The sequence below is a fragment of the Carassius auratus genome, chromosome 6 (assembly GCF_003368295.1).
Source record: "Carassius auratus strain Wakin chromosome 6, ASM336829v1, whole genome shotgun sequence".
NCBI classification, from domain to species: Eukaryota; Metazoa; Chordata; class Actinopteri; order Cypriniformes; family Cyprinidae; genus Carassius; species Carassius auratus.
The window spans coordinates 11,723,087-11,865,204 of record NC_039248.1 but is presented as its reverse complement, the minus strand read 5'-3'; the positions used below and the strand labels follow the sequence as shown (position 1 = coordinate 11,865,204).

Sequence of the window (142,118 nt, the reverse complement as noted above, 5' to 3'; positions counted from 1 at the left end):
CTCTACTGCATTACTGCATTTAGCCAAACCTTGGTTATATACCGTACCATGGAGATTTCTACAAAAGCTGAACCACCTATTATGATATAGACTATGTGTAAACAAGTATATTACATCAATTAAAGACATGAGTATCAAGTAGCAGTGCAAGTGGAAAGAGCCAAGATGTGCTGTATCATAAAGATTGCAGGTGAATTAAGAATGGTATGTGGTAAGTGGGCATATTACAAGGCAAGATGCAAATGGAAAAAGCTTGAAAGACATTAAAAGATACATTTAGTTTGGCCACTTTTTACTCTGAGATCATCAGATGTTAAAAGATTTTTGTAAAACCCTGCATACTGCAAACAATATCATTAAAAAGCATAAAAAGACCTAACCTACCTACATACATGTAAACATACCTGTAGGACAAACACATGTTAACAAATCATGCAGGTTAACCACTGATGAATAATATTGCACCTATCATCATTTATAGTGGACAATAAGCTAATTTTCAAAGAATCACACAGAAAACTTGCACCACAACCAAACAGAGTAGGCTATGTTAAATAATTAATTTACAGTGATAATGGACGCTGGACAAATTACATTTCAACTTCAATTTTGTAGCCGCAACATTTCAACAAGGTGAACAAATGATTTTGATACCTGCTTGCTGAGCTTCCGATATGTTCACCATAAGTACCAGGTAAAACGATAATCCCAATATAAACCAAAGAGATTGCATCTTTATCAAGTGCTTCTATTTTTTCAATAACTCTGAAATTAAAAGTATATAAAAGAATTAAAAAACAGCATCAATGGAGAAGTAATGCATGCCCAATAAACACTGAAAACATTGTAAGAGAGAGGGGCGTGAATGCAAATCTTGAGCCCATCGCTTAACTGTCCTCGGGGAGTTCCACTATCAGAATTGCACTTGATGTTAATTCAGCCTAGACAAACTGCACAGTAGAGCTGTTGTATTGAATGATTCAAAGACATGAATTTATATAACAGGGTCCTAAAGCCAACAGTGTTGGCTATTTTTTTTTTCCTTTATCATCTTTATCATCTTTATCATTTTCTTTCTTTCTTTCTTTCTTTCTTTCTTTCTTTCTTTCTTTCTTTCTTTCTTTCTTTCTTTCTTTCTTTCTTTCTTTCTTTTCTTTCTCTCTTTCTTTCTTTCTACTCACTCTACTTTTTCTTCCTGTATTAAAAAAATGATACATTGAACTAACACAAATATGACTAGCAACTAGTCATTACCCCAAAACACTTCGGTTTAAAGATAAAATCATGAAACCACAAATTATATTAATTCAAATCAAAACAGTGAATTCATACTTTGTTTACAGTGATCCAGTATTTATAAGTTAGTTTGTTTGTTTATTTATTACCTGGCCTTCACTAATATTTCTTTACTATAATAGTTTTTTGGCTTTATGGCCAAGTGTCTTTCCCCTCCAGTTCCCATAAAAACAGGACAGCTGTACTGTAAAGTGCTAATAGAACATGATTGTAATATTTAGGGCATCTGTTCTGACATGTTAAGAGCATCTGTACTATTTCTGATTCCTTCTGCACATACATTCCATTAGGGTCTGAAGTAATATGGTCAGATATTCATAATGTATGTATGTGTAATAGTGGTAGAAAAATTATACTAATATAATATGTATTATATATAGTGTTCCTGTAGCTCAATTGGTAGAGCATTGCTTATCAAGCGCAAGGTTGGGGTTTGATTCCCTGGGAACACATGATAGTTAAAAATTGATAGCCTGAATGCACTGTAAGACGCTTTGGATAAATGCGTCTGCTAAATGCATTAATTAAATTTACTAATATAATATAATATAATATAATATAATATAATATAATATAATATAATATAATATAATATAATATAATATAATATAATATAATATAATATAATTTCCACAAAAAGTGATTTCCTCATAGATTAAAGATGCAGTTCGATGGAATAAATGATGCATTGAAAGACAAAGTAATTAACATATAAAATGATTTAATCATTGTCCCTTTTCTATCTTTTTTTATATTAAGTCTTATATTTATATTAAGTAATATTATATTATGTCTTAAATTTAGATGATGCTATGATGAGGTAGGTGATTGTAGCACATTCCATTTAGAAGCACATATTTAATAAATAGTTATTAAAGAACTTAAAAATTGTTAGAAGAACATTAACATAGTTAACATTAAATACTAATTAATTATTGTTTTCAGTGGATGCAAGGCTAATTGCAAGGTTCCGTAGATACTTGCTAAGCAGATACATTGCCTCAAGTCAAAAGAAGTCAAACCTATGTTAACACAATGTTCTAGTGCTGAGATATTATTCATGACCCTATATGGTTGTTAGGCTGATCTGGGTGTTTGCTAGTGTCAGCTAAGCACTGATGAGAGCATGGGCGTAGGTTTGGTCTCAGCTTTGGTGGGGACACCCTCATAACCCCCCCCCGCCTCCCCAGCACCCCCCCCCCCCCGGAATTATTTTGTTGTAAGATACCAGTGAATGGTGATTTACTATATCTCAAAAATGCACTCTCAAAAAATAAAAATCTGAGACTGTGTAACGCTGAACAACCAAACGTTTTATTAAGATAAATTATTATGTACATTAGTATTTACACTAACAAAAAATATTCTGCCACAAGGAAACTAATCTAAATAAACAAATATAATAACCTTTTTCTATTATAAACACTATTTACCCTCCAGTACACTCATGTTTATGTTGACTGCAAGATTCTAAATTAAGATACAGGCTAATTGGAATTCAGTTACGTGCTAACGTAGTATTATCATCCTGGGTAATACCACCAGTTAATACTATTTTCCACAGAATCTGCATTTGAAAGCCTGGTCAGTCACTACTGCTAGTTTTTTTTTTTTTTGTGGCTAGCTAGTTATTTTGCCTACTTACACTCTGACTCTGCTTTATGAAAAAGCTTCTTATGTCCCCTTTCTTCTTCTTGGGTGGCATCTACAAAGTACAAAAAGATTGGCTCAGCAAAATTTAGTTAAACTGGGGTGATATTAGGCTCATAAAAGGGCTTGGTGCAAAGGATGCGATTGCAAGGTACCAAGATGTGTTTAAGGACGAGCTGGGCACCCTGAGGGGCACCACAGTGAAACTTTGCGTGGAGCCCAATTCTATTCTTCTTTTTTGTAAACCCTGGTCTGTCCCATATGCAATGAAGCATAAAGTTGAACAAGAACTTGAGAGGCTTCAGCAGCTTGGGATTATTGAACCGCGGGAGGCAAAACCTTCACTAAGCTTGACATGAGTCATGCCTATCAACAGTTGTTGCTAGATGAGGAGTCAAAGGAATACGTCACGGTCAACACTCACAAAGGGCTGTTTAAATATAACAGGCTGGTGTTTGGGGTGCCGTCTAGCCCGGCCATTTTTCAAAGGACAATGGAAAGCCTGTTGCAGGGAATTCCACAAGTGGCAGTGTACCTCGACGACATTTTGGTCACGGGAAAAACAGAAGAGGAGCACCTCAGTAACCTGGATCAGGTTCTTCAGAGGATGTCAGAGGCAGGCCTGCGGTTAAAACAAGCCAAGTGTACATTCCAGGCTGAGAGTGTGACATACCTGGGACATCAAATATCAGCCCAGGGCCTCCTTCCCGTGCCAGAAAAAGTCAGGGCCATTAAAGAGGCCCCCAAACCGGGAAGTGTGTCAGAGCTTAAATCATTCCTGGGCATGGTAACGCATTATGGGAAGTTCTTGCCGGATCTATCAACCGTGCTAGCCCCTTTTCACCAGTTGTTGCATCATGGTTGCCAATGGAAGTGGGGGGCGGCACAGGTGGGTGCCTTCACAAAAGTAAAAAATCTGCTGCAGTCAGCCAGTGTGTTAGTCCATTTTGACCCAGAGAAAGAGCTGACAGTGTCTTGTGATGCCTCGCCATATGGCATTGGTGCCTTACTGTCGCACAGGATGGCGGACGGCTCGGAGAAACCCATTGCATTTGCGTCAAGGATGCTTACTAAAGCAGAAAGGGGGTATGCTCAACTAGATAAAGAAGGCCTGGCTATTGTGTTCGCTGTGAAGCGTTTTCACCAATATCTCTACGGCCGTCCTTTCACAGTTTTCACAGATCATAAGCCGTTGATGAGCCTGTTCAGTGAACATAAGGGCATTCCTTCCATGGCGTCAGCTCGTATCCAGAGGTGGGCGCTGACATTGTCTACCTACCAATACCGCATAGTATACCGAGCGGAGGAAAGAAAATGCCAATGCGGATGCATTAAGCAGGTTACCACTTCCAGACATCCCTGCATCCACTCCACTGCCACCTGAAACTGTTTTCTTGTCAAAAGTCAAAAGATTTATCCTCCAGGACTGGCCAGGCAGGTTGGTGGACATAGAAATGAAACCTTTTGAGAAAAGGAAAAATGAGCTCTCAGTTCAGGATGGTTGCATCTTGTGGGGTTCAAGAGTGGTGGTACCGCCACCAGGACGAGCCAGAGTGCTGCAGGAGGTCCACATAGCCCATCCTGGGGTGTCACGCATGAAAAGCCTAGCAAAGGCATATGTCTGGTGGCCAAATATGGATCGGGATATTGAAGACAAGGTTCAGCACTGCAAGGAGTGCCAGGAAGACAAAAAAATGCCCCCACCAGTTCCTCTTCAGCCCTGGGAATGGCCTAGTAGGCCTTGGTCTAGGTTGCATGTGGATTTTGCGGGCCCATTCATGGGGCGAATGTTCTTAGTCATGGTGGATGCCTGCACCAAGTGGCTGGAAGCACACATCTTGAAAAACATCACAGCTCCCGTGACAATTGACACACTGCGACAAGTGTTTTCTATTCATGGCTTGCCGGATGTTGTCGTCTCTGATAATGGGCCAACTTTTACGGGAGAGTGTTTCGAAGAATTTCTAAAGAAGAATGGAATTAGACATATTCGTACAGCCCCTTTTCACCCTGCTTCAAATGGGCTGGCAAGAGAACGGAGTTTCAGAGAGGGTGAGGCTGTCTTTGTCAGAAATTTCGCCAGAGATCAGCGCTGGTTACCGGGATCAATAGTCATAGAAAGTGGTCCTCGCTCGTGTGTGGTGAGACTGTCAGATGGGCGGGAGGTTCGACGTCATCATGATCATCTGAGAAACCTGCACACATCAGAGCAGTGGAGTTGTTTCGAGCAAGCTGCTGGATGGGAAAACAAGGAGAGTTCTGAGTTGAAAGGAATACTGGGCCCTCCGCAACTGCCATCCACACAGAGTTAGAGGGGGCGGTTGTGCAGGTGCCAGTGGAGACACCTTTGTCCCAGGACAGTGTACCCACCTCACTTGGGGAAAGTGCAGAGACTGTTCGGAGATCAAAACGACAGAAGAAAGCACCTCAAAGGCTTCATTTGTAGCTCATAGTGGAAATGAGAGTTAAATAGTCGGTACAGGGGTTTTAAAGTTGAAGTTTTGATTTAATTATGTTGAGTGGTTAATGTTCATGCTTTGGAGGGAGATATGTTATGAAAACAGGTTATGGTACCTTTAAGAAAGGTTCTGGTTAATGTTTTGTTTTCCTTTTAGCGTGTGTTGGCTGTAAGGAAAACGGGGACCAGTTGCTTTTTGCTGTTCTGAGTGTAATGTTAAGAGATTGCGATAGTAAAGTCTATAGTGTGCTAAACTCAGCTTGGACTCCATTTATTACAAAGGCATTGAAAGGAAGTTGGTATAGCACTTTATATTGGCTGTTTTTTTTGGCCAAGTCAAATTTGCTGACCCACAACTCTCTAGTCTTTTAAAAATGTAAACTTTCCTCAATAAGCTGCCATGAACTGATACCTCATTCATGGGTCAATGTTGCAATACAAGTTATGTGCTAAAGTTTTGTCTGAATATAAAATATTTATTGGAGGACAAAAGAAAAAAAATGTTGGAGGAACTTCAGTATGACAACGTGTGTTTTGTAGGAACTTCTGTATGACAATGTGTGTTTCATCTAAATCAGCATGTGCTAGTTCCCTTTCAGATTAAGCTTCGAGAGACCAATCTACTTAGAGTGTTACTAATGGATATTGACATGCAATGATTGCATCCAGCGTCTGCTGATCATAGGATGAGCATACTTGTTCATCGAGTGGTGTTCTTCCTTGCCAAAAAACCCCCCGGAAATGCTTGATCCAGGTCATGCTTTCCTTTTTGCAGCAAGGGTTGAAGCAAAGGCTGTCACCCTCCACCTTTTCATTCTATGTTGTTGTGATTGTTGCTATGGAAGGGAAGTCAGTACGGAAGCATGACCTGGCCATCAGGTTGCTTAGAGGGGCGAGAAGGTTAATTGCCCCCAGTACCCCTCTATACACTCTTGGGACCTGTCTCTAGCACTCAAAGCACTATAGCAGGGCCCATTTGAGCCTTTGAAGTCACTTGAGCTGAAGTTTCTATCAGTGCTTGATCTGCTTGTATTGGCCTCCATCAAGAGAGTATGGGACCAGTGCGCATTTTCGGTCAACAATTCATTCCTAGAGTTTGGGCTGTTTGACTCCCAGGTAATCCTAAGGCCCTGGCCTGTCTATGTGCCCAAGGTTCCCACTACTCCCTTCAGGGATCAGGTGGTGAGCCTGCAAGCACTGCCCCCAGAGGAGACAGACCCAATTCTATTTTTGCTTTGTCCCTTCCGAGCCTTGAGACTGTATGCAGACCGGACACAAATCTTTAGGACCACAGACCAGCTCTTTATCTGTTACGGAGGCCAGCAAATGGGCAATGCTGTCTCTGAGCAGAGGATGGCCCATAGAATGGTGGATGCCATCACCCTGGCTTAACAGGTTGCGAGCTCACTCTACTAGAAGTGTTGCATTTTCCTGGGTGCTGGTTCGTGGCACCTCGCTGAAAAATATTTGTAGAGCTGTAGAGCAACACATTTGCTAGATTCTATAGTCTTTGTGTGGATCCAGTATCCTTCTGTGCTCTCACCTCAAATGGGCAGAAACATTGGGAGGCCCCGGTTTAGTGTTGGGTTGCTAAAAACCAATCTGGAGCGGAGTCTGTACTGTAGACCCTGTCGAGCACCTCCATCCCCTCATTAGCCAGACTTGGCAGAATGTCTAAAGCCAGGCCCTCACTCAGTGAATCCATTAAGTATGTGTAGTTGGCTGGGTTCCATATGTAGAGACCTAAGTGAACCACATGTGTGTAAAGTCCATGGTATAGCCTCAGAGCCTGTATTTCCCTGGCAGACTTCTGCCATTTCCAAGAGGGTTACAATCACCTCTTATCCTCCATATGCACCTAAATGGCTGTTCATATGTGTAAGTGCTTCCAAAACCTCCTTCAGGGATGTGATGCAGAGGATGCAGAATGGGGCTTCCGCAACGTTCCAGTTCCAAGTGGACTGGATACATTTTTCCAGTGTTATTCAAACTCACTCAGAGGGTAGTGCTATGACAACGGTGAGTGGTCTTCTTGTTGTGAGCCCCAGCCTAAACCAAAAACGGGGAGCAGGAGGCTCGTACAGGAGACTGGAAGGGGCAGCATCCATGGTGCTTTGGTAGGGATTCCAATTCATCAGTCACAATGTGAATCATAGTGACTGACTGAAAGGGAACGTCTCGGTTACGTATGTAAACTTAGTTCCCTGAAGGAGGGAATGGAGATGTCAGATCACGTCTCTTTGGCGGCTGTACCACCACTGAGCTGCCGGGTTATTGGCTCATGCATTGCACCTGTTACCTTTTTATGCTCACTCTGTTATCAGTGGCAGCTGGATGCAATCATTGCATGCCAATATCTCGTTTAGTTTACACTCAAAGTAGGTTGGTCTCTCGAAGCAAGATCCCAATTCGTTGGTTACAACTTGACATCTCTGTTACCTCCTTTAGGGAATGAGGGTTACATGACATTTTATTTGATAAGATGAACAAAAAGCTTTTTATGTTAAAAATTACTGAAATGTCATAGTTGACTAGACATAGTGTCACATACAAAATCTGTGTTTTATAGCTTTTACAATACAACTTTTGTTTTTATATTTGAAAAGTGTCTTGTCTATGACTAATAATAAATGACCAAGATAATGAATAATGAATGTATTAAAATGTTTCTACAAAAATCAGTCATTAAGATCTTTCCTTGTACCCTTTTTAAACATTATTTAAGGTAAAGAGAGAGGAGGAGAGAGAGCAAGGGAAAGAAAGTTTTTCACACTATTTTCTTTCTTTTTTCCCCCTCATGAGTATTCTAACTGATAAACATCAAAATTGTGAAAACTGATAGGACCTGTCAATTTATAAATGACTTCTGTAAAAAAAGGCAAAAATGTTTCTATAACTTTATATTTACTTAAAATGTAATGAAATAAAAATTGTAAATAAAATAAAATAAAAATAAAATATGAATGACGCTGAAATTCTAAGATAGTAAAGCAATATGCACAGTACATTAAGAACGCAAACAATTCCCAACACACACTTTGAGACAATGAATACCAAACCACATAGGACTATCATCAAAAAACATCTCTAGGTTACGTATGTAACCCTAGTTCCTCGAGGGAATGAGACGCTGCGTCGAAAACACTTTTGGGGAACACGTTTAGTGTGAGTGACTCTGAATATCATATCTAATCTGTCTTATAGAAGAGCGTGAAGTCACGGGCAGGGTGACGTAAGCGACCAGGAAGCTATAAAGGCACGAGCCGTGCAGCTGGCTTCAGCTTCGAGTACCAGCAAGCGCCGGCAGGGGTGCCGGGGGTATGGCCTCGAGAAGCAGCATCTCATTCCCTCGAGGAACTAGGGTTACATACTTAACCTAGGGACGTTCCTCTTCTGGAACTCGAGCTGTGTCGAAAACGATTTGGGGAACGAGTACCAACGCTGCCAGACTACCAAACCCCTGCCTAGTGTGTATCCGAAGAGCACAGCTTAGGACGAGAGGACTGAAGTGCCTGGAGTGACTGGCATGTCTAAGCCATAGAATCTTGCAAAACTAGAAGGCGTGGACCACCCTGCAGCATTGCAGATGTCCAGCATGTACACACCTGCTAGAAAGGCCTTGGAGGCCGCCATACCCTGTGTAGACTGAGCCTTGGCTCCCGACAGCGGGGGACGACCAGAGGACTCAAAGTGGCGTTGATAGTTTCAACTATCCAACGACATAGGGCCCTATTTTAACGATCTGAAACGCAAGTGTCAAAGCGCGAAACGCAAGTAAGTTTGTGGGCGGGTCTCGGCGCTGTTGCTATTTTCCCGGCGGGATAAATGGCTCTTGCGCCCGGCGCAAATCTAAAGTGGGTTGGTCTGAAGCAGCTTCATTATTCATAGGTTTGGTTTGGGCGTAACGTGAAATAAACCAATCAGAGCGTCATCCAACATTCCCTTTAAAAGCAGGTGCGCAAGCTCCATTATGGATTGCTATTATTATGGCGTATTTACCAGGCGCACGCCAGGAGCGGTTCACAGCCGAGGAGACTGATGTTCTTGTAAGAGCAGTGAAAGACAGAGAAGTTGTGTTGTATGGGGATGGGAGAATAATTAGCCTGAATAATTTGTAAGCTAGATTTATGCCTATTTTGTTCACATCTTCGTGGCACACCACAATGATTTCCGTCATCTCATGTGTTAATATTTTTTTAGTGTAACAATTTATGATTTGCAAAAATAACTGTTGCATCTGTGTAGATTACATGAGCAAAGTGTATGCGCGTTGTGCACGCTATAAATTATGGTCAACCATGCGCCCTTAAAATAGCATAATGAACAACGCGCAACGCGCCACTGACTTTAGACTAGGTTTTTTCTGGTCAGTGGCGCAATTGTTTAATGGAACAGCAAAATAGCACCAGGGATTGTTTGCGCTGGAACACGCCTCCTTTTTTGCGCTGAACCGCCCAGGGAGCGCAAGTTCATTCACTAGTTTAGCGACGTGCCTCTGTGGAGGGAAAAGCGCGCTTTGCGCGGGTGCAAAATAGGAATGACACATGCGTCGGTGTACAAAGTCAATTGCGCTGGGTGCAAGATAGGGCCCTAATAGTCTGCTTAGAAGCAGGAAAACCCCTCTTGGGGGGACTGCAGCATACAAGCAATTGGTCCGTATTTCTCCACATGGCAGCTCTGTGGACGTATGCATCCAGCGCTCGAGTTGGACACACACAATTTAGCTTCTCTTGGTCGGGAACACGGTACCATACTTGAGGTCTCAGCCTCAGCGCACCGTGGAGGAAACGTGTAACTAAGGGGTGTCTTCCCAAAGACTGGCCATTGAGAAGGGCGTGGTAGGCCACAATGGCCGCCACGTAAACCTTCAGCTTGGAGTGGGTCAACCCTGCAGAGAGACTGGCCTTGTAGAAACTCCATAACTGTACCAACTGGGCAGTTTACTGGGTCTAGCTGGCGGTCTCTGCACCATGAGGTGAAGAGTTTCCACCTCAGGGCGTACAGTTTCCTCATTGAGGGAGCTCTGGATTGGAGGAGGGTCTCAACAAGAGAGACCAGCTGCTAATAGTTGTGCCCCCTCAGGGGCCGCACCCACAGCTTCCACAGCTCCAGGCGAGGGTGAATTATTGTGCCCTGTGCCTGTGAGAGTAGGTCTGTCCTGATTGGTATCTCCCATGGAGAGCCATTGAGGAGCGAGACCAGGTCTGTGAACCATATTCGGCCCGGCCAGAACGGGGCTACTACTAACAGACGGACCCCGTCCCGGTGTGCCCTCGCCAGAACTCGAGAGCAAGGCAATAGGGGGAAAGGTGTACAGACAAAGCCTCAGCCAGGTCTGTACCATAGTGTCCAGTCCCAGAGGATTTGGATGATCTAGAGAGAACTAAAGGGGACATTGAGATGTCTCTTGAGTCGCAAAAAGGCCTACTTGAGCCCTGCCAAAAACTCTCCATATCTGCTTCACCACCTCGGGGTGAAGCCTCCATTCCCCGGTCCTCGGCCCCTGCCTCAATAGTATGTCTGATCCCTTATTTAGTTTCCCAGGAATATATACTGCTCTTAATGAGAGGAGTTTGCTCTGGGACCACACAAGCATCTGGAACGCAGACCTCCCTGGTGGTTGATGTAAGAGACCACCGATGTGTTGTCGGTGCACACCAACACATGGTGACCCCTTAGGTCTGGGAGGAAGTGCTTCAGTGCACGATAAACTGCTAGCATTTCTAGATAATTGATATGCCTTGTCAGATGGCGACCGCTCCACAGACCACGGGCAGGATGGCCACTCATGACTGCACTCCAGCCAGTGAGGGATGCATCCGTTGCTAGTATTACACAACGACAAGGAGCTCTCAGCACCGGCCCCGACTCAAGAACCAAGGTCTTCAACATGTCTAAGGCATGGAGGCAGCGCTACATGACCTTGATAGTGCGAAGTGGATTGCCCCTCGGGGAAAATCCCTTGGTCTTGAGCCACCACTGTAGGGGTCTCATGTACAGCAGGCCAAGAGGTATCACATTGGATGCAGCTGCCATCAGACCCAACAATCTTTGAAATTGTTTGACAGTGAGTGTCTGGCCTTCTCTGACTCTCTCGACTGAGATGAGGATCGACTCGATACGAGCAGGGGACAATCGTGCCTGCATCGCGGTCGAATCTCATACCACGCCTAGATAAGTGGTTCTCTGAACCGGAGAAAGTACACTCTTCTTGGTATTCAGTCTCAAACCCAGCTCCCCCATATGTGCGAGAACAACATCTCGATGCAGAGCCCCAACCTGCTCTGACTGAGCTAAAATCAACTAATCATCGATATAGTTGAGAATGCGGATGCCCTGCATGCGCAAAGGAACCAGAGCCGCATCTACACATTTTGTGAACGTGTGGGGTGAGAGTGCAAGGCCGAAGGGAAGTACTCGATATTTGTAGGCTTCGACTCCGAAAGCGAACCTCAGAAACTTCCTGTGTTGTGCAAGGATGGATATGTGGAAGTATGCATCTTTGAGATCTATTGTGACAACCCAGTCCTCGAACCTGATCTGAGCTATAACATGCTTGATCGTGAGCATTTTGAACTTCAATCTCATAACTGAACGATTTAAGACCCTCAAGTCTATAATCGGACGCAACTCACCATCCTTCTTTGGAACTATGAAATACCGGCTGTAGAACCTGGACTCTCTTGAGGGACCACCTCAATGGCCTCCTTCTCTAATAGGGTTTTTACTTCCTGTTCCATAACCAGACCTGCTTGGGGTGGACTATCACGAGGGCCTCCCAGCCTGAAGTACGACCAGTACATCAGAATCAGAATCAGAATCAGAATGAGCTTTATTGCCAGGTATGTTTACACATACGAGGAATTTGTTTTCGTGACAGAAGCTCCGCAGTACAACAGAATGACAGCGACAGAACATAAAACACATGATAAAAGAATAAAAAATACAAATAAGTAGATAGTAAATAACAATATACAAATGACAATTGTAGGCAAGTATATTACAAAATGAAGTTATGTATGTACATATATATTGTGTGCAAAATTTAAGTGTATACTAAGTATGTGTGTTAGATAAATAAAGTGTATGTGTGTATAAATATAAAGTGTAGTGTGTCCGCCGTTATTATCAGCTGTTCATGAGATGGATTGCCTGAGGGAAGAAACTGGTCCTGTGTCTGGTCGTTCTAGTGCTCAGTGCTCTGTAGCGTCGACCAGATGGCAACAGTTCAAAGAGGGAGTGTGCTGGATGTGAGGGGTCCAGAGTGATTTTGACAGCCCTTTTTCTCACTCTGGATAAGTACAGTTCTTGAATAGATGGGAGAGTTGAACCGATGATTCGCTCAGCAGTCCGGACTACTCTCTGTAGTCTTCTGAGGTCAGATTTAGAAGCTGAGCTGAACCAGACAGTTACTGAAGTGCAGAGGATGGATTCAATGATGGTGGAGTAGAACTGTTTCAGCAGCTCCTGTGGCAGGTTAAACTTCCTCAGCTGGCGGAGAAAGTACAACCTCTGCTGGGCCTTTTTCACAATGGAGTCAATGTGAATGTCCCACTTCAGGTCCTGAGAGATGGTGGTTCCCAGGAACCTGAATGACTCCACTGCAGTCACAGGGCTGTTCATGATGGTGAGTGGGGAGAGTGCAGGGGGGTTTCTCCTGAAGTCCACGATCATCTCCACTGTTTTGAGGGTGTTAAGCTCCAGGTTGTTGAGACTGCACCAGACAGCCAGCTCTTTTACCTCCTGTCTGTAAGCAGACTCGTCACCGTCCTGAATGAGGCCGATGAGTGTGGTGTCATCTGCAAACTTCAGGAGCTTGACAGAGAGGTCCTTAGATGTGCAATCATTAGTGTACAGGGAGAAGAGCAGTGGGGAGAGGACACAGCCCTGGGGAGCTCCGGTGCTGATTGTACGGGTGCTGGATGTGTATTTTCCCAGCCTCACTAGCTGCTGCCTGTCTGTCAGGAAGCTGTTGATCCACTGACAGACGGAGGTGGGCACGGAGAGCTGATTTAGTTTGGGCAGGAGGAGGTTTGGGATGATCGTGTTGAAGGCCGAGCTGAAGTCCACAAACAGGATCCTCACATAAGTCCCCGGTCTGTCTAGGTGTTGCAGAACATAATGCAGTCCAATGTTTACTGCATCGTCCACAGACCTGTTTGCTCTGTAGGCAAACTGAAGAGGATCCAGCAAGGGCCCAGTGATGTCCTTCAGGTGGCCCAGCACCAGTTTTTCAAATGACTTCATGACTACAGACGTTAGAGCCACAGGCCTGTAGTCATTTAGTCCTGTAATTGTGGGTTTCTTAGGGATGGGGATGATGGTGGAGCGTTTGAGGCATGAAGGGACTTCGCACAGCTCCAGCGATCTGTTGAAGATCTGTGTGAAGATGGGGGCCAGCTGGTCAGCACAGGATTTTAGACAGGCTGGTGTAACACAATCTGGGCCTGGTGCTTTTTTCCTTTTCTGCTTCCGGAAGACCTGGCGCACCGCATCCTCGCTGATCTGAATTGCAGGTGTGGGGGAGAGGGGGGATGCAGGAGGTGTGGATGGTGAGAGTGCTTGATTGGAGAAGTGTTCAGGATGGGTTGCAGGAGCTGTTAATGGTGTGAACGGTAGTTTGGAGAGGCATTCAGGGCTGGTTGCAGGAGTTGTGAAGGGTGTGAATGGTTTTGTGGGGAGGCGTTCAGGGCAGGTGATGGGTGTTCTTTCAAACCTGCAGTAAAACTCGTTCAGATCGTCTGCCAGTCGTTGATTCTCTACGGTGCTGGGGGGTGGTGTCTTGTAATTGGTGATCTTCTTTAGACTTTTCCACACTGATGCGGAGTCGTTGGAAGTGAACTGAGTCCTTATTTTTTCAGAATAATTCCTCTTTGCCACTTTGATCTCCTTTTCCAATGTGTATTTAGCCTGTTTATACAAGACATTGTCCCCCTTCACGTAAGCATCTTCTTTGGCCTGACGGAGCTGTCTGAGTTTTGCAGTGAACCACGGTTTGTCATTATTGTAAATTAGTTGAGTCTTTGTAGGAATACACATATCCTCACAGAAACTGATATATGATGTTACGGTCTCTGTGAGTTCATCCAGATCGGTGGTAGCAGCTTCAAAAACACTCCAATCAGTGAGGTCAAAACAAGATTGTAAATCCTGCTCTGCTTCATTAGTCCATCTTTTTACAGTCCTTGATACAGGTTTAGCTGATTTTAGTTTCTGCCTGTAGGACGGTATTAGATGAACCAGAAGGTGATCAGAACGTCCCAAAGCTGCTCGTGGAACAGAGTGAAATGCATCCTTTATTGTGGTGTAGCAGTGATCCAATATATTACTGTCTCTTGTGGGACAAGTAACATGCTGTCTGTATTTTGGCAGTTCACGGGACAGATTGGCTTTATTAAAGTCCCCGAGAATGATTAAAACAGAGTCCGGGTGTTGTTGTTCTGTGTCTGTGATCTGATCAGCGAGTTTCTGTAAAGCTGAGCTCACATGCGCTTGGGGATGGATGTAAACACTGACCAGAATGAACGAGTGAAACTCCCGCGGCGAATAGAACGGCTTGCAGTTAATGAAGAGTGTTTCGAGATTTGAGCAGCACGTCTTCTTTAACACAGTTACATCTGTACACCACCGTTCATTGATGTAAAAGCATGTCCCGCCACCACGCGATTTCCCCGTTGATTCTGTGTCACGATCCGCTCTAAACAGCTGAAAGCCCGGCAGATGGAGCGCGCTGTCCGGTATGGTGTCATTCAGCCAGGTTTCCGTGAAACACAGAGCAGCAGAGTGTGTGAAATCCTTATTTGTCCGAGAAAGCAGAAGGAGTTCGTCCGTTTTGTTGGGTAGAGAGCGGAGATTTGCCAGATGGATGCTAGGCAACGGCGTTCGAAATCCGCGCTTCCTGAGTCTGACGAGCGCTCCCGCTCGCTTCCCCCGTCTGCGCGTCCTGAAGCGCTTGATCAGCGCCGCCGCTCCTCCGATAACAACGTTCAGTAAAACGTCTGAATAATTGAAATCCGGTAAAATATCCTGTGGTGTGTTCTGCCGAATGTTCAGCAGTTCTTCCCTGGTGAAACTGATGGCAGGAATATAACTAAAGACAGGACAAACTAACAAAAACACAAAAACATATGCGGAGCTCGTCACGGAGGCAGCCATCCTGTACCGGCGCCAGACGCACATCAGATCCCCCTTAGACTGGGAAAACCCTGAGTCAGAGCATTGCTTCAGCCTCCGGTCCCGACGCAGGGGCAAGCTCTGACGATAGACTGAGAGGGCTGCTCCCACCCAGCAGCCCCTCCAGTATATATCATTTCTCAGAGTGAGTCATTATATTCCTCAGAATTTAATGCAAACAAACAATCAGACGAGTAAAGACGGTCTGGTTTTGGTAAGATTCACATCAAAACTGAAAATGATGTAATACATGCGTTGCATGCAACACGCAAGACGCTTAGTCACGCAAACAATATTAATCTCCTCTGAGATAAGTAGCGGCAGCTGCGAGTTCATAGAGGGGGAAGGAACCACTGTGCGTGCTTCTGAAATCTTCTAAATCTAGGGAACATGGGTGGAGATAGGCAGAGCCGTCTTCCATTGATATGCTCTCAATGACAAATGCAGAAATGTTAATCCATGCATTTATGACCTCAAAGTTAGATTATTGTAATGCTTTATTGGGTGGTTGTTCTGCATGCTTAGTAAAAAAACTACAGCTAGTCGAAAATGCAGCAGCAAGAGTCCTTACTAGAACCAGGAAGTATGACCACATTAGCCCGGTCCTGTCAACACTGCACTGGCTCCCTATCAAACATCATAAAGATTTTAAAATATTGCTTATTACTTATAAAGCCTTGAATTGTTTAGCACCTCAGTATTTGAATGAGCTCCTTTTACATTATAATCCTCTACGTCTGCTACGTTCTCAAAACTCAGGCAATTTGGTAATACCTAGAATATCAAAATCAACTGCGGGCGGCAGATCATTTTCTTATTTGGCTCCGAAACTCTGGAATAACCTACCTAACATTGTTCGAGAGGCAGACACACTCTTGCAGTTTAAATCTAGATTAAAGACCCATCTCTTTAACCTGGCTTACATATAACATACTACTATGTTTTTAATATCCAAATCCGTCAAAGGATTTTTAGGCTGGATTAATTAGGTAAACCGGAACCAGGAACACTTCCCATAACACCCGATGTGCTTGCTACATCATTAGACGAATGGCATCTACGCTAATATTAGTCTGTTTCTCTCTTATTCCGAGGTCACTGTAGCCACCAGATCCAGTCTCTATCCAGATCAGAGGGTCACTGCAGTCACCCAGATCCAGTACGTATCCAGACCAGATGGTGAATCAGCACCTAGAAAAGGACCTCTACAGCCCTGAAAGACAGCGGAGACCAGGGGCTTCATTTATAAAACTGTGCGCCCTTTATCCGCCCACATTCAACCATGTATAGACAATCCAAATTACCTCATTGGCCATGCATATTAAAAGGAGCAAGGAAATTAGTGTTTTTTTAAAAACAAAATCATGGCAGCAATGGAGAGCAAGGTCAAGAAGTGAAATTTCTCTGAGGCCGAAATAGAGGTTCTTGTGAGTGAGGTGGATGAAAGGAAGGCTATTTTGTTTGGTGGTCACAGCAGTGGAATTACCAATAAAAAAATATTTAGAGTAGCAACACATCACTGCAGTTGTTTCGGCAAACAGGACGGTTCCAAATGAAAAAAAAAGAAGTGGTCCGATCTTAAGGTGGGAGCAAAGAAACTGCTTGCCTCTCACCGACAGAGTGTGTGTGTGAGACCGGGGGTGGGCAAAGTCGCCCCCGATTTGTCCCCGATGGAGACCCGAATGGCCTCGATTCTCGGCCAAACCAGTGTGTGTGGCATTGTGTCTGAGAGGGAGGGAGACACAGATGTGCTGGATACAGGGGAACCAGGTTAATAACTTTATTGCTTGTGTGCTCAATTAAACAAAATAAATTACATAATTGGTTTAGTCCTTATTCTTGCAGAGTCTGCGGGAGCCCAGTGTGACGAAACTCCCAGCGCAGAGTCTGCAGGGGCTATGGAGTTTCCCGAGGTCCCCAGCACAAGTGCGTCCCGACCGTATGGCACGGCTGGAAGTGGCTGAGTGCTGACAGAGGCTGTTCTGCAGACACAGAGAGACACCATTAATGCAATTACTGTAATCGCAGATGAGCTTAAGCAAATAAGGGTTGTGCTGGGTGACATTGCATCTACATTAAAAGATCTTGTTAAAAAATTTTGTTCTTCACAAATGGCGCATTACTTCCTGACGGAGCATTGCTTCCTGATGATGTCCTTCTTGTTGGGGAGGGGAGTGTGGGTCAGGCTCTTCATGCTGGTGTTGTGGTAGGTCGGGAGGAACAGGGATACCATTCATCAGTGCAATGTTGTGTAAAATAGCGCACACTATGATGATCTGGCATACTTTTTTGGTTGACATCAAAGTCTACCGCCCGAACCATCAAGGCAACGCCATCTACACTTGAGGAGTCTAATGGCTCTCTCAACTACTGAGCGTGCACGAGGGTGGGTATCATTAAAGCGCACTTCTTCTGCGCTCTGAGGGTTTGAGAATGGCGTGAGTAGCCAGCGCCTGAGCGGGTAACCGCTGTCACCTGTAAAGTATCAGATTATTTGTACAATAGGCTTTAACTGTTATGTAAAAACAATTATATGCAGTTACTTACCCAGAAGCCAGCCATTGCGAACGGCACCTGCCCTAAGTCGATTCCCTACAACTGCTGTGCGCTAGAATAAAAGAGCCATGTGTAGAACCAGGCCATCGTGCCACAACATTCCTTAGAGTCAAGTTGGCGTCACATATAATTTGCACATTTATTGAATGCACATGTTTGCGATTCACATAAATGAATTAATCTACATATGGAGCCCTTATAGCAATATGAGTGCAGTCGATTGCGCCGATTACATTTGGGAAACCGGAAATTGCTGCAAATTGCCTTTTGATATTGACCTGTTCTCCAACAGTGTAAGGAAACTTTATGTATCGATTGGTCATTTGAATAATCCCTTTCAAAACTGCAGGCATTAATGAGCTTAGGGATGGCTGTGAAATCCCAGACCTATGACAAATTAATAGGAATGTTAAAATCAATAAGGTTTTGCTTTAAAAAAAGTACATTTAGTTACCTGTCGCCAATTTCCCACTGATATGTCCCGGTTGCCAAAAATCCTAAAACTGAAAGTACTTGGGTTGGTACCAGGATGGCGCGGTTCCGTGTTGTTGTTCTTTGTAATGCTGGGCCAAGTTCAGCACACAGACCCAAGAGCATGGCTCTAGGAAATCTAAAGTGGCTTATTAGCCACTCATCATCATGGGCTAGGAAATCATCACGGTCCCTGAATACTCTTTCCCTCGGAAGTCTGCTATTGGCATAGTCTTCCAGCAGTAGCAGCGCATCCATCATACAATATGCACTTAAGTGTTGCTGCAGTAGGCTATTTATGTTTTCAGCGATCATATTTAATCATTTACACCTTATCACATTAATCACATAATGAGTGATAGGCCTACATCCATTTAAGAATTAGAGGTGGGCATAGATTAATTTTTTTTATCTAGATTAATCTCACTGTGATCTTGAAATTAATCTAGATTAATCTAGATTAAAATGGCTCAAGTTTGTAGGTGTCAAGGTACAGAAACTAAATAATTAAATGTAAAGAAGCACTGGATAGTCTTCAATGTAAAAATGAAATATACAATGAAACCTACATTTATTCAGACACCTTCAACATTTCTCACATTATTACAGTTTTGCTATATATAGCAAAAAATATATCTGGTGTCTGAATAATTTTTGGTTTGACTGTTAAAACTACAAAGTAGTCAAGAGCAGTAAGTGATTTTCATTTTCATTTTCTTGGATTAACATTACAGCAGCCAGTAGCTAAATTAGTAGCTAAATCCCTTTAAGAGACGATGAACGCATCCAATATAATACAACCCCTTTTTTTCCTCAACTGTTTACTTTAACTTAAGAAATAACTGACTGTTTTTTCGAGCATAATTTCCAATGTGGATATTTTGACATATTTCGTATGTATTTGTCGGCACTAGAGCAAAAATAAGCAAATTCGCTTGTTTTTAGCGTCTCGAGACGCCTTTCTCTGCGTGAGCCCTGAACACCAGAACACTGCGAGTACAGAATCGGGCTCTTTCACATTTTGTTGTTTGTTTCAAACTGTGATTTGTATTTGTTCGTTCCGGTGCAGGAGGGACTTTGAGGAGAACTTCGCAGAAGAGAACTCGGTTCAGTGTCACTGTCCGTTAGGCTGGCCTCAGCCAGTCGGTTATATAAAATATCAAGGTGAAAGTCATCATAGCTTGCTTAGTATAGACCCAGCTCCCAACCCAACTTTGAGAATAGATTAACGGCGATATTTTTTTTATCGCCCGATTAGAGTCTCGCGTTAACGCAGCACGTTAACGGCGATAACGGCCTACCACTATTAAGAATGGAAGTGAAAGAAATTAAATTTACTAAACATGCATATATGTATCTTTAGGACTCATAATGGTGATTTAATGTTGTTAGTATTTTTTGTTTTAACCGGGACCTATGAGCAACTTGTAAGTATTGTAAATATTGAAATATGTCAAAGTAAATTTTGGCATTTTGCAAAGGGTTAATTCCCTTTATCCGCAGTCAGTTCCTCAACTCACCATCAGTGTCGCCAAACTGCTTTGTCTTCAAAATGTGCATATGCATGGGTCAGAGTTTGCGTGTAGGTGCGCATATTTTCACGTCAAGTTTTTCTTTATAAATCCCACCTTTTGCGCAGGAACTGGCGTACGCATGTTTCCACTTCATCTACATCGATATCATTGACTTGATTTGCAAATAAATGCACAGACACTATTTAAACTGAACAGAGATGACATCACTGAATTCAATGATAAACTGCCTTTAACTGTCATTTTGCATTATTGACACTGTTTTCCTAATGAATGTTGTTCAGTTGCTTTGAGTCAGTGTATTTAGTTTAAAGCGCTATAAAAATAAAGGTGACTTGACTTGACTTATTCGGATGAGCATCACTGAGGTCCTGTTGATCCTGAAGGTGAATGGGTTCAGGTGGGCCAGTGAAGAGCTTCAACACATAACTCAGAAAACCTTTTCTGTATGGTAATTTCTTTGTGCACAGGATTGAAAAAGAACATAGAGAATGGAGAAGCATGGAGAACTTTGTTTACTGTCATCAGTAATCCTTGCCTCAACTTATTTTATTAAACATGGGATACTGAATTAGGAACTTTATTGGCCTATACTAGGTCATGTTGCATTAATTGTATCTGGCAAAGAGCTATCTTTTTATGCCTGTAAATAGCAAATAATAAAGAGTATCATGATTGAGGGAAGTCATTGTTTAAGCTCTAAGTCACCTGTTATTGAATCAGTTTGTGGTGTAACAATTTAATTTTAATAAGAGGGTTGCTGCAGCAATTGTGTTGTTTAAGGCTTCATTGATCACTGTGGAACAAAAAATATTTTCTCCTTTGCTGAATCTAATGCTGTGTATTGATATTTGCTGCTTAATGTGAAACACTGAAATCTGCTGAGAAACTCATACAGCACTGATTATTATCACTATTATAATAACACAGAATGACATCAGTTTAAACACAAGATAATGGACATAGCTTTCAATGTATTTCAGGATGATCACCATTTACCAAATGGTTCATTTTATGATTTTTTTTTTTACTTTTTTATTTTCAACTGCACATGGTCTGTCAAATTGCTCCTTTTTGACCATTTGAAAATAGACAAAATTGACTGTAAACCCCACAGTTTCTCTCATTTCATCCATGATCGCTCTCCTTACTAACTTACATTTGAAAAACAGTAAAACCTGACAGTAAATATTGCACTGCTAACACATTTTAGGTGAATTGCTTTGACTTTCTACTAATGGCTTACTTAACTCAGAGTTTATGTGTACCACCATTGCCTCTTGTTATAGAGAAATCTATAATAAAACACTTTTCATCCTGTCAGTTACTTTAGATTATTATTACTTTTAAATATTCCATCTCTTTTGCCCATCTATGATTATAAAGCACTTCATAATGGTGAACAGAGAATGTACCTACTATAACAACCTACAGTAGTCAATGACAGAATGGAACGCGCATTACACAAAATTCTATATACATTTGGCAAACATATTGTTACATTGCCTCTTTTACATTTCCACATAAAACAGCAAATAAATGACCTCTCTTTGACCAATAACATAATCCACATCAATCCAGGAGCTATTTTAATCACACACATAATGGCAGCACTCATGGCAAATTTCTATACACATATTAATTGGTGCTTTTTTTTAAATCTAAAATTTTTTTTTTTTTCAGTTTCTTTCACAAACATGCCTTTTCATTCTAAATCACCTAACACAGTGACAAAGTGAACACACATTCAAATAAAGACAAAAACTGTAACATACATTTTACATCAAGAGCTTCTCAAAACCTGATTTTGATATTTTAGCTAAAATAATTTCTTTTAACTTTTAAGTCAAGTTTTTTCTTCTTCTGTAGACTATAGACACTATATTTTAATATTAGTTAACCATGAGTAATACTGCAACAAAAATAAATATTCATTAAATGTCATAGTTTGTCATAATATATCTTAAAGACAAGTACAAAATGGATCTACCCATGCACTCAAACAGTATGCAACAAAATGTTGTCTTATAATTGTCACTGACTGGGGCAAAGCTGTGAATGGGATGTTGAGCACAGTTCAGAAAAAGCTAAACATCTAGTACCACAGCCAGGACATTTGTGGGTAGAGCCAGTGTTCTTTTCTTTCCATATGGATATAGAATCTCAGCATAAAGTTTCCAGTGACTGCAGTGTAGTTGCTATTTCCATGTCCGCAGGCAAGTGTAGCAAGTCTCTATGTGGTTATCAGTTTGGCAAGGTGATTTTCTGCCATTTTTGGACCACTTTTTTTTATGAGATTTGGTCTGTTATTTAAAGCGAAAAGCTAAGTTCTGCAAAATGCTTTTCTGAGTAACAGCAGAGCAAACTAATGTCCTCTGAATTCAGAGAAAATGACTTACTCTTGTGATTCTTGCAAGCAAACATGCAAAATGGCTTCTTCATACTTTTCACAGGAGGACAGAGAAAGAAAATTTTTGAGTTTTTGACTTGTTCAATCTTATCTTTTAATCTTTTTTACAAAATAAAAATAAAATGATCGTCAGACCTTATTTTTTCTGAACTCTACCTTTGGTTGTTCAATCACAATACTGGCATTTTTCTCTAAATATTATTTATATTTTTTATTTGTATTTTCTTTTTTGTAAAGTCCAGCCTCCTGATAAAGAAGGCCAAAGAGACAAACTTTATCCCTGTCATTTACACTTACTACAGTACTTTAACCCTGACATATTCTTAATCTGCATTTTTTTTACAGCACGATCTTCACAAAGAAGAAAGAGTAAGAGCCCAACCACCAGAGTTATTCAACAAAAATAAAATAATAATGTATGTAAAAAGAATAATCCACTCTGGGAAAATGAGTTAAGTATAACCAAATCCTCTTTGGTGAAAAAAATTCAGATTCATGGAGAAACCAAGATGGTTGCTAGATGATCACTCAAGGTTTCTGGGTGTTCAGCATGACTTTGGAGACAAAATGGACAATGGTTGAAGAAGACTGATCTGGTTCCAGCTCAGCAAACAGATGAGTCACATTGTCAGTCGTGCTTCCTTGTTTTCGAGCCACAAACCCAAATAGTCTGTATTATAAACCAGAGTAAAGTCATGTTAGTCATTTTTTGTTGAATATTTAACAAAATTATTGACATTGATTTAATGTGGTATACTCACATTGCTACACCACCTTCTGCTTTATTCCACCTGTGAAAACAATGGGATACAAACTCTTACTGAATTTACAGTGCCCCATTATGGATTTTTGGGAAATTACCTTTCATGCAGTGTGTAACAGCTCTAAGTGAATGAAACAATCCTGCAAAGTTTTAAATCTTAAAGTGCACCGTGTATAGTAAGTTACGGTCTCTCAAAAGAAAAGGTCGACTCTGAATCATTGAAACCCAAGCTGTTTCATGTAGACATCAACTTATAGTCATCATATTGCCCACCCACTTCTTGGTGTTTTTGCAATGAAAATGCGAATTCATTCTTTTGGAGAGGTAAAATAGCGGTTTCCCTGGTAACACTGTTGCTTTATCAGGTATTACAGGCAAGATGAAAAGGAAATGAGACCAATTGGACCAATAGCCTTTTACTTAAAAGTGATCATTGAGCTAATCGTTTGGGATTCGTTGATCAAATAAGGTAAAAATAATTGCATATTATAAGACAATGAAAGTGTTATTTGACTCTCTTGCATGCATGTCAGTCTGTAAAACCAAAATATGAACATTTAATTAATACCCATAATAGGGGAACTTTAATGTAAAACTATATTTCTGAAATGATTAAATGTAGTGTATGGACCATGCAGATGAGCAAACTAAAATACCTAAACAAAATACTTACTTTCTGTCTTGTGGGTCCAAATTGCAGTAAGTGATCATGTTGATTGGGTAATGACGACGGAAAAAAATCCTACAAGGAAAATTAAGTTTGGTTATTCCAAAATCACACAAGCTTGACTAAAGACAGCACCTATAGGGGTAGTTCACCCAAAAATTATTATAAATTTTTTTTTTCACCCAAACCATGATTTACACACCCTGAAGCCAAAGGTGTATATGACTTTCTTCTTTTAGACATATACAATTGGAGATGTCCTGGTTCTTTCTCTCTTGACAGAACGCCACTCTCATTGTGAACGTGCATAGGACAGTTAGAGGAAGCTACTGTAGAGATTACACTTTTTATGATGTATGGATACAGTTTTTCGGGCTTCAAAATCTTATAGCCAGTTCAATGCCATTATAAAGCTGGGAAGAGCCAGGATTTTTTTTTAAATATATAAACCCGATTTAATTTAGCTAAAAGAAATAGAAATATATATATATATAAAGAAATATATATATATATATTTACCTAGGATGGTTTGAGGATGAGTAAATCATTGGGTAAGTTGTCTATGTAACTATTTCATTAAAAATGAATAATAATAAATCCACTCACTTCCTCTGATTGTCAGTGAGTGTGATGCCCTGTGTGGACACTTTGAAGTGGACACTGGTTGCTGTAGGAGGAGATCTGGCAGCAAGTGTTTCAGTAATGGCTTTGGCCACAGCCTGAGGACCAGTAAGTGATTCCATTTCCACAGAGTTTATGTACAAAACATTACATGCTGGGAGAAAGAGATAAAATAAGCGTGAAATATAGTTTGCATCTCAAACAACACCAAAACAGTCCCACATACAAAGAATGACATGAAAAAAAGGACGTCATAGCTATTATTTGAGGCAAGTCAGCTGCTATCACCTTATTTTAAGGACTGGTTTCAGATGCACATGGTGAGTAGTTGATTTTCATAGCCAGTAGTAACTATTAAATTAGCATGCAAATAGTGACACAAATGCTGGAGATATTACAGAATATTGTGCCATATTTACCATAAAAATCTTCAGTAGGTTTAGGAGGTCCTGAAGTAGAAGAAAGTTGACAAGAAATTATGAGACAAATGAGATTTACAAAGAGCAATGAGGGGAAGTGAAAGAAGCACTCACCTGCTCCCTGTTTTAACAAATCCATGGTTGAACTTGTTGGCGTGGCTAGCTCCATGGCCTCTTCATTTGGATCTGTTCATAAAAAGGTCACACATTAAGACTAGTACAGGTCAGTCAGTGATTAGGGGAATACAAAAAAAAAAAAAAGGCACCTATTGATTAGAGGTCATTTACACGGGCTACAGGGATTGTGTGATAATAGCATTCTCACCTCTTGTAGGGATCATAAGCTTGCATGGAAGAGCCAGAGGTGTGATTGCGTGTTGATATACGAGAGCCGACAGACACCCTTAAACACATACATGCACAAAGGACAAATTATAGCACACACACACACACACACACACACACACAAGCTAATATATTGGAAGACTGCAGACTACTTTTCAAAGGGTACCAATTTAATTTATTACAATACACAGTAGACAGAAAATCATAAAAGCATCACCACTGGAAATTATTATCATTATTATTATTATTATTATTATATATATATTTTTTACCAAAGTAGGGCTCGTTTGGGCAACCCTTAAGTCTCACGCCTTTGGCACTGGTTTCAATCAAGAAGTGTCGTACCAACTCATTTGTGATGTCACCAACTTCAAAGTAAGAATAAAAGATAAATGAGGATGAAGTTCTGTTCATTGATGATAAGCACAATGCATGTAGTTATATTACCTTTCTTGTTCTGCTGCATTGTAGGAGGGGGAGAGGCTACTTTCATGGCTAAGCCATATGCTCCTCTGAAAGAGTTACTGTCTCGAATGACAAATGCTCCTGGTTCACGATCTTTAAGAATACAAATGGCTGAAACATATAAAAGAGTAAATTAATTACTAGTCATCGATACATCCCTACCAAGGCAAAACACTGCAACAACATTAATGTTCAAAATAGTGTTTTGCCTGCCCTATGATAGACGGGTTTGGCTCCACTTTACACAGATTCAGAGAAAACTTGCATCAAATATAATACCTTGTTCCCTGGAGATTTCTGGTTTGTACCAAAATTTGGATGTATCTTGAACAAATTTGATATTGATTCTTATATCTGGAGGTCCATCTGCTGAAAAAGAACAAATGGTTTGCTTAAGTTATTGATCAAATACACACATATTTTCATTTAGTCTTTTTTTTTCAAGATTTCTATCTGCAGTTCTTATATTACCATATATTGAGGCAATTGCAGGTCCTTGTGTAGGAGTGGATGTTTTCCTACTTTCTATGCTGTCTGTTGGAACACTTTTAGAATTCTCTGCAATGGATCCTGCTGTTACATCCAGGGGTAGGAACAATGAGAGGCTACAGGATTGCTCTAGGGGAAATGAATGGGTAGCAGGTCCAGGCTGAACCAAAGTAGTGGTGCTTTGCCTGGACTCTGCTCCATGTCTCTCATATGGGGTGGTCTGAACCCTAGGTGGGGCTTTGTGATCTGGGCTAGAAGCAACTGGAGCAGGCGAGTAATGGCGGTCTAGCACAGGGCTTGGCGGGATGAACTTGCCGCTGCGACCCAAAAGAGGGCTGTTGGGAGTGGTTGGTTCACTGCCGACATTGGCTGTTGGTAGACGTCGTCCCAAAGCAGGGCTACTTGGACCACCAAGCCTGCGTTGAAGGGCAGGACTTGGAGGTGTATTGGTGGCAACTGTACGGTGGAGTGTGTTTGGGCTTCCTGGAACATGATGAACACCCACAATGTTAACAGTAGCTTCATCAGGGTTAAGGTAAGTAAAGGTGTCTGGGAAAAGAGGAGCCCGGACGGGCTCAAATGGAAATGATGCAAAGGCAGGCTGCCTTCCAAAACTGTTAGAAAGAACAACATAAAAATTTAGAAAGCATGAGTATATTAAATTAACCAGATACGTTTCACCCAAACAGATGAGGACACATACATATATTTTGAATTTGAAAAAGAGGGCCAGTGGTCAGACAAGTGTTACCTATCAGAAATAGCATTGTTGACAGGTTGAGGTGGGTTGAAAGAGTGGGCAGGAGGAACTGTTCTATCAAAAGCAGGTGAAGATTGATGTTGCAAAGGAGAAATCAATCCCCCTCCTCTGACTCCTGTTGCCACAAAACCATGTTGCTCTACAATAAATAATAAATAAATAAATAAACAAAAATACACACAACACACACACACACACACACACAAAATAAAAAAAATAAAATAAAAAAAATATAACCTGTGAAAGCCTTTTGACCACCACTGCTATTACATGATATGACACAAATTTGGGGATGATGTGATGAAAGATCTAGGATGAGTTCAAAACTGTATGTTTTCAGCAAAATTTTAAACAGAGGTCAGGCAATATGGTTAACATCAGAAAGATGGATATTTTATTCCACAAAAATACTAAATATATAAATCAGCAGGATCATGACTTAAGGCCAAGAACACCAGTGTCAAAAGGAGGTGAATATTAGGATTAGGTTTTTTATTTATTTTTTTTCAAAACTTGCTAGTGCTGTCCTGAAACTGTTCTACATAAGGGCTATCTCTAACCCTGCTCCTGGAGAACTAACGTCCTGCAGAGTTTAACCCCAATTTTTCATTGATTTCAACAAATTTACTGTCATTACAGATGCTTATGAAACCCCCCAACTCAGAAACTCTTGGCTTAAATAAACTTCTGAATTTTCCACTTTTTGGTGGCATTCATGCACATATGTTCAAGTTGTAAATACGATCTATCCGACATGACTTTAATGCACCATAAGCTCTGCAGTACTGTAGATCTTCAAAAGCAGGCTTAGCCACCATGATTTATAATTGAATTTAAAATAGGAATAAACTTCTAGAGTCACAGAGCAGAGACGTTTGGCAAATATTGTTGACTCTATAATACTTAAACACGTCAACTCTGGGGACCCACCGGTGGGTCCAATGTTGCATATGCCTAATTAAAAAAAAATAACAGCTGAAGTGGTTAAATTCAAATTCAATAAAACCCACATAAACAAGAGGGTTTGCAGGAGTTAACAGCAGTGAATGTGTGCAAGAAGGAAAGTGTAGCATTCTTCGAGATAATAAGCATGTCAGTGTAAGGGTTTCCACTGTCATTTGAAAAATACTCTTACCTTCCATATCATCACTAGAATCAGAATCTGACAGCAGAAGGCATAAAAAGAGAAAGAGGAGCAATGACAGTTTTTTTAAAATTGGGAAGAGGATAATAACAGTGTGAATTTGTTGGGAATGCACAGCAGGAGTACATCGACAGAAATTAGCACTGTAGATGGATGAAAGGGGTGGGGTAGGGGGGAATTTCTGAACACTATTGGCCATGTAAAAAAAAAACATGCAGTCTATTTATTAAATTATGACAAAACTGGAAAATATACACAAGTGGACAGTGCACCACACTGGTTTTACAGGTACTCACCTGAACTGCTTTGTTGTACTAGAGCTTCTGTAGGATTCTGTGCCTTCCTTTCTGTGACTGGAAGAGCGAACTGACCAGAACGGCCTAATTAAACAAAAATACTTTCATCGTTAGTTTTATGTGCTCAGAAGCCACAAGAAAAACACCAGTCATGCATAGAAGTGAACTACAAATATGTTAAAAATTGAAATTATAAGTCAATATAAGTCATAAGGGATACAGTATATGCCTTTTTGGAGATTTATCTTAAATCACTAGCTTAGTCTGTACTAAGGTTGTGGACAATATAGGAAAGGTAGAGGTCAGGAAATGTGTTTCACCACCACTACTGTGGGTAGGACTAAAAGGAGCTGATTCCATCTCCTCAAAGGCCTCTCTGTAGCTATGCACTGTTTTCTGTAAGGGAAACATATAGGATGACAAAATATTAAAGTATAATGTACAACTAAGAGAAGTAAAAACACTTAATAACAATATACAATGACCTTTTTTTTTAATATTACAATGTCAAATGAAATGATAAAGGGAAGCATACAGTATATATCCAGAATTCATCCATTATTTTATACCTCCTTAGGTTGTCCACCTGGGTTCATTGCAATTGTGTTGGCAAAGTCTGGAGATACAGGTTTCAATGGAGAGCACACTCTGTGGGCTGCACTGTCATTTTGGCTGCTGAGGTACTGGCTTTCACTTGTGGTTCGTCGGCGCATAGTTGGCATGGCTTCATCTGGGGTTACTGTACGTGAATGTGATCCTAAAGAACATGGAAAAGTGTTCTTCAAGCAAATGCAGATCATGTGTCAGAAGGGTTAAGTACTTTAACTTTTTGGCAGTTTTAACTCTTCAAATATCAGTTCCATTAGCACTATTAGATTAAGGACTATTCCAAGAATTGTAGCGGTTTTATTAAAATAGATCATGCCCTTCATCATTCATTGGCCTCTAGTGGCTATTTTTTTTTTACTGAAACCTCCCCAGATTCAATCCTGACATAGAGTATGTGTACATTTATGATAATAGCTGATTGCATTTAAAAGTTATAGTCATGTATTTAAAAGCAATATATATTTGATTACTATTGATATTGAGACTGCAGAGAATCTTCTTACACCATTTTAATTCAGTTCAGTGCAAAAGGCTCAGAAAAATAAGTATCAAAAGTTTTGCCAAAATACAATATGGTGGAAGACTTCTAGACGGTCATGAAATTATATGAAATTTGTGTTCAGTTTGACTTAAGGATTACAGTGCTATAAAAAATAAATAATTTGTGACATGGTTAGAAGCTATAATCTGTGATGGTTAGAAGTTATACCCCAAAATGTGATAATCTTGACTCTGACTCCTAATAATAATTATGACAAAATGTTTTAAAGCTTTATTATATTTTCCTGCATACATTTAGCTATTGACCTTTTAATAATTCTAGAAAATAAACAAACAAACAAACAAAAAAGAAACAGGCAGAATGTAAGACGACAGATGTAGAAAGAGAACAGAAGGGAGTGGAGGACAGAGGGAGAAATGGAGGATCATGAGAGGGGACAAACCAGAGAAGGAATAGGAACGATGATGTTCAGACCGGAAGGGCATGCTATTGGAGATGCCCCGGATGCGGGCGTTGTACTCTGGGTGGAGGAATAATGGAGTGGGTTGAAGCAGAAGAAGAGGAGGAGTATGAAGGTGCATGTTGGAAATCAGTGGTGTGAGGGATGATCCACATATCACAGCAGAGACAGACAGAAGGGGGAAAAACAAGAAGAATGAAGAAAGGGTGAATCTGAATCTTAATTTCTGGGTTTCAATTTAATTCTTTAAAATACAGTGCTACATTACAAACTGTACTGTTTTCTACTTGTACTGTACTTTGTACTGTTTTGTGTAATTGCATGTCACTTTCTATATTGTATGTGGGTAAAAAAATCAAGTAACAAAAATTATACAGTGGTCTACTTGGGGTACTAAGAAGCACTAGAAACACAACATTCTCAGTAGAATATGTTTAACAGAAATCCTGTTAAAGCAATTCCATTCACTGCCATAGGGTGGTGCTCCTATGTATTTTCCTGTAATATCAATAGTCTGCTGTTAAAGCCAGATAATGCATGGTAGCTGAAGCACAGAGCTGTAAGGTCTATTCTGGCCACTGGTGATTTTCATCTATGCAGCTATTCACTCCTACACAGAGGACAGTGTTGACATAAAAAGTGTGAGTATCTGCCAAGAATACTCTATATCTACATGAGAAATTAGGACACATCTATAATCTTCTTTCATCAGTCTTTAGTGTGTAGGTCAGCTTTATAGTTCATTATTAGAACATGCCTTCATTGTTTATCCATGCAGTGGGACATACTTGCAGGGAATTTTTTCCAATGTTTATGTTTGGTCTATCTCCTACAGGACTAAATCAAGAGATGAGCGAACTTGTTGACATTACTATGGCTCCATTTACTTACAAGGGCTGGGTGTATTGTCTTTCTTTGTCAAATATGGCTTAACATTAGATGCCACCACACTCTGTATGAGACTGTTAAATTAAACCAGGAGCAGGCTAAAGTAAACTACATGCTCTAATGATGTCAAAATGAGGCTGTGTAGAGTCATATCCTGATTATCCATCAATTTGTCACTTCATACTTAAATAATAAACCATAATAAATGCATGCCAGCTTCAGCAAACTTTGTAAATTTTTATAGTTTACTATAAAATACAGAAGCAAAAACAAAAACGCAACACATAAACTATAGATTATTTATAGACTATAGTGGACACTTTTTTCAAGTTTCAGTCATCTTACACAAGCAGCAAAAACCATGTACTTGTTCCTTCATTCTCACCTGCCACACGGTGGGCCACAAGTCCCTCAAGGTTCAGCGTCTCATCCTCAGACTTTGGCTCAGGTTCTTTTGCAATGGTAACAGGGGGCAGTGGGGATGATGATGTGCTGTAGCTTTTCTGAGGGCCTGGGAAAGCGCCCTGAAGGTCTGGAGAGTAAGACACCTCGTTGCTTCCTGGGTAGACATACTGGGGCTTGATTGGAGATGGGAGGGGTAAAGTTGGTGATGGTGTTGTAACTGAACCTCCACGGATGCTATAGGGATCTTGCTGATACATAGGTGAAAGGGGCTGAGGGGACTGGTAGCCCCTCTGATGGTGCTCAGAAAGTGGAGTCATGGGGTAAGCAGGTGATGATCTTTGTGAGGACTGGCCAAAACTGGCAGAGGATGAGAGAGGTGGCCCACCAGTGACACTATAGATGGCCTGGTCAGCCTGGTAAGACGGTCTAGCTAGTGTCTGAGCAAATGGTGGATGGAAAGCTGAGATGTTCTCTCCTGGGGGAGCACTCTGAGATTTGGGAAATGGTGTATGTGAAGGCTCCAAGTCAAGCATGAGCATGTTTAGGGCATCTATAGACTGTTCTACATCTTGCTGTGGACCATCTACATGAGTTGGGAAGCGTGGCAGGGCACCATTCGAGCCAAAGAAGGGATCATCAACAAGACCATATTGATGCCAAGCACTGAGCCCTCGCTGCACTGCCTCTCGGCTGCTGATGTTACGTTCAGGAGCTTGTGGCAAGTACTGAGGTCCTCCATCCAGCATTAGACCACCATATGACTGCGAGCGATACATTCCTTCATTCTGCCCACTGTACTCTATCAGTCCATGTGCTGATGATGACCCTCGGAGTTGGTGCACAGGCATATCCTTTTTAAGGAATTTCCCACGCTGTCTCTCAACTATTTCAACTACAGTGGACTCAGTGACTGGTTTGCTGTCAGCTGGTGTATCTTGACCCTCAAAGGAGGAGAGTGTGCCAAGACTGCCTGCACTGTTATCTCCTATCTGACTTTCTGGGAGCTCGTCGTCAATGATGTCAGTTTCACGCTCAGCACCAGCTTGTCCGTTAACGTGGACCTGGGCAGGCACAAGGTGCCGTACACCAACCCCTGTGCTTGTGTTGGCAAAAGAGAGGAAATTCTGATGAGGGAGAAGTGGTGGTCCCTCTGACCCACTCAGAAGCTGTTCCAACTCTCGATTCTCACAAGGGCTAACTGCAGTCTCAGGGGGAGCTTGGCTCACAGGCCCTGAGGATGACAAAGAATGTTGAGCATCATCTGTGCGGTCTGTCTTAACAGAAGCAGTAGAGTTTCCTGAGTCACTGCTGACAGAAAGAGCATGGTCTGCAGCTGGTAGAGGATGATTGGCAACTGGAAGAGGAAGTGCGTGTTCAACTACAGGAGGAGCACGGTCAGATGAATAAGCACCATTGGCTGAAACAATTCCCTCAAGAGCTTCTTTCTTCTGAACCTGGACGTAAAGGCTGCCGTCCACTGGACCTTGAGAATGAGCAACATCTGTAAAATAGGTTATAAAAATGGTCTCATTAACATTATAGAATCCCTTTGTCAGATTTCTTCATTAGACACTCAAAAAATTACTGTAAATGTATACTATCATTTGCTCACCTTTATGAAATGTCATTGAACCAATACATGTTTTTTTCTGCAGTATTCTTAAAATGGTACATATAAAAAATCCTCTGTTCAGTACCTTATCTGAAGTTGTACCATAGCTTATACATATTGTGTAAAAACTGTTAGCCTGAATGTACTGTAAGTCAATTTGGATAAAAGTCTGCTAAATGCATAATATATATACAATTTATCAAGTCATGTCAATTTTCCATTGACTGAACCCACCAACTGAACCTAAAACTATGTTCTGCTGAAAACCACAAATAACATTTAGCTCCCCTTTTTCTTTTTGCATGTGGGTCATGTTCTATTTTAGCCATGTTACATTTCTTTCTTTTTCTGAGCCATTTTAATTTGTATAGAACTTTTCACAAACCATAGTGTTTAAATGCAACAGAAATGTGTTTCTTACGAAATATCTTCAAAAGATGTTTATTTTGAGAGAAAAATCTTTGAGAGAGACGAGTCATGGGGAGCTCATCCTCATGGCATAACAATGAATGTGTATTTCTGTCATGAAACTAGATTGTGCAGGCTAATAAGCACTCTACACAATCTGCTGCTATCACATTATTCACAAGCAAATTGATCTCTGTTCCGTCTGCAGCAATGCAGCTCAACATTTTAAAAGTTTAACTAAGTCTTGCAGCACAAAATCCTCAACCTCCCGCAGCTCCACCACTGTAGATCTGTTATGGATAATTTCATGTACGGTATTTGTGCAGCAGCAGAATGTCTTACATGTACCCAGCGGTGTGTCTATGTATGTACAGTACTGGCAGTAGCAAGATTTCATATTTTGCTGAAACTGCAGTAAACTTAAAATTAGCACTTAACTAGGTACCAACCCTTATACCTTATCCTCTTAACTGTCACTAACGTTTTTGAAGATAGACTTGAATGTGCATGATACAAACCTAAATTTGTATAATTCATGACTGAAAACATTTTGTAACATGATATTGATGTACCATTTACATGGTAATGCAATGTCTTGAATTTTGAGATTTTAAGTTTTCAGTCGATATATAATTTCTCATGATTTCTAAAATGTGATAGAGAAAAAGGCAATGAGGAAGTGTTTTTTTTAAGCAAAGGTCAAAACTCCTTATAATGTAGATTTTTGAGGGAGCACTCTTGTCATTAATTTATCTATTACTTTTCCTACATCATTTTTAACAAAAAACATGGGTAAAATATATATTTGGGAGTCTTAGACCTTTCCAACGATATATAGTTTGTCAAGATTAGATTAGATTTGATTGTAATATAGTAAGGTAAACCTAGGTGTCCCGTATTTGGGACGGGGTGACAGTTAAGGGGATTTATACTACCAGTACTTAGGAAAGTACACTGTAAGTATGTAAGTTCATGTATTGTAAAATAAAGTGTAACCATTATGGGTTTATTGAAAAATGGATGCAATACATGTTTTAGTATGCTTCTTTTCTTTAATAAAACTGGCTGCAATTGGACCGACTACTTCTTCTTTCTTCAACTACATTACAATAATTAATTGTATATTTAATTCCAATGTAATTTATTTATTATTTTACTTTAATAATTTGATTATATTAATTAGAAATCATTGATTGTGAAGGTCTAATGCGCTAATAGGCTTGAACCAAAAGTGCAGTTTTGACCAAAGCAAATGAGCCAGCAACTATAACATTTATAAGATTCCACAATTTCCCAAACATCAATGTGTTGTGTATTCTCATCTCCCATCCCTGGTAATTGGCACATTGCCTTGGTAAAGAAGCATGTGCAATAAACTGGAAATAGACACGCTGAAATATGTAACCTAAACCTAAGTAGTATTGTGTAACTAATGAATGATTGTTGTTTGGTGTTCAGAAAATATGCACAAACCTGCCTGCCATGATGATTGCCAAGTTCTACTATGTCTGTCTAGCAACAACCATGGCATAAGGTTAGGACCAAGAGCATGATATCATGGGTAAATAATGCCAAAGTGTTGGTCAAGAGAGAAGAGGCAGAGGGCCTTTGCAGTTGAACATACCATAATCATGTTGTGCTTGCCAACTTTATAAATAGAGAGTGAAAGATAAGGACATACTAATAAATAACCGAAGGACAAAGAGGAAAAAAAAAATCATGGAATGAGAGGAGACAGACATTATGGCAGCAGGGAGAGGATGAAAAAAGATTACGAGGTGGGAAGCAGACATGTAGACAGCTAGGCAGAAATATAGAATGGCTAACTGACAGACAGACAGACAGACAGACATGGGGGGTGAGTATATTATGACAAATTACAGAAATGAAATAGGCCAATGGTAAGCTGAAAGAAATGGCAACTACTGTACATCAGAAAGTCTAAAAGGCAAGTAACTGTAAGAGTTAAAACAGTTGAGGTGGGGATGGACTGTTTATATTCAACATGAAGTCACATAGCGATCTAGCTGCTGCTCAGTAAGACTGCACAGCTCATTTATATTCAGCATAACATCCTATCATCACACACACACAAACACACACACAAACACACACGGATAAAGGGCACTACTCAAATTCTTTGCAATTACTTGTTGCAAAGATGTTTAAATGAAATCTGGTTATGATAGGATTTAAGATTAAATAAATTCAGATCAAATTGCCGTTGGCAGTGAAACTATGTTTATTGTGTTCCAATTTTGTAGTGTTTAACCAGAGAATATCAGATTTTGCTTACTATTAGCAATAATTTTATTGATTGGGACTGTAAAGGGGCCAGTCATATTTTCTGCTGGGTCCAACACCCCTTTGCACTCCATGATTAAAGAACCCCTTCAGTGGAAGCAAAAAGCATTTTACAAAGGACATTTACTTACATTGGTTAAGTGGCAGAGAAATAATGATTTATAATAAATTCTTAAAGGGGTCATATGATGCTGCTAAAAATAACATTATGTTGTGTATTTGGTGTAATGAAATGTGTTTATGTGGTTTAAGGTTAACAAAATATTATAATAATTTTATCTCCTCTATGCCCTGCCTTCTGAAACGCATAGATTTTTACAAGGCTCATCGGTCTGAAAAGCGAGGTGTGCTCTGATTGGTCAGCTATCCAGTGCATTGTGATTAGCTGAATACCTCAAGCGTGTGACAGAAATGTTACGATCCTTAACATGTTGTGATGCCCTGTCTGGCCAGAGCGACGAGATTTAAACATAAAACCTAATGAAATATAAACATGATTTCTAGTCGTGTCCTATTTTTAATTTTAAAAGGCCAAACAAGGCAGTTTCACTTTCTCAATGAAACAGCATCACGGCCTTGAGTGAGCAGAGGCGGGCGTTTTGAGACTTTAGTCTTTGCAACTTTACAGATCTTCTCTATACACAAGAGCTTGTAACACTCAAAAGAAAAAGTAAATCATGTGATACCTTTAAATATTTATTATTGATATTTTTCTTTGTTTATGTTTATTTACATCACATAATTTCTTTGCTTTAAATGCTTCAAAAGTCAAAAGTCAAAGATTTTTGACATCATAAAAGTTAAAATGGCTGTGATAATGCACTGTAAAAACATACTTGCATAGATTTAAAAGTAATAGAAGAGGCATATAGAAAAAAACACATCCCTAAAAAAGTGCAGATTATATAAAAAAAAAAAATAAAAAAAATATAACAAATGTAAATATCCTTAAAAAAGTATCACAAAACATATTGACACAGTACTAATGTACCTACAGGTATGACAAGACCCATTATACAAAGGCTTATATGCTTTCTGTAACCACACTAAGTAGTTTTAGAATCACAAAGAACATATAATATATCTTCCACTAAAAAAAAGGACTGTGCTGTACAGTAAAAAAGTAAATTATTGCAAATCATTGTCTTGTTTTAATATTTTAATAAAAGTTATTAGGAATATCATTGAATATTTAATCTAGAGTAACTGATCACAAATGGAACACATGTAGAAGCTGTTTTAGATGATAGAGAATTTAGTCTCAGATTCAAGAACAGATCTAAAAAAGTAAATACATTTCCAACTTGTGAAACATTTTCATATGAGATTCAGAAATGATTCATGATAATTTTATCCAGAACTGTTTAGATCAGAAGTCACTTCTAGATCTACAAATACTGACCCTTTGCCGAAAAATCTGACAAAGCTATCTCTCAAAATCCTCCAAAAAATCCACAGCAATAGAACATAAAAATCACACCTTGTGATTGAACACACACAGATACAGTACATGCATTAAGAATGAGTAGAATACTTTTAATGAAGCACTGTAACACTTACCAATTGTAAAGCCCAATGGAAAATCTAATTCAGTTCCAGCAAGTGTATAAAGCACTACTCACCAGAGACTTTGCCAGTCTCTATATCTTTGACGTGAGATCATTGTGTCTAGTTCATTAATCAGAGTTGTTCTCTTTTGTGAGTCACTCTGACCAAGTGGCAGAGTCACCTCTCTCTCTCTGTTACACACACTTCCCTCTCTGTCATTCCAAAAATGCCATGAAGCTGTGCAGCAGCCAAATATGGGAGCCTGAGCTGTAAACAACCCCTGGTGGCTATACTGTCCCAGAGCACACCTCTGTCTCTGTCATAGAAATACATACACGTACACACAGGCAACACGCATACTTTAATTGGAAACACACAAATGGAAATGTGTAGAAAGAGGTTTGATATTTGAACCATGAAGTAGAGAGTGTCCCTTAACCTCAGCAGTCTCACAGATTCTTTCTTTTCTTTTAAAACCACGCTTGTCTGTGTCAGCCCTTTTCTAAGGCTGGACCATGATCAGAGTCTGTATTTGAAAAGATCTTTCTCTGCTTTGTGTCTCAATTTTTCTGTTCATACCTCATCAATCTTATGTTCTGTTTAGGGTCTGATAACATTCTAATTTGTTTTGCTTTTTAATTTGATTTTGCCAAAGATCCAAATGTCATGTTACATATAACATTTTAGAGAGATAATGTTAAACTTATTTGGCTTGTCAAACTTGACCTAAGCTCTATGCACCCCCTGGACAAACGAAGGTGGTGGAGGTGGCCTTCTATACCTGTATATGTATTATGTGCTGTGATTGGGAGGATCATGCTCCCCCATAATAAGTATTACTATTAATGGTTTTAATGTGGTACCTGATGAATGTTTTTATGGTATATATTAAAGTTGGTGAGAAATGTCCACAAAAGTCCAATGGTGTGTGCCAACAAATTGAAGCACACTTAACTGTCCATTCTTAGCTGAGCTTTGTTCTGTTTTCATAATAATGTATTTGATGGGATGATGTGTTGTAAGAGTAATATTCATTAATAAAAAATATATATAATTTATTTATTTTTATAATTTATTCAAATAAATTACTAGGCACAGAATTAAGAACTACAACCATGTTTTGTGCTTGTTCTGAGGGATTGTCATGGTGAAATAGAAAATGAACCTTGAAAATGCACAACAGCTGAAAGCACACAGTTCCATCTGTATGGATTAAGAACTGTCCAAAGAAAAAATACTGCAGTAACCAAAGCAGTTAATTAAAGGGGTGTTCACATACTTTTGGCCCTAAAGTGTATACAGATCCCTGGGCAAAACTGCTGACAGAGTGGCTGGATGGTTATCGTACATTTTCATCTTTTGCAGACCCAAGCAAGTTACAAAAGATCTGAATATTATCTATATAGTGCACTGCCATTATTTATTTATTTTTTATTACGAGCTCCATTACTGATTAATTTTCATTGGACTTCATTGGAAACTGTGAATCTCCTTAGGGCTTTTCAATGTCCTGCTAATGTCAAGACCACACCAATCTTCCACATTGCCACTGATTTGGGGTACCCACATCTCCTGGCCTTACCCACCAGCCCTTCCTCCCAGAAGGGGACACTGAAGAGAGGAGTGTCAGTTTCCACCCCTCCCTGGGGCTGCCAGCAGGGCCACTGACGCCTTCTATTTCTTCAGATGCTATTTTAAACTCTGATTGGCAGGAGGCATGAGAAGGGATCTTTATGGCAGACCACATGGGTTAAACAAATTAAACCAAAGGAAAAGTGTCTTAAAGACCTGATACACCATTTTCTCACCTTGAAGCTACAAAAAATATTTTGACCTTCTTCCTGCCCCAAAGTCAGTTGTAACGACAAAAACAAAAACAAAAATCTTTGAATCATCAAGATTCAGCAGACAAATATGTCAGCAAGAAAACACGAAGAATAATCATTCTTACCATCTTTAACATCTTCACATCTCCTGCTGAAGTTTTCATAAGAGTCCCATCGGATCAGGGGATCCTGGGTGTTGTAGTCAACAGAGACACTAGGTCCGTTCTGTAGATGATCCAACCCTTAGAGGGATAAAAATGAACTTCAGAGTTGAGGCATTGAAGCATGCATAACTCTTCTATCAAGATCATATCTCTTCTAGATGATTAAAAGATATGTATAATTTACTGTTTTGGTAATAGAAGCTTACCTTTGATTTTCTCTGGACCAAAAGAGAAGATAAACTCCACCTTTCCATATTCAGGAAATCTTTCATCTGCTAAATTACATATTTGTGTTTAGTCTGCATGCTGTCTCATCCATTATTAAAAAAGAACATAAATCAGCAAAAGAGAACAGACTAACCTTTAAATGTCTCATCAAGGTCATTTTTGGTGAAGACCAGAGCTAAATTGTGTACTGCACATGTGTGGAACTGCACTCTGAAGATCACATCCCTACTGGGGTTTTGATAACGCTTGTGATAACATTTCAGCTTCAGGGTGGAGGACATGGAAAAAGGCGGAACAACAAAAATATGGGCTAAGATGATAATTTGGAAAGTACATTTAATGAATTTTTGGTCATCTATAATAATTTCAGTGCCAATATCTTTGTACCATTGTACTGTTTCAATATTTTTACCATTGCACTGTGTCAATATTGTACTTCCTACCAGTATATCTCCTTTTAATAGCAGGCCAGGCTCAATGGTGATACAGATGCTCGTATGGCTGTCGCCTTGAACGTTACTGTAAAAAAAAAATGGTAGAGGGGAAAGGAGAAATGATGGATGGGATTATTACAGGCATACTTCAAGCTGTCTCGAAGCGGAATTATACAGACTATGCCTAAATGGACGACTAGCTTATTAAAATATTATCCTCTACTGAACAAGAGCATGAAAATTTAACTATTCCACTAGCAGCAGTAGAATGTCTGGTGTTACACAGGATAATGGCATAAAAGAACAGAATGAAAAAGAGATTGATGGAGAAGTGTTTGACATAAGGGTGAGATGAGAAAATGATAAGAGGGTAGACAAACACACACACACACACGCACACACACACATGCGCGCACACACACACACACACACACACACACACACACACACACACACACACAGGTGAAGATTAAGATGAGTTAATACCCTAACAAGAGGGCAACAGATGTTATACAAGACTCTCTCACCCGGATACTAATACAATAAACAGCATGCAGATTTACAGCTTGGTATTATAAGAATTCATATATATTTAGATGTAACATTTATAAATTTTATTATTGAGACCTTAACCACATACCTACCCTAAACCTAACAACTTTTTAATAATATAAAAAAAAATGTATCAGGCAAATAAAGCGGAAGTAATTTTACAGTGGTTCACAGTATGCTGGGTAGATATAAACATCAAGTTGAATGCGGCACTACAGATCACACAGAAAATAATGAAAATGTATGTTAAAGTTACGCACAGACTTGCTACAGCCAGACTTTACATACAATGTCTATGATTATGATAATGAGATCACAATTACACTTTATGTATTAAAATTATTCAGCATGCACACTAGGAAGCGATTTACTTACTAAATTCCAGATGTGTACACAGGCTGCATTGCTTGATAAATTTTGAGGAAGGGTCGGCAACCTGTCCAGGTTAGATATAGTACAGCACACCAAAGATTTTATAGTTGTTTGTACTCAACATAGAATAATATACATAAACATAAAATTTAACTGATAAATTGAATGTGTAGCAGCCCACCTCCTTTAGACTCAAAATTAGGGATGCCATGCATGGTGACATGGTGAAGGAACAGGGGCTTGTTGTTGATTTTTATGTGGCCAGAAAGGAGTCCAGCGAAGTAATGCACATATCTATACATACATACATACAGCATTATGAAAGGGGAAAAACATATGAAAATGCAACGACAATTTTTTATATTTTTTATGTTTTATTTATTTCTTTTTTGCCCTTTTCTGTGATTACCATCATTTTAATGCTTAATTGTATTTTGGAGCCATTAAAAGAAAATATGCATACCATGATTATATGAAATTGGCGTAAACAAATCCCTTGTCACTAAGATTTTATAGAATGAAAGTGTTTTAGAGAATGTATTATTAATCATTATTCATACTGGTTGACACTTAACATCATAAGTTTTAACTCTAATTATCAGGCATATATTTTTATATTTATATATATATAGTTTTATATATTTTATATTTTTTTAATATTTTTACTGCAATTCCAGTTTTCCACAGATCCACAGATATCTAATGTAAAGTTACCTCTTTCTCACAAAATACAAAATAAAACAAGTGTGATTTTGCAAGTAACACTGATTCCAGGATCAGTATTTGAAGTCTACATGGATATTTTACAGACTCAAAATGTGTGGTGCATTGCTGACCTCCTCTGGGAAGGCTGACCCATGGGCATGGCTTTATCTTCATAAAATCGCTTCATGGCAAACCTGTCCAATGCCTGGTCAGCACTGAAAATATTAATGCAAAACATAAACACTCTACACAAATACATTATCCTTTCTACTGTACCCGAAATATATCACAATGTTTCAAATAGACATATCCTACCTGGTAGACAAGTTACTGTAATGCATATAGGCACCCACCACAACACCAGTTCTCCCCCAATTTCCCTACAAGAAATGTTGCCAAATTACCAAATTATCAAGAAGAACATGCAAAGTAAAAACAAAGCAGTTACTGTCATTTTCAGTTCAGTCATTTGTTTAACATGTCCTATTTCTCAATGCTGGCTAGTTTTGAAATGCATGCATCTTTATTTCCCCCTTATTCTGTGAATTGGGTCCACTTTGTTTGGACCTCAAAATATCTTCTTTTGTGTTCTGCAGAAGACGGAAAGGCATACAGATCGAGGGTGAGAGTTGATGAAGCAAGATTTTTCATTTTGGTGATCTATTCCTTTGATTCGGACACCATTCATTTTCCAACCTAGTATTTCCAATTGTCTCAGTGGTGGTTGCTTGTCTGGCATAAACTGCAACTTTTAAAATAAGTTGTCTTGGATCTTTGGACAACGGGATATTTTGAGCCAATCACATGCGCCATACATGCAGGTTAAGATACAAATTATTTATATAATCTCTGGTCATTACACCTAACTAGAAAGCAGGTGTCTAGAAAACAAATCTCTCATGACTGAGATGATAAGACACTTAAGTTACACGAGATTCAACTATTTTAAATCAGTTAAATATAATGTAAATTTAAAGGCCAATTTGATTCAACTTTACAGAAGCAACTGATTTTTTACAGTGACATCATGTCAGTCTGGTCAGTCATGCAAGGCGAAGGAGGTGGAGATTGGGTGCCCAAGGCCAGATGTGATATGATTACCTTGTTGTGCAGTACCACCACATTGTGAAGGTCTGCATTAAGCCAGGTGTCCATGGCTTTACAGATACTGCAAATTTTGTCTAGAGCAGGAGCATGATGATCGGGCCAACCAAAATCCAGCACCTGTCATGAATGCACACATGCATAAATAAACTTTAAGACCACTATCTGACAGGAACTGTTATATCGACCGATCGATCGATAGATAGATAGATAGATAGACAGATAGACAGATAGATAGATAGATAGATAGATAGATAGATAGATAGATAGATAGATAGATAGATAGATAGATAGATAGATAGATAGATAGATAGATAGATAGATCTGTAATCTGGTGGATAGATTATCAAAGATTCACTGATGCCCCAGAAGGAAACACAATGTATGAAAAGCCGGGGGGTGAAAACTTTTTGAATTTGAAGATCAAGATAAATTGTACTTAATTTTGTCTTCCTGGAAACAGCAAGTAACTTTTGTTGGTTCCGAAGGGCAGCACTAAATGGAATATATATATATATATATATATATATATATATATATATATATATATATATATATATATATATATATATATATATATTAACAAAACAAGAAAAATTTGGACATCTTCATCCTGTTCAAAAGTTTTCACCCCCATCGATTTTCATGCATCGTGTCTCCTTCTGGATCATCAGTGAATGTTTGAACCTTTTTTAATAGTTGTGTTTGAGTCCCTCAATTGCCCTCAGTGTGAAAAGATGGATCTCAAAATCAAACAGTCAAAGCTTTTTTCTCTGAACTGTTCAGAACAAACAAGGGACTCATGAACAACCATCACAAAAAAAAAAAAAAATTCATAGATCATCCAGGTAACCACACACAGTATTAAGAACCAAGGGTTCCCAAACTTTTGAAGAGGGTTATTTTAATAAATTCAGCTATTGTTTTGTCTTGTGGACTATATGTTAACATATTTTATGCTAAATATCTTACTCTTATCTATCTCTCTCTTATTTTGTTAAAATAATTAACATTTTCACAGAATCTGCAAGGGGTTCCCAAACTTTCACATAAAACTGTAGATGGATAGATAATCAAAAACTCACCCTCGGGTTCTGCTTGTTGATGTCATGCCTCCGTTCACTGAGATTAAGCAGCTAAAATTGGAAAAAAATTTAATCGAAAATCAGCTTTAAACATTGATTGCGCATGTTAAAGAACATCCTCTTTACTTATACTAATTCCAAACCTGTATACTGTACATTCTCTTCTTCAGCAAAAGGATCAAATAGCATTATCATTACCTTAGAAGTAAATTGTTTGGGGAACTTATTTGTCATTTTGACTGAATTTTCAATAAATTTCGAATTTCATAAGTTAGGAGAATAATGTTATGTTTGGTAATGTTATGTTTATGTTTGGTGTTATGTAATGTGACATGATATAACAACAATATCTATAGAATAGCTCTTTTCAGCCCACTGCATATATTTCCTGTCTCTTTCCATGTTTGTTTTCACACAGTTGCTGTAAAAGTTGTTATGAAAAATAGACATATATTACAATAATGATATTTTACACATCATTACTATTGCTGCGGAAATAAGGAGGATCTTTAGGAGTTATTCATGGTATATTAAAAGTAATTTGTTGATGCTTTTACAAAGCTCAGGTGTCTTTTGGCTGATTGATTAAATGATATTTCCCTTGTATTTAAATCTGAAAGTTTTTACTTTACTTTTGTCTGGTTTATTTATTGTAACTTGCTTCTAGTGAGTCTCTTGTTCAGTTTATTTTCAAGTTTAAGTCTAAGACTAAGTAACTACGTATAAGTTAGCCAAGTAGAATCATTTTTACAGATAGAGATTCTTAAATCATTTAACATCCTTACAGAAATTGTTCATTACGTCACATCACATCATGACACGTCACACTACATCACATAATGACCAGTTAATAGTCATACAAAGAAACCCTAGCTTGCCATAAAGAATCTAGTAGAACAGTTTTTGAAGGATTCTTTTGGGACTGTCAGTTGCTCTGAATTTTGGAGGATCCTTACTAGATAGTGCTGCTGGTGTTTAGAACGGAGCATGCTGGTCACCTCCCTCAGATTTACACTGTATTTATGCTCCTCTGTTCCACCAGGGAAGGACAGAGCAATGATGCGCTCTGTGATGTAGACCAGGTCCACTTCATTATTTTCCTCCATTTTTTGCATCAGACTTAGGGTCCTTAGATGGAACAGAAATAACAAACGATAGACACTAAATAAAAGAAGATTCAGATATTTTTTATCTTATTCGGCCTGTTTTTTCTTACTGATATTCAGACACAGGAATTTACAATTAATCTGATCATTTCCACCATGGCTATTACTTTTCTGGTTAACTAAAGTTAAGCGGGTCATATTGGAGTTGATACAGTATCAGACATAGCTTATTAAGCAAACATAGCAAACATATGTGGAATCATCTCAGGTATAGTCATAAAGAAACTCTACTTTTTACTGATTAATGTTATGAAATCCCATTGAGACAAAAGACAAATATGCAAATTATACGGCAACAAATAAATTCTACAAGCCAGCATTCAATAATATTTAATGCACTGAAAACATTATTTATACTTCTTATTTTATTTTATTTTATTTATTTTTTAAAATATTTTTAAAGTTATTTCTCTAAAGATCACCAGGATGTGATGTCAGTGGATATTAGCATACATACATGGACCTGGATGGCCTTCGTTTGGAGTCCATATTGGGAGACTTTGTGGATTCCTTGTTATGGAGGAAAGACAGAAAACACACACATAATCTAATATAACCTCTGTAATTTTCTGTACACACATACATGTAACAAATATAAATATTTATGCATATACGACCTATTCTATTTAGGTGTGGTCTGTAATGATTATTGTCACATATGTTACTATAGTGCATTTGGTGAACACATAACAAATAATTTTTCCTTGCTATAAAAATGCAAATAACAACACATAATAACATAACAACACTGTAATAATCAAAGTTGTGTTTTTGCTAAAAAGTTTGGAACTGTGTGCTAAAAACAGTGTGTTTTTCCCCCACTAAAAGCAATCACAACAACAACAAAAACCAACTCTTTTTTTGGACTTCTGGGCAGTTTGTTTGATTCTTACCTGATTGATCTTACCTGATTGTAGTTAGTTGTAGTAGTTGTAGTCATTGTAGTAGCTGTAGATTCACAGGCTGTGGCTACCTGCAAATATTAAGAGGGAGAAGAATTTAGTCTGAATGCAGCTGTTATATTTTTAACAAATTTCCTGCCTCTACCTTGTCTGATAGAATTGTGAAACACAAAACTGAAAAACAACAACAACAACAACAACAACAACAACAACAAATGATTACACAAGAGATAATTTAACATTTAACATGAAGTGACTGGATCTGTTATTGGATGTAGCTGGCCCTGCTCCATTTTCCATGTACAGTAATTTGTCTGGTAAAGAGTATTTCTCTTTTTTCATTTGTACACAACACCTGCTGACCAATATTTATAAACTTATCATAACCAGTGATGCATGTGACAATGAACTGTAGTGGGGCCCCATACAGTTTGACAGATCTATACGACTGTAGATCTATATATCTACAGTATGACAAATATGATATCTGATTTTCCTTCACAAAATTTCCATCCCCGAACCACGATGGCATCAAAGCCATTTTAAGTAAGCTCAGCTAGAAACTGAATTAAGTATTTGATTAACTACATGCAAATGTGAATAACTTGTAACCCAGTTGTTCTTTTCAGTTCCTGTTTTCAGTTTATGTAAATAAAACTATATCGCTGCATTTAGATCCAATCCAAAAAGTCCAGGGTGCTGCAGGTGGTGGTGAGGCTTTGAACTTAAATTGCCGGATGGTGAACCAGGTCACAGCTAGAATGGTGTCCCACTCTTTGCACAGACAGACAGCTTAAGGAACAGAATAACATTAAATGTTCCGGAAGCTGCAACAGGGCCACACCAATGACCCTTTGAGATGGAAGTAGGGTACTGGAGGTCTGAAGTGGAGCTAAATTGAACCATGGGGTGGATGGCCAGAGAGCAGTGCACATGGTGATATCTGACCCAGGTGAAGCTGGTGGTCTGAGCTGAAAGCCAGATGGTCATTGCTGGAGTCAAGGAAAGAAGAAGCTGAGGAGGAGAGGTCAGGGCGGGTGAAGTGATGAAATCTGAGGCTGGAGACAGAGTCAATGGATCCCCATGCCCAGGAGGAGCTGGCTCACAGCAGGATCAAAGTGTTACCGTGCCACTGAGAGGAGGCTGAGGAAGAGATAAGGGGCTAATGGGAGCCAGCGAAAACTGGGTTGCAGGAGTGGTTGAGGGCTAGAGAAGAGACTGAAGAGGAACAGAGGGACTGGCACAAAATAACATGATTTGGACACCATTAGAGATTTGGAGAGGAGGCTGGGAGGGACCAGTGAGACAGCAGCGGAGCAGTCCTATTTGGATGGTAGTAATGGGGGCAGGCAATCATGCTCTCGAAATCAAAACAACAAAACAGAGACAAAACAGAGTAGCCAGAAACGTAGGCCCAATCCCAATTCTACCCATTAGCCCTTCCCTTCCATTTCGCATGTTCACGTGAAGGGGTAGGGGTGTCTCGATTCTCTTTTGGTTGGAGGGGAAGGGGTAAGGGGAAGGGCCAGATAGCCCTCCAAACAAAGATTTTTCGGGACCACACTTCAAACTAATGGGTATGAATTATCTCAGAAACATGGCTGCAACAGCGAACAAAAAGACACATAAAGTGTAGGGGAAGGGGTATAAAATAGAATTGGGATTGGGCCGTAATTTCAGAGGCAGGAGGCTGGGCTCATTCCATTCCCTTGTAAACCACATAAACTCCCATGTAACTCCAGCTCTGAGGCCATGTTCTGCTTCATCACTCCTGTTGACACTGCCTTATACATTTGAGCAAAGTTAGGTTTTCTGAAGTGGGTTGCCGCTGATGCTCCTCGCACTCTGATGGTTTCTGGCTGGGCACTGGGTTGAGAGTGGGGCTGATGTTGTTGTCATCAGGTCCAATGGTGAGCATTTATCCACATGGGACCAACACACATGCCACAAATTCAGCAAAGCATCCTCAACGACTTCCTGGCAAATAGGCCTTGTAGCGTTGTTCAGCAATCCAGCAATCAAAAATGAGCAGAAGCAGTCATCTGGGATGGGTGGAAGGATAGGTTAGGTCAAGGAATTGCCCACAGTACATGAAAGAAAAGCAAACAAAAACCACCACTGTCTCAGTGTCAATGACTTCTGGGTCCAGTCTTTTGTCGCAACCACTGTATGAAAATGCACAAAACTCAAAGACATTACACTGATGAGACCGGGCAAACTGAACTGAAACAGAGGGAACCTATGTACACAGTGCAAATGATAACACAGCTGAATGAAATGACAAATCAAATAAGTAACCATGACAAGAAACACAGGCAGAGAACATAATATAAACTAAATCATGTATTCAGCATTCTGCAACATATTTTTAAGATTTCTAGACTATTTTAAGCTCCAAAGTAAGCAGTATATATTGCAGTATATATTCTTTAGCAGGCCTGTATACATGATACAAAGCAGGGCAGACAGGTGCCCAGGCCCGTCGCGACAAGGCAGGCAAACCAAGCAATTGCTTGGGGCCCGAGCTGGCCTGGGGCCCCAAGACAACGACTGGTTAAGAATAAAATGCAATGACACTGCGTGAGAGCCCCTTTGATCGTCAATGCAGTAACGTGTAATGACACTGCTATCGGGATCCCCCTCAAGGGGGCCCCTCTCAGTAGTCGCTGAAAGCAGCCAGCCAACCACGTGATCCCTGCTACCGGCAAAATACAAAACCTCCTCGGCAGTCATGAAGCGGAATTATGCTTCAGGAAGCCAGAAGAGAAAGGAAGAGGAGGATAAGAAAAAAAACAAGATAATGGTAAGTGATAAATTACACTGGATAAAATAGCTTTACTTGTCAGTCTTGTACAAATGGTGTAATTTTGCAGCAGGTAGGGTAGCAAAAATATGTTTATGTTAGCTGCCTGATGGCAAATGCTGCTTCTAACGAACAGTTAGTGCAACTTTTTTTTTTTTTCGAACGGAAGGAATATGGTTACTGTAACGTTTTTTAACGGGATAAGGAAGACACAGAACAGAAATCGCATACTGCAAGGAGTCAGCAGTGTTTTGATTTGAGGGCGCGGGCATACTAGCGTCTATGGTCACATCACATACACAGAACTGTAAAGGTACGTCAACCCGTCAAAATAAAAGTCCTGTTTTAGACAAGTATTTGGCACGTCCTGATTTTGCTGAGTTAGATGTGTTCCTTGGTCAACATATTTTGTTGACCCTGGAACATCATTTTACTCCAAAAATATATTCTTAAACATATCTCTACACCTAAACCTAACCTTAACCATGAGTAATCCCTAAAATCAGAGGAAATGACACTGATGTACAAGCACCAAACAGTGATTTTAAGCGTAAACTTCACAAAATCTATAAACTGGTTCTTCAAATCTGATTGGTTAATCACAATGTTGTTCCAGGGACAACAAAGATGTTGTCCCAGGAACATGTCTCACTTGGTAAAATCAGGTTCTGCAAGTATTTGCCAGAGATGTATTACTATTGTTCAGCATAATGTACATAGCCTACTACTAAAAAAAGTAGTAGTAGTAGTAGTTTGTTTTTAAGGTTTAAACACACAATTTCTTCCATGTTTTATTCTTAATAGTAAATCCCCTTTGTTTACCAAAAAGTTAAGTGTGCTTCATTTTCAATAATTCAAATATAAATTTAATTAATGTTTTGTGTTTAATGTGCATCTCAGAAAATGCTTTATTTAAAACCCTAACTGAATGGCACTTAAATGCACTTAATTAATCTGTCAACTTATTTTCATTGTTCACAGTAAAAGTACAAACAGAGAAACAATGGATAATTAAATGTTTATTTTTGATGTATGCATTGCATTCTATGCATTTAAAAAATATATATATTTTTTTTTCTAAAAAAAGGAAACTTAGTTGTTCATTTTAAGAGACCCAGGAGTCTTATTTCCTCTTGCATAATTAATATTAATAAGCAAAAACACATTTTATCCGATTACTCGATTAATCAATGGAATTTTTGGTAGAATACTAGATTACTAAAATATTCGATAGCTACAGCCCTAGATGAAAGTGGCATAGCAAATAGCATGCTATACTATTCCCCCGTGATAATCAATTTACCAAATGGGGGTTATGAAAACCACACAATAAATTCTGTGTATCAAAGATTAGCTTGGGATGTTTTTAAGCATTGGTAGTGAAAGCAGCTGCCTGCATCCCTTCCTTTCTAATATCAAAATATGGAAATGCTAACATATCTTTACTTTTTCGGTAAACTTTATAATAAGTAAAAATACTGTTTGTTAACAGTTAAATGACAATTAACTAAAGATTAATTAACTATCAATTTACCATCTTTTAATGATTGTTATTACAAAGTGTCTATCATCTAACTTAGTTAGCAACTATGGTTTTGGGAAACGTACCCCTTAGGTGTTAATAGTGACCTCTTTCAATATGCTAACAGTGAAATGGTAAAACGTACTTCACAGGTAAATTCAGATTTTTTTTTTTCAATTATTTTCCCAGCTACACCATCAACTTCATCCACAACATCAACAGATACATCACTTCTCAGTGCTCTATAATTATAGCTGATATTCTGCACAGCCCAGAGTTTAAACTGATAAGTGTGTGCTGTCATATTATATATAAAAAAAAAAAAAAACAGGGCAAGTCACTATTGAATTCCCACCAAACTATTTTTTCAAGCAGTATTTGCACTGTAAACCTTTTTTATTTATTTAAAGTGTGGGTGAACTTAAACTGTATGGCTATGCTGTGGTTCCTGTAGGCTTTGCGTGCGTGCGGGGGTCGGGGGGCCACTATGTCCATTTTGCTTGGGGCCCCCAAATTCCTTCAAACTGCCCTGTAGGTGCCTTAGACCCACACAAGACCTCATGGTCTGCCACAGAGAGTAATTTATTCCCGAGCTCAACAGCGCCCCTCAATTTTGCAAAGTAAATCTGTGGTGGAAAGAGGAACTGCAGCATTCTCTAATTGAGAGCCATTCAGGCAGATTTGAGACTGCCCCGCTTATTTTCACGTTACCTAATGTGAATCTCGTTCCACTAGGACAATATCAATCCACTTCAGGTATGTGTCTGCATCAGGTCAGTAACTAGTTGGCATGTCTGTTTTTTTCTTTTTCTTTTATGTGGAGTAGTGGATGAAATTAACAAACCTCTTCAACTCTGCAGACCCGGTACCGGGTCCTAAAATAGCATGCAAAATGTTTGTGTTTCATTTGCAATGCCTTCCTTATATGGTATTAGGCCATATATGGGTTCATTTGAAAGCTTAGAGTGTTTTCTTTACAAAGAATACCATTAATTGGGGTTTTATGATACATAAAGTAGTCAAATTAAGCTAAGAAATATATTCCCCCCCCCCATAAATTTCCGTCTAACGATTGCGAATAATTTTTCAGAAGAATGTGTATTTAAAATATTTTTCACAAAACAGTCAAGTCATATATCACAAGAAAGCTCTCATTCTCAGGAATCTGATGATGTAGATTTTTATTTTTGTGTGACAATCACAGATCGAATGATCTTCAACAGAATCGCGATGTAACATTTCTCACCTCATTGCAAATTATTGTTTATCCATCTTAGCACCTATATACTCGATATAATCTTTTAGATTAGAATCTCTTCTTTCAAACAAGACCATTTTTAAGTTTCTGCGTGCTTCCATTGCTGAGATATAAAGCGTTTTGTACAAGTGCGCAAAAGAGGACCACACGCTGTGAGCGCTGACAAGAGCTCTAACTCATATTGATGTGTCTAAAAGCCTTTCTTCTGCTATAGACATCTGATCTCTTTTGTGAAGCGCTATTAGTCCTAATAGCTGCCATTCACAAGCCGTCCCCTCCAGTCAAACATGCGAATTCAGCACCAGCAGGAGGGGAGGGAGTGCACAGCGACTGCCCATTCCTTCCGCCAGACGAAGCGCTGGCCGATGGGAAATTGAGTTTTTGGCTGCTTCTGAACAAAGACCACGCGAGTGGAAACTACAAGCGGGCGATATCGCCGGATTAACTATGAATAATAATCATACTTCCAAGTTATGGATGACCACCGTCGTCGTGGAGAGGTCAGGACGCGCATCTGGTAAGCGTATACGCGTGCTACTTGCTTTTATACATTTGATTCTTTATTCTGAGGCCTGGAAGCTCCGCTAGCAATAAGCTAATCTCTTTATTTTCATTATTGTACAGTATTTGACCGCATCTCAGTGAAGGTACAGTAAACAGTACAGTATTGGCTTGATGAACATAAATTAGTTTGTTGACGCTCCGAAGTTCGCGTACAAGCTTCGGGGAGCGGGGTTAGCGCTGAATCTGAATCAAAACAAACAGACACACTGGTAAATATTAAATATTATAAATGAATGAGACAGGTGAGATCTCCCAATCTTTATACCATACAGAATAGACATAAATGAAATGATATGAAGGTGGAGATTGTGGATTCTATTTTAGATTTTGATAGACCAGATATTTTTTATAATTTTATGCATGTTGCTATTGTGCAATTTGACTTATTCTCTTTCAAAGACTGTTCAGAAAACACACACGCAAAAAAAAGCACATTGTATTGAGATGGTTCATCATATGTGAAACAAGATAAATAATACTATTTGTCACAAACAGCAGCTTTTTATGTAACTTCTGAGTGTTTTCTGTAAAATAATATACAGAGATCACATTATTCCATACTGCAAGTGTACAAAAGATAACTTCATACTTATTTAGACTAAAATTTTATACAAAAATGGTATTATTCCTTCCTTCAGTTGGAATAGAATAACTTTTGCATAGATTAGGATATAAAGAAATTTCTTTTTTCCTCTACTAGCTGACATGTGCTAGAAAAACATGACATTGGTCTGAAGTTGCTAGGCCCTTCATTGCCTGAGCTATACTATTTCAAACTTCAGTTTACATAAAATAAAAAAGCGCCTTGTTTTTTTCCCCTATTTATTATAACACAGACAGCATATATTGTCATTTTTATCAATTTCAACAGTGTTTTATGTAATTTCAAAGGGTTTCCTTTAAAATTATACCAAACTTTCCGAGCTTACACTTTAGCATTAGTATAGGGAAGCATTCAAAATTAGGTAGGAAAATGGAAAAACGGAAATCCCCAAAATAGCATTTGTGCTTAAGAGGTTTTAACAAAGTAGGCCATATTTAAATCCTTTTGTTTAACATACACAGCTAGACAGTGAATACTATGATATCCTTCTGTGATCTTTTTCTTAGAAAGAAACAAAGAAAGTAAGAAAGAAAGAAAGAAAGAAAGAAAGAAAGAAAGAAAGAAAGAAAGAAAGAAAGAAAGAAAGAAAGAAAGAAAGAAAGAAAAGGTTAAAAAAAATCCATGATTTACCTTTACCTCACATTTCTTATGGCAGGACAACTTGCACTCTGCAGGAAAAGGAAAAAAATGCATTAAATGTAATCATAACTGTTTAATTCAAGGTTAAATAAAAAGCAATTTATTCTTACTGTACCAATCCATTATCTGATCTAAGTGTTGTAGAAGCCAGGTGTAAGGACTCATGGCTAATTTGTCTTTGCCCACTGTTTTCCTTGAGTACAAATATCCTATTACTTCTATTTACAATTTATGTGAATAGCATGTCACTATTTGTAATTAATGTTAACAAGATGCTTTTTGTTGCTATGCATGTTTGGTGCAAACAGTATCTACCACTATTTAGACTATAACACTGTTTACAGTGTAAATAGCATGTCCCTTGCAAAAACATTTCTTTGCGGCTAACTTATCGGTAATTTGCGGCAAATTTGCAGCAACCTAAAAGCAGTGAGTTCCTCTGAAGTGAGGCTCTTCATAACAAAATATATAAATGACAAAAAATATGAAAATAGCATGAAATTTATGTCATGTCAATAGATATGACTGAAGTTCTGCTAATGTGACAGTTCTTCAGATCTAGATGAATCGTGTAAGTGATTTTTCTTCTTCAAAACAGTAAGTTTGATCTGTCTGTCTGTTTTTAATTGGTAAACATTAATTAATATAAACATAAATATTTGTTTTTATTTAAATAATTCACAAAACCTAACCTTTCATTGAAGTAAAACAAATGAAAGTGGGAGGAAATCTCATTATGAAATAAATGTTCTTCTCTATTAGATAACATTTTATTTTCCCTTAATGCCTGATGTGTTTGCATAACACCTGACAAAATATCAAAGACCACTCCAGATCCTTCAGTTCCCAAGTCCCAAGTTTAGGTCAGGGAACTGGGATGGCCATTTCAGTACCTTAATTTTGTGCTCAGTGACACATTTTAATGGATTTTGTTGATTATGATGTTTGTTTTATAAAATATGACCGCATTGTCCTGATGTAGTCACTGTGATGTGCTAAAAATGTAAAATATGATTGGGAATAAACTGTACTTCAAAGATACTTTACTTATGATAATTCCTAGGGTAACTAATAATTGTGGCAAACGTCTACAGAAAACTTTTATTTCACAATGTGATCCCCCTTCCACTTTCATTTGTTTTATTTTTTGAAAAGTTAGTTTGAAAAAGTTAGATAGTTGTTGTGATAAAAAAAGGAAATATAAAAAGTATAAACAATACAGATTGTAACAGCCTTGTTTGATCATATTTACCAAAGGTGCCAATATTTTTGACCATGACTGAATCTATCAGTTTAAACTTGAATCTTCAAGTTTCTATTTTTCTTTCCTATACTTTATATTTACTTAGAGAAAATAGTGAGGTCTTAATTTAAATGTATGTAAATATGCTGCCTGCTGATGATGTTAGATGTGATTAGATGAATATCCATGCTCATATTCTGTATCAGCTGTATATATAGATAATTTAGAAACTCATTTATTTACCAGTTGATCCTGAAAGAGAATGAAGCCTGCCCCTGATACTGAAGTCATTGGCAGTCTTAAAAACATGGCTTGTAACAACTCTTGAGTGGTTCCAGCATGAAGGCCCAGGCTTCACCATTCACAAACTCATGGAGGGACTTTAAGAATCATGTGATCTGTATGGCAAGACATCAACAGCATTTACATTAAAATTAATAAAGTCTGAGCAATGAAATGAATAAAACATGCTTAATGTTCTGTGTCACTCCATCATACAGTTTAGTTTCACTCTCTTTTTCAATTCATTTTCAGATCATCTGAAAATGAAAGATGCGGATTTCAACAAAGAAGTGAACTTATACCTGTAGGGGAGTAGTCATGCTTTATAGGATAAGTGAATAGAAAACAAGTAAATGGATGAATTTATATAATTTAATGGTTAAGGGTACAATATTGTTTTATTTATTTAAATATTCATTCATTTTAATATTGAATTATACACACACACACACACACACAGTGCTTGATTTTGTGTTGAGATTTGTACTGTATTAGAATATGTATTCATGTCAAGAGATAACTGAAGGTTTAAATATATAACAATGACACAAAAAATATCTTGAATTTGCGACAAAAAGTAGAAGCTCCTGTATTACACTCATCATGTTCACCACAGGCTTGCCACAATTGTCTGCCACAAATTTGCTGCAAACGTTTTGCCACAAAGCTCATTTGCATGTGAAAATATTAATTTGTTCACTATAAGTTTACCACAAGAATTTGCCAGACAATATATTTTTGCAAGGGACAGCTTCACATCCTGACTGAGAGAGAGGGCGAGAGATAGATAGAGAGAGAGAGAGAGAGAGAGAGAGAGAGAGAGAGAGAGAGAGAGAGAGAGAGAGAGAGTCACTAAAGCAGAACGATTAAGTTTAATGTGTGAAAACATTGAAGTCAAGCTGTTTAAGCAAGGGAAAGAAGATAGCATGGTAGGCAGTATGATGATTTTCAACAGTCAAGCAAATAAATCTTAGTATTGTAGCAAGATGGAAATCAGTTTTGTTTAGTTAGAATAAAGATGTATAGCATAAGGATAAATGTTTGGTCCAGAAAATAAATAAATAAATAAAATAAAAATAAAAACTCTAAAGAAATTAAAACAGGGCTGCAATTATGGAGACAAATCAATAGAAATGTACTGAGAGATTGTAGTCTGTATAATAAGCAATGGCCACATTGAGCACAAGTTTATTTTAAGAAATAGACCAATGGAGACAGCAAACAAAAATGTGGTGGATTAGCAGGCCCAACATACAGAGGTTATATGTGCCATGCCGATGAAGGTGCTCAAATGGTGGTACAACCAGGCCTGAGCTATAAGCAAAGAAGGGATTAACAAAAAGCATATTACAGATGAGGGGGTGAGCAGTAGAAGTGAGGGTGTCATTCAATAAAGGAAAAAATGGCATGTGTTAAAAAAAAAAAAAACACACATACTGAAGGTATGCATGTCAAAATTGTCAACAGGGGATGTTACAAATGGGGTATCAGTGCACAAGACAGAAAAACAAGGAAAGTGCAAAGAGCATATCTCATACAAAAGGAAACAGCATACAATCACGGATGAACAGAGGAGCATAAGTTGCTCACAACATATAATTCAGAAGGAACTGCAATAATAGAGCAAGTGTAAGGAGTGAAATTATTTCCTTATGAAAATAATTCCTTGTGATGCCGAAACTCAGGAACTCTAATAACACACATGCAATGCAACAAAACAATAAACTTTCTAGTCTGACAGGAAGATCTTGGAGAAAGACCATTTGCTAATCTCTTCCTTCACCCATTCTTAGGCCCCCTCCTTTCCCCCTGGGCATGACATAGTAGTGTAAAGAACTCAAGTTGTCAGACTTGCAAACTGCATTTATTATATCTTAAGAATTAATGATCTTAACCCCTTCATGTTTGGTACTGTTCTGAAGGTCTTTTTGCGATTGGTAAATTGGTCTCAATTTCACAAAAGCCACTTCTATAAGATTGAAAACTTTTGTAGAATTCTGTTCTGCTGTGGAGGGGGTGTGACCCCTTTAGGGTCTGTGAGAATGTTTATCTATCTCCAACCAGTTGCGACCCTGGGTCAAGAGAACCTAACAAACCAAAAGGTCTTTAATGTTTTTACAATTGATTTGAACATTTCTTTGTTTCTTAGCTGAGTATATAAGCAAAGTGGCATTATTGTCATTTGGGATTCTTTAATCAGAACCCCCCCACCCAGTGTATGTGAGTATGGAGCTCTGCACTAGAGTTCACATACTACTGTGTGTCTGTCTGCTGTCAGGTATGCATTTCATTTTTAGTTAAAAGTGTAATTTTTTTTAAACATCGTGTCCATAGAACACACTGTATAGTTGCACAGGTGCACATAGACTAGTTACGTTTATTCTCTAAAACACATGATTGCTTTGCTGTAAGTGTTCTTTAAAAAACATACGTAAAAGTTTATAAATACTATGCATTTTAGACCGTGTGTTAAATTAGGATAACTGATTATATGTTACATTAGTTTGTATCTTTCTTGGATCACTTGGCTATTCCCAGGGTTGCCACGCAGCTACAATGTGATTCACGGTTGCATTATCCTTTCTAAATTGGGTTCTACTTGTTTCATCATGTAATTGGCATGATACAATTTTACCTGACTAATAATAAAATTTTATATTTGATTTATTCTGAACTCTCCTGAAATCATTATGACCAGTAAACTGTAAGGAGGCTTTTATTACTGTAAATCTATGGCCAGGATAGGTCGAACTGAAGACTCATGAATGAAAGGAGCAGTAGGCACGTCATCGGAGACCTTCTGATTTCTGTCTATCTCTGTTGTTAGAAAGTTGTACAGGAAAAGTCTATGACACTTTTTGTTATAAGCAAGCAGTAAGTAGCAGGTAAAACAGGTATTAGTCTACCTACACCCTCTGACTACGATCAGACTGGGAAGTTTGCGATCGTAAGATCCTCATAAGGCTTAAAAGAGACATTAGGTCCCCAGTGAATGTATAAATGAAAGTATAGTGAGTTTGGAATAATAATACAAAATTCTACATTAATAAATAGTCAACCTTTCTGATCTGTTTTTAATTAGAAACATTGCCTAAATTTAGTGTTCACTTAAAATTGAAGTCAGATTGAGCATGGAGCTAGACACAAATTTAAACCAAATCCTGATAAATTCAGAAGCACAAGTAAAAGACCGGATATGCATTAAACCTTCAACCAGGCTGCTGGACCCCACTTTTTGGGCTGGCAGATGGATTCTTACACCAGTGAAAAACTCAGATTGGGCAGCCCCCTTTGTACCCATACTAAAGCCTAACTATTGAATTAGACTATGGAAAGGCTGCATGTTGACCTGGCCGATATGACCATGAGCACTTCCAGACTCTTGCCACAGTACTGCCAAGATTGCAAAGAGCAGGACTACAACTAAAGTGAGAAGCACATTCATGGGAATGGAACAGGGCACAAGGTGGACACTGCGGGTTTGCAAGAGTGAAACAGAATGCACCCATACCTTCCAGTGTGTTGACATATCGACCAGGAAGCTTAAAAACATATGCAGTGTTCCCAACCGGCGTCAGCTTCTGTCAATCAGCAAGCACTCTTTGTCTGTGTCAGTCGCTATTTATTTTTGAGTCTTATTTAATGTTGTTTGTCCACTGATAATCTCCATTATGTCTAAGCTTCAGTCAAGAGAAGTTTTGGGCAAGAGCAGGCAGCATTCAGGCCATGTGTTTTTCCCTGCTCGCGAAAAGAAAAAAGATATTGGGGTAGGGACACACATAGTTTATGTTTTGTCTGCTTGAGAGTGAAGCATGCAGAATTAGCTCTAGAGCAAGTTGACGGCCCACATTGCGATCACTTGTAACTGCTTTCCTTCACTCTCAGGCTCTCTTTGAGGAGTGAGCCTGTACTCTTGTGTTTGTTTTCCGATCCGGTAAAGGAAATGTAGACGGGTGAGTCCCTATTTTCTTCCTCAACAACCAGATCCAGCGCCCGCTCTCAGGGTTTCTGAAGCCCGCGCAGTTGTCCTTCTCCCCGTGTTGATAAACTCGCCAGTTGAACAACACATTGACTACTTTTAATTCTGAAAAATAAAATGAAATATTTATCTGATTATGAGAAGTTAGATATACAGGGGCTCTTAAAAATTGTTAAATCTTGGTCAGCAAGGGCTGCTGTGTGGGAGCAGTCCCAAATTACCTGGGGAATAGCAGTGTACACCACTTTACATGGTGAGGTCTCTCCTCAGTCCCCTCAGGAGATCAGTCTGCTAACCCTGCCGGTGTTCCAAGGCACAGTGGTCTCCAGCGAGAACTTATCTCATCTCATGCCGGTGCACAACAACAGGGCACCGAGCTAACTGCTCTGATGACAACAGAGATTTGTTTCGAGAGGCTGATTCCCTTAGTAGACTATTTGGCAGTGAAAACTACTACCAAATGTGTCTAAGTTGGTCCTGCACACTGTATTGAGAGGCCACAGAATTCAGTTCGGTTCTCCTCTGCCTCAATTGAACAGAGCCTTTCCCACCCTGGTGGGCCCAGAGCAGGCTCTGGTGGGCCCAGAGCAGGCTCTGGTAATGGAACAGAAGCAGACACTCTCTGTGGATGGAGGCCATCGAGCTGGTCCCTCCTCGCGTAGCAGAGTCTGAGTCCTACAGCTGGTATTTCACTGTTCTGAGGAAGGATGAAGGGTTGCGTCCCATTTTAGATCTACATCTTTTGAACTGCTCAGTCGGTGGACTGAAGTTCAGCATGCTTGTATACTTTCACAACTCAACCCACACTTTCACAACTCAACCACATTGATGATTGGTTGATATTAGTTCTATCAGAGCAGATGGCGGTTCGACATTAAGATGTCGTTCTTTCTCACATGAAAGAGCTGGGGCTAAGACTTAACGCCAAGAAAAGTGTGCTTTCTCCAGTACAGAAAACCACTTATCTGGGCATAGTGTGGGATCTGACCACGATGCAGGCACATATGTCTCCTGCTTGGATAAAGTTGATCCTCACCACAGACGCTAGAGTAAAAGAAGGCTGATCACTCAATATCAAGCAGTTCCAGACTGCTGGGTCTGATGACAGCTGCTTCCAACATGATAACCCTTGGCCTGCTGCACATGAAACCCCTACAGGGGTGGCTAAAGACAATTGGCTTCTCCCAGAGAGAAAACCAACTTTGCATGATCAAGGTCATGCAGAGGTTCCTACGTGCCTTAGACATGTGGAGGAAACTTTGGTTCTTGTCTCAGGGCCTGGTGCTGGGTGCTCCTTTGTCACCGCATAACGCTAGCAATGGATGCATCCCTCACCGGTTGGGGTGCAGTCCTGAGTGGCCACCCTGCCTGTGGTCTGTGGAGTGGTCACCATCTGACATGGCATATAAATTGCCTGGAGATATTGGCCGTGCTTCGAGCACTAAAACACTTTCTCCCCGACCTATGAGATCACTGTGTGTTAATGCACACCGACAACACAGCGGTGGTCTATTATATCAGCCACCAAGGAGGTCTGCGCTCATGCCATAAATAAATGTACAAACTAGTGTACCAGATCCTTGTATGGTCCCAGGCAGACATCCTGTCAAGGCAGTGGTCGAGGCCTGGGGAATGGTGGCTTTGCACTGAGGTAGTGAAGTAGATATGGAGAATTTTTAGCCATGCTCAGGTGGACCTGTTTGCAACTCGAGAGACAGCGCACTGTCCCCTCTGGTTCTCTCTCTGACTCATCCAACTCCACTGGGGCTGATACAGACATGGTTGAGGCTTTGTCTGTACACCTTTTCACTGATTGCTCTGCTCCCGGGAGTTCTGGAGAGAGTTTGTAGCTTCCAGTCTCTCAACCGAGGTTTTGAGACCATCCTCAAATCCAGAGCTCCCTCCACGAGGAAACTGTACGCCTTGAGGTGGATCTTTTCACCTCCTGGTAGGGAGACCGAGGCCATACTTCCAGCATCCCTGCCAGTGATTGCTTCATTCCTAGAAGTTGATGTTGGTATCACCACACATGCTTTTAAGCTTCCTGGTCACTACATCACCCCGTCCGTGACGTCTCGCACATCCATTGGACTGATTACACATGTGGTTCAGAGCAGGTCACGCTGGAGGGTGTTCCCAAAGCATCCTCCGATGCAACGTTTTATTCCATCAAAGAACCATGGTTACATTCGTAAGAAAGAACTCACTGTTATGTTTGGAGTGCTTTGTATCCTTAAAGCTGCACCAAACAATTATTTTTACTTTGGAAATATGATATGTTTGTAGCTTGCTAATAGATAGTATGGTAGTTTTTAGGTTTAGATATGGGGTTCTAATTTAAGGGCTCTAAAATAAGGTCATTGTGGCAGGGGGGCGTGGTTTAGCGAAGTCTGCAGCGGGAGAGAGAATCAGGAGACGAGCGGTAAGTGAGTGGTTTGGGCAAAAATTATCATCACCTGTTTCTTGTTCTAGTAATTGGCGTGGAGAGAGTATAAAACGCCAGGAGAGACAGAAGCAAGAGAGAGAGAGACGGACTGCTGACCCGAGCCGGAAACAGAAACAGAAACCGGAAAGAGTAAAACGGAAGCCGTGTTGAAGTGGCAGAATAAAAGTCACCGTTTAGGTGTTTGCAATCTTTTTAGTTCTTTTTGTTTAAATAAACCTGTCAGCAGTCCAGCCGACCCCTTTGTCCTCTTCCTTCCACCCCACGAACTTTGTTACACTGGTGCCGAAACCCGGGAGGAAGTAGGACCGTCACCGCCGCCATGCAAAGTCCGGCCGCCACGCCGCTTGCGGATATCATCGCTCCCTCGCGGGCCTTCACCGCGAACAACACCAGGCCCTGCTGGACCTGAGGACGGATCAGGAGAGGCGTTTCCAGGCCATTGTCCAGGCCCAGCAGGAGGACTGCGAGAGGTTCCGGAGCTGGATCGACCAGGAGGTTTGCGCCAAGGCCGCCGGGCCGCCCGCGGCGCCCATGCATCTACCGCTGCACAAGATGGGGCCCCAGGACGATCCGGAGGCCTTCCTGGAGCTTTTTGAGAAGTCGGCGGAGGCCTGCGGGTGGCCCCGAGAGCAGTGGCCGGTGCGCCTCATTCCCCTGCTCTCCGGAGAAGCCCAGGTGGCCGCCCAACAACTTCCGGTGGCGAACCTCCTAGTCTTCGATGACCTAAAGAGGGCCGTCATCCAGCGGGTCGGCCGGTCGCCTGAACAACACCGCCAGTGGTTCCGGTCCCTGGACTTGGGCGAAGCCGGTCGACCCTTCGCGATGGCCCAGCAGCTCCGGGACTCCTGCCGCAAGTGGCTACTAGCCGAGGGAAGCGACGTGGAGCATGTCGTCGACCTGGTGGTGCTGGAGCAGTTCATCGCTCGGCTTCCCAAAAAGACGGGGCTTCCCTGGCGGAGGACCACATGGTGGCGTGCCCAGGGGTCGGCGCACCCCCACCTACTAACTCTCTCTCTCCTTCTCTCTCTTCCCCCTCTCTCTCTCGCCCTCTCCCTCTCCCTAGGTCCCGTCCACCCGGCCCTCCTCGTGTCCCGCCCCGGGGGGCGGGGTTTGTGGCTGCAGGAGGGGACAGTGCTTCCGTTTCTCCGCTCTCTCTGCGCCAATTCTCCAATCCACTCACTGCCACTGGGGCGGCGGGTAGGTCTAGGCTGGCCTGTTGGCGTTGCGGGGACCCGGAGCATTTCGTGGACCGGTTGTCCAATGATGGAGGTGGGGACGTTGATCCGGGTCCCGGACGTCCCACAGGTCACCCCCGGTCAGGCTGGCGAGTACCAAATACCAGTGAGTATCAAGGGGGGTACATATCCGGCCTTGGTGGATTCAGGGTGTAACCAAACCTCAATCCATCAAAGCCTGATTCAACCGGGGGCATTGGATACAAGCCGCGTGGTTAAGGTGCGGTGCGTACACGGGGATGTGGTGGAGTATCCGGTTGTCCCAATTAGCATTCAATTCCGGGGACAAAAGCATAGTGTAGAGGTGGCGGTTAGTCCCCACCTCCGGCATCCAATAATCTTGGGAACGAATTGGCCCGCATTTACGGTGTTATTGAGGTCGTTATGTGCGGATGCCTCTTGGGGAAATAAGGCACGGAAGGAGACCGCGAGGGTACAGGTGGGAGAAACTGAGCCAGGGCCGCTGGGGTCTGCTTCAGGGGAACCGAGCGAAATCGGGAGACTAATTCTCTCGGAGCGTGATGACTTTCCTCTGGAGCAGTCTCAGGATGAGACACTGAAACATGCGTTTCAACAGGTCCGCGCCATCGATGGCCAGTCTCTCCAACCTGCCCTCCCGCTCTCCTATCCGTATTTTGCCATTTTAAAAGACCGGTTGTATAGAGTGACCCAAGACGCTCGGACAAAATTGAATACAACCCAGTTGTTAATTCCAAAGGGCCGCAGGGAAATGCTTTTCCAGGCAGCTCATTCTAATCCTATGGTGGGCCATTTGGGACAGGCCGCAACACTAAATCGCCTCATGGCCCGTTTCTTTTGGCCGGGCATTCATGACAACGTGCGCAGGTGGTGCGCGTCTTGTCCGGAATGTCAGTTGGTAAACCCACCGGCCGCCCCAAAAGCGCCTTTGCGCCCTCTTCCCTTAATGCAGGTCCCCTTCGAAAGAATTGGTATGGACCTCATCGGGCCATTAGAGCGATCGGCACGAGGACATCGCTTTGCATTAGTCATAGTTGATTATGCAACACGATATCCTGAAGCAGTGGCCCTCCGCAACATTTCCGCTAAAAGTGTTGCGGATGCCCTGTTTCGTCTTATCTCCCGGGTGGGGGTTCCAAAAGAAATCAGGGCACGGCGTTTATGTCACGTACGTTACGCGAACTGTACGGATTGTTGGGCATTAAATCGATTCGAACTAGCGTCTATCACCCACAAACCGACGGCCTGGTCGAACGATTTAATCGCACACTTAAATCCATGATCCGTAAGTTTGTTCACGAAGATGCCAAAAATTGGGATAGGTGGCTAGAGCCCTTGTTATTCGCTGTGCGAGAGGTCCCGCAAGCCTCCACGGGGTTTTCCCCCTTCGAGCTTCTCTATGGACGCCAGCCCCGGGGGGTGCTCGACGTACTGAGAGAAACTTGGGAGGAGGGACCATCTCAGGGCAAAAACGAAATTCAGTATGTGCTGGACTTGAGAACAAAACTCCACACATTGGGGCGGCTATCAATGGAGAATTTGTTACAAGCCCAGGACCGCCAGAGCCAGCTTTATAACAGGGGAACTAGGTTACGCAAATTTGCACCGGGAGAGAAAGTACTTGTATTACTCCCAACGTCGAGCTCCAAATTAATGGTTAAGTGGCAGGGACCGTTTGAGGTTGCACGACAGGTCGGGGATCTCGATTATGAGGTAATACGGTCCGATAGGAACGGTTCCCGTCAGATCTACCACCTCAATCTCCTAAAAAAATGGAATGAGGTGGAATCAGTGATGTTGGCAACGGTGATTGGCGGAGAGGATGATCTCGGGCCAGAGGCGAATATCAAACCACAATCCTTCGCCCTGGCTCCAGGTGGAGATCACCTCTCGCCGTCCCAACTCACTGATCTAACGGCGGAGTTCGCCGACGTCTTCTCGCCCCTACCGGGCCGTACTAACCTGATTCAGCACCATATCGAGACCGAGCCGGGCGTGGTAGTTCGCAGCCGGCCGTATCGTTTACCTGAGCACAAGAGAAAAGTGGTTCAGGCTGAATTAGGCGCTATGCTTGACATGGGGGTAATAGAAGAATCTAATAGTAACTGGGCGAGCCCGATAGTTTTAGTTCCGAAAACGGACGGCTCAGTCCGATTCTGTGTAGATTACCGCAAGGTGAATGCTGTGTCGAAATTCGACGCGTATCCAATGCCGCGGGTTGACGAGTTGCTTGATCGGCTAGGCACGGCTCATTTTTATTCGACATTGGACTTAACAAAGGGCTATTGGCAGATCCCCTTGTCTCCGTTGTCCAGAGAAAAGACAGCTTTCACAACGCCGTTTGGATTACACCAATTTGTTACCCTTCCGTTTGGCTTGTTCGGGGCCCCAGCTACCTTTCAGCGCCTCATGGATAGGATTCTGCGGCCCCATGCTGCGTATGCGGCTGCCTACCTAGATGATATAGTTATATTTAGTAATGATTGGCAGCGGCATATGCAGCATCTGAGGGCTGTCCTGAGGTCGCTGAGGGGAGCGGGGCTCACGGCCAACCCAAAGAAGTGTGCGATTGGGCGTGTGGAAGTAAGGTATCTGGGCTTCCACTTGGGGCATGGGCAGGTGCGTCCTCAAATTGATAAGACAGCCGCTATTGCGACCTGTCCACGTCCCAAGACCAAAAAGGAGGTAAGGCAGTTCTTGGGGCTGGCGGGATATTATAGACGGTTTATTCCTAATTATTCGGACCTCACCAGCCCTTTGACTGACCTTACTAAAAAGGAGGTGCCAGATACGGTCCAGTGGACGGAGCCGTGTCAGCAGGCCTTTACTCAGGTCAAGGCTGCTCTGTGTGGCTGGCCGTTGTTACACTCTCCTGATTACAGTCATGTTTAGAATAAGGCAACAATATGTGCTTTATAACTACTAATATACAGCCTATTGCTAGTAATATGCTTGCTAATAAGCAACCAGTTAATAGTGGTGATTGGTCCCTAAACTAAAGTGGAACCTTCAAAACTATATTTAAAATACATAAAAAATCCTTATATTTGTAGTGGTAGGTAATGTATTATTTTTATTTTTTTATTGAGTAAATTTTAATGTTGTTGGTGACATTCACACTAAGTTGATCACTTGTAACCATGAGCACAGGTGTGTACGTCAAGTCATCAGATTCATCTACAAAGAATGACAGAGCTGAAGCACAACACATGCAATTACCAAAATAATTTTCCTCCACAAGTTACTAAGTGTTTTTTTTTTTTTACTAAAATAGTAGCAAACACATCGCTGATTGCACTCGGAACTGGACAGGGTGATTGGCAACTTAAGAGAGGCAGCTAAGGGGGTTGTCCGGCTGCAGCGAGACTTGGCCCCCTCCTCTTTCTGTCCAGTAGATCAGGATGATGCCTGAGGTGTAGAGGCCAGTGATGTCTTGGGACAGGGTCCCTGGCACCTCAGAAACAGGTAGTGTTTGGCCGAGTGGGAACATCATCAAGGCTCAGGCCTCGCTGGCTGGGTGATGGCAGTCTTTGCGGGCTGCTGAGCCGGCAGGGATGTCGTATGTTATGATGACTTTTGTACCTTCTTGAAACACCTCTGGTCCGAACAGACTGGTGGGGATGATCAGAGCATCAAGGAAAGCAGCCATGCTGGCAAGGAGTTTAGCAAAGTGCCAGCATATAACCTGAAGTCCCTACCTGTTCTGGCGGCTTTGTGGCCATAGGTTTGAACCAATGGCCATGCAGTTATTTACATTTAAATTTAATCATTTAGAAGACTTTTATCAGCTTTTATCCAAAGTGACTTACAAATGAGGTTATACTGAGTTACTTATAAAGGCTTCAGTTAAGGAGAAAAAAAAAACTTTTTCCCATAGCATCTTAGCAGGCAGAGTACGAGTGAAGTATCAATTGGGAACTTTTGTATCAGGGTTAGGGTTAACCCTTTCATATTTTTTTGAAGATTAATGAAAATACATTTAGCAGGAACATTAGAAAACAGAGCAACTACAGTTCTATTTGGCAACAGAGTAATCCATTTGACCACAACAAGACTATGACAAGCATGTTACTTGGATGCAAGCTTTAATGCTCTTTATATTTCATACATCCAAACTTGATACCAAAAGTAGGCAAAGAAACAAAAATATCATCATGACAAAAAAAAAAAAAAAAAAAAACGTGGTGTGCAGTTTCATTGATGGAGATCAGTATCTGAGACTTCACTGAAAAAGACTGTTTGTCATGCTGTCCAGTCTCCCTTTTCCCTGGGTGTCCACTAGTGGGCTCACTTCCCCTTAGGCACTTCACCGTAGGCACTAGAATTCCTCTAGTCTTGTCATGTCATCACAGTAATTGCACTCCTGTTAATTGCACCAGGAGTAGTAACTTTATTGTCATTAGCCTCCCTTTAAATACCAGTCTTTTCCTGTTGTTTGTATGGAGACCTTTCCGTTCGTATGTTCAGCCTTCTCATCTTCCGAGATTCCTCCTTGTCTTCTCGTCCTCCGAGTTCCTGTTCCTTTTCCTTTCCTGTTCCCTCTTTTGTTTATTTGTTCATTTGTATTTGGACTGATTTTTGGTTTTGACCTTTGGAGTGTTTTTGACCACGATTTGGATTTTCCCTTAATAAAACTCCCTGTGTCTCTCTGGGCAACAATCGTCACAGAAGGACAGCGTTATGTCTGTACATATTTCCTCACCAGCCACCGAACGGGAGAGGAATGGTTTTGAGGGTACCTGCCTGGTCGTGTTCTGTGGGACCAGAGAGGAGGTCCGGCATCGCTCTCCACTGTGGCCCCCTGTCGACCCTGGGTTCGGATGGGAGTCGCCGTCTCCCCATTGTGGACGGAGAGGGGAGGCGCAAGTCTGCCAAGCCAGCGCCGCTGCACAAGATGGCCACCAGTCCAGTGCCACTACACAAGATGGCCGCCAACTAGGGCTGCACGATATTTGGAAAAAATTACATTGCGATATTTTATTTTTCTACGATATATATTGCAATATGAAATCTAATCTAATTTTTTCTTACAAACAAAAATGGGGTGAACAGATTTACATTCTCATTTTAAATGATTTAAACATAGACACCATCGTGTCAATTGATTAATATGCGCGAGGGAGAGAGAGTAAGACAGCGTTTGTGTTGTTTGTAGTGCTCTCTCTCCCTGTCCCTATATCTCTCTCTCGCGCGCTCGCTCTTTCTCACGCTCTTTCTCTCGCTCTCTCTCTCTCGCACGCTCTTTCTCCCGCGGTCTGCGCAAATCACATTCGTCGAGGGCCAGGGAGCAGCTGGCCCCATACAGTTCAATAAAATTAAATTCAAGTATATTTGTATAGCGCTTTTTACAATACAAATCGTTACAAAGCAACTTTACAGAAAATTATGTTTCAACAATATTTAGTAGTAGCTTATGGTGGTGACTGTCAGTTTGTGCATGTTTGACAGGATTTTTAGAAAAATCAATACAAGACGTAGTCAGCCAGACGATAAACATTATTAATATTATTAATTAATAATTATTATATGATGCAGTCACACTTGTAGTAATATTTGGTAGTTCTGTTTGTTGATTCAGGGTTAGCATCCTCTGGGGTCCTCTGAGGGGTCAGCATCATCCCTTCTCAGGTGTTCTGGATTCAGACTGGAGCTTGTGTAAATCCCGTGGTAAAACATAGAAACAAAATAGAGACATCATTAGCATAGTACAGATAATGAATAACGGATCAACTACGACAGCCTACATCGCACATCCTGCGATGTGACTATCGTGGATTCGTACATCGCAATATCGATGCTTAAACGACACATCGTGCAGCCCTACCGCCAACCCAGCGCCGACCAAGCGCCATTGCACAGGATGACCGCCAACCCAGCACCACGAGGCAAGATGGAAGCCAGCCCAACACCACAGCACAGAATGGCCGCCAGCTCAGCGCCACGAGGCAAGATGGACGCCAGCCCAGCGCCACAGCACAAGATGGCCGCCGGCCAAGCACCACTGCCCATGATGGCTGCAGGTCCAGCAACACTGCACAGGATGGCCGTCAACCCAGCGCCACAAGGCAAGATGGACGCCAGCACAGTGCCACAGCACAAAGTGGTCACCAGCCCAGCGCCACGGTGCAAGATGGCCACCAGTCAGGTTGAGTCAGGTTCTGGTTGACCCTCCAAAGTCGAGTCAGGTGCTCGTGGACCCTCCAGTGTAAGGGTTAGTCACCGTTGACCTTTCAGAGTCAGGGTTAGTCACCATCGACCTTCCAGAGTCAGGGTTAGTCACCGTTGACCTTCCAGAATCAGGGCTAGTTCCTGTTGATCTTCCAGAGTCGAGTCAGATTCCAGTTGACTATCCAGAGTCGAGTCAGGCTCCTGTTGACCATCCAGAGTTGAGTCATGTTCCAGTTGATCCTCCTGAATCAAGTCAGATTCCTGTTGACCCCTCCAGAGTCGGGTCAGGTGCTCATGGACCCTCCAGAGTAAGGGTTAGTCACTGTTGACCTTTCAGAGTCAGGGTTAGTCACCATCGACCTTCCAGAGTCAGGACTAGTCACCATTGACCTTCCAGAGTCAGGGCTAGTTACCATGGACTTTCCAGAGTCAAGGCTAGTCATCGTTGAACTTTCAGAGTTTCAGATCTTAAAGGACAGAGTCAAGTCACTGGTGATCTTCAAGGACAGAGTCAAGTCACCGGGGTTCTTCATGGGAGAATTCAAGTCACCAGTGATCTTCATGAACAAAGGCAAGTCACCATTGATCTTCATGAACAAAGGCAAGTCACCATTGATCTTCATGAACAAGGAAACACCATGGGAGTACCAGAGTCTCGTCATTTCTCTGTGGATCTACTAGAGCCTCTCCACATCTCTGCGGAACTTCCAGAGCCTCGTCACGTCTCAGTTGAACTCTCTGAGCACCCGTCTGATCCTGCTGTGGCCACGGAGGCTACCCTTAACTTGTTCATGTTTTTTGTTTCATATTTGCCCAATCAGGCTTATCCTCCTGTTTATTCGGCCACATGGAGGTGGTGGTCTTCTGCTCCGCCCCGGGGGGCGTCTTGTTCGGACACACTGATGTGGTGGTCTTCTGCTCCGCCCTGGGGGATGTCTGGTTCGGACACACAGATGTGGTGGTCTTCTGCTCCGCCCTGGGGTGCGTCTGGTTCGGACGCAAGGATGTGGTGGTCTTCTGCTCTGCCCTGGTGGGCGTCACGTGATGTCCTTCTTGGACTTCTGTTTTTTTTTGTTGTTTTTTTTTCTGGCTGTCTTCCTCCTATGGACCTGGCCCTCCGTCCTCTCCCCCTGATCCTCCGCTGGTCCACCGCCCTCCTGGGTTTCTTGTCTGTGTCTTTTGTTCTGCATCCCTCTAAGGACCAGGCCCTTCGTCCCTCCCCCTGAACCTCCGCCGGTCCACCTCCCTCCTGGACTCCTTGTTTTGTGTTGTACTTCTCTTGTCTCTGTTTCCCCATTTTACCTGGTCATCTTGTCTCTGTTCCCCCATTTTACCTAGTCGTCTTGTCTCTGTTTCCCCATTTTACCTGGTCGTCTTGTCTCCGTTTCCCCATTTTACCTGGTCCTCTTGTCTTTGTTTTCCCCCGTTTTACCAGGTCGTCTTGTCTCTGTTTTACAATTTTTATCTGGCCCTCCGTCCCTCCCCCTGGTCCTCTGCCGCTCCACCTCCCTCCTGGTCTCTTTGTGTATTTGGTTTTCCCTTGGGTTCGGGTGGAGCATCTGGCAGCTGCTCCATGGAGGAGGGGGTAATGTCACGCTGTCTAGTCTCTGTTTCCCTGGGTGTCCATTAGTGGGCTCACTTCCCCTTAGGCACTTCACCGTAGGCACTAGAATTCCTCTAGTCTTGTCATGTCATCACAGTAACTGCACTCCTGTTAATTGCACCAGGAGCAGTAACTTTATTGTCATTAGCCTCCCTTTAAATACCAGTCTTTTCCTTTTGTTTGTATGGAGTCCTTTGCGTTCGTATGTTCAGCCTTCTCGTCCTCCGAGTTCCCGTTCCTTTTCCTTTCCTGTTCCCTCTATTGTTTATTTGTTCATTTGTTTTTGGACTGATTTTTGGATTTGACCTTTGGAGTGTTTTTGACCACGATTTGGATTTTCCCTTAATAAAATACCTGCAATTGGATCTCTCGCTCTCCCTGTGTCTCTCTGGGCAACGTTCGTCACACTGTTAAGCCTGATGAGGTAAGAAAGTCACAGAGAATATCTGAAAAATGCCCCCGAAAGTGAATCTCAGAAACTTCCTGTGTTGTGGAAGGATGGAGACACGGAAGTATGCATCTACGAGATCTATGATCAGACGCAACCCTCCCCCTATCCTTCTCTGGAACTTGAGAAATACCAGCTGTAAAACACGGATTCCCTGTCTTGAGGGGAGAACACCTTGATGGATCCTTTTGTAATAGGATATTTACTTCTCGTTTCATAACCAAAGCCTGCTCGAGACCAACTAACGTCGGGATAATCCTGTTGAACCCCGGCGGTGGAGCACCGAACAGAATGTAATAGCCTTTTCTACTGTGTGCACTGAGGGCACTGTGTAATGAGTGTAAACACCACTCTACCCCAGTAGGGGCCATCCTCGGCAGCCATGACCGACCCACGACTGGACTTCCTGGCCGAGGACCTCCCCACCTGAAGTACGGCCCTCAGAAGTCTCTGGCCCAGATCATTGCTTCAGTCTCCGGTCCTGAAGCGTGGAGTGCAGGTGGTAATGCTCTGTTTGTGCATGGAGGGGGCTGCTCCTGCCCAGCAACCCCTCCAGTATATCTAACTTTTCAAATTAGATAAATGTCCTTATATTCCTCAGAATTAAATGCAGCTAAACAACCAGACAAGTATACATGGTCTGGCATGGAAAGATTCATATCAAAAATCTATACATCTAACTTCTCAGAGTCAGATGAATGCCTCATTTGATTCCTTATTATTAACCCTTTGAGGTCTAAGGGTATTTTGGGGGCCTGGAGAAATTTTTTCATGTCCTGATATGTGTGCTTTTTTTCAGCTTGTTATAAACATCTAAATGGCTGTCTAATATCACTGTATCAGCACAAATCAGCACAAAGACACTTTTTGTTTGTAAAATACAATATAATAAAATACAATACAATTTCATTATAACCAGTAAAACCATTACCATTAACCATTTTTTTTTTGCCACAAAATGTATAATATGACGATGATAAGCATAATCCTAGAATCTACAGTAGAAATCTGAAACAACTGAACTCTTAAAGGGTTATTTCACCCAGATAGCAAAATTATGTAATTAATAACTTACCCTCATGTTGTTTCAAACCCGTAAGACCTCCGTTTATCTTTGGAACACAGTTTAAGATATTTTAGATTTAGTCTGAGAGCTCTCGATTTCTCCATTGTACATTGTACGGTATACTGTCCATGTCCAGAAAGGTAAGAAAAACATAATCGAAGTAGTCCATGTTTCATCAGAGGGTCAGTTAGAATTTTTTGAAGCATTGAAAATAAATTTTGGTGCAAAAATAGCAAAAACGACGACTAAATTCAGCATTGTCTTCTCTTCTGTGTATATAAAGATTTTATTAACTATAAAACTTGTGCAGTTAAGCTAAGTCAGAAAAGAAACTTTGTTAGTTGACAGCAATATTACCCCAACAAATATATATCTCAATTGCATTGTCTAAATTTGCAACACACAAATGTACAGAGGTCCTACTGTATGTTTTATTAGTGGCCTACAGAACATTCTAAAAACAACATAAGAGGACAGTTAAAAAGGGCTTATTAAAAATAAATGATACATAAATAAATAGATAGTTATTCCAAATGGTACCATAAAATAACCGGCCAACTGCAGTATTTTTTAAATATAATTTAAGAGCTTTAAAGACCTTTTAAGACATGCACTTCACATTTTAACCTTTTAAAAAAATAAAAAAATAAGAAAAGGGAAGAGTCAAAAGTATCAATTATTATATTAATTCAAACAATTATTATTAATCAACTATTATATTAAATTACATAAATACTGTATAGTCTTCATAATTTAGATTTTATAATGCATCAGCTTTTTGTTTATCCACTGGTTCACATTTAAAAATATGTAGCAAAAATAGCAGACGGGCTTACTGAAAAAGCAAATTCGTTTTCTGCAAGCAAGTTTCACTTTCGGAACTAGCAGTTTCCCCGGTAAGGGCAGTACAAAACAACGCGCGTGACTTGTAGCGCTCAAGTTTATTCAGTGAAATCATTGCCTTTTAAAGTTTAATCTACATATTGCAATTGTTGTCTATCTGTGCCCAAATTTAAGACCTCTTATAATTAAGACTTTCTGTATTATTTAAGAGTTTACATGGCCTTAAATTTAATCAATTTAACTGAAGACTTTTTAAGGACCTGCAGAAACCTTAAGAACATAGTTCAGTGCAAACGTTTCTGTCATACATTTGTTGACAATGCATTTTACCTTTGAAAAGTGCAACTCTGGCATCCCCATTGTTCATGAGCAGTGGTGTGAAGGCAATTTAGATAACATATTTCCAAACACTTCAAACATATAAGTATCTAATTGAACTTGTAGAAAATATTATCTTTTTACCATCTTGACTGGAAAATTATGTTTTCTTGGTCAGTTTTTCATTTATTATTTGCTAATGTTAGCAAATGCTTACTGCATTGAAATTAAAAATACGGGGAGTGGCTGGAAACTAATGACCTCTCCTGGTTGGAGATATTATTAACAGCGGGTTGTACTAAAAGTCACTGCATGCCGTACATGGCAGTTTCGCTTTCTTATAAGCAAAAATAGATTGCATTAGCACCCCTTTTGTCAGCTGTTAACGTCACTTTATCTGACACTTTTACTGTGATGATGAATCAGCCAGGCCAACGGCCGTTGAATGGGGGGTTATTCTGGACTTCTCCAGGACAACCAGAAGGCCAGTCCACCCATGGATAAGAGTAATCTTTTGTAATTGGTCCACTTTCATTTGTGTGCACTCAAAATAGAATAAAATGTTGTGCTTTTGTAAAATAATGAAAGCAAGCAAGGTGTGCTTTCTGTTTCCATCTAGGTCTCTGTTAACTTGAACTCATCAAAAAAAATTATGTGCTTGCCTCACAGACATGAAGTAGAAGAAAAAAAAAAAATATATATATAAAAAAAAAAAAAAAAAAAAAAAAAATATATATATATATATATATATATATATATATATATATATATGAAATTTTTACTTTCAAATGTACAAATTGAAATGGAAATCAAATATTTTCAGTTGAAATAATATGCATGAAACAGATACAGGTGATGAGTCAGTGTCACCGACTTCATCACTGCAGCCGTAAATACAGAAAACATTAGTTTATCAATGAATTAGTATGATGTTAAGACAGGTTTCTTGCTGCTTTGTCCCTGTAGCATTCATAATTATTACTTCTGCAGCACGCTGTTGCAAGCTATATGCATGCGCTTGAATGCTGATAGGCTATAGGCAATTAACGGCTCATTATTATGAATTACATGGTTTTATTAATATTAATAACTCTACTATTTTGTATATTAAGTGTTTTATTAATTGTTTTTGTTCTCATGATTGAGCATTGCTGTCACTTCTGAGTACTTGAGTACTCATGCCTATCCCTAATGTTGAACAGAGAATCAGTATGCGGAACCAACTACTTTTGTAAAAAAAAAAAAAAAAAATGCTTATTGTTAAACTAAACCGACCGCCTGTCCACTTCAATTTAAAAAAAAAAAAAAAAAAAAAAAAAAAAAAAATTGGAATTCAGTTCACGGCACTACTTACTTGTTTCTAAGGTATCCATAAATATTGTCAGACTGTTATAAACTAATAAAGTGTTTCAGTGATATCAAGGCTATAATCGGTTTAAGAGGCACACATTGCCCTATTTGACAGTTACAGTATGTTTTCACCAGCCATAGAGTTTGGTATGTTCTCATGTAATAAAATCTCTACTTGTAATTTTATTTTTATGAAACAAATTCTAAAAGTAATAAGTTTTAATCACTGGTCAAAATAATTTCTTTAAATGTAAATGCTTTACATTACATTAATGCTCCAAGGACCAGATTTACTTACAGCATTTGGTGTCAGACTAAACTCTCTTGCATATGTGATTTTAGGAGTTTATCTTAAAAATGACAGGACCCCCCCGCTCAAAACTCAAAACTAGCCCAAACTATCAATGTTTCGAGGGGGTCCCTTGGTACAAATTGCATTATGTAGCTAAAATACACATCCCCAAAATACACATTATTGGGGATGCTTCAACCCGTGGACATGAAAAACAACTGGAGCTCTGTGGTATTTTGGTCAAGCTACAGTAGCTTCCCAGTTCAGTCATGTACTGTATGTCTGCAATCCAAAGAGGCTTCTTTTTTTTGACACTAGTTCCTACAGTAGGTAGGCTAAAATAGCACGCTAATGTACATTTTTGTTTGTTTGGCTAATAGTTTGTGCACAGACATAACTAAATTTAATAATAAATATGGGTGTTTTTTTTTTTTTTAACCAAGATAATGAACACAGACCATTTGACGATATAGAAGAGGTGCTGAAGCCTAGTATATCACCAACATATTAGGAACTTAATAAAATCAGTTGTAATGGCAGTACTGACCTTTGCAGACCAGGCCCTCTTTCGTCAAAGCTTGCTTGCATACTGCACAACTCTTGGCCTTTTTAAAGGTCTTGGACTTGAAGGTGTGGAAATGAACAGCCTCAAACTCTTCTGGCTAAAGAGGCAAGGAGGAAGAGAGTGTTAGAATGCATACAATTAGCTAAAAAAAGTCCTTTATTGTTATTATAAGTCTTACAATTTTTTATTTTAAAGATATTTTTAAAGTGATGGTAGAGTTGTATCATTTTATAATTTCATTTGTATAACAGCAAGGAACCTCATTAATGTTCCACACACACAAACATAGTAACTGTTTCACACAAACAAACATAGTACACATGCCGAAGTCTCTGTGCCGCAAAGCCATTTTGTCAAGGTAATGAAAAGTGTGATGCTCAGCATTTTCAGCTGTACTATCTAGCTAAATCTTAATGGCTTTTGTAACACATTGACAAGACCATTAAGTGCAGGACAACATAGCCTGTCATGGGTGACCTTGGCTGTGGAAAACCAGAGAGAAGGGTGGCTGGACACTTATTGGACATTGCTTAATTTAGGACCATAAAGCATAGCATTTGTTCAGAATGGGAAAGATTTCAGTGACCTTGAAGAGAGGCATGTACATTTATATGCATCATCAGGGGTCCAAACACATACATAGAGAACATTACCAAACAAGCCATACTGTATCTAGAAAAATTGATCCTACATGTATGCTGTGCCTACAGTTGCTTTGCTGTCAAACAGTTAAACACACCTTTTTTTTCTTGTTAATTGTGCAAATGGCCTAGGAGGAGTTAAATAAAAAGGTTTTCAAGGTCACAATGGCAGAAAATGTTTCTTGAACAGTTGTTCAAATGTTCATGCTTTAATAGCTGCTACGGACTGCCTTTGATGGGAAATATATATATATATGTTTGACAACTGTCACCTACAATTATTGGGTTTCGTTTACCCTCAAACCTCCACATGATTTGACTCCTTAAAGACAATCAAGACTTGCATCTTACTTCAACCCATATACACAACTCTCTATATATCTTGGTGTGCATTGCGTTTCTGCAATACGGTCTGAATGATGTTTCTTTGTTTTGACTATTTTGGTGTTTATATAAAGTTCAAAAAAGGTGCTTATATTTCTATTTTTATTTACTCATTGGTATAAAACATATGTTGATTCTTATGACCCTCCCTAAAAACAGATTATTTATTGGCATTTACTCAGAGTAGCATGTGTTGGTTTCAGCTTCCACCCAAACCGCATGCCATGTCACCATATTTTTGCTTCTGTTTTCACACAGGCGCAGTACCTACTCTCATGAAGGGCAACCAAAATTTTTGTCAGAACTCCATCAGACCAGCTAATTGCTGTTTAGGAGATGTTAATATCTTCTCATACTCCCGGTACACTGCATGCCGGACAAAAAAAAAAAAAGTTAGAATGTGGGTCAAAATCAGATGATATTTGCACAGTGTATGCCCAGCCTTAGTTACCCCCATTAGTTTCTATAGTAATAAATTAGCTCCTCCCTATCCTTGCTACTTTCACGTGGATGTGTTGAAGAATGGACACTAAGACGGGATTCCAATAAACAGGCTTTTATAATCCACATGTGTAACAGCCAAACAGGGCAGGTAGCTACAGACAAGGTTAGACACTTAAGACAAACACACACTGAACAAACAAGAACTTAAACAGTAACACAGAAATACACAGGCAAATGAGGATAACAGAGACGACGAAGGTAATCCAAATATCCTGAGGCGGCGGATGGTCAACAACTGACCAAGGCGGAGTTGGAGGGATGAGAGAGCCCGGCGGAGCTGGTGAACTGACATGCCACGTTGGAGATAAGGGAGATAGGAGCATCGGTGGAGCCACTGAGTCAAAGGGCAAAGGCACAGTTCATAATTTGCAGGCTGGAGGCAGAGACAAGGGATCCTCCAGCCATGAAGCCGATGGAGACTGACCCGCAACACAAATGGTGGGCTGAGGGGCTGACAGGAAGTAGCAGCAAAGGGGCAGAAGATGGCAAGGCTCAGGAAGCAATGGTGATACGAGGAGGAAGGAGGGGGGGGGGGTGGATGTTACCATGACATGAGTGTTCCGGGATCGGAGATCTTTACTCCCAATTCCAGCAGTGCAGCATATGGGGAATGACCTCTGTTGTTGTGGCAGGACAGACAGACAGTTTAGGGCAGACAAACAGTTCAAAACAGACCTCCATGTTCGTAACAGAACAGGCAGTTCCAGGTAGACAGACAGTTCAAAACTGACCTCCATGGTTGTGCCGGTGATGGGACAGGTTATTCTATAGTGGGAAGTTGTGGCCTAATGGTTAGAGGATTGGACTCCCAATCGAAGGGTTGTGAGTTCTAGTCTCGGGCCGGACGGAATTGTGGGTGGGGGGAGTGCATGAACAGCTCTCTCTCCACCTTCAATACCACGACTTAGGTGCCCTTGAGCAAGGCATCGAACCCCCTACTGCTCCCCAGGCGCCGCAGCTTTGGATCTCTGTTTGCAGTGGACTGTAGCTTATGCTTTGCGCAGCTTGGTGATGGTGGGCTGGGCTTTGTGTCCAGAGTGGGTCTGGTGTTGTTGTCCGCTGATCCATAGACGACACAAGCACCCACTGCATATACTCTGCAATGCTCTCTCAAGGGCCCTTCCTGGACAGCTGCACACATGTGGCAGTGTTGAGGCCAGAGCATAGGAACATGCATAGGCAGTAGTCTGGAAAAGTGGTCCGATGGGTGAGACCCAGGAATTCTATATGCATGGAAGGCATACAGTCGCAGCACTTACATAAAAGGCAAGGTTATTGAGATAAGCAATCATTTTTCAGGTCCATTGACAAAATCTAGTACCTTGGCCATTTTAGCAAGAAGGTCTCTTTAAACACAATTATTTGCTTGAGTGCTTTGATAGTGCACAACTCAATAGACCTTATGTCCAAGATGGGGCGGAACCCACTGTTTTTAGCAGGGCCTGAGCCTGTGACAGTAACAACAAAAAAAAATGTGCTTAAAACAAGGCAACCCACTGCTTGAAGGGTGAAGAGATCGCAGCACGGGTTACGGAACCCCAAGAAACAGCACTGGATCTAGGGAGTGCAGGAGAAAAAAATTGCGAGCCCGTTTCCAACCCATCAGCTAGATCAATTTGCGATCCATGCAATCTCGATCCCAGCCATGCCTCAGCAGCAGGGGGACTGGAACCGCAAGATCACAAGCATGGACACACTCCTGGAGAATTGACTGTGTGAGCTCTGCTTCCAAACAAACAACACATAAACAATCTAAAATGCTGTCTGCTCTCACCCTTATATATTTGTCTTTTACCTTTGACATGACTTATGCTTTTACTGGGACAGACAACAATAAATAGAACTGACACACAGAGCGCTTCACTGAATGACAGAGGCTGCCACTGTATCCACCGCATGTGCTTTTAAGCTCCCTGGTCTCTACGTCACCCAGTCCATGATGTCTCACCCATCCATTGGACTGATTACACACGTGATTCAGACCATGGTCACACTGAAGGCATTCCCAAAACGTTTGAGCTTATATTTTACTATAGCTGTTCTGAATAAATTGTAAAATCCTTTGTACTCTGGCTTTGAATTCATTCATTTGAATCACTTGAGCGGGTGGTCTAATTTTCTTCCACTTAGTTGTTAAAGTGGGAGGTGGTGTAGTAAATATTTGACCGGGGTTAAAGCTTACATGCACAGGATAAAAGCAGCTCTCATTTTGGTGTATATTTTTTTATTTTAGCAAGTAGATCTTAAAGTGGAAAAATGGCACTTAATGAAATTCCGTAAATTTTTGTTAAATTAAAAATTGTGTCCTTAGGTGATTACAGAAATAGTCTGTGCTATATTGTGGACATAGTCAAAGCTCTGCTGCACATAGTCTCTTACAGTTAGCATGGCCTAATGCCTTATTGCTTGAATACTGTATAGGTAGTGCATGTGATTGTATCAACCTCTAGGGAACCTGTGTATTATTTGTCTTCTTTACTGTTCTCTGAGACTTTCTATTGAACGTTGAAGCTGCTATAGACAAAAAAACAAAAAAAAAACAAACCAAATAAAAAAAATAAAATAAAACATTTATAATCATGATTTACTGTAGGAAGGTAGAAAGTGTGTATTTTTCCCACTTATATTGGCCATCCATGTTATCGGGACGATGACAATGCATGCAGACACCGGTTCCAGTCCTGAGCTTATGGCACCCTCATAGATACTGATGGAATTCAGAGGAGGTTAATATTCTCCTACAAATGCAAAACATCCATTTGTGGTTTACAAGATCTGTGATGCAGCTACAATGTTTGTGCCTTCCCCCTTTTCCTTTACACTCTTATATCATCCTCTCTGTGCCTACCCCCTCCTTTCCCCTCTCTCTTTCCTTTCTCTTTTTCCTCTCCTCTTCAAGTGCAGTTCACTCTTAGGCAGCCCACCCTCCAATGTTTAGTTTTCTATTTCCCTCCTCCCTTCTCTGCCGGGGCCTCACATTCTTCCATCTTGCCTGCATGCCTGCTTGCTTCTGTCCTTGCTAATGTTACTTAAATTTTTCATTGCCCCTCTACTTGCTATCTTTTGCTGCTCTCTTTCCTGTTCCTGCTTAGCTTGCCTGAATTCCCAAAGCAGCCCATCACTGAAGCATCTTCCAGTTTAAAAAAGGAATAGAGGATTAAAAGCTACTGTCTCTTTCAAATAATTATATTAAATGAACAGAAGGTTTCTCCCCCTGCAAGTTGATGGTCCATGAACATCCTGTGCAACCGTTACAAATTCTCACTTAGAATAATTGATTGCAGTTAATACTAAGCATTATTATCAGCCTCTGCAAATTCAATAGTGAGCACAAGCTACATTAAAGTGATTATTACATTTTGAATATGGATTTTCTTACAAAACCACATCAATTCGCTACAGGAAGGTTTTGTTCACCCCCCGGAGCTGTGTGAGACACTTATAAAAACACAATAAAACTCTGACTGGATTTTTCTGAAAAGTCATATACACTTAGGATGACTTGAAGGTAAGTGACTTATGGGCTAATTTTCATTTTTGGGTGAGGTAACCCTTTAACCATACAGTTAAATGCCTCTTTTTTGTCTTTTTGGTGAAGACTCTTTGGGAAATATATTGTACTGTATGGGCTTAAAGGCAGACATAACATTTTGAGTAAACCGATTCATTCACAATACAAACTAAGGCGGAGTTAGCGGTAACACGCATTAAATATTTCCACACATACTTAACAACGTTTATGGAATTTACTAGTTGCCATATCAACACTATATAGAGAAGTGTGCCAAAATTAAAATCTTTTGAAGATATCACTGAATATTGATTTTACCATAGTAAAAGTGCATTTCTGTCTGAAGTATTCATTGGAAATGAGGCAAATCTGCTATTATTTTTTAATCTCCATTCTGCTATTTATCAGTTTAGTTTTTTTAATGCTTCGCTAACTAGCATAAAAGAGTAACCAGTTTAACATTCCAGTTTAATTAATGGGGAACTTTGCAACACTGCGTTACACTGTGCCCCGCTGTTATTAAACTATGCTATTCTATGACACATGACAAGAAGTGTAAAGCATGGGCTTGTTTGTGTGTCTCATTTTTTATGTGAGCCTTATGTCTGTTTTTCTGAATGTCTGAATATGTTTCTTCATATATTGTGCTCTTAAGGCGGGCATACACTGTGCGATTTCAGTGCGATTTCGGCAAGGTACCAACTCACACTGTATGAGTAGATCGCATGCGATGTAAAGCCAAAGCTCACGATTTTTATGCGCTCACTGTACGGTCCGATCGTCGAGTTGCGATTTGACTGCTCACACTATACGTGAGGAATTAACCGAATCAACATGTAGGATCCCTCAGAACCCGGATGTTTGTGGCGGTTTCTGAATGAACATGCTTTCCGGGGATAAACGCACTGTCTCTTCAGTAAAGCCGGTTTTCTAATCAGCGGTAAATTCCATCAGGTGTGTGATTTCACATAGAGCAGCTGTTACTACACAGAGCCATTGTTAACTGAGAAGATGCGCAAATCCACGTTCATTTTCATAGTTTATTTGCGCATCTTCTCAGTTAACAAAGGCTCTGTGTAGTAACAGCTGCTCTATGTGAAATCATGCACCTGATGGAATTTACCGCTGATAAGAGAACTTGCTTTACTGACGAGATGCGCATTAACGATCGGCAGATCGTGATCGGAGCAAGCGCTCATTGTTATAAACTTATCTTATAGCTGTGTCTTGCAATCAGGGCCATCTCAGGCATCGTTGTGTGCAATGTCAAACTCCAAATATGATATTATTTTTAATTAGAACAAACACCTTAATTTATTATTTGAAAAGGTAAATCAATTTTTTTTGTTTTATTGTCAAAATATTTTAGTTTGTCATATATATATATACAGACATCCCAAGTATCCCGGAAGTTCCGGGAGTCTCCCGCATATTGAAAGCGGCTCCCTGAGACCCACAAATGAGTTAAAATCTCCCGGAATCTAGACCGAGCGAGCAAAAGCGCGCATGGGAAACAGATACTGTGTTTCAAACCGTGTAGCGCGCGGCAGAGAGGGAGAGGGAGCGAGAGACCTTGCGTGTGTGTGCTAATGTGCGTGTGTGCAAAGCGCATGTCAGACAGAGAGCATCCTGACTGGCCTGTTTCTGCAAATCAACCAATCAATTGTCAGTGTTGGCGGGCTTTTATCTCTTCTCCCGAACAAAATTAATCAGTTATGTCTATCTAGAAACAGGAGCACCATGGCAGAGGGAGAGTGCCACAAAAAAAAAAAAGTACACGAAAGTGTACCCCTGTCTTATAGATGTAAAACATAATGACAGTCTTGCTCAATCATTGCCCATGGCGGGTTATATGATTGCAAAAGGCATGTTGAGGTGAGTTGACAAGTTTCATTTCATCTGCATATTATTCAGGCTAGTTGCCAAGGCTACATGAAAACAACAAACTCTTTAGATCTTTTTAAAGTTGCAACGGAAATTAAATAAAAGCAGTTTACATAAATTGTATAAGCAGATTATATAAATAGTAAAAGTAATCTACATATTTAAACATAATTAACAAATAATTACATAGGCCTAGAGCTTATAGAAATAAAACTTTATATGCTATATCTTTTAGGGACCACAACATGTTAGGGAGGCTAAGCGCAGGGAAGGCTGCTCCAATATATCTCAGTTCTCCCATTCAGATAGGCAAAGTCTCACTCAGAAGGTGACTACAGCTGAGATGTATTTCCTTGACTTTTTGCAGGTTGGGATGTCTGTATATATATGGTTAAAGTTTATTTTAGGGTCTTTTAACTTGTTTCTTATTAGCATGCATATTACTAGAATATTAGCCATTTATTAGTAGGTACTATCAGAATTAAATTGAGGGAAGAGTCGTAGTTAAAGTGTTACCATATAGACACACACACACACACACACACACACACACAGTGGTATGTGAAAGAATCAAATAATTTGTGAAAATGTTAATAATTTATAAATAAGAGAGATCATACAAAATGTATGTTATTTTTTTTATTTAGTACTGTCCTTAAACTACCGTGTATTGAAACTAAACTCTAAACTCTACTGGACTCCAGCCCTCCATGAACTGAATTTGACACCCCTGATCAAGATGATCTGCTTAGATTCAAACTGAGCACCAGAATGAAAAAAAAAGAGATATAAGTGTCTTATAATGTAGCATGGTTGTTGGTACCAGTCAGACTGCTCAGAGTATTTCAGAAAATGCTGATCTTCTGGGATTTGCACACCGAACCATCATACAGGAGCATCTCAACCTGCAAAAGAAGTCAAGATGGGCTACAGCAGCAGAAGCCCACACTGGGGCCAACTCTTACCAGCTAAGCACAGGAAACTGAGGCTAAAGTATGCACATGCTCACCAAAATCTTACGCTATTTTGGCCTCTGTGCTAAAGAAACGAGGCTATTAGGCCCTCCAGCCCGTTTAAAGCACTGGCCCGCACTGGCCTGACAGTGGAAAAGCAGCTAGTGTTGACGTTACAGTTTCTCGAGCCCTGATAAAATGGAGGACAGCGGACATGGATGGAAACTAATGTAATTCAGAGCTGTCAACCCCCCTGGCCTGGTCCTATAAAATGTGCATCACACTGCATGATAATCAAAATGGCAGGCCTAGTGAGACAGACTTGGTTTAAAGGGAATTAAAAAATGAACAGTGGGTAGATCCTTAAGCGTTGCATTTTTACTCACACAGTACCCTTTTAGCATCATTTTTCGACGTGGAGGAGCCTCCATTGTTTTCAGTTGTTTGTCTTAATTGAATCGTTTGCATACATTTCTAAAAAAGAAAAAAAGAAAATAAAAAGGTATGCTTTCATTGGAGCTCCTAACCCCACCCCTATTTTATACCTACCCACTTCTGAACAATATAAAACAATTAACTGGAATATATAAGTGCAGTCACAGGTATTTATTGCATAAACTGAACATAAACAAGCAGTAAACAGTAAAGTTATTACAAAAAAGTCTTCTAAATCCATACGATACCTTTATGCAAAGAAAAGTTTAAAAATGATCCCACTCCGTTACTCTCACATCTCATTCAAAAAGATACTCCGTCTCGTTGCGCATGACATATTTGGTCACAAGGCACACAGAAGCCAATAGCATTTCGCAACCAAGGCTGATGTATGGCTGCTTCTGCCTGCATTTTTTTAATTTGTGATGAGCTGTGATGAGATGAAAAGTCATACCCCAACATATATGGTTAATCACAACATTGTTCTCTCTAAATTATCTAAGTAAAAATTTTCATCTGGGGCTTTAAAGCATGGATCTCCTCATAAAAGTGTTTTGTGATACAATATGAACACAATAAGTTCATTGTACTCATTTTCTTATGTAAGTACATACTGTAGTAGTTAAGGCCCACCAGATATAAAGTAGTACCAAATATATGTATATATGATATGATCACATTATATTTTTTACAATAACTTTAATGATTCGGTCAAAAATTATGAATTCATAAGGTCAAGACTTTGTTAACCTGTCATTTTTATATCTGAAAGGGAAAAAGAATGTTTTACTTACTGATGGTTTCAATTCATGTTTGATGAAATGACAGCCACAAGGCCAGTCAAGCACTGCCTTTGAAATTAGGACCACCTTAAAGGGTTAGTTCATCGAAAAACCAAAATTATGTTATTAATAACTCACCCTCATATCGTTCTAAACCCATGAGACCTCCGTTTATCTTTGGAACGCTGTTTAAGATATTTTAGGTTTAGTCTGAGAGCTCTCAGCCCCTCCATTGAAACTGTGTGTACGGTATACTGTCCATGTCCAGAAAGGTCAGAAAAACATTATTTGTCATTGTCTTCTCTTCCGTGTCTGTTGTGAGAGTTCAAAACAAAGCAGTTTCTGATATTCAGTTCGCGAACGAATCATTCGATTTAACCAGATCTTTTTGAACCAGTTCACCAAATCGAACTGCATCGATTTAAATGGTTTGCGTCTCCAATACGCATTAATCCACAAACGACTTAATCTGTTAACTTTTTTTTTTTATGTGGCTAACACTTCCTCAGAGTTAAAACAAACCAATATCCCAGAGTAATCCAGAGTAATTCATTTACTCAAACAGTACACTGACTGAACTGCTATGAAGAGAAAACTGAAGATGAACACCGAGTCGAGCCAGATAATGAACAAATGTGTTACTCAAGCCATACCTACATATACCACCATATACCAAGTTCATTGAGGAACCAATGCAAGTGGGTTTTGCCAAACTCTCAGAGAGTGAAAGAGCAAGATGACACCAACTTCATCTCCGTTTCTACTGTGGTGAACCCGGCCATCGCTGTCAGGGATGCCCACACAAGGCCCGAAGTCCCATTATGGTAAATATGGAACACTTCTTTCTACCCAGTAATCAGTCCTTCAAACTTCCCCTTACCTTAAAACTGAAGAACTGTCCGTGTCATTAACAGCAATGATAGACTCTGGAGATGCATTAAATCTCATTCATTAGGATATCATCTGGAAATACAACACATCGTTTCAACCTTGTAACCCACCCAAAAAGATTAAAGCCATCAACGAAACTGCAATTGTAACTGGAATAATTCATCACTAACCCTACAAATCGGTTTACCAAGAATCCATATCCCTCTATGTCATTGACTCCCCTAAGTCCTAAGTCCTAACTCCCTAAGTCCCACAAGTACCTAGGCAGTTACTATTACTATGATGACCTGGCAGAGGTCTTTGGTAAATCCAAGGCAACACAACTACCACCTCATTGTAAGATTGATTTACTCCCCAATGCCATGCCTCCCTAGAGTCATGTTTACCCTTTATCTCAAACTGAAACCTAAACCATGGAGGATTATATTGAAGAGGCTTTGAGTTCTAGATTTATTCAGTCCTCTACGTCCCCAGCTGCAGCAGTGTTCTTCTTTGTGGAAAAGAAAGACGGAGGACTGAGGCCCCGTATTGATTAAAGAGGATTGAATAATGTCACAGTAAAATTCTGCTCCACCCTGCCACTGGTTTCTTCAGCCCTGGAACAGCTCTGGGAAGCAATAATATACACCAAACTCGATCTACAGAGTGCACATAACTTGATTCAAATTAAGGACTGTGACGAATGGAAAACTGCATCCCTCAACACTAGGGGTCACTGTGAGTATACGGTCATGCCATATGGACATGTCAACGCACCAGCTGTCTTCCAGTCTTTCATTAATGAGATCTTCGAGACTTGTTGAATCAGTACGTAATTGCCTACATTGATGACATTCTTATATACTCCAATTCAGAAGCAGAACATGTTAACCACATCAAGACCATCCTCACTTGGCTCCGGAAGAATCAACTGTACGTCAAGGGAGAGAAATGTGAGTTTCACGTCAGGCAGACATCATTCCTTGGTTATCACATTAGTCATCAGGGTGTCAAGATGGACGAAGCCAAGGTCAAGGCAGTGACAGAATGGCAACAACCATCTACCATTAAATGACTTTTCTGATTTCTTTTTGAGCTGCTTAATGAGCCGTTCAGTCAGGTATGTAACTGAGAGGGAAAAGTTACAAGAAAGAATGTAAGGACAAAATAAATGTATATAATTTTATGTTTGTAGTTTATTTAGAATATATTTATTTATCCCACAAAATTATTTAATATTCACTTGCAAGTACAGATAACATTTTATTTGGAACAATCAAAGCTGACTTTTTTTCATCATTACTCCAGTCACACAATCCTTCAGAAATCCTTTTAACAATCTGATTTTCTACAAAAAAAAAAAAAAAGTATTGTTATTATTAATGTTGAAAAGAGCTGAGAATATATATATATATATATATATATATATATATATATATATATATATATATATATATATATATATATATATAAAATTTATTTATTTATTTTTATTTTTTTGGGGGGGATGTAAATTGAAATAACAACATTGTTTGTTACATTTGTTACATTTACATTTATTTGTTACATTTTTATTATTTACATCAAGCTTCTGAATGGTATAGTGTATATTGTTATTGAAACTTCAATATATTTCACTTGATTATCCACTTAGCCAGGAATTATAGTTTGGAAAAAGTCTAACTAGTAAAATGTTTACACTTTATGAATTAAAAAAAAAATCTAATTCAAATCCTGAGGTAATCCTCATCACATCTTCTTGGGGTGAATTATGTCTTATTCCTCTCAGCGCGAAGCAAACTGTAAAATGAAAAAAACTTGAAGAACAGTTTCGCTGCTTTGTTTTTTGTATGGGCGTTTATAAGCTATGAACTTCAAGTGAAACAATATAATCGCAATAGCGCGTTCAGCACGTGGGGTTGGTTGTATTAGATAGAATGAAGGGATACGTGAAAAACGGACATCATGTTGTTTTTATATGGATTACTTTATCACAGAATATTTGTTTTCAGCAGCACTTGTTTAGTTTAAAAATAGACGTCAAGCTTTCTATGGATATATCTCTCAAGTCACTTCATTGAGTTTTAACTGAGTTACAGTTCCATTTAATGATGCCTTTCTAAATGAAGATCACAGTAGACCAAGGCTGCAGACAGCACACCTTGTTTGTTATCTTTATTTTATAAATGCACAAAGTTTTGTTGTTATTATGTCTGTATACAAATGAAAGTAGACCCTTCACAGATTCGATTGATGTATTGCTCTTATCTGTATGATCAAAACTAAAGTGTAATTTAAGTTCTTTTCAGGGGTTATCAGGAGAAAATGACTCATATACGCATATACGTATATGAGCCGTATATGACCCATATAACGCATATACGTGGGGATCGACTCAAGAGGGTTAAGTTTATCTTGGCCCTAATCCGCAAACACCCTGACCACATTCTGCCATTCATTGCGGACGTAGAATTCCCCTATAACCACCAGCTCTCAACTAGAAGCTGACAATTTTCCAGGATTCCTGCGGGTCATGGGATTGGGAACAAAATCACTATTAATCACGGGATTTGGACGGGACAGGAAAAAAATGTCAGTTGGAGTTAGCGGGACCATGAATACACTTTGATCTCCAAATCTCTTTATACACAAATTGGCTATAGCCTACCTTTTATAAAAATAAACTATAAACTAGGGGTGTGCGATATGACGATTTTTGATCGTGGACAATAAAAATATCTCGACGATCTGCTCTTGAAGACATATCACAGTATTGTGCTACACCGCACATTCTATCAGCTGCAGTTCTGTTGCCTCCATCATATATTGAACAACGCCACATGCATTCACAGCAGTGTTAACTCAGTGGTAGAGTTACTCTCTCATTTAGATGTGCTTTTCACGCTGCTCTGACCTGTGCTTTTCTGAGCGCCACATTCACCCAACCAGAGTATGTGAGCGGAGTCGTGTGATTCTGAATGGAGTGAGGAGCAGACTTTCAAACTTTTTGAAAGTTGGAGAGTAGTGGTTCTCAATCGTTCCAAGCGCGCTCCACCACCGCTCCATCACGAGTACAATTGGATCTCTCCAATCAGAAGGTTATAATGATGGAAATAACTGAGTGGGAATTTAAAGGTTAGTACTCAAGGAGTTTGTCTGTTCCTTTTACTGAATATTTTCAGGTTAAAGCATGATTTAAACAGAGACAGCACACTCATATGCAGTCGCTTTCACAATAATTAATTCAAACAAATTTAAACTTACAGTGCTACTTCATCTGTATCTGATTTTGAATGAATCTGTAGATAAAATAACTGATGAATATGTACTGTTATTTTCCTCACAAAATTTGCACAGCAAATCTATCTATCTATCTATCTATCTATCTATCTATCTATCTATCTATCTATCTATCTATCTATCTATCTATCTATCCATATTCTGAATGGTCTCCAGTGGAATGTTGTCCATCAGAACATCTGTGGATTGTTACAGACGTGTTGAGGAAGGGAATGTGCTACTCACTCTTCTCTCCACAGTGGATTGATAATATTTAAGTCAGGTAATCATCAGGCAAAGGTTTACATTCATATTGGTGCTCCAATAAAACAATCATTATTTGATGGTCGATATTGTTTACATTTGAATTATATTAATTGATCTGTCATGGTTAATGTGTTAACAGTGTTATGAATTTTGGTTGAGTCAAGGATGCCCTAGCAGCATTAAGACTGTATAAACTGCATGAACCACGTCACCACGTGGCAGAAAGATTATGCTTCCAGCTTTGGGAAAGGCCATTTTCTATTCTAGCATGACTGTGCCAGAGTGCCCCAATCAAGGTCTATAAAGATATGGTTGAATGAGCTTGGTGTGTAAGAACGTGACTGGCCCACACAGAGCACTATATATTGCAGCCACCACACTAGCCATTATTTTTAACTGAAGGAGACATATGCATGTATCTTTAGCTAAGCAGCATGGAAAGCCACTTCTGGCATGTTTACATTCCACGGCCCAGCTGGAATAAACATAAACACTGACTAAAGTGGCCATATCAGAGCCATAATGTGTTGCAGATGTGTGCAGTGTAAATAAGTGGTTATCCATCCAAGCATTAATGGCAAGGAAAGCCCCTTATACTTGAGAGTGGCCAGGTATGAGATGTTTTGGAGGTTATGGTACATTAAAGAATGATCATGTGTTTTTTGCATATGCCAGGTGACTTGTGAAAGCAAAGCAAAAAAATATAAAAAATAAAAAACCTTTTCATTACAATTTTGCAATATATAAATTTTTCTAATTGCCTGAAAATTGCCTCAATTCGCAATTTCAATTTGCACAATTTGAAGGGTAATGGAAACACAGCTAATCAAATCACATTTCTTCCCCATTCTTATGCTGAGTTTGAAATTCAAAAGTTTGCCTTGAGATGCTGCCGTGTGATTTGCTGATGAGATATTTAAGTTAACAAGCAGTTGAACAGTTATATATAATAAAGTGAAAAAAAAAAATAATAATAATTTATACTAATAGTAATGCTAAGGATGGCGATTATGATAACACTTTTATCATATGGCGACAGCGATATCAATAATAATTATTTTAGTAATAATAATAATAATAATAATAATAATAACAACAACAACAATACACACACGTGTGACATGCACCCACCACATACCACACCTCTCCTGTTATTTTTTTTTTGTGTGTGTCAGTGTGCCAAAACTAAGGTGGTGCATTAAAATTAAGGTGAAGTGCATTAAAATCAGCATTTGGTGCATTAAAATCATGTGTGGTATGTGTTAGATGTTGACTTGATTTGGTTATATTTTTATATTTTATATATCAATATCATTATTATCATCATAATTTCCTTTATCCATTTATTTATTCATTTATTCATTTTAATCATTTAATATATACGTTATACCATTACCACCCTTATATCAAGCAAATTATCACATCGTCATCATTCCATCACTGTTAAATGTTTCTATGATATTTAAAATATTAATAACCATAATGTCAATAATAATTATAATAATGAAAATGCTCACAATATTACTAAAACCTTCTATAAATGTATAATAATAAATGAATACATAATTAATCGGGATGAGTGTGTCAGATTTGTAATAAGTTAGGCACATCAACCATAACTCCTTCAAAAACAGCCAGAAACCTTGGAGTTAAGATTGATGATCAGCTAACTTTCTCAGACCACATTGCTAAAACTGTCCTGCAGATTTGCTTTATTCAGCATTAAGAAGATCAGGACCTTTCTTTTGGAACATTCTCCACAACTCCGACTATTGCAATGCTCTCTTGGCAGGTCTTCCAGCCAGTTCTATCAAATCTTTACAATTAATTGAGAACGCGGCAGCAAGATAAATTTTTAACCCTCTGGAGTCTAAGGGTATTTTTGGGGCCTGGAGAAGTTTTGTCATGCCATGACATTTGTGCTTTTTTCAGTTTCTTATAAACATCTAAATGGCTAAAGTCTAATCTCACTGTAATCAGCACAAACTGTGCTATAATAATATGTGAGCAGCATGTATGTACATAATTTTTTGAGAAAAAAAAAATGTTATGCGTGGTTAGTGAAAAACTACAAATGTTAGATCACTTCAATAAGGCCATATAACACATATAGAATATTGGTTCCTGGAACTTTTGAGAACTGGAGCTTGTAGCCTAGAATTTTTCTTTCTAAATTATGTCAAAAATCATCTTGTTTACTCACTCACAGAGAACAATATATATGACCCGTCACGGAAACCAGTGACACAAGTCGGCAGCACAACTTTCGAGCAAAATGAGAAAGAAGCGTTTTTTTTTCTTCAAAATTTGTGATTTTCGTTTTTTGGCAGAATCTGTTAGTTGATATCACAAAGAAGCCTCTCCGTGTATAAGATAGCAGTATTGGTATATGTGGCAAGGGGGGCATGGTTTAGCGGAATCTGCAACGGGAGAGAGACGGGGGGAGCAGAGCGAGGCGTAAGTAGGTCAAGTGCAAATAACGAACACGTGTATACAGTATATTTAAAAGCTTACATTTTGACGTTGAAATCAGCTTGTTTGTTCCTAATGCTACACAATGAAATCAATTCACCAAGTTTTATGTAGAAAACCAGCAAATAACAAATAAAATTAGCATCAATATGTACTTTTTGTTTACATAAACATTAAAATAACAACATTAAAAATGATGGCCACATTTGAAAGATTAAATATTTTTTATAAAAAGATAAAACTCACATGTTTCAGCCTCTAAATCATTTTTATAAAAGTCAAAAAAGATAAATTACTGACATTTACAATGCACATTCTCCTTTATTATTAATAGTATGCGGTCTGATACCTTGGCTCAGCAATGAGACAACCCAAACACTAATCGGGTAAGGTCAAACAAAGCCAAGGTGACCTCAATGTCACAAATGAAAACAGGGAAAACACTACACAAAATTTCCCCTGACAAGCAGGCCCCGTCCCCCAGCCAAGAGTCCAAACCTGCAAGACTTTTATGCTTGAACTCTGCCAATGTGACCACACAAGACTATCTGCTCAGACTATCTGGCCAGCATGTCCTGAGGACATTAAAGGAACTCATCCTGGGAGTGGCCTCACCAGCAGGACAAAAAGGATCAGACCAGCAGACTCCTTTTAACTACGAGCGGCATGAGAAACCAACAAACTACCAGAATGCCCTCCTACTAAGAGAAATGCCCAGATCTTGGCCAACAGTCTCTCACAACAGAGACATCCATCCTAAAGCCAGACAGTCATGGCACCCAGACAGCACATCAGTAGACGGCTGACCACCCACAACAGGCCAAAATACACACAAAGCCAACTCCCCCGCATCTGTCCATCAGCTCCATGAGACTGTACAGACTGTTTACACAACACAAATGGACACATGGTCTCTTTTTACCAACATAGACCTGCTGTATTGTTTTGAGCAATGAACTTTAAGCATTCATAGAATTGGGCTCAAGTGGGGGAACATTCACCTTTCCAGCCAGCCAACTTATCCGAAGTGCACTACTAGGTCCCAAAGATCAGGCCTGACATCTCGTCTGGTCGCGAGAACCCAGTCTCAAGGTCAGACCAGCCTACTACCCAGATCTTTGCTGGCCAGCCACTGACAACTGGGCCAGCCATTCCATCACCAAGTAATGGCATCACCTAACCACTTCAGGTGATGGCTGCACCTCCAGGAAGATCCAACACCTTTCAGCATACCAGTCACCACACAAACCCGGTATCAAGACTACTGAGGAACCCAATCGAAAAGGGGGGCAACCAGGAAACAGCATTTTGGAAAACAAAGCGAAACTTGGAGCTCTTGTGACATTGAAGTAAACCCAAATTGTATGTCACTTGCAAAACCCCTGCCACTTCAGCCAAACAGGTCACCCAGACAGACTGTCAGGTCACAGAGGTCACAAGAAAATCTCACAGCCAGCTATGAGAATATGGCCTTAAGCCTCACACCCTTCGAAGCATGCATCAAGCATACATCAAACCTGCCTTCACAGGCAAGGGCATGAGCTTTCCTATGAGGTCTTGTTGTCAACCATGGTGACAGCCAAGGACACCTTAAGCAATATAACCAAAGCTCAACCTGCTACTTCCTGGTTCTCGCAGACCTCACAACCCCCTGAAGAAACCCTGTCAAGTGAAGGAACTTCCTGCCAGACCATACCAGACATTTGTGAATAAATGAGATTCCAGTCCCAGCATATACAAAACGGGGTTGCTGTTCAGCTCCACAGACAGCGTGATCAAACCCTGAACCACGCACCTTCAAGGGAATGGACTCAAATTATGCCAAGCTCAGCTTCACACACCACCTCCTTGGCTAGGAAAAAGACGAGAAGCCAGTCACGCACCAACACCTGGCCCAGGCGTGCAACAACATCACAAGTAAGCATGATCTGATCATCTACTTGAAGGTGTAAGGACACTCAAACAAACAAAGTCCTGACAGGCCCTTGCCAAAACTGGTGCATTGCATGGTGAGCTATGGTCTCAACCATGACCTACCAACCCTCCCATGACATGACAGCCATAACCCACAGGAGACCAACTTTCACTTCCATGATACCCACCTTGCAGCCCTGGCACTAACCTAACGACTATCCACTGATAGCATTGCTTAAATGTAAACCTCTAACACCTCATTAAGGACTATTCTTTGTCACCCCCCTAACCCCTCCAACCAACCTATTTCATCAGCTCAACTTGTTGCTACTCCATCCCTCAAACTACTATACAATGTCAAAAACATGCTGCGTGTGATAAACAACATACTAAAATATGTCCCTGATGACAACACTACACCAAAGCTTGTGGTGCAACAATGACAAAGGGGGGTCACAGTAATGTATGCCCACAACGCACCATGAACTGGACATACAGCATACTAGAGACACTTATGAGACACTAAAACAAGTGGCACACTTGGCATACAAGTGTGCAAGATGTGGTGGAATATCAAGTCCAAACAGCAAACCCAAACCACAAAGCGCTACTACAAAACACTCCACTTTTGGATGCAATAACTAAAATGACACTTAGCTGTTCCACCAAATATGGGCTTATAACACCATACAGATCTGTGTTAGTCCTCACTTTCCAGTCTGCCTGCAGGGAGGAGATGTGAACACCTGGCTAAGAGGCAATACAGATAACCGCAAGGAGCTAACCAAGGTCATCACTTTTCTAAGCTACAACTTCACAGTCAAGCTGACACTAAGCGACAAGCACCGCACCCATCTTTAGAAGAAGCTGACACCTGCCCAAAGCTGCACAAACAAGCTGGCTGTGAAAGTCCAGGGTGATTTCAAGCAATAGAGTTCCTGAGAAAACTATTGCACATCTCACATTGCACAGACAAGCTTGGAGTGAAAACCCAGGATAAAACCAAGGTACTAGATGAAGTGGAACAGAAAACAAAGGAAAAAGTTGAACAGCTCCAATAAGCCCTTGCATTTGCTGAATGTGACTGACAAGAATTAAAGGAGAAAACATCTCCAGTCTGCAGAACAGCTACTAGAGAAATCCAAAACTGACCTTAAAACAAATACTCTAAGATAAATGCTAAAAGAATGCTAAAAGAAATTAGAGCCAAGAAGTGCAGAGCCCTCATCAGCATTACCACAGATAAGCAGAATGGAGTCCCCAATGGAAGAAGTGTATGGCTGCAAATCAAAGCATCGCCAGCCTTCACCAAAGAAATCTTCCTTTCTAACAAAAGATGAAAGCCCACCTTGCCTACCCCCAGGAAGGGTCCATCCTGCTACATGTCGACCCTGAGCAAAGCGAGATGGCGTTTCTCCTGAATCTAACCATCACTGAATCAGACAACATTTACAGACTCAAAGACATTATCAATGTTGAATTTTGGCAAGGAAACACTCACATCAGGATACACACACCAGATATGGTAGCCTACCACGACAGTAACCCACAGTTATACCTGGCCTCAAATCAGCGTATGTGTACCCTGACCAAAGACATTCATTATCTCTGCCCCAGCAAGCTTTTCCTCCAAGACAACAATGAAGGAATCTGAAGGTTACTACCCATGCAAAGAGAGACACTGCCCAGCTGAGGACAAGCATCACATTCAAGTCACAGAAACGCAAGCAGAGAGTGTGGGAAATCAGTGGCTCGTCAACACACCCAACCGCACTGCCATACTGACCTATGACCAGCATGACACTGCCACCTGTGTCAGCCTGGCCAACCAGAGTACATGGATTCAAGTGCCCAAAGGTGCCATCCTCCAACTTGGGGACCTGGCACTGTACAACCAATCAAGTGAAGAACACCAATCCGAGGTAGAAATTCCAGCCTTCTTCAAGGACCACAATCTCACCCTGGAACCTGAATTGGAACTGAGCATTGAGCAAGGGGGGTCCCAGGTGACTGACATTACCCCAGTCAACACAGCCCTCCAAGCACTGTCTTGGCTGCCTGTGCAGACCACCTTTCCCATCGCCCGATCCTGGACATCTGCCGACATGGCACTTTGCTTCGCCACAGCAATCAGGTACACCTTAAGTCTCAGCCTTGCCTTTGTGCTGTTTGGCAGAGTCAACAGGGTGCAAAGGTCCTTGAACAGGTGCACAGCTGCCCTTCCTCTACCTTCAAATGGAGCCACCAGAAAAAAAGGGGCCCAGGCGGAGACAATGCTGAACCTGACCAAGGTTAACATCCAAGCTGATGGTCCAAAGGCTGAAGAAAATTAGAAACCACCTGCCATCTAACAATCAGGATCCACCTGCCATCCGATCCTCATAATCAACCTACTCTCCAACCATCATGATAACTGTTGTCTGATGATGTTTGCAGGTGAACTTCATCAGCCAAAAAGGGGGGATTCTGTAGCATCTGCTTAGGATCACGTAAGATCGTTTTAATGTTAATGTTTAACAGAAACTCTTTGCTCCTCTCCATTGGACTTCAAATGCATTCCAGGAGGAGCAAATGATCCCTGTGCCAGGCACCAATGGCATGACTAGACCAGTGGTCTGTCTCCATAATTTCTAAACACATCACACAATCTGACATAGACATTTTCTTTATTTTAGACTAATTTAAATTAGTTACAAATGCATCTGGTATATGCATGTGTTGCCAGTATGTTTCCCTACTACATTCAGTGCCGTCACTCCCTACACGCAGAGTACGCAGTCTGCGTAGGGCACCAACTCCCAGAGGGGGCACCATCCCAGTTGCTCAAAAAAAAAAAAAAAAAAAAACTTCCGCCATTATCCCATCTGCGTTCGCGACCGCTCACACCTCATGTTTGCTGAATATTCATAATTTATGGATGAACATCAGCAATATGGCGCAGAGAAAAGAAAGCTAAAGAAAGTAAAATAAATAAATAAATAAAAAAACGGCATAAAGTTGGCTTGACGTTGGAGGTTCAAGAGTCTCAAATTTAGGGACCGTCTCTAAAGTTACATGCAATATTGGTATACACTTTTCAAACGTCAGTGGCATTTGAGGAGAATGACTTAAAGTCATAAAAACAACTGTAATTGTTCATTTAGGTGTCAGCTATAATGCACAATTGAATTTAATGTTTGATATTTATTAAAATAAACTGTAAATCATATGTAAATTATTTTACTTTTTCACATGGGCTCAAACACAAATTTGAAGCTCAATAGCATTTGAGGAGAAAGACTTGTAGTCATAAAACAATTGTAATGTGTTCATTTTGGTGTCAGCTACAACACACACCTTATACATTTTAATATATATTAAATAAATTATAAATCACTGCTAAATTTCCTTTTGCATGATTTCTTAATGCTTGAGACTATAAAATAAATTAGAGTCATAATAAAGTTATAGCCATAGGTAAATGTCGAGAGTAAATAATCCAATTTATTCATTTACTTTTTTATTTGATTAAATAAAATTATATTTGTATTTTCACCTCATAGTAATTGTTTTTTTTCATCATCATATTTGAGGAAGGGGGGGCACAACAATACAGTCTTGCTTAGGGCACACATTTGGCCAGCAGTGGCCCTGACTACATTAGTCTAGTTACCACTGTTTATTTGCATTAGTTAAGCTCTAAATGCTAATATTCAGTTGTATGAATATATCTCTGGTTTAATATCTTCTAAATGTTTCTTTCTTGGTATCAAAATGATCTGCTCTTTATTCCTCAACACATGATGTACTCTATGTGATTATGAAATGCATCTTACTGTCTGTGCCATATTTTGGGTAAAGCTACACAATTTAATCAGGACAGTCATAAAGCATGCAAATGAGATGTCACTGGGACAAAGAAACACTTTCCTGCTGAAACTAAATGCCTTGTTACTGGTCAATCCAACCAAAAGGGGTGTTACCGGGAAACAATATAAAACCTCTCCCACATCCAAAAAGCAGCATCTCTTAACTTGCGGTTCCCTGAAGACACCCATCACCTTCCGACTCCCTTTCTGGGGGAGTCCGATCTTCTGGTAGTTTTCAGCAACTTTGTTGATTCACTTCGAAGCAGTCATCCCATGGAAGAAATGACAAAGGTTTTACTCCTCACAGGAATCTACGCATTATACATGCACTGGGACATTTGACTCAGCAACTACAGAATCAATGCAAGTAACCACTTGTTAACTAATTAGATTGGCACTTTGATCCCGTTTAATTAAGGTGATGAGATTATTTGATGGTTCTTAACAGGTTGTAATTTAGTTGATGAGTAAATACTACTATGACTCTTCACTCTCCTGCATGTGAGCACTCTCTCTCTCTACAATGTGCTCTCTCTCTCTCTCTCTATCTATGCCTTCCTTGTGTTGGCATCAGTGATGAGTGGAGCGAACCAAGATCTGTGGGAACGGGGCGATGCCGGTGGAGTGATTTGAGAAATGAGCAACACCTGCTCGACCCACGGGTCACAGCATCTATGTTTAATGTGTGTATGCTTGTGTCTAGTCAGATGTTGCATATTCCCCTGTAGTTTAGTTTAATAAACATCCATATGTATTCACACTTGGTTGTCTGTGTTTGCCGCTCATGGGACAAAGTCACTTTTTTCCTGCAGACAAACAAATTATTTTATTGTACCACAAGTAATTCCTGAAGATGGATATAATTAAAAATAAACCATTATGATGAATTTCGTCCATCTAACTATGAGCTAATTTGTTACACTCCTAGTTTCTGAGTTGGATTTACCCCTGTGTCTTGGACCTAATAAAGACTATTTAGTGTATTCCATGGCTTCGTGTTCCTTCCGGCAGTGATTGTGACAGTAGCACATACTAGATATCTGCATAGCATTGCATTGACGCATACTTTCTTAAAATGTTAGCACACTTTACCCTATTTGACATCTGTTTGTATAAATTAAATTCCATCACACATATACGTATATATTTTTTACATTTCTTTTAAATATTTTTGTATGCTAGGCTATTTTCTTTCACTTGTTTGAACACTTGAATTATCATTAATTATCAGTAGTAGCCTAGTTATTAGTGGATAACACATGTTGGTAATAAAATAAATATTTTCTTGCAAAATAAAAATGCATCAATAAGTAGCATACTTTTTTGCCTGATTTCTTTGAATTATATATTATTTATATTTTTACGCTATATTAAGCTCTTTCTTGGATGTATACATTATTAAATAAATTCCTTCTTTGAGAGATGTGTAGTGGGAGCCTTCACAAAGCTCTTAATGGATGGACAGTTTAAATTCAGGGTAAAACATGCATCTTAGTCCCCCTCCCTTTAAACACACTCTCCCACTTAAAACCAATCCTACTCCTTCCCAGTGAGACTGATCAGTACATCTGAGATGGAGTCTATTCTGTATTCTCTTTGACTTAGGGTAAATTCACACCTCTTTTTTTTGGTTCGATTGAATCAAACTCAAGTTAGTTTCCCCCCTTGGCTCGGATCTTTTGGGCAGGGGTGAATACAGCAATCACACTCTGGTGTGGACCAAACAACCATACCGAGACCCAGCTGAAGAGGTGGTCTCGGTCTGTTCCAAACAAACTTTGGTACGGTTGAATGGATGAAGCAATGGATGACCTTTAGCACACATGTTATTTTGTTTACAGTTTCTGGTTCACTTGCAAAAAGGGCAGTGTGAAAACGAACCACAAAAAAAAAAAAAAAAACTTTGTATTTGGTCCAGACCAAAGCAAGTGAACTAGCACACTTTCCTGGTGTGAATACACCCTTAATTAAAAAAAAGTTCTGGGATAAATGGGCTGACAGATCTCTACTGGAGGATGAAGATAGGGGGCTGGGGGGAGGGATGTTTTATTATCTTGTACACTTACAACAGGGAAAATCCCCTTTGAGCAGCCTGAGGTTAAATGGATTGCTCAAGGGACGTTAATGGTGGTTGAGCTGAGTGTCATATTAATGGATCCCTTTCAAATGTCTGAACACAGTATAACAACATGGATCTTTAACCACCCACAAGGTGTACATTTCTACTCTACCGGCCAAATCCTCTCTGCCCGTGGTTCTTTGGCATGCATTCTTATTTTAGCTAAAGGGCTCATCTTGCAGAAAGGCAATGAGGGGTCAAGTTCAGTTCAGACAAGAGTCATATCCAGCCTGAGTCGATGTAAATTAAATGTGTGTATTTAGCAAACTGGAGTGTGAGTCTGCATTAGGATGGTTATAATGATTATATTCAATACAAACAATATTTTAAGTAGCAACAACACACATAAATTGAGCTATACAAAGTCAAAGGAATTCTTTGCATTGAAAGCACTTTTTAGTAACCAGCATTAAAGACCAATGGATCATGTAACTGCTAATGAACCACACGCACAAAGCTGAGATGACATTAAAGTAGTCACAGAAAAAGAGGTTTAAAAACAAAACAAATTTGGTTTTAGCACATTATTTGCATTAAATATTTAAAATTTCACACTTCTGCCTTGAGGGAGACAAATTATTAATATTATTTTGTCTATATTATCCACACATTTACACCTACACTAGTTTGCTCCATCAGCATTTTTTTTTTTGCCACATTTTACATTTGCATTTTGCAAATTTAACGCCTTTACACTCGCTGATCATTATTCTCACTCCTCTTGCTAATTCTGCACATTTCCTCTGAAAATTAGTAAACAAACTGCTGCTTTTGTTCTGCTGTTAAATATGCCTTTTATCTACAGTATGTTCACATTCAACACTAGTGCTACTTTGCAATGTTAGTTTGCTCTGTCCTTTGTTCTGTGGTATTGTACCACACTGTTTGCACATATCCATGTTTTGTAGTCCTAAGTATCTGTGTAATGTTTTCTAATCTTATTTAATTTAATTATTTCTTATTTTATTTAATATAATTTAGTCAGTATATTCTAGATCAGTCTCATTGTTCTGTATTGATTTTATGTACTCTTGCACCACAATCTCTCTTTGTTTAATTTCATTGTGTCCAAGCTGTATATTGCTGAAATGACAATAAAGCCATTCTGTCTCTAAAAAATCAAATCCATTTTCAGCAAATAAATAGTACATTGTTAACCCTTGCTGTATTTTCTAGGGTAAATAACTGTAAAATAACCAGTGTTTTGCTGTATCTTCTGGGAAAAATATCTTACTGTAATATGAGGTGCATCTTTAAGAATTTATGCAGCTCAAATAATAAATTACAGTAAATTACTCTATGTACCCATTACAGGTACCAACTGTAACATTAATCAGTAAATTACTGTCCTCCGACACTACTCGAGTGCATTACGTCACATTATATTGTGAAGTGTTCACATATTCAGGCAGAAACCAAGGATTTATGCAATATGTATTAACACACATACACACGCACTGACTGCCTTATCCTAAAAGTGAAGGTGCTGCCTCTTTAAGGCAGCCTGGAGGTCAAGTCATTTGTTTACTTTTCAGCTTGCATCGTTTAGTCAACCAGTTGCAATGTTTTCACGTTTTAAGCCTTAAAATGGAAACTTACACAAGGAGTAAGTAAACTGTTCAAATATAAGTGAGGTTCCTAGAATACTTTATGTGAAGTTAAATCGTTATTTCCTTTGTTTCCAGAATGCTATATGGTTAGCTGAGTTTTGAGCCTCTCCTCAAAACTTTGAGTGACATACCCTGGTGCTGCAAAATATTTAATTGATCAAAAATTTACCAACTCAGATTTTTTTAATTTATTTAGTAATGTTTAATTTATTCATTTAATTGGTTAGTCAACATTTGCCACAATGTACAGATGCAAACTGTGCAATGTGCCTTTCCACCAGCTTAGTGTTTTTTATGCATATAAAAAGACACCAACATAGAGCAAATTTTGCCTGTGGAATGTAGAAGTGCCCTTGTACATTTAAGACATTCTCCTCGTTTAGGTCTCATATGCACAGAAATCACAGGCAGTCACAAAAACAGGATAAAGTTATACATAGGCATCCACAGGCGAACCTTCACTGTCAGGTCCTAGCGTGTGCATGTGTGGCGTGTAATTTTTCAGAGCTATGCTTCCACTTGCAAATCATACGAGATGGTAGAAAAGTTTGCTCACTCCCTTTAATGCACTAATTTTTATTTAAATAATTAAATAAAACTATTAAAATAAACCATTGTAAAGGGAACATTGCTACATTTTTGCTGAATAATCCTTTTTTTATTTTGTTTTCAAGGAAACTTCCACCAAGATGTCAATATAGACTGAGCAAACCCTACCAGCAACACCAAGACTCATCATGCTTGGTAAGCATAAAATATATAGTAAACAACCTATATGTTTCTTTGCAGTTTTTATGGTGACTTTTCATTTTTCAGGAGATAAACTTCTAACCTCATCTAAGTGGATGGTCAGCATTGAGGGGAAAGTGAAACATTGCATTGAAGAGAAGCTGGATTTTGCTGCAGCACTCTCTGTGCTTTTTGGTTGCTTTTATTTTTTTTAATATTGAGTACCAGGAGTCAGCCAGTGCCACACTTGAGCTTATTCAAAGGTAAGTGTTAAAAACCATTAAGTCCAATCATGGTTTTATTTAATGAATATCTTTTTTTGCCAATATGTATTTGGTGTTGTACTTGGTTCTCATAATACAGGTATCTTCTTTTCCTTTTTTTTCAGCTGCAAAACTGGGTCTACAGTTAAAAGAAATGTTCAAAATGTGAATCCACATGTCCATACATTTCTGCAGAGCCTTACCGAATTTGAAAAGAAAACATCTAATTAAGTAAGCAAAAGCAGTATTTCTTAAGACTTTCATTATAAAGACATAAACTGGTAATTAAATTTTTGTTGAATAATTACAGCTTTGGAACAACATGTGGGTCAATGGTGACTGAGTATTATATTTTGTCACTACATATTTTGTGTGTGTGTGTAATATTGTAAAGGAAGAAAACATTATTTCTATTTGGTTATAATTTTATTGTAAATATTGATTTCATTAATTTGCTTTTATTGAAAATATGCTTGATTAATTAAGTTACTAAAATACACCGGCTTTGTTGTTTATTTATTTTACTTTTGTTATTATATTGTTAAGGAAATAAGAATACTTGTATTTTGTTTATAATTTTTACTGATGTTGTAAGATGTTATTTAGCCAATTCTATAGATAATGTGTTTTTTTTTTTCATTTTAGTATATGTTCTGATTTGTTTAATTTATGATATATTTCATGTTATTTATTTGTTTTTCCAAAATTAATAAAATATATTTGTATGAACATTTTATATGCATTCTCTTATATAAATAAATAAAATATTGTCATTCTGGTGTTACGCAAATATTATATACAGTAAATTTATATGCAGTATTATACTGAGTGGTTTCGTGTAATTACAGTAAATAACTGCCAACACTCCTGCCAGTTATTCACAGTAATTCTTTATTTATTTAGTCACCGTAATGTTTCAGTTACAGTAAAATACTAGCAACATTGTTGCCAGTTAGTCACAGTTAAAGATTCATTACAACAACTAGCTGGCAACAGTGTTGCCAGTATTTTACAGTAAAAAAACCCCGGTAAGGTCTAACAGTGTACAGCTATACAAACCCATGAAAAGAGTAACTTACTGTGTGTATTATTGAACATATTTAATTGCTGATGCTCCTATTTTTCTTGGCCTTTTATTTTGTAGTTTTTACAACTGACAAACAAATGAAACAGTTATCTTGTCTGATCAGGTAAATGCATTGACTGTAATGTCAAGTGTAACATACATCATTTTTTCCTTTTTAGATGAAGATAATAAAAGGATTTATCTTCTCAGTTTTCTAATATTAGCACTTATAACTAAATCATATTCTGAGAAATAAGTGCTTATTATTCAAGTTGGCTGCCATTTCATTGAAAAAACGTAATAATAACATAATAATAACTGCATCTTTGCTTGCACTTCAAAATGTTTTAATAGTTATACATGTAATATTAGAATGGGTATGTGACCATCTATTTGAATTTATGGTTAAGCCTTTTTTATGAATTTATATTAGGCACTTTGCATATTTTCAAAGACTGTTGTTGATGAAGATGTGAGTTGTTAGTAATCCAGCTTTTTATTTTATTTTATTTTATTTTATTTTTGGCTGGGAAAATGAGATAGCACAGTGATCACTGATAATACAGTTAGGATACTGCTGAGGACTGAGATGAATGTATTGTACAAAACAGCACTGTAGCTGAAGGGGGGGGGGGTGCTTCAGTAAGTAAAAAAGAGAGTGTCTACACAGAGCAAGAAATGGTGATGTGTTGATCTGATAGCTGATGTGGAAGTTGGATGAATAACGCTGGGTTAAGTTCTTGGCAAGATCTGGAGGATGGGGAAATGTACTGGGACAGATGGGGGTGGGGTGAGTGGTACAAGAAAAAGCAGTAGTTCTGCGGCAAAATATAGGTATTTTTTTTTCTGCAAGCACATCAGCACTGACAACCACTGAGGCATGAAATGAGTAAAATAATGAAAACTTGACCCCTAATCTGACCACTCTCATTAACTTCAGACTGGGAATTTCATGCTACAAAGCTAGCATGCTCCACCAAACACACTCCTAACATGTTTTGGGGTTGGTTCAGCACAGACACCCCATAAAACTCTAGTTCAGTAACATAAACAAACAATCTGGTGCAAAGAATTCACAACGTATCCACATAATTACTCCTTGCTTAAAAATGGCAGCCATTAACTCAGCATAAACCTAAGGGACCCTTTGCGCCGGGGTCCTTTTAATCTCTAAAACGTTGGCAAAAACAAAATATGGGGGTGGTGGAAAGTGGGAAAGTGCGGACATGTCAGGTTTTGTTATCATAGTGATTCAATACTCGTCACAAGTAACACTATCTTTTTAACAAGAGTTCAATTAAAATGACTATACACAATGCACAGTAGGACAGTTTTTTGAACACAACACTCTGTAAACCCACGGAAGGAGGACAAGATTTCACTAAATACTTAGACAATTTTTAACATGCACTGAGCAGCTGAAAACCCACCACAGGTAAAGGAAGGCTGAAAAATAGGACATGTCTGAATGACCAGACTGTTGTCTGGTAGCACTCAAAATCAGGTGACCCCAGTTTGTTTGTATGAATTGGAATGAGTCAGTACAGTGCAGGTCAAACAAATGCAGCCTTACCTTATCTCTCCTAGCTGCTCTCAATGGAAAGAAACAAGAGAAGAGGAACTTCCCCCAGCTAATCACTGCTGCCAGACACCAGTTTAGCCGGGCCATGTTTGCCTCCTTCTGTCACTCTCTTTTGCTTCCTTAAAATCACCTTTTCTATTCTGTGCTTATTCTCCAGATAAATCCAATAGCAGAGAGCTGATGGGAGGACAGATCCCTTTAGCTGCAGAGCAGGTAGCAAGAATTACCCTGCTCTTGCTTGCACACGCATTACCTTACTCAGTGGATGCTGCAGCATTCTGTCTGTTGAAGGAGGATGAGGAGGAAAGAGGGAGGGTGTGAGAAAAAAAAGCAGAGAGAGGGAGGGAGAGAGAAACATGCAGTGGGAAAAACTAGAAATAGCAGAGAGGCAAGTTGCTTTTAATGAGGAGGTAGAAACGAGGAAAAGGTTTGAGAAGAAATACTGAATGTGTGTCAGAAAGGAATACGTTTTGAAGGAGAAAACATTTCAGTGATTAACAGGAAAAACAAGGCATCATAATCTTAAAAAAATTGATGAAGTAGGACAGGAGGCAGGCTAAGATACAGAAAGAAAGGGGGAAAGTGATGGAAAACGCAAGAGGGAGAGTGAGTGAGGAAGCCAGAAATGAAGTGAATTTCAGTCTCTGAATTCAAAGCAGACAGAGTGTGTGTCATCAGGCAGCCTCACATACATGCACACAGATGCACACACGCAGTCTCACACGAGGCTGTACGAATGAGAGGAGACAAGCAACGTGCCGTGTGCAACTGGGTTTTTGTGGAAAGCGTTTATTTTTTTCTTTTACCTCTATATGTGTGCCTGTGTGGATACATTTGTGAGGTCTGTGTAATATGCGCTCTTGTGTCAAGTGCTCATCCAACTGCAGGTGCACCGCACCACTGCAGAGTCGCCACGCTTCACTAACAAACGTACCCTCTCACTGCATAGAGGGTTGGGGGGAGGGGGGCAGGATTAATAGAGAGCAAGCAGAGAAACGGCGAGAAAAGAGATGCCAAAAATTGCCAAGAGGAAAAAGCAGAAATGGGGGAAGAGATACAAATACATATTCAAATGCTCTCTTTTTTTTCTTTTTTTCCTTTTTTTCCCCAACATTTTTTTGGGGGAGAATTCATACCTCCAAAAAGACTAATTCATTGGCACTAGTGAACACCATATCATCAATAAGTATAGAAAAAAAATATAGATACTGATGCAGTGATTGTAAAGCATTAGAAAATGTATGCGATTGGGTGCTGAATATACGCTTTTTAGCCCATCTGCAGCATCTACTTCATCGAAGCTAAATCCATCATTAACCACAAAAGACTCCCATAATCACTGTGCCGCCATATTGACTGTGCTGTCACATTCACTTTAAACGTGGGGTGTTTTTTTTTTTTTTTTTTTTTTTATGAACAGACCTTGTGCCAGATCAGAGATACACGAATCTCCCAAGCTCCCTTGCCAAAAAAGCCGCCTGTTAGTCTAGATGACATGTACCACAAATTTGCATTGCAGATTTGATTTGATCGTATTTGCTTTGGCATAGATTTCTTTGGGGTTTTGAGAAATGTGCTTCATGAAAAGGATGAGGATTACCGAAACAAAAGTTTAGGCGGAAATGTTCATCTAATCTTGCCAACCACAAAGCAAGAGTAGGCATACATGACTTCTTGATCACTCCAATGAAAGTCCTTTGCAATTCTTCTTCAAAACTGCATTACCATTTTTAGGCATTTTAGACACTTTTTCTTAAGGACCCTGAAACTTTTTCTAGCTGGCCAACCTACAGTATGCCTGTTAATGCTATATCTATTTACGCTTATCGAGTTAAAGTTCTACAATTTAACTGTAAGTGACTTGTCTTCCCTAGGATATCATACGTAAACCTCCTTTTTTTTGGTTCTCAAAAGATACCTTCAATTCTGATCATGCTCAACATGATTACAATACTAGTAAGCTCTTCATCCTCTCTATGCTTTCTTTCTTCTTGGTCTTCAGGTACACATCCTCTTCAACCTGCTTGTTTGTACAGTGTCCTTCCATAGTTCCTCTTCTTCCCTTTCAGGCGCTCTTCGTTTCATTCTCTTATGTCATCTGGAGCTGTTCTTTATCCCAGTCATTTTGTTCTAGGGCTGTCGTTACATTCCGTGGCTATCTCTGTGTCTGCTCTGAGATTTCTCATCAGCCGACTCCAACGGAACTCCATTCATGTGTTCCTATTCATACTCATTCTCAGAACAGGTAAGTTAAGTTCCAGAAATTGTTATGCTTACATGTGCCCTTTTATGTTCCGTTATTTTTTTCTTTCTTTCTTGGTGTCTCTTGCTAGCCTGACTACGTCAGACTTCATACTTCCGCTCAATTTCAGTTTGCTTCTGTACTGAGTTTGAGATAGCAAACTATCTCCCAGATTTCCTCTGGCTCCAAAACAGACGTCCAGTCAATAAACAGAGGGTGGGCTGAGAGCCGTGACGTAAGCGCTGAATTTAGGATTGTAGTTTAGGTTAGGGAAATTGAAAATGACAGTGGACATAGAGACACGGGATACTATTCGCTCTGTTGTGGAGAATATTCCCGGCATTTGCCAACTGAAGCCCGAGCAAGAAGAGTGTTTGTTTCACATTTTGAATGGAGGTGATGTTAAATTAAAAATTTAAATTTAACAACTGTTACCGATCGTCAGCGAGAAACTGGGGAGGCCAAAGTCCGGCAAGGCGATAATTGTGATTGTGAACTGCCATGTTCTCTCCAGTATATCGCTCAATGGTTTTGTTTTCGCAGCATTCCTGTGTTTACAGTGGAAGTTCGAGGCGGCTGAGTGGACGAATAACACACGTCATAACCAAAAGTTATGTGGTTGGCTTACGGGAAAACCAATGTTTTTTAACTTCAGAAAAGCAACCCCACGAGAAAGTAAATGCTTGTCAATTATGCCCTTCCAGACTCTGTCTACAAAACAAAGCTAAGTAGCAGAGTTTGGTATTACCAGGCTAGTCTCTTCCTTTTCTACAGGCAGAAAGTCACAGAGTAGCAACAGATTCTAATGAAGCACTTGTGTTCACTATTTTCTGGCTGGGTGTTTATTTTAAGTTACTATTTTATATTTTTCCTTCCAGAAAGATCTGAGTTTATCTGGACCACCTTTCTCTGTGAGATTTCGGACAAGAACTCTGCATCCTTGATGCATCTATGCAGTGTTGCCAACTTAGCGACTTTGTCGCTAGATTTAGCGACTTTCCAGACCCCCATAGCGACTTTTTTCCAAAAAAGCGACTAGCGACAAATCTAACTTTTTTTGACAGACCTTATTTAGTCTCTGAGACTCTCCGTTACTGCCGCACGAGCCTTCTCTCTCTCTCTCTCTCCCAGCGTGCGCACACGCCTCTCTCTCTCTACATCTGCTATGTTCAACAAGCAGAGAGGAGCAGCACTTTCAGTTAAAAAAATATATTCTGTTGCTTCTAACTCTATTTTACATACAAGTATAGCCGAAATCACAGTACAATCATTACATTATCAATCTTATGTGTATGTGATTTCATTAGACAATGTCGTGAATAGGATTTTAGTGCAGAGATAAACATCTTTGAGAGCTGGTTATGTAGTCTTAATAGACACGTTTCAGTCATTATAATATTAATTCCGTTGTCGGACAACAGAAACATTCAAATATAATAATAAAAAACTTTTATTGAGAATTTTGACTGCCTTAAAATGCAGTACATGAGCACAGAAAGGGCAAGATAATATGACGCACTTACATCATGAATATGCTAATTAGCATATGACGTCATCTAGCGACATTTAGCGACTTTTCAGGCAGGGTTTAGCTACTTTCCATTGAAAGAAGTAGGCAACAACTAACCTGAACCTACTTGTCATACCTCCCAGTTTTTTTGTTTTTTTTTTGCTTTGTAAGTGCAAGCATAAGTCTGGGAGAACCATGGTAAAAATGTCCATTAAATACATACTCATAGCCTCCCTTACATCTCTTTAAATGTTGGTAATCAATGGACACTTTCCCAAGGGGATATGTACTCAGCCACATAGTCACCACTGATAACCTACTACTAAATATATTGTATAAACGCAATTTTCTGTAAAGCTGCTTTGCAACGATTTGTATCATGAACTGTAAAAGTCTGTAATTCTAAATCTGCCTATTTCCTTTCTGAAAAATCGAAAAGTTTAAATAACCAACTCAAGTTCTGGAAAACAATCAAATTATTAACGGAGGCAAAAACAGATACAGAAGTATCATCTTGTATTGTTGTTGATGCATGTCCTGTTGATCAGATACAGTCAGCTCAACCATTTCATTTCAAGACAGTAACTGTACCAGAAGTGAGAAAGGCCTTGAAAGATCTAGATCCAAAAAAAATCATCAGTTCCAGACAAATTTGAACCATATTTTCTACAAATAGCTGCTGATTTGATAGCAAATCCAGTTACATATTTAATTAAACTTTCTTTAAACACAAATCAAGTACCAGCCATCTGGAAATCTGCCAATGTTCTCCCCCTTCACAAAGGTGGTGATTCTGCAGACATAATAACTATAGGCCTATTTCTTAATTGTCAGTATTAGCTAAATTGATGGAATCAGTCATCAGCATGCAATTTAAAGGCTATCTAATTAATAACAATATTTTGAATGACTTTCAATCTGTTTTTAGGAAACAAAACAGTACAATAACAATTGTTTCAAAGGTTGTAAATGATCTGGTCAAAATCTTAGACAATAATCAGCACCGTGCAGCACTGTTTATTGATTTTTCAAAAGCTTTTGACACAGTGGACCATAAGATACTTCTTCAAAGGCTCACCTCTATTTGGCTATCAGAACAAGCAGTGGGATGGTTCAACAGTTACCTATCAGGGAGAACAAAATTTGTGCAAGTAGATGGCTTCACTTCTACCTCCCTAAATATTTTAAAAGGGGGTGCCTCAAGGCTTAATCCTTGGGCCACTTCTTTTTAGCATTTACATAACCTCTGCATTAATATAAATAATACAAACTATCATTACTATGCTGATGATACTGTTCTCTACTGTTCTGGGTCCACATTAGGTCACGCAATCGAAAATTTACAATCTGCTTTTAACATCTTGCAATATAATCTGGCTACTTTAAAGTTGGTTCTACACTCTAAAAAAACTAAAGTCATGACTTTCACTCACAGAAATATAAGAAGTGTCAAATTACAAATACTTGGGCATTACCATTGATTTATCACTGTCTTTTACATTGCATGTCCAAGATTTGGTTAAAAAACTGAAGTTGAAGTTAGGTTTCTTCTTTAGAATCGAGTCTTGTTAATCTTTTGAATCAAAAAACAATAACTTCTAAATGCAACATTATTGTCTGTTTTGGACTATGGTGACATTTTATATATGCATTCAACCTCCCAGTGTCTTCATGCTTTGGACTCTGTGTTTCATGGAGCCTTAAGAATCATCACAAACTTAAAATCTCACACTCATCACTGTCTGCTGTACTCTCGGGTCGAGTGGTTCTCCCTCTCCATTAGGTGTTGGATGCATTGGCATCTTTTTATTTATAAAGCAGTATTAGGCCTACTTCATCCTTATCTGAACGCTTACATCCTCCTGACGTCTGCAGGGGCATATCACTTGCGTTCACAGGAACTGTTTTTATTGACAGTCCCTAAAGTCCGGACTGACTTTGGCAAAATGGCTTTTAATTTTTCAGCAACATCTGCATGGAATCAGCTTCAGAATGAACTACAGTTGAAGGAGTTGGTCTCACTTTATTCTTTTAAAGTCTTTTTAAAGGACCTTGCAGAAAGGCAGTCTATCTGTCATTGCTTTTAAATAGATTTAGGGCCCAGGTTTTTATTTTATTTTATTTTTTTAATGACATTGTTGTTTGAATATGATGAGTGAAAGTGTGATTATGTATTTACTTGTTATTGTCTGTGTATTTATTTGTAACCACTTTGCTGCCACTTGCCAGGACATTCTTGTAAAAGAGATTTTTAATCTCAAGGAGTTTTTTTTCCTGGTTAAATAAAGGTTTGAATAAATGAATGAAAAGCGCTATTCAAAAAAAAAAAAAAAAAAAAAAAAAAAAAAAATTGAATATGAAAATAAGCCATACTGTATTTGTGCCCAGCAGTCATTGCAACAGCACTCACAGAAAAAGGGACATGAACAACATGCATTTCTTGTAGCACAAATATCCAGTGAGGCCTTTAAAAAGGATCAGGAGGGGAACATAGTGACCTTACAGTATCTTAGGATAAGCCTACGGTTAAAAACAGTGATGAGATCACGTTATTAGTTTAGATGCAGTGATACGTTTATTTACCTCCTATACTGTCCAATTTTTTCTTTGGGTGCAATGAATGAAGCTGAAGTAGGTGCTGTAGAATTTAACTTTGCTATTGTATTTCTGATGTTATCTATTTTTTCAGTGAAGAAATTCATAAATTCATTACTATTAAACTGTGAGTGAATATTTAGTTTGTGTGGCATCTGGTTATTTGTTAATCTAGCCACTGTGCTAAATAAAAACCTTTGATTGTTTGTGGATATGCTCAGTCCTGGCAGCTTTTAGAGCCTGTCTTTAGCTGGACACACAGTTTTTCCAGTTAGTTTTTCCATGTTAGTTTTTCTCCATTTGCATTCAAGATTACGATTCTTTCTTGAGAGAATGGGTATTACTGTTGTACTGTACCATGACGCAGTACATTTTTCTTTAACCTTTTTTAATTTGATGGGGGCAAGAGCCTAATGTATTAGAGAAGATGAGAAGGGTCTGGCTGCAGACTTGCACTTGCACTGTCAGACTTGCATTATCAGACTTGCGCTCTCTAGACACTTGTCCTTCCGCTAGCGACGTCACTTGAAGTCTTTTTTTTATTTTTATTTTTATTTTTTGTTCTATTTATTTATACATTTTTGTTTGAATCTGTCAACATTTTACAACAGTGGGCAGGTTGTGAAGACAAGAAAAAAGAAACTAAATTACAATGTCACTTGCAATCGCTACTTGCACTCTCCGCTACCTGTGACGTCACTTGCAATCAACACAAATCGTGCATGTTGCCAATGGAGACAAGACGCTGTGGCCTACTACTATAATGTACAGGGGGTCCTGCAAGAAAAAGACAAGACCGGCAAATCCGTGGCCACAGAACAGCAGAATATGAACGCAATGCACAAAGTCTTTCGTTAAGCGTTTTCCTCCTGTAGAAAAAACAATCACTTAATATGGCATAATGTATTAGGATACGTTAAGTTCAATTAAACGACCAAATTCGATGTATAGTTATTATTTAATTTACTACAATGCAAGCAGATGGCTATGAACACAATACGAACGTTTAATGTGGCCTAATAACAGACTAAGATGATAAAGACATAGGCATATAGGCAATATAGGCATAGCCTATATGTCTTGTTGTTGACTCAACGTATATACAGACCAGCAAATATGAACGTGCATTATGAAATGCATTAAGTGATTTTAAAAGGATCAGCTCCGTACAGGCAAGCAGACGAGTACAGAATGCAGTGCGTTAAATTGTACATAACGTTTTCCTCCTATAGAAAATCATTATAAATAAAACACATAATGTGGCTTAGTGGACAAAGACAGTGATATAAACCAGTTGTAGACAGTTTATTCTCTATGGAGAAATGCTTAACGCGAAACTTTGCGCGTTGCGTTTAATCTTGTCTCCATTGGCAACATGCACGATTTGTGTCGATTGCAAGTGTCACAGGTACCAGAGAGTGCAAGTAGCGATTGCAAGTGACATTGTAATTTAGTTTATTTTTTTCTTGTCTTCGCCACCTGGCTACTGTTATAAAATGTTGGGAAATTCAAACAAAAAGTAAAAAAAAATCGCTAGCGTGCAAGTCTGAGAATGCAAGTCTGACAGTGCAAGTGCAAGTCTGCAGTCTGAGAATGCAAGTCTGACAGTGCAAGTGCAAGTGAATCTATCTTTGGTGGCGGAAACAATAGTTCCGCCTAGACAATAACGTGGAGTCATATAGTTAATATCATTAATATGCAGCATACTTATTAATGATATGGTCAGCAACATCATCACTTTGAGGTACAATATCTATATTAATAAGATTAATTCCATGCAATATAATTAAATCTAGTGTATGATTAAAATGATAAGTGGGCCAGGTGACAAGTTTATTAGGTCAGTAAATGCAAGTCCTAATGCATCATTTGTATTATCAACGTGAATGTTAAAATTAAGTTAGAGCTTTATCAACTTTTACAAATAGATCTGAGAGGAAATCTGCAAATTCTTTTAGGAAAACTGTATATGGCCCTGGCGGTCTATAAACAGTGGCCAGATCAAGAGATAATAGAGATCTCTTTTGCATATCTGACAGTGTAACATTAAGCAGAAGTATTTCGAATGATTTTAACCTGTATCCTGTTTTCTGAGTAACATTCCGAATATACGTATACTATATATTGTTGCAACACTGCCACCACAACCAGTCTGAAAAGGCTCATGGTTATAACAGTAGCTTGGTGGAATAGACTCCTTTTAGACTAATATAATCATTTGGTTTGAGCCAGGTTTCAGTCAAACAGAGTACATCAAAACTATTATCTGTGATAATTTCATTTACAATAACTATTTTGGGTTTAAGTGATCTAATGTTTAGGAGCCCAAACTAAAGAAAAAAAAATTTTGTTCATTTATTTAGCATTTTTCTGATCATGGTCAGATTTTTAGATCTAGAGCCTGCATTAAATTTATAATTTGACCTCACTATTTCAGGAACAGACACATTCCGCAGAAACAAGAGCACCAGGGAAACAGTGAGTGTGCACTTTACCTTCAGCCAGGGTAGCACGACGATGGCCGATGGAGTCTCCGACGATCACAGCGTCACGTTACATTCTGTCTAGCGGAGAGGGAGAGGTCCTCATCAGGGGCCTGGCTTGTATCTTCCTCTGCGGCTGTTCCCAGGGTCCATGGTGTCCTGGCGCTGGAGTTAAGGATCTAAGAAGATCACGTCTTGGGTGCATCTCTGTTCAATTCAATTCAAATTTATTTGTATACCGTTTTTTATGATACAAATCGTTGCAAAGCAACATTTTGTACATATGTGAGGAATGTAAGGGAAAATCATTTAGAGACGTAATCAAACAGACGAAGATTGCTTTTATCAGCAATTATTATATAATGCTATCAAACATATGGTGGTTCTGTATGTTGTTTCAGGGTTGGCATCATCTGAGGTCTTCTGAGGGGTTGGCACCATCTCATCTCAGGAGTTCTGGATTCAAACTGAAGCCTGTGTAAATCAGAGAAACAAAAAGAGACATAATTAGCGTAGGTGTTGTTACAACCAAGTTAAATAAATTTGTTTAACCCAAGCTAAAGAATAATAATGTACATTTGATCAGATATAACTGCTGTCCAAGATTATGAGATGCATTATTTAAATGCTTGGCCAAAGAAATCTGTCTTTAATCTAGATTTAAACAGAGGGAGTGTGTCTGAAACCCAAACATTATTTCTTGACCTGGTAAGGCTCTAGCCGCTGCATTTTGGACTACCCATAGCTTGTTTATTGAAGATGCAGGACAACCACCTAGCAATGCATTACCAGAGTCCTGTCTACAGGTCATGAATGCATGAACTAGCTTTTCTGCATCAGAAACAGGTAATATGTTTCATAGCTTGGCAATGTTTATACTGCAATTCACTGAGTTCATTGGCAACATTGCCACAAACTATGATCGCTTCCTTTTGATGGGCGACTTCAATATTCATGTCTGCTGTCATTCAAACTCCCTGTCGCGGGAGTTTCTTGACTTAATAGATGCTTTTAACCTACTGCAGTGGGTCAAAAACTCTACCCACACTCAGGGCCACTCACTCGACCTTGTGTTATCTTATGGGATTGATGTCATTGATATTGTTATCTCCGATTTTCCTCTCTCTGATCAAAAGCCTATTTTATTCTCACTGTCTCTTCTGGAGCTTTCTCAACCCACTACTGATCCTGTTATTGTCGTGGTTCTATTCTCCTCAGTTCAACACAAACTTCGACTTGTGCTTTACTGAGCTATGCTCTCACTGGCACTTGGACCAAACTTTAACTGACCTGAATGCAGATCAGCATCTTAGCCTTTTAAATTCTGCTTGGCTTAAAGTAGCAAACGTGACTGCTCCTCTTAAGCCTCACAAAGAAAACACCAAAATCAGATATGTGGCAAAATTCTGACACTCGTCTCCAAAGACAAATATGTAGAAAGGCCGAACGCAAATGGAAACGGGGCAGGCTAAGTGTCTCCTTCCGCATGTTCAAAGACTCCCTTACAGCATACCAGAACACTGCTAAATCAGCTAAAGCCGCATACTTCTCAAACTTAATTGAATCCAATCACTCTAACCCTAAGGTCTTGTTTTCTGTCATTCATTCTGTTTTAAACCCATCTGCTAAATTGTCTTTTGCCTCAGATGCTCTATGTGAAGACTTCCAGATATTTTTTATTAACAAAATCACTACATTAAGGACCAGTATCTGCCCTAAATTAACTCTCCCCCCTATTATGCCGTGTACCTCCTGTGTTTGGGAGGCTTTTGCTTCCATTAACCTCCAGACACTGAAGGATGTGAGCGCCAAGCTCAAACCTTCATTCTGCCCAAATTATATCATTCACCCGAGATTTTTAAAATTAATCACCAACACGGTGGGTCCAGGTATGGTATCCCTTATTAACAAGTGTCTAAGCACTGGATCTGTTCCGGCCAATCTTAAAGTGGCTATGGTCACTCCTTTGCTCAAGAAGCCTTCACTGGATACTTCTGTTTAAAAAAATTACCGGCCCATCTCTGTCCTACCTTTCATTTCCAAGTTATTAGAGAAAATCGTGTTGGATCAGTTTTTCAATTCAATTCAAGTTCATTTGTATAGCGCAACTTTACAGAAAATTATGTTTCTACAATATTTAGTAGTAGCTAGTAGTTTGTGCACATTTGACAGGATTTTAGAAAAAATAAAAATAATAATAATAATAATACAAGACGTAGTCAGCTAGACGATGAACTATCAGTATTATTAATTAAGTTATTATATGATTCAGTCACACATTTAGCAATAATTGTTAGTTCTGTTTGTTGATTCAGGGTTAGCATCCTCTGAGGTCCTCTGAGGGTCAGCATCATCTCTTCTCAGGTGTTCTGGATCCAGACTGGAGCTTGTGCAAATCCTAGTTACCACGGGATGTAAATCCCGTGGCGAAACATAGAAACAAAATACAGACATCATTAGCATAGCTGCTGATCCAACAAAGTAAAATTAGTTTAACCCAAGCTAAAGAATAAAAATGCACCTTTGATCAGATGCAACTACACTCACAATTTAAAAGATACATTATTAGAATGCTTGGCGAAAGAGATGTGTTTTTAATCTAGATTTAAACAGAGAGAGTGTGTCTGAAACTCGAACATTATCAGGAAGGCTATTCCAGAGTTTGGGAGCCAAATGTGAGAAAGCTCTACCTCCTTTAGTGGACTTTGCTATCCTAGAAACTACCAAAAGTTCAGCGTTTTGTGACCTTAGGGTGCGTGATGGGTTGTAACATGGTAGAAGGCTAGTTAGGTACGCAGGAGATAAACCATTTAGGGCCTTATAGGTAAGTAATGATAATTTGTAACTGATATGGAACTTAATAGGTAGCCAGTGCAGAGACTGTAAAATTGGGGTGATATGATCATATTTTCTTGACCTCGTAAGGACTCTAGCTGCTACATTTTGGACTACCTGTAGCTTGTTTATTGACGAAGCAGGACAACCACCTAGAAGTGCATTACAATAGTCCAGTCTAGAGGTCATGAATGCATGAACTAGCTTTTCTGCATCAGAAACAGATAACATGTTTCGTAGCTTGGCAATGTTTCTAAGATGGAAGAATGCAGTTTTTGTAACATTGGAAATATGATTTTCAAAAGACAAATTGCTGTCTAATATAACACCCAGATTTCTGACTGTAGAGGAAGTAACAGTACATCCGTCTAGTTGCAGATTGTAATCTACAAGATTCTGTGTAGTGTTTTTTGGTCCAATAATTAGTATCTCTGTCTTATCTGACTTTAACTGGAGAAAATTATTTTTCATCCAATCTTTTACATTTTTAACACACTCTGTTAGCTTAGATAATTGGGAAGTTTCATCTGGTCTCGTTGAGATATATAGCGGAGTATCATTAGCATAACAGTGGAAGCTAATTCCGTATTTTCTAATAATATTACCAAGGGGCAACATGTATATTGAAAATAGAAGGGGACCTAGGACGGATCCTTGTGGCACTCCATATTTACTGATGATAAATGAGATGACTCCCCATTTAAAGGCAGGGTAGGTAAAAAATATATAAAAAACTTTTTTTCCAAATTTGTTTAAACTTTATTTATATATCAATACATAATTAAAATGTAAGTACTCTGAAAAAGAAAGTATAAAAATCGAGTGTCTGTAGACCTCTCATGACTCTTTTAAAGACAGCTCATTATTTCCATTCACTCCACCCCCTCCCTTCTGGGCTCCTTCCAAAGCCACGCTATAGCTATCATCTTGAGCTAGGCCTATAGATTATTTATCGTCTCTATTACGGCTCGCTAAGTAATGTTATGTTAGCTATATTATGCAGCTACGTGTGCTAATGACACATGCTTCATGAAAAAATAAACAAAAAAATATATATGATCAAAAAACAAAAATAAAGATTTACCTGTCCAGCAGAAATAAAGCCATCAAGGAGTCACTTTTCAGCCCCTTGAGTTCCCTCAGTTCTCGCATCGCTGGAAAGCCACGCCGATATTAACTCACGTTTTATTTCTTTGTTTATCCAAAGACTTTTTGTTCATTGCCTTTTCTTGTACTGTTACTGTCTTCCTTTTTTTGCCTGGTTTGCCTTAACTAACTGCATAGGCCGGTACTGTGAATTTTGCTTGCTGTTTCTCTACAATTGTTTTGGTATTCCTAGGATCCGTGCCTCTTGAATTCCTCAAATCAAACGTACGTGCGCAAGTGGGCAGGTCATGTGTGGCAAAAGTGTGGTTGCCATGGTTGCGAGAGAGTGACAGTCGCCTAAGCCAATCCTATGTTTCGTCACGAATGGAAATAATGAGCTGTGTTTAATACAGATTAAACGGTCTAGAGTCACTCGATTTTTATACTCTTTTTATCAGAGTACTTACATTTTAATTATGCATTGATATATATAGAAAGTTTAAACGAATTTGGAAGAAAGTTGTTTATACATTTTTTACCTACCCTGCCTTTAAGTAAACAAAATGGTAGCGATCGGACAGGTAGAATCTAAACCATCTTAGAGCCTGCCCTTGAATACCTGTATAGTTTTGTAATCGATCTATGAGTATGTCATGAGCTATGGTGTCGAATGCATCACTAAAATTAAGTAAAACTAGCAATAAAATGCAGGCTTGGTCTGATGCAAGAAGAAAATCATTTGTAATTTTTACAAGTGCAGTTTCTGTGCTACGGTGGGGCCTGAAACCTGAAATTCTTCATAGAGAAATTTTTTTTGCAGGAAGGAGCACAATTGAGCAGACTCAACTTTTTCTCCAATTTTAGACATAAATGGAAGATTTTAAATGGGTCTGCAATTTGCCAGTTCACTAGGATCTAGTTGTGGTTTCTTAAATTAGCATTATTTTTGGCATAATAAATATGCTTGTGCTTGCGGGATTTGCTTTCGGATCTGCTGGAAGGGATGTACGACGGGCCCTATCTTCTTCCTTAACCACCAGATCCGGCGTCCGCTCTTGGGCCCGCGTTTGCGTTACTTTCTCCCCGATGAGGGGGCACGATGCACTGCCTGTCTTTCTTTGAGGAGATTGATGTGGAAAGGCGTCGATGAGTTCGCCAGTTGCACAAGCATCAGTTGCACAAGCACCAGTTACACAAGCATATTATGCCTAATATTATAATAAGCAGCATTAATGAAGAGTGGAGCTCACGCAGTCGGCTCTCAGGGGGCTGATTGTGCTTTTCTCGCTGTTAAGCGCTCCGCTCTCATCGGGCACACTCTGAGGAGTGTGTCCGTGCATGGGATCTTGTGGTTGTGGTCACGCTGCTGCTAAAGCATGGCAGTGACCACGATCTTGGGAATCGCATATGATCTGGTGAACGTGTTGGAGACGGCTTGTCCTATCTCCACCCGTGTTCACTAGATCTAGAACTCATTCTCGAGGCTTGGAAACCCGCACTGTGGTTTCTTCATCCTCGGAGGCAGAGCTCGCTGCAGCATTCATCTTTCTCTGAGGAGATTGATGTTGTTTGTGTGACTGAGTAGCAAATAATAATAATAATAATAATAAAAGACGTGCGCAGGGAGGCAATGCGTGTATTACACTGTTTCATTTTTATGTGAGTTTTTCTACACCAGACCGTGTTGACTCGTCTGGTTGTTGACTACATTTACTTCTAAGGAATAAAATTACATATTTATCTGACTATGTGAAGTTAGATGTACAGGTGCTCTAGGGATGTAATTTCTTGTGTGAGAACATGTGTTTACCTCTCTTTCTCTGAGGAGGTTGAGAAAACGCTAGGCACGCCGCTATCTGATTTTTTTCCCCCAGAGCCTTCTGGTACTTGCGCTCCTGAGGAGCAGATGACCTGCTCTCTCCATGAAGACACGGAAATTTCAGCAATGGATAAATGGATTTGCAACACTAAAAACTGCTTGCAGTAGCTCTACTACTAAATTAATTAAAAAATCCACATGCAGCTATCAGCTGTTCCTTCATCTTGGCTGAGCTTTCAACATTGTTACTGAAAAGGTGAGGAAGCTGCCATGAGCTTGCGGCTTTCTGAAAAGTTGAGATGTTTTCAACTCGATGCGGTGTGGACACGCCTGGAAAAAAACGAGCTCTTTGCGACCGCGTCGCTTCCATTATGAGCGCGCATAACACACGCCGACATTTTAAATAATGAACTAGAGCGCGCAAAAGACGGGATATGTAAATGACCCCTTACGCGTGTGTGTGCGCCGCGCTCGTTCTTGTTGTGTGTGTCACTGATGGACAGCCTCTGCAGCGCGCATGAGAGATCTCGCAGATCTCACAGACAAATGTCTTAATATGATCGCACATTAGAAATGTTTGGTGAGATAAAATGTGCACGATAACATTATTAAGCAAAAATACATAGTAGATTAATGTTTTCCCTCCAGTACTGAGAGCAGAACCGATACCGTCAGATCTTACTGATACTACATTCTTTCATAATTTAGCCCCTGGGCCATTTTAATACCGTGTTTCGGTACCCATCTCTAGTCCCAACCATGTTCCAGCCCTTTGTGCCGGGGGTGTTACTTTTGTACACCACAGACGCTAGAGTCAGAGTGGTGCCCCAAGGCCGAAGGCTTCTAGTGGAAAGCAGTTCTGCGGACAGTTGTTTTCGCTGGATAGCCTTCATCAAAATGTCTTGACACCTACGGCCTACGGCCTCTGGCCAGAAGAAGCTTGTGTTAAGCGGTGATCAGGATGCTATCCTTAGCCTCGAGTCCTCTGATCTCCCCTCTTTTGGGGGTCAAGACTCACTCCTTCTGAAGTTTGGACGTTGGATGCTTTTATGCTTCCTGGTCTCTGACGTCACCCGCCTATGACGTCTCGTCCTTCCATTGAACTGATTATACATATATATTTAGAGATGTCACGCTGGATGCGTTCCCCATTCGTTCTCGACGCAGCGTCTCATTCCTTCGAGGAACCAGGGTTACAAACGTAACCTTAGACGTTCCATTTTGTCGACTGTATTGGCTCTATATCTAACCAAGATGGTGAAATGATGGCTATTGCTTGCTTGGTTTAAGCTGGTCATGCACTGGTCCTAAGCTGGTCCTGAGCAGGAGCTAGTTGCTCCTGTGTCAGAACTCTGTCATCAAATCAAACATACATAATTTATGTATTGGAATTTGCAAATTATACAAATATATTACATATATGGTTTCTACAGTGGCTTAGTAGCCCACAACAAAATAAAAATGTAAGACGCAAGATAACAACAATGCAGAATCAAAAATGGCCATCGCTGAACATATTGGTCATATAAATATTTGTAATATAAAAACAAAATTGCCATTTCATTCTGGCCATCCCAGCCTAGCTCGATGAGCTCACCTGGAAACTAAACGGTGATATAGACGCAATTCAAAGAGCAATAGAGTGTTTGGAGTCAGAATAGGAAAAGCTGCTGATTTATCTGAGTTTTAAAATATATATATATATATATATATATATATATATATATATATATATATATATATATATATACAATTATTATTTTACAAGACAAAGATGGATTTTATTAGCATTTGGAGCTCAACATTGCTTGAGTGTGCTCTAGATGCTCATTAAATCCACCTTTCAAATACAGAATATGTCATCCTGCCATTCCCGATCACCTACTCAATTCAAATAACAACTCATGAACTCAGGTGCACACCGGCTTTCTAAAGAGGTCAAATGGCAGAAGATTCCGTCGATGGGAAAGTGGCCACAAGAGGTCGCCAAAGCCCAGTTTTCAATTTATTAATAAGGCTACACAACATAAAGTAATTACGCTTAATAAGTGAAGGAAAAGATAAGTTGTCTCATTTAACAAGCAAAATGACATTGGCCTTTCAGTGGAGTATAAATGACACAAAGTACTAAACTGAATTAGACTTGAAAGGCTTTTGGAAGAGCAACTGAAATACCAATGTAGAGCAGCTTATTTCGTACACTAAACCTTTCAATAGTTTATGTTTAATGAAGAGGAAATATGCAAATTTACAGACTATGAAACATAGGATGAACCCTGTTTAGGCCAACCAATTAATAGCTACAGCACAGGTTGCCAGGTGTGTATAGTTGCTTTCAGGCTCCTCAAATGTCCCACACTATCCTGATCCAGTGACATGACTGTGATCAAAAATAAAGCTGATGAAATTTAGAGACACAATTTTTTTTTTTTTTTTTTTTTTTTTTGTGCATTTGTGAACTTAAAATTCTGAATTACTCAAAAAGGCTAATTAAGTACAGTGTATGGCTAATTCATTACAGTGTTATTATATTAGTGTATTAGTGTACAACTTTTTTTTCTTCCGTGTTACTGTTTCTGACTTTATCAACTAAATGCAGTTTTTGTCAGCATAAGAGTGTTCATTCAACAACAAGATACCATTAGTTAATGTTCGTTAATGCATATTCGTCATATCCGTCAATGAGCCTCGCAAATGACATGCAGGAAAAAATTGTAGGCTAAATCGTGTGCACAATTTACTAATTCGTTCCCTCACTGTACTAAAACGTGCACACAATTACTATTGCATTCCCTCAATTTACCATTTTGTTCACTTGATTTATAAATTGTGTGCACGATTTACTATTTCGTTCCCTTGATTTGCAAAATGCAATAGTAAGTCGAGTGCACATTTTAGTACAGTGTTGGAACAAATTAGTAAATTGTGCGCATAATTTATTTATTTTTTCTTGCATGTCATGTGCCGGGCTCTGAATAACTATGACGTCAGCTCAGGTAAATTGAATAATATTAAAAGTTACAACTTTTGATTCCATTAAAGCAGTGATCCTCAAATCTGGCTTGTGAGATCCACTTTCCTGCAGAGTTTAGCTTCAACCCTAATGATAAAAATAAAAAAAACCTACCTGTGATTTCCTAATGATCCTGAAGACAGAGATTCCCTTATGAAACAAAAATATATTGCAGTATATTGGAAAATATCATGTAATATATTAGGAATATATTCTTATATATTTTTATTTTTTCCAATATATTGCAATATATTGAAAGCGGCAATCATTTGTATATTTTGCAATATATAATATAATATATGTGTCATCAATATATTATTAAATGTATTCAAATATATAAAATATTAGAAAATAAAAAGGAAAAATAATATATTACAATACATCACAATATATTTTAAGAAATATATTGGTAAATATATTTTCCTTTCGTAAGGGTTAGCAAACTCAGGTGTGTGTAACAATGTGATTGCTATATGACTCGTGTTGCAGCACGGACCTTTTTGTATGTTGCTCTTGAGAAAGTGAATGCTGTTCAGTAAAAGCATAGTCACGAGCATCTAGCAGTGGTCTGAGTTATTTATTCACTCTAGAGAAAGAATGAGAGTGAAACATGGTGGCAGCGGTTTTGTTTTTTGCTGACGGTGAACAAGTTTTTTTTAGTGCTTAAATGCGCTGTGTGAAGTTCGCCGTGGCAAGATAACGTGCTAGCGAAAAAGCGAGCCCTGTTGCGCCGACACGAGCCTCAGCAGATAGAATGGACGGCACACTTGGATTAAAACCACCGTAGATATTGATGCTGGACTCGAGCAATCTGGCAAAGACATGGAAGAATTTCAGCTGTATCTTGATCTGACCTTAACAGAGGCGTCGGAAGGCATCAAGGTGAAACTTTTTTTCTACTATCTGGTAGGAGAAACCGGTAGAGAGTTATGTGAGACTTTGGTGGGCTCATTAACGGAGGACAGGACTATAAAGCTGTAGTTGGAAGCATTTGATCAACACTGCAACCCAAAGCTAAATGAAACAGTTGAGAGATAGTTTCTTTATGAGAAATCAAGGGACTGATGAAGGGTTTGACAAATATGTTACTGAACTGAAAATGCTCACTAGCACATGTAATTTTGGTAACATAAAAACTCTCTAATCCGTGACAGGATTGTGAAAGGCAAAACTGTCCAAGTTTGAGAGAGAGACTCTTAAGAGAGGACAATTTGACGCTGCAGAATTGTGTCCAGATTTGCAGGGCTACCGAGTTGTCCAGAGAGAACAGCAAAACCATAGAGGGAAAAGCGGGGGATGAAAGTCACGCTTTGAAACCAGTACCGATACACAAAACACTCAAGGATGACAAGTGGAAAGCTGACACTACCTGCAAATTTTGTGGAAAGAGACACGAAAGAGACAAACAAAAATGTCCAGCTTATGAGAAAACCTGTAGGAAATTTTAAGAAAAAAAGCCAATCATTTTGCTGCATTGTGCAAGTCCAAATGTCAATGTGGAAAGGTTGTGGATAATGTAACAGAAACTGAGGGTGAGCAGTATGAGGACATCTGGAGCATTACAACTGAGTCTGTGAACAGTTACAAAGAGCCTGGACGGGCAGCCATCTCCGCTGAAGGTATGCTGCTTGGAAAAAACAGTCAAATTTCAGTTTGACTGTGGTGCAACGTGTAACATTATCCCTATAAACTTTGTGAATCCAGATGTTCAAAATGAGAAAACAGACCAGGTACTTGTTATGTACAATAAAACTACACTGAAACCAGTAGGCAAGTACCATTTGAAGCTGAGAAACCCACGTAACAAAAAACTGTACATACTGAAGTTTATGGTCGTTGATGCACACTCTGCAGTACCGTTACTAGGAAACAAAGCAGTCCAGGGGACGAAACTGGTTAAAGTACAATCTGAGAGTATCCTGATTGTGGATAATGTTGTGACAAAGACACACAGTGACGACACAAGCGAGCATTGGACAATGGAACAAAGAACAAGTGAGTTCTCAGATGTTATCACAGGTGATGGTTGTCTGCCAGGTCGCTACAAGATAGAGATTGAGTCTGGGGTGGAGCTAGTAAAACTGCCGAAGCGAAGAGTACCAGTGGCAATGATGGGACCACTGAAGGAGGAGCTTAACAATCTCCAAGAACGAGGAATAATCACACCGGTAGAACAAAGCACTGACTGGATATGTAGTCTGGTTGTCGTAAAGAAACCCAGAGGCAAGTTGAGAATTTGCATAGACCCCAGACCATTGAACAAAGCCTTAAAGAGGAGTCACTTCCCTCTGCCCACGATTGAGGATATTTTGCCGGAGCTGTCAAAAGCAGGAGTGTTCACGGTCTGTAATGTTAAAAAATGGCTTCTGGCATGTCCAATTGGATGACCCATCAAGTTATCTCACCACGTTTGCAACACCTTACGGGAGATACAGGTGGTTAAGAATGCCTATGGGAATAAGCCCAGCACCTGAGGTTTTTCAGAGAATGCTAAACCAGGCATTAGAAGGACTTCAAGGCATACACATAATCGCAGACGATGTGCTAATAACTGGGGAAGGTGAAACACTAGAAATGGCAAGTATAGACCATGATCAAAAACTGAATTTTTTCCTTGACAGATGCAGAGACAGAAATATCAAGCTGAACAAAGACAAATTCAGACTCAAAATGAAGTGCCATATATTGGACATCTGCTCACATCTGAAGGTCTAAAAGTAGATCCAGAGAAAGTACGGGCCATAAATGAAATGCCAAAACCAACTGATGTGAAAGGTGTACAGAGAATTCTAGGTATGGTGAATTATCTATCTAGATTTTGTGGACATCTTTCAGATCACTGTGAAGTGCTCAGGCAGCTGACACAAAAGGATAGTTTGTGGGACTGGTCTGAGGTGGACGAACAAGCATTCCAGAGCATAAAAGACCTCATAACCAGGGCACCTGTACTGCGCTATTACAGCCTCAAAGAACAGTTGGTCCTACAGTGCGATGCATCTGAGACAGGCCTGGGAGCAGCATTGTTGCAGAGTGGAGAGCCTGTTGCTTTTGGTAACCGTGCATTATCACTGGCTGAACGGGGTTATGCCAAAATAGAAAAAGAGTGCCTAGCCATAGTGTACGCACGACATGGAGAAATTCCATCAATACACATATGGACGGAAAGTGATTATGCAGTCGGACCACAAGCTTCTTGAGAGTATTGTTAACAAACAACTGCTGCATGCACCCAAGAGACTTCCAAAGATGTTAATGAGACTCCAGAAATATGATTTTATCATTAACTATGTTCCAGGAAAAGACATGCTGATAGCAGATGCACTGAGTCGGGCGTACCTGGAGGACACCGCACAGGAAGGATCAGTAGAGAAAGAGATAGAAAGTGTTAACATGATTCAGTACCTCCCAATATCTGAATAGAGACTCAAAGTAATCAGAGATGAGACAGCAACAGATGAGATACTCCAGATACTGATAAAGACAATAAAAGAAGGATGGCCTACGAACAAGAGAATCATACCAAACAAAATAGTTCACTACTACTCAATCCAGGATGAGTTATCTGTGCAGGATGGTACTGTGTTTAAAAGTGAAAGAGCTGTGATGCCAGATCCACTCAGAAATGACATGATACACCAAATTCACTCTGCACACCTTGGTATTGAAGGATGCTTGAGGAGAGCAAGGGAATGCCTCTATTGCCCTGGAATGAGTGCACAGGTAAAGAGATACATTGAAAAGTGTGAGATGTGTAGATCACTGGAAACAAACAACAGAAAGAGTCACTTTGCCCACACGAACTGCCTGAAAGACCATGGTCCAAGGTGGGCACAGATCTGTTTGTATTCAACAATCGTGACTATCTCATCACTGTGGATTATTTTTCACATTTCTGGGAGGTGGATTACTTGCCAGACACAAAGTCTTCTACGGTGATTAAGAAGCTGAAAGCTCATTTTGCCAGGCAAGGCATACCTGACGTTGTATTCTCAGATAATTTGCCCCAATACATGTCAACTGAATTCCAGCAGTTCAGTAGACGCTGGGAGTTTCAGCATAAAACATCATCACCCACTCATCCGCAAAGTAACGGGAAAGCAAAATCTGCTGTCAAGACAGCAAAACGTCTGATGCAGAGAGCCAAAATGTCAGGGCAAGATCCATACCTGGTGATATTAGATCACAGAAACAATTCGTCGCAGGGTCTGAATGCAAGCCCTGCTCAGAGACTGTTATGCAGGAGAACACGCACACTCCTCCCTACTCACAACAATCTGTTGGAGCCAAAAGTAGTAGACACCACACAAAAACTGAGACTAAAGACGACATTTCCAAAGACGACAGGAAATGTACTACAACAAACACACAAAAGATATGAACATCCTGAAACCAGGTGACCAAGTTAGAGTACAACCAACACAGTCACAAAAGGTTTGGCAGAAAGCAACAGTTCTAGAACCAGTCAACAACCGATCATACAGGGTTGATCTGGACAGTTCTGAGGAGAAACAGAAGGTACCTCAAACACACAGGCCATCAAGATCAGGTCACAAAACAAGAACAGTTTGCTGAGAAAAACAGACAAATGTAGCATTTTGTTCTGCCAAGTGGTGATACAAAACCTACGGTCACTACCAGAGCAGGTCAGATTCGCGTCAAACCAGAGTATTCGAAGGACTATGTTACATAATTAAACATTTACCGATTCTTATACCCTCAATTTAAAAAAAAAAAAAAAACTGACATGTTCTGCAGGCTGACAAAATACTGTCTTTATAAATCACAAGTGTGGTAAGTTCAGTCTTATAAAAAGGAAGGAGAGCGGGGTCGTGGGATACTTTATTTAAGAAATAATAAAACAAAACAAACAATCACGGTAGGTGCGCGCACTTCACAGTCTCTTTCTACGTTGCACTACTGCAGTTTTCGTCTCTCTCGATCCGCAGCTCTCCAGCTCCTTACTCCCATGAGTCCCCATCTCTCTCGTTCTCCGCCGGTCTTCCGCTGGCTTAAATGCCTGTTCCCCACGGCAATCACTGTAACGAGAACCAGCTGTCTTACCACCGCTGGTCTCCACACTCACTCTCTCGTTACACGCCTTGCTAAACCACGCCTCCCCCGCCACAATAAGCATATAAATTAGAGAAGAAAAGAAAATGAGGGAAGGGGGAGAAATTAAAATGTTTTGAAATGTTCAGACAGACACCATGTTCAGATGATAAATATGTGTTGTTGCAAATGTGAAAAAAAAGGAAGGACGTAACAATGTGGTTGCTATTTGACTCGTGTTGCAGCATGGACCTTTTTGTATGTTGCTCTTGAGGAAGTGAATGCTGTTCAGTAGAAGCATAGTCACGAGCATCTAGCAGTGGTCTGAGTTATTTATTCACTCTAGAGAAAGAATGAGAGTGAAACAGTGTATTTGATTAGGGTTAAGAAAAGAGAATCTCTTTTTTTTTTTTTGAGGATCGCTGGAATAAAGGGAGGTTTATTCCATTATGGAGGGTCATAGAGCTCTCAGATTTCATAAAGGGGGCTTTCACACTGGCAGTTTATTGTGGAATGGGGCACGGTTCGCATGAAAAATTGCGAGCCCAGTGTAAAAGCCCTCAAAGATGATGAATGAAGGACTTACGGGTTCGGAATGGCATGAGCGTGATTAATTAATTTTAGAATTTTCATTTTTGGGTTAAGTATGCTGGATGAAATCTTAAAATTGAAAATTAATTCTAATTGAAGTTAATGTTAATTTATGTTGTAACTGATGTTAACAAATGGAACCGTATTTATCTGTATTTTTTTGCACTAGTTATGTGCATGTTGACTTAAGTATATTTTTCTGTAAAGCTGTTGTGAAATAATACACTATGAAAAATGCTATACTAAACAATATGCCATATTGTATAGTGCTATATTTTTGTCAGGGTTATGTACCTGTCTCCGTATGTTGTTGCTCCCTGTGACCCAGTTTCTGTCTCTGTTAATTGTGTTAATTTGATTCCAGGTGTGTCTAGTTATTCCCTAATTATCCTGTTTAGAAGCCCTAGTCCTTTCAGTCAGTATTTGTCTGCTACGTTCCCCTTATGAATGGATTATTAAAAGACTGTGATACTGAAGAACTCTTTGTTTCCTCGTTCCTTGCTCTCCAAATGTATTGTGAAAGAAGAACCGACCGAAACGGTTACCTCCATTCTACCCTCCATTTTGTTCCTCTTTTTTTTACTCCGTTTTTTGTTTCCATTGTGTTGTCACATGGATCCCCTTACTCACACGGAGGTGTGAACTCCACCCCCTGCATCACGGCTGAGGGTTAGATGAGTATGGAACGGTGTAGGTGCCAAAACGAATAGGGGAGGGCTCCAGCCCCTGAATCCAATTCAGCGTGCCCTCCAGTGCCCACTCCTTGAAAATAATCTGACCTCCCACCCGTTCCAGCCTCCTCCACCACTGTCGTCTGGCTGCACCTTGTCGCTTCATACCACTGGCTCCACTGGGCTACTTCCTCCCGCCAGCTTCACCTTGGTCCTCAGTCACCGTGGATCTCTGGATCTCCGCCTCCTTCTCATTTGCCAGAGCCCTCGGCTCCACCCTGGTCCCCTGGATCCTAGGCATCCCACTGGCTCGTTGGCTCTCCATCTCTGCCTTGGGCTCCATCTGCTCCGCTGCCATTAGTCACCACCCTGAAGTCAGCGGACATCACTACTCCATGGCTCCTCCCACTGTTGGCTCCAGTGTGTGCCGCTGTTATGGCTGTGGCCTGGGTCCTGCAGTGCTCCTCCTGCTCTGGGTCCCTCCTGTCTCCTCTCTGTCTCTTCCCTCCTTCATCCCCTTGGTCTCTGTCTACCAGCCTCCTCCCAGATATCCATCCTCCTTCGTAACCTCCTCCCATGACTCCCCCACCCCACAACCAGATCCGACTAAAATGTATTTGATTGTAAGGGGTGGTTTATTCCTTTTGTAATCTGAGCAAGAAAGCATGTAAACACTTGATCAGATTGAAAACCAAAACTGGAAAGTACTATGCTTGTGCAGTGATGTAGGAAAAGCGTAATGACCAATGACTCGCGGAACAAACCAATTTTTTTTTTTTTTTATAAGCAGCACTGCACAATATGTGCTGGTTGTCACCTAATTAGAACCTGAAGTAGATAAATACCATTTGTGCAATGCATGTGTAATCAAACTACAGTTAGTCCAAAATGCAGCAGCAAGAGTTCTTACTAGAACCAGGAAATATGAGCATAGTCCGGTCCTGTCAACACTGCACTGGCTCCCTATCAAACATCATATCGATTTTAAAATATTGCTTATTACTTATAAAGCCTTGAATGGTTTAGCACCTCAGTATTTGAATGAGCTCCTGTTACATTATAATCTTCCACGTCCGCTACGTTCTCAAAACTCAGGCAATTTGATAATTGAATATAAAAATCAACTGCGGGCAGCAGATCCTTTTCCCTTTTGGTGCCTAAATTCTGGAATAACCTACCTAACATTGTTCGGGAGGCAGACACACTCTTGCAGTTTAAATCTAGATTAAAGACCCATCTCTTTGACCTGGCTTACACATAACATACTAATGTGCTTTAATATCCAAATCCGTTAAAGGATTTTTAGGCTTCATCAGTTAAGTAAACTGGAACCGGGAACTCTCTTATTCCGAGGTCACCGTAGCCACCAGATCACAGGGTCACTGCAGTTACTTGGATCCAGTAAGCATCCAGACCAAATGGTGGATCGGCACCTAGAAAGGACCTCTAGATCCCTGAAAGACAGCGGAGACCAGCACAACTAGAGCCCCAGATACAGATCCCCTGTAAAGACCTTGTCTCAGATGACCACCAGGACAAGACCACAGCAAACAGATGATTCTTCTGCACAATCTGACTTGCTGCAGCCTGAAATAGAACTGCTGGTTTCCACTGTTTCGACAAGGAGAACTGGCCCCCAACTGAGCTTGGTTTCTCCCAAGGTTTTTTTTAGAGTTGTTCCGATTCCGATACTAGTATCGGAAATATCTCCGATACCACAACAAATTCTGGCATCGGCATCGGCGAGTACATGAACCCATATACCGATCCGATACCATTTTCTTAAAAAAGACCTAGTTATGACCGCAAGCTTTGCCTAACCGCTGCACGGTTCTTCTTCGCTGCTCAAAATGCATTGAAAACACAGGAAGTTGTGCTGTGTTGCCACAAGCAACCCCTGTTTAGAGCAGCGAAGAAGAAATGAAAACGCGTTAGCAGCCCTTATCTATATATGACTGGATCACTCATCACATTCTAAACTGCCAAAAGACAGTGAAGCCGCTACTATATTATAGATCAGTGGTTAGCAGTATGTCTCTGTAGTACCGGTAGTTACAGACTCTCGAGTATATTCAGTACCGGCAACTGCGTTCAGTCGCTTCCGTGTAAGTCAAAACGCAGGGCTCCAGACAGTATCCGAATATATACTAGTGTCTGTGAATATTAAATTGCAAAATACTATTTAAATATTACTCCCGCAAAATCTACATCTCTGTGGGTGACTGGCACAGATGCGCGAGAGCTCGCTGTTTTGTAGTCTCTGCTGTGTGTCATGAGGACACGAACGCATAAACCGTCACTTCATGAGAATTTACCGTTTCATTTGAGAATACTGTCATATCATAAACACAGACACTCAAAGATCTTCATGGCAGCCCATTAAAATAAATGTTTGGTTTACATGAGTAAATTGACAATATATAAAGCTACTGTTGTAGCCTACAGTAATAATAATACATCTCTATAATAATAATAATTATGCCTAGATGGTTGCTTGTTTTTTACTTGTTTTTTACTTGTTAGAGATTATCTGATTAATAGATCTTTTTTTATATTCCTAGACTTATTTGTTGCAGGTTTTTTATACAGTTATATTGTAAAACTTAAATACCTTTTTTAGTTTGCGGTGTTAGATTTTTGGCTGCATTTGAAGTTCTTTTTTGCATAAGAAAATAAATAATACTGTCAAATTCATGTTAGATAATAAAAATACTGTAATAAATACAGTAGTTCACCATGTATTTGTTCATGTTTTATTGAGGGATCTGTCTGAAGCACACCATAAAAAAATTCTAGCAATTTACACAGGGCTAGTAGTATATACAGCTGTATATACAGATATACACCCAGGTATCGGATCAGTACTCGGTATCGGCCGATACCCTGAGCCCAGGTATCGGAATCGGTATCGGGAAGAGAAAAAGGGTATCGGAACATCTCTAGTTTTTTTTCTCCATTCTGTCACCAATGGAGTTTCGGTTCCTTGCCGCTGTCGCCTCTGGCTTGCTTAGTTGGGGTCACTTCATCTACAGCAATATCGTTGACTTGATTTCAAATAAATGCACAGACACTATTTAAAATAAACAGATGACATTACTGAATTCAATGATGAACTTTCATTTTGCATTATTGAAACACTGTTTTCCTAATGAATGTTGTTAATTTGCTTTGATGCAATGTATTTTGTATAAAGCGCTATATAAATAAAGGTGACTTGACTTTTTAAAACATCACAGAGTGTGCATGTCAAAGGAGTAAATCCGATCAGAAGCTTGTGACATATAAACACACATATCAGTCTGATCACTTTATTTAGCATCCATGTAAACACTACATTTGGATCCGTCAAGCAGAATTAATTCACTTTCACAGAAGCAAAAAGTGTCCATGTAAAAGCAGCTACTGTTTGACGGTTCTGAACGTACTTCCATGTGTTCCTGTGTCTTTTACATTCCCCTTGTGATTGGATTATTAAAACTGTGATATTGAAGAACTCCTCGTTTCCTCGTTCTTTGCTCTCCGAGTGTATTGTGACAATTATATAACTCTATATGTAAAAAAAAAATAAAAAAATCATAAGCATATTCAGAGAAAGCTGTGCGCATTCAAGTTCATGTAACCTAGAAATGAGAGAAGGAACTTCTAAACCTGCTAACTCTTACATCATGGCATTTCCTAAAGGGGTGATAAATGATAAATGAATGACTAATGAACTTTTTCTACATTATTAATTACTGCTTTCACTGGAGCCTTAACTTTATCACCTTTGCTAATCAGCACACGTTGCTAAAGTATGTGTTATTTAGCATCTCTTGAGCTGGGGGGACTCTTCCAGCTGAGCAAGCATTCTAAAGGAAATGGTCTGTTAAGCATCACCACATAGTTCACAGAGCAAGAAACTGGTTACACCGTTTAGTGGAAGTTATGATAGGCTTGTATATGAAACTCCTTCCCTGTGTTTGAGCTGAGCATTCCACTCACAACAAATCAGGTCTGAATCCGCTCTATCAGCAGAAATAACTCACATTACTGCTTATTTTAGGGCTTTTATATCTCCTTATCTCTGACTTTTATGTCTGTCATGGGTTACAATGCAAGGTCAAATGAAGTACAAATGTTTACAAAGGTGTTTCAAGGTTATTTATTTACAACAGGTCTGTGTACTTGTTTTAAATATTTTATTTACAATTCACACTTCGTTTACTGTGTGGAAGTGCTTCAGTGTTTTAGTTAAATTTGCTGTAAACAATTGAGTTTGTTGGAGCAGATTTCCATACTGCCTATAAAGCAATGGAAAATTCCCAAGGAACATACAATAGAATCGGGAGTTGAATCGTTGGCATCACATTTTATCATTATCTGGGGTATCCGGATACTGGAACCCACAAGTATCTATAGTAATTTTGTTAATACACAACAGTGAGTGTGTATTATCCAGTTTTTTTGTGGCAATGAACAGTTATTGCAGTAAAAGTATACAGTCTATTTGAAAAAAACATTCTTTATAAAAACAGCTCATGTGTCGAGATGTTCAGATGCCAGAAAACTGCCTTTTCTTTACACATGCAAAGAAAAGGTAAACAATGGGAGCGAGAGAGCTAAAAAAAAAACTCATTAAACTGTATTTGTAAGTGAGGAGCATGGGAAAGTCAAATTGCATTGTGTGTGTCATTCGATCAGTCTGAAAATATCACTTATACCACAGTAACCAAAGATTTGTGGTATGCATGCATTTATCAATACGTTGTGTTACACTAGGGCATTAACATTCACACATAAATTAAACTAACACAAACATTGTATTCAACAATCTGTTTTTACGTAAAGTGATTTCAGTCATGATTTCTACAATTTCTACCAAGGGGGATCACAACTAACAACCACCCACCCCCACACCCATGCGAACATGGGGCCTCGAGTCAATATGCTATACAGTGGGCTCAGAAACTCTAGCGGCACTCCTGGGCATACCCATCATCTAAGATTTAATGAATAGTATAAAGTCGGGTTATATGTTTATAGAGTCACATAGTACACATTATATACTTACCATACTACATATACTGTAAGGGGTGTTGACTCACAGGGATTCAGAATTCAACCTGGGTCATGTTCCAATTACTTGGCATTTAGTCACTTTATGCTTTAGTTATTTACCTTTTAACAGTTGTGGTGTCAATATCATTAAACAATGACTATGCTTGAATGTTTTTTTTTTTTTTTTTTACAGCTTAAGCAATACTGTCCTGACAACCCAGACATCATTGTTATATCTCCCAAAGGAACTACAGCAGAAAGAGTTAGAGAATAAGTTATCACATTAGACAGACATATCAGTTTTCTTTAAAGACCTACTTTGGGTTTTCATGTTCAAATTTAGAAGTGTATTTTGTATAGTGTGCATGTGTATTTCTCTCTCCTTCTCTATCTGTCTTTGTGTGTGGTAAGATTAATAAAATTGCTTTACATTGTGAGGAAAAGTAACAATAAGTGCAATATCTGATGCTTATCAGCCCAATGCTTCAAATAGTCAGAATCTAAAATATTTCTGCAGACACCCTAATCACTCAACATTCATAATACTGCAGCCAATAAGGGAATTGTCAGGCAAAGAAATTGCTAGAACTTTTTACTTGACCCATAGACTCTGCTTTGTCTATGTCTTTCACTCGTTCTTTCCTTCTTTCTCGTTTAATTATTATGTTGTTTTCTAAAAAATATTAACGTTTTATTTGTTCAAATAAAAATTTGAAATGTTGGAATGAATCCCACTGCCAGTACAACATGCATACATATATAAAACCAGTTGAAACAGTCAACCTATTCATTAATTAGCAGAGCCATGTCCTTTCGAAATAAAATGAAATATTAATGTTCATTTACATTTTTAATTATCATTCAAAGGACCCTCTGAGACCTTATACAAGGTAAGTTACCATTTCCATATCACTTGATTATAGTGCTGTCTACCTCTTTCTTGCTGTCTTCTGTATCTGATTAAAATTATCATCTTTTACTAAGACAACAGTAATAAGACTTCTTTATGGACAGTTAGATTAGCAAAGTAACACATAAAAAAATTATCTCTAGACTGGAGTTTTCAGTCATGCATTCGCACAAGCTTCAGCACTTTACCAAATCCACTATGATTAGATTAGCCTCGTATTTTCTCACATTATGCAGAACAGCCAAAACAGAATACAGCTCTGGGTTGGCACTGGTTCTGGTGACTGTGCAAGCTCAAGCCTCTGCAGTATCCTGGCAACAGTAATTGGTGCTTTCTGGAAATTGCTGAAAATCCTGAGGGAGGATGGCCCACCAAGCCAGAGCTGCGGCATCATCAAGGTTGATTCCTGGAATAAGGTCACCACAAAGAGAAATCCCCTATGATCCAAATAAAATGTATTTAGCATTTTATATAGAATTATATACCTCAGAACTCCCAACATCCCTATTGCTAAAATACCACGAAAAGCTTACTCAAATCTTGCTCTGGAGGGGTTGGAGCTAAACTCTGCAGGACCATAGCCCTCCAGTGCCATGATTTTATGCTAGGTTTAGCCTAAATCATTTCAACAAAACAAAGAGGATTCATGATTGTAAGACTCACTAAGCTTCTCTATATTCTTATGACACCTATCTGACACCTACAGATATATCAAACATTGTGTTATCTCTTGACACAGAGAAGGCATTTGACAAATACAATTGGAAATGGAAATACTATTACAATCATACGGAAAAAAAATTGACTTTTGTGATGATTTCTTTTCTTTTTGATCAAATAACTATATGTTCCTCAAGTGGCATTGGTGGAAACAAACAGTGTGTGCTCATTCCCTGTCCTATTTCATCAAGGCATTCTGCAGGGCCCTTTCTCACTTTTACTTTTGCCAATGCAGTTGCTCTTTTAGTAATTTTTGCTTCGAGGTGACATTGGCTTTAAAAGTGTTACTCACTGAGGTGTTCAGTTCCTGTCATCATGAACACTCTGAACCAATTTGCTAAAATCTCTGTGTATATATAACTTCTGAAAAAGTGAGCTGCTCCCTTTGAAGTCTCTGACTGACTACCCCATGTTCCTCTCCTCTCTTCATAAAATAATTGGTAACTATGGTAACTGGGAATTCTCTTGAAAACTACAGTCCTGTATGGATTTGACTTTGTTTCTTTCTATGATGTTACATTATCTGGATTGCATTCAGGTATCAGGATAAAATATATGTAGAGGTTTTTAAAATTATGTAAATCTTACATAAAATAAATCGGGTATCAAATCTAAACTTGTGTTCTGCATAAAATGGGGGTAGACATATATTTAGAAGGTTATTTTCTTTATTGTAGAATTATGTGTATGTAATAGTTTTTGAGATGTACCTGTACTTCAAAACTTAACAATTCAATTCATTTGTATCACAACATGATTTCTGACCTTAACAAAAGGAGAAATAAATTCTTTGTTTAGCAAAAAATGGTTTATAAAGCAAAATAGTATCTCTGCTTTTTTGTAAAATGACTGCTACCATTTAAACAAAAACCAAACAACGTATGGATTGCAAACTTATGATTTGCAGAAAAACTGTTTGATAAAGCAAAATAGTCAACAAGTTGTATCTAAAATCATATTATTTGGCTTATTTTGGTAGCTCTTAATTTGAAAAGCCAACTTGAAATTAAAAGGACTAACACAGTACTTAAAAAAAAAAAAAAATATATATATATATATATATATATATATATTCTATGGTTAAATGGATAGTCCACCCAAAAATGCATGAGTGATGCCACTGAAAATATGAATGTTGAATATGGTCAAGAAAATATGATCATATTACCCCAATTTTACAGTCTCTGCACTGGCTACCTATTAAGTTCCGTATCAGTTACAAATTATCATTACTTACCTATAAGGCCCTAAATGGTTTAGCTCCAGCGTACCTAACTAGCCTTCTACCACGTTACAATCCATCACGCACCCTAAGGTCACAAAACGCTGGACTTTTGGTCGTTCCTAGGATAGCAAAGTCCACTAAAGGAGGTAGAGCTTTCTCACATTTGGCTCCCAAACTCTGGAATAGCCTTCCTGATAATGTTCGGGGTTCAGACACACTCTCTCTGTTTAAATCTAGATTAAAAACACATCTCTTTCGCCAAGCATTCGAATAATGTTTCTTTTTAATTGTGAGTGTAGTTGCATCTGTTCAAAGTTGCATTTTTATCCATTAGCTTGGGTTAAACTAATTTTACTTTGTTGGATCAGCAGCTATGCTAATGATGTCTGTATTTTGTTTCTATGTTTCGCCACGGGATTACATCCCGTGGTAACTAGGATTTAAACAAGCTCCAGTCTGGATCCAGAACACCTGAGAAGAGATGATGCTGACCCTCAGAGGACCCCAGATGATGCTAACCTTGAATCAACAAACAGAACTAACAATTATTGCTAAATGTGTGACTGAATCATATAATAACTTAATAATATTGATAGTTCATCGTCTAGCTGACTACGTCTTGTATTATTATTATTATTTTTTCTAAAATCCTGGCAAATGTGCACAAACTACTAGCTACTACTAAATATTGTAGAAACATAATTTTCTGTAAAGTTGCTTTGTAACGATTTATTTTGTAAAAAGCGCTATACAAATAAACTTGAATTGAATTGAATTGAACTGATGTAGAGCAGGCATGTGCTGCACCTTGTTTACAAGCAGATCTATCAATTCCGAGGAGAAGAATTGTTGAATAAAATAGTTATTTTTGTTTTCTTTGCACACAAACACAAAAACTTTTCTCGTAACTTTGTGAATTTGTGGTTGAACCACTGACGTCACATGGACTATTTTAACAATGTCCTTTGCTATGGCCACTTTCAATAATGAGAACAAGCGTTGGTCTGTGATGCAGGATCCATGGGATGTCACCTTCATTACAGAGAACATCTTGCTTGCACAAATACGATCTTCGGAACACAGACATGTTGAAAGCAGTGTGAAGGCATGGTTGTGACATTCAGTAAGTAGATCTCAGCTGACTCAACTGACTGTGTTGCTTTGTTTCAAAATCAACAAATGTCCTACTTAATTTGACTTTCACAGTGTCCATTTTGTTGGCATGCACTTCAGTCACGAATGGAATTATGACTGTATTACTGACTGTCAAATGGGAAAGTGAGAAAGGTTGTCCTGGCATATCTGGCTTTACCAAAGTCTTGCAAAGTCCCTGTATCCAAGTGTTTAAATTTATGTTGCAGCCCTGGACTCACCTATATATATATATATATATATATATATATATATATATATATATATATACACATACATGGTTGATATATAAATGTATTACTATTACTACTAGAAAAAATAATAGGAAAAATCAAGCAGATACATAAAGATTGTGCTAGTTCCACGAAGTATCCACTGGTGCCAGCAAGGAAACAGTTGAGCACTTAATTTGATTGCTAAACTGTTCCAAATTGAGCATCTCATGGGTTCCTATTTATGTTAATATTTTATGCATTTGGCAGACACTTTTAGCCATGCTATATATTTTAGCAGTACGCATTCCCTAGGAATTTAACCCATTACCTTGACGCCGCTAGCCATGCTTTCAGTGACCTACGGGAATGCCTTTAGCATTGACATGACTAATGAGCACACAATAACTCATGTCCCGGGATAATATGAAATCATTCATCTAAATCACCTGTGTATACATTAGTTTATGGAAGCAATTATAACTTGTGTTTTAGCTGAAGTTATGTTAATAATCTAGTCAAATTTCTAGCACATAGGGGAGAGCAGGGACGAAAGTACCATTTTTCAGAAAAACTTCATTTTAAAAGATAATGTTGTCTACAGATATATATTTCTGCTGTGGCCAGTAATTCAGAAGTGTGGTCTAACAATACCAGGTGGTGTTTTGTAGAAATGTAGAAAGACTTCAGTATAATTTCACTTTGAACATAAGTTGAACATTGTTACTTTCGACCCCATCGGTTGGGACGAAAGTAACAGGTGGGTCAAAAGTAACACAACAATATAAGCTAGATTTTTTTCTGTTAATCTTATTTTTCTTAAGTATACCTGATTGTGACCTTGTTAATAAATAACTGCAAACATATTTTGCCCTTTATCTTTGCAAAAAAAATTATTAAATTACATTTTCATATTTTCATTTTAAATTTAAGTTTCATCAGATGTCTTAAAACCTGACTGTATTTTTTTTATTGTAAATTTCAATGTATTTTTATATAATAATAAAAAAATTCTACAGAATGCACAATAATTTTTTTTTTTTATCGCATTAGCATAATAAAAAAACTCTAAACATAATGTAACAGTAGGCCTATTTATGTTTCCATCCAGTTGTTTTTATGCATGAATTGAAAATGTGCATTAAAACATCTGGAAACACTGCAAATTCACAGGTGGAGGTGTAAAGGCTAAGATATGGCTAAAACCTAAATATAAATGTGACGTAGCAGCTGCCCAGAGAGAGATGTTCCTCTATGTCCTGAAACACCCTCTCAAAAACATCTGGATAAAACCAGACCTCCGTCTGTCTTTCTGACCCTCACTAAGACATATTCTTTTGGTATAATATGACATTAACATTTGTAAGAAATGATGCAAGACACAGAAATTCACAAAATAGCTTGCACTGGAACAAAATAAATACTTTTTGTGACTGTAGCGGGACAAAAGTAACAACTGTTACTTTCGTCCCGACAGGAACTCCTGACATTTAAACTCGATTTAATTTTATATAAAAAAAAATTTAAAATGCAAACTTTAGGATGTGTTAAAGCACTAAATAACCTGTAGATTGATCATTACTTTGACACATGAAACAAGAAAAACAACACGACTAATAAAAAAAAATTACCGCTTCAACAATTTACTTTTTGTACTCGAAAACAGTTTTACGGACCTAACTGCAGGAAACGATGAGGAAATCACATGATATTTCTCAGCACCGTCAAGGATCGCATGCTGAACATGCTGTCATAGCTGGGAATGCAAATGCAGAAAGAGGCTCGGAGAAAATCTCTTTGTTACTTTCGTCCCGTGTTACTTTCACCCCGGTTCTCCCCTACCTTTCAATCTTCTTATAAATCAAAATGACATTAGTTATAGACATTCACTGAACTGCCAAAATAAGATAAATAAAGTTTATTTGTGAACTAATGTTACCATAATTTCTTTGTTATACACTGTAAAAAATGGCTGTGAAATCTACAGTTATTTACTGTCGATTTCACAGTAACATTACTGTATAAGATTTTTACAGTAAAATATTGTAAAGTTTACAGTAAGACTGTAAAAATCACAGTAGTCCAAGCATTACAGTTGAAATCACAGTAGTCAATGCATTACTGTAAAAAAATCACAATTTAGCCACTATAGTACTGTAAATAGTAAAGTAAACTACTGTAATTTTCCTTTTTTTTAATCATATCTTTCTTTGTACCCCTTTCACATGGACGGCTCCAGATTATTGTTGTTCATAATTCATCACCGGAATATGATGTAAATACTCGATGGTGAGCTTTAAGTAAAAGTGTAATATTAATCAATTAAAATGTGTCATGTAACTTGTACTCTGATGCACCTGCTGCAGGTTTCTATTCCATACAATATATATATATATATATATATATATATATATATATATATATATATATATATATATATATATATATATATATATATAAGATTCCAAGAATATTTTTTGTTTGTTTGTTTGTTTGTTTTGTGACTGTAAATGGGTGTTTGGGTGTAAATGGGTGTTAACAGGGCAATAAAATATTTGATAAGCCTTATCTTAAACTTCTCCAAAGTCTCCGCTGACATGGTCTAACAATATAGGCTTCATAAACGCATAATTTTTTGAGATATCATCCTCAGATTTGAACTGAAGCATGACCATTGGTTATAAGTTGCAATAGTATATTCACATAATTATGTATATTAATATTTAAATATTGTATACATTTAATAAATATAATCTTAATATTTGTTGTTTTTATTTTTGAGCTTATATATCTCTCAATATTAATAACATCTGATTAATTTTGAGTTTTGAACTTGAGCCAAAACTCTCAAGCTTTGTAAATATATGTTGGTTATGTGTCTATTCAGAATGACTTATGAGCAGCAGCCTTTTTATTTTGGGTAGGCTATGTCATGTGCATTACTTGCCAAAATTGGGGCTGTCTGGTTAACTCATAAATATGTACCATGGGATTTTTATTTTACAAACATCAGTGTTATATATATTTTTTTCTTCGGAAGCAGGCGAGATAAAGGTGCAAGTTTCCAGAGCTGTTTGGCGAAATCAAAGCGCCAGAGTGGGCGGAGTTTACCCAGTCTAGAACGATCTAGAATCTGTGGGGGGAAAAAGCGCGAAAGAGGCAGCAGCACTTGAATTTCTGACTCGTCGTCAGTGACAGACAAGTTCCGTTAATTCTCAAATCTAAGTTTCTTTACACACGGCTTTGTCTTGTATTTATTTTGTTTTCGTCTTTGTGTTGATTTCTTTAACTTTTTGCCTGAGAGGAATTCAGCGACAACGTTTCCGTGAGAGCTCCGACGGAGACGTCTTCGCAGCCGTTAACGTTAAGCTCCGTTAATAACAGACTATTACTCAAATTTACGTTTCTTTATACACGGATTTGTCTTGTGGTTGTAAAGTTATTTATTTTGTTTTCGTCTTTGTGTTGATATCTTTCACTTTTTGCCTGAGAGGAATTCAGCGAAAACGTTTCCGTGAGAGCTCCGACGGAGACGTTTTCACAGGCTTTAACGTTAATGTATTTTTCCCACCCGTGGCCTCTGCCGGAGTTTCCATCTTGGAATCGCGGATCCTTCACAGACTGCTTATCGGGACTTCCAGAAAATCAGTAAGTAACTTTACCATCACTACTTCGAGCAAAAAAAAAAAAAAAAAGAAATAAAAAAAGAAAGTTCAGTGCCACACCCTTGTCAGGCTGTGGAAAGCCAACAGCCTGTAGAGAACCTTGCAGATTATTACCCTCTTTCTGTATATAATCAATTTGGTCTTAATCGTGTTGCTCTGCATCATTCTGTGTTTCAGAAGAATGAGTAATGGACTCCATTGAGAAGGCAATACAGGCCGTGCTACCACAGCTAGATGAAGCAAAGCTTGAAACTTTAGTCAATGAGTTGGTGAAAGTAGGTGTTGAAGGACCAGATGATCTGCAGTTTATTCAAGAAGATGACATCAAACATCTGCTCACACCCATTCAGTGCAGAAAAATTATTCATTCCTTGAAAGGTGAGATTAGTTCTTTTAATTAACATATATTAGTTTATCCGCTACAATTAATAACTAAATAAATCCGCAACCATTCAATCATAATTTTGTAAAAAAAAAAAAAAAAAGTGGTTATATGTGGATGTTAGTGTATACCTGGTCCAAGATTCTGTCCCCTTTGGTCAGGCAGGTGACATGTTGATAGAACTTGAGGAGTACAGATTGAGGTTAGAATTATTGAAATCCCCCGCGGCAATAAATGCCCTTCTGGATGTGCAGTTTGCCGTTTGCTAATGGCAGCATATAAAGCCAAATTTGCTTTAAAAAAATAAAAAAATAAAAATAAAAGATGGTATATACAGGAAAAATAAAAACTATATTCTTGCCTCTGCAATGCTGTCTCTGCACTAGATACAGTTATTCCATGCAAAACTACAGACCCACAGCTTTCCAAAGAGCCTAATCACTTGATTATAGGCCCAAGTATGTAAGAACAGTGCAATACAGTACAGAAGGATAGTGGTCGCATTGCAATTGAAAACAGCATTTAAGATATTGCCCATATTCCCCCATCCATGCAGATCACATAGTCATGCATTGCATTTGCTCTTTTTTTAAACACATTGATTTTAATATACACCTGCAATGCGGCTGAAAAAAAGCACATTATCAAAAATATTTCAATGTTAACATGTAAAATAATATTCTTGTTTGCCATCAGTTGACCTCAAATCACCCATCTAGGCTGATTAGTAATTGAGATGAAGCCATGACAACCATTTTTGAAATGACCCTTTTCCCAAGATCAGATTTAAATACATTTTAGTCTGTTATTTA

The 142,118-nt window shown here is 39.4% G+C and overlaps 2 protein-coding genes and 1 pseudogene across 3 annotated transcripts in view; 2 read left to right on the top strand and 1 right to left on the bottom strand.

Annotated features, from left to right (window-relative positions):
- Positions 1-3,084: 3,084 nt before the first annotated feature.
- LOC113105158 (uncharacterized protein K02A2.6-like) lies at positions 3,085-5,258 on the top strand (annotated as a pseudogene).
- Positions 5,259-21,699: 16,441 nt separating this feature from the next.
- Positions 21,700-104,412, bottom strand: tns1a (tensin 1a). 2 transcript variants are annotated; one of them, XM_026261948.1, is made up of 34 exons: positions 104,101-104,412; positions 74,979-75,093; positions 53,171-53,208; positions 45,795-45,860; positions 45,345-45,397; positions 44,678-44,849; positions 43,722-43,772; positions 42,634-42,756; positions 41,848-41,912; positions 41,664-41,747; positions 41,009-41,121; positions 40,831-40,891; positions 39,913-39,988; positions 39,603-39,732; positions 39,448-39,513; positions 39,203-39,319; positions 31,360-32,880; positions 30,069-30,146; positions 29,085-29,272; positions 28,836-28,911; positions 28,516-28,599; positions 28,211-28,237; positions 27,067-27,214; positions 26,298-26,929; positions 26,106-26,195; positions 25,809-25,937; positions 25,634-25,729; positions 25,342-25,419; positions 25,131-25,202; positions 25,017-25,046; positions 24,583-24,751; positions 23,983-24,051; positions 23,308-23,337; positions 21,700-23,216 (listed from the first exon to the last, which is right to left on the bottom strand). In XM_026261948.1, the coding sequence occupies exons 1-34, from the start codon at positions 104,194-104,196 to the stop codon at positions 23,075-23,077; spliced, it is 5,085 nt and encodes a 1,694-aa protein (XP_026117733.1). In that variant the 5' UTR covers positions 104,197-104,412; the 3' UTR covers positions 21,700-23,074. The 2 variants fall into 2 exon arrangements, with proteins under 2 accessions (XP_026117733.1, XP_026117734.1); XM_026261949.1 differs by lacking the exon at positions 30,069-30,146 and having other exon boundaries at positions 39,448-39,516.
- Positions 104,413-140,094: 35,682 nt separating this feature from the next.
- The window catches only part of LOC113105157 (receptor-type tyrosine-protein phosphatase gamma), a 28,481-nt gene continuing 26,457 nt past the window's right edge, over positions 140,095-142,118 (top strand). The window contains 2 exon segments of the mRNA XM_074559917.1: positions 140,095-140,907; positions 141,102-141,302. Of these exon segments, the coding sequence (XP_074416018.1) occupies positions 141,113-141,302 (190 nt within the window). The 5' untranslated portion in view covers positions 140,095-140,907; positions 141,102-141,112.

Excerpts from the sequence above, each read along its gene's own strand:
- tns1a (XM_026261948.1), bottom strand. The coding sequence starts at position 104,196 with ATGGCCCGGCTAAACTGGTGTCTGGCAGCAGTGATTAGCTGGGGGAAG. Across the intron at positions 75,094-104,100 it reads GAGCAGCTAGGAGAGATAAG|CCAGAAGAGTTTGAGGCTGT; the intron begins GTAAGGCTGCAT and ends TTGCCTCTTTAG. Across the intron at positions 25,203-25,341 it reads GCTTATGATCCCTACAAGAG|ATCCAAATGAAGAGGCCATG; the intron begins GTGAGAATGCTA and ends TTTTATGAACAG.